Source organism: Hyperolius riggenbachi, chromosome 6 (genome assembly GCF_040937935.1).
Source record: "Hyperolius riggenbachi isolate aHypRig1 chromosome 6, aHypRig1.pri, whole genome shotgun sequence".
In the NCBI taxonomy this organism is placed as follows: domain Eukaryota; kingdom Metazoa; phylum Chordata; class Amphibia; order Anura; family Hyperoliidae; genus Hyperolius; species Hyperolius riggenbachi.
In genome coordinates, this window is record NC_090651.1 from 122,085,961 (window position 1) to 122,230,139 (window position 144,179).

Consider the following 144,179-nt stretch of genomic DNA (forward strand, 5'->3'; position numbering starts at 1 on the left):
GTAGAAGCCCCAGGTAAGTGACACTTTTTGTTTTTGAAAAAGGCCACAGAACCCCTTTAACACTGACTATGGGCACAGGGGGACACATATACTCTTGGGAGGACAGTGGCTGGGTATATAGGTTGTCTTGATATCGAACACTGTGACCGCCAACCTACCGCCCACCCACCCTTGTGACTTTTATTTTCCGCCCTTCCCAATAGATCCATTTGAATGATTTTAAACCATTTGAGAAATAGATTGGGCAGCCATGTTGCAGCACTAATTCTCTTCTGATTCGATCAATTGGCTTGCAATATCGAGTAATGTATGAGCATCCTTACATACAACTGCTAATTCCATTAAGACAGGGATGGATAATTGATCGAAACAGAGGCGCCAGAAAAGGACAAGATACACTCAAAACAGTTAAAAAATAGGAAGTAGTGGTGGACTTTCCTCCCCATTGAAGACACAATTGGTCAAATTCAAGTAAAATACAATTAAATGAATGCTCCAAAACAGCAATGCAACGTGCTTTGCAGGTATAGAAGAGCTTGACCTCACAAACCTATTTGACAAGCCCTTGTTGAATAGGTTTAGAACTCAAGGGGGATGGGGTAAGCATCTGCATTATCCAGAGGATTTCTTGTACAAAGGTATATAACTTTAAAAAAAAAATTAACTACAGGTACACGATGAGGGAATCCACAGTTATGACTGCTAAATATACCTTGTTTCCCCTGAAAATAAGCCTTCCTCCGAAAATAAGTCCTAGCTTATATTTCAAGCATGCTTGACATATTAGTTCTTGTGAAAGGAGGGGGACGCAGCCACAAGGGAGGTGTGGAAAGAGACTGCACACCTCCCCATACACTAACATAGAGTCAGATTTTATACCACTCAAAAATATAAGCCCTCCCAAAAATAAGCCCTAGCACATCTTTTGGAGGTAAAATTAATATGACAGTCGTATGTCATATGACATATGCAATTCACTTTTTCCCCTGAGTTTTCTCCTAGGTGATATTTTCAAAATTGTCAATAAAATGCCTTTTAAACAACCAGCAAGCAAGAAAATACTCAAAATAATTTTGATAGTACTTTTTCATTAAAGGAGTTCTGGGGGGCAGGGGGGGGGTGGTTAAAAATAAAAACGGATGCTCACTCCCGGCGCAGTACAAGAAAAATGTGTGTTCTTAGACGAATATCAGACTGGGAGCGGAATGGAGCATCGTTGGAGGACGACATGGGACATTACAATTGCAGGGGGCTGATAGAAGCCCCAGGTTACTGTCCGTTTTTATTTTCAAACACCCCCCCCCCCCCCCACACACACACACACACACACACACACACACACACACAGAACCCCTTTAACTTTTTGGCACTTTTTTAGTTGCAGACTGCTGAAAAGTTATTTTAAATAGGAGATTAAAAATTATCTCCTAGGAGAAAACTCAGGAGTAAAAGTTAATTGCATATGGGCTAGTGTGTTATTTTCAGGGAGACATGGTAGGAAGAAGAAGATTCAAGATTGAGTGAAGATCCACTGATCCAGTTAGGGAGATGATTTGTGAGGCTGAATTTGATGGATGCATTTTTTTTTCAACCAGACAAGTATGTAACTATGTAAAATGCTATAATAAAACCAGTCAGCTGCCTTACAAAATCAGATGTGGTTCCTCTAGATGTGTTTATTGCTGCACAACTGTTAATGTTGTAGACTAAGCAAAGTGAATACGAGGTGGATTAGAGACAGATGGTGTTTAGATCCAGGGTATGATTATCACTACAATTTTTTTCTTCTGAAGCCTTAAGGTAAAATTTCTCCTGATGAGTTTTGAACATGCTGCCTATCTTAAAGTAGACTGCAAAGATGAAGGTCAATCTGGATGTGAGTTGTCTTTGATTAGCGGAGAGGTCTCAGAAGTGAGGCAACTACAGTGTGTTAATTTCATGCTACTGACCAATACTTTATGGAACTTTTTTTTTGTCAAACACACTGAAAAAAAAATCTGAGAAGGTTTTGTTTTTCCTTGGAGTCCTCTTTTACCTTAAAACAAAGGCAAGCATAGCGTTCAAATGGAGATGTGCTCACATCCAAAAACTGCATCTCCTGGTATGCACTGCGGCGGTCAGTAGCACATGACACCGGCACAGGCATTTCAAACTGTTGCAGCTGTGGGTCTCCCTGGTGAAGGTGGTGAGGTGCACAGAGATAGAAGGTTAGGGAGCAGCCCCTGAAGGTAAGTAATGCCGATCATTCCGCTACCCCATCACCGACTCTATTTACAAACATCTCTTATAAGGAGGTTTGTTTTTTATATTTTGTCATATCAGGTTCCTATAATAAGTAAGGTGTGATAATTTGTGAAATAGGTTTTATGAATCAGACCCATGGAGTGGTCTTCAAGCACACCTGACTCAAGGCAACGCTACCTAAAGGCCCATACACACGTCGGATTTTTGCGAACGACGGGTCGTTTGAACGTCCCGTCGTTCAGTCTTCCGCACGCCAATTCGGGCGTGTGTACAGACTGTCGTGCGGGTGATAAGACTGGTCTTGAGCAATCCGCCGGGTAGCTTTGCCTTGGGTCGGGTATCCTTTAAAAGAAAAGGCACAAAATGCCCTGTCTTACTTAAAGCGAATCTGTATTGTTAAAATCGCACAAAAGTAAACATACCAGTGCTTTAGGGGACATCTCCTATTCCCCTCTGTCACAATTTCGCAGCTCCCCGCTGCATTAAAAGTAGTCAAAAACAGTTTTAAAAAGTTTGTTTATAAACAAACAAAATGGCCACCAAAACCAGAAGTAGGTTGATGTACAGTATGTCCACACATAGAAAATACATCCATACACAAGCAGGCTGTATACAGCTTTCCTTTTGAATCTCAAGAGATCATTTGTGTGTTTACCTTCTTCCCCCTGCAGCTCTCATCCATTGAAGAGTAACAGGCTGAATGTTTCTTCCTGCAGACAGCTCTGCGGTGTCTGGAATTCCTCAGCATGTGACAGCCCAGCTCCTTTCACAGCCTATCAGAGGACGATTTATCCAGCTTGTAAAGCTCTCTTCTCTCACTGAGAGAGCACACACGGGGCCTGGAGGGGGGGGGGGGGGAGCGTGCATAACAGATCAACAACACTGAAGAGTTGGCAGCCTTCCAGACACAGGGCGACAAATCCGACAGGGGAAAGAAAAGTTGATTTATTACAGAGACGGTGATAGTAGAAAGTGCTGCAGTAAGCCAGAGCACATTAGAATAGGTTTAGGAACTTGTAGGATAGTAGAAAAAAGGATGAAATTTTTGTTACAGAGTCTCTTTAACCTCTCATTTATTGCAGGGACCCACAATAGGCAGAGAGAATAGACTCCAATGTTGACACAGTTCTGATGGCAATGGTGATGACATACAAGATTGTGGGCCAAATGGTGTCATCCAGTTGGCAGCCTATAACGCATGAAAAGCAGAAAGCCGTCACCCTGCAGGTAACAGACACCTCAGTTACGTGGCATCATCACATGAAGAGATAGTGGCAGTGTGCTCAACAATGGAAATGCAACTAGTAACTACAGAGTTTATATCCAGACCTGGGAGCTGTTGACTTGACCTATCATCAAGGGACGCTGGGCCGTCACTAAAAGGGAGCAGTCCCTGCGACTGCCGAGGGACCCAGAGGTGTGAGGGCCCCACCTACTAACCTTCCCTTTGTTTGATACTCCTGATCAGGTGTTTTGTGGCTACACGTGTTATTGGTGAGAAGATCCTGATGGCCACACTTGCTTTATGAGTCTTGTAAGATGGACCCACAGGCTGTGAGGGTCACCAAAAAGAGGCAAAGGAAGGGTTGTGAACATTAAGGGGCCCCATCAAAGTTGTGCTATGACCCTGAAGGGAAGGCAAATTGTGGACCTTTTCCATGGAACAATTGTCCAAAGAAAGGGTGTGCGTTATGGCTTATCGCAAGCCCAAGGCAATAGGAAGTGGTACTTCACTAACCTTAGATCCATTTTAAGCCTTACATTAGGAGGTGAAATTCCTTTTTCATTCATAAAAATCAGTTACATATATCAGTGCTATACAAATCATTTTGTGATGTGCTTTGATTAAAAAATATCTTTCTATTTACATATACAGTCATCTATGTATATCGTAAAGGGCCTATAAGATGTAATAACAATTTTTCCAGCTATGAAATATCAGTCTCTGCAGATAAATATAAGGTAAGGCATATGAAATAATATTTGCAAAAACTGTAATGTAAAGATCTGAACTGAGGATTTTTTTTGCATTAAGGAATGGAATATCAACATAAGATAGTTATGACATCGATACGACATAGATAAGGCATACAGTAGATAGACATAGATCAGACATAGATAGACAGTAACTGGACTGTACCACCCCTTTCCTGGTGTACCAACAATAACCACTTTCCCGGTCCTTGCAATATGGGAAAGAAGTAATGAAACAACACAAAGTAGAATGATAACCTATTCGTCCTAATAGAGTATTGTACCGTGTTAGCCATCAGTAAAAGCAAGAAGTTTTGAATCAGAATTATACCATTTATTAATAAATGGTGTCATCCTGATTCAAAATTTCTTGGTATTATTCCTAAGCACTGCATTCACAAGAACACATCCAACAGTTGCAAATGTCTTAACCATGCATTATTGCTTTCTGTTGGCTAAGAAAAGAATAGCCTGGCACCTTGTAGCCTATGCAGAGCAACAGGGAGATTGTCTGATATGCATTAGTGGACAGCCTGGCACCTTGTAGCCTATGCAGACCAACAGGGAGATTGTCTGCTATGCATTAGTGGACAGCCTGGCACCCTGTAGCCTATGCAGACCAACAGGGAGATTGTCTGATATGCATTAGTGGACAGCCTGGCACCCTGTAGCCTATGCAGAGCAACAGGGAGATTGTCTGATATGCATTCGTGGACAGCCTGGCACACCGTAGCCTATGCAGAGCAACAGGGAGATTGTCAGATATGCATTAGTGGACAGCCTGGCACCCCGTAGCCTACGCAGAGCAACAGGGAGATTGTCTGATATGCATTAGTGCACAGCCTGGCACCCCGTAGCCTATGCAGAGCAACAGGGAGATTGTCTGATATGCATTAGTGGACAGCCTGGCACCCTGTAGCCTATGCAGAGCAACAGGGAGATTGTCTGATATGCATTAGGGGACAGCCTGGCACCCCGTAGCCTATGCAGAGCAACAGGGAGATTGTCTGATATGCATTAGTGGACAACCTGGCACTTTGTAGCCTATGCAGAGCAACAGGGAGATTGTCTGATATGCATTAGTGCACAGCCTGGCACCCCGTAGCCTATGCAGAGCAACAGGGAGATTGTCTGATATGCATTAGTGCACAGCCTGGCACCTTGTACCCTATGCAGAGCAACAGGGAGATTGTCTGATATGCATGAGTGGACAGCCTGGCACCCTGTAGCCTATGCAGAGCAACAGGGAGATTGTCTGATATACTAGTAAATTGAGTATAGGGGGCTCTAGGCTGGTTATAAAAAAGTAGAAAATCTTTATTGTGCAAAACTACATATGGTAACACACATACACACCCCCTTTAAAAACAAGCAATGAACTGGCTATGGTAAGCTCCTGATCTAGGCCAAAATCGTTCCTACTGGAGTGCACTCCTATGAAAAAATCGGAACTGACATGTCAGTGCATATAATCTTCGGGCCCAATAAGTCCTAAGCCAATTTATAGGCGCTACTCCGTTGATGGCATAAAGTCTTGCATCCAGATACTTGTACCACCCGTGTGCTTGAAAAGTACAAAGCACGCCTCTATACAAAAAGCATATACGCTCTCATTACAGACACATATGGTGAGTGTCTAACCTCAGACTCCTATTGCACACCATGGATAACGTATGGACTCACGTGACCAGGCTGGATAGTCTGCATCCGCATGGAGGAGGCCCCTCTATTGTAGCGGCGCATCAGGACTAGAGTAATCAGTCGGCATGGATCCAGGTAGCTTCCGGGTAGCGCCGTTCACGTGACGCGTTTCGTCACTCCCACGTGACTTCCTTACGTCTGAGGAAGTCACGTGGGAGTGACGAAACGCGTCACGTGAACGGCGCTACCCGGAAGCGCGCTCTACGCTGTTGACCCCCGTGCCTCCGCTTCTCTTCCTCCTCCTTTGCCGCACATTAGATGGGACTCTTCAAGCCTCTCAAGCTACCTGGATCCATGCCGACTGATTACTCTAGTCCTGATGCGCCGCTACAATAGAGGGGCCTCCTCCATGCGGATGCAGACTATCCAGCCTGGTCACGCGAGTCCATACGTTATCCATGGTGTGCAATAGGAGTCTGAGGTTAGACACTCACCATATGTGTCTGTAATGAGAGCGTATATGCTTTTTGTATAGAGGCGTGCTTTGTACTTTTCAAGCACACGGGTGGTACAAGTATCTGGATGCAAGACTTTATGCCATCAACGGAGTAGCGCCTATAAATTGGCTTAGGACTTATTGGGCCCGAAGATTATATGCACTGACATGTCAGTTCCGATTTTTTCATAGGAGTGCACTCCAGTAGGAACGATTTTGGCCTAGATCAGGAGCTTACCATAGCCAGTTCATTGCTTGTTTTTAAAGGGGGTGTGTATGTGTGTTACCATATGTAGTTTTGCACAATAAAGATTTTCTACTTTTTTATAACCAGCCTAGAGCTCCCTATACTCAATTTACTAGTATTACTGTTCATTATGGGCGAGACAGGCCAATGAGAGGTTGTTGATATCCCGTACCTTACTTTTGTTTACAGATTGTCTGATATGCATGAGTGGACAGCCTGGCACCCCGTAGCCTATGCAGAGCAACAGGGAGATTGTCTGATATGCATTAGTGGACAGCCTGGCACCTTGTAGCCTATGCAGAGCAACAGGGAGATTGTCTGATATGCATTAGTGCACAGCCTGGCACCCCGTAGCCTATGCAGAGCAACAGGGAGATTGTCTGATATGCATTAGTGGACAGCCTGGCACCTTGTAGCCTATGCAGAGCAACAGGGAGATTGTCTGATATGCATTAGTGCACAGCCTGGCACCCCGTAGCCTATGCAGAGCAACAGGGAGATTGTCTAATATGCATTAGTGCACAGCCTGGCACCCTGTAGCCTATGCAGAGCAACAGGGAGATTGTCTGATATGCATTAGTGCACAGCCTGGCACCCTGTAGCCTATGCAGACCAACAGGGAGATTGTCTGATATGCATTAGTGGACAGCCTGGCACCCCGTAGCCTATGTAGAGCAACAGGGAGATTGTCTGATATGCATTAGTGCACAGCCTGGCACCCCGTAGCCTATGCAGAGAAACAGGGAGATTGTCTGATATGCATGAGTGGACAGTCTGGCACCCGTAGCCTATGCAGAGCAACAGGGAGATTGTCAGATATGCATTAGTGGACAGCCTGGCACCTTGTAGCCTATGCAGAGCAACAGGGAGATTGTCTGATATGCATTCGTGCACAGCCTGGCACACCGTAGCCTATGCAGAGCAACAGGGAGATTGTCTGATATGCATTAGTGCACAGCCTGGCACCTTGTACCCTATGCAGAGCAACAGGGAGATTGTCTGATATGCATGAGTGGACAGCTGGCACCCTGTAGCCTATGCAGAGCAACAGGGAGATTGTCTGATATGCATTAGTGGACAGCCTGGCACCTTGTAGCCTATGCAGAGCAACAGGGAGATTGTCTGATATGCATTAGTGCACAGCCTGGCACCCCGTAGCCTATGCAGAGCAACAGGGAGATTGTCTGATATGCATTAGTGGACAACCTGGCACTTTGTAGCCTATGCAGAGCAACAGGGAGATTGTCTGCTATGCATTAGTGGACAGCCTGGCACCCTGTAGCCTATGCAGAGCAACAGGGAGATTGTCTGATATGCATTAGTGGACAGCCTGGCACCCCGTAGCCTTTGCAGAGCAACAGGGAGATTGTCTGATATGCATTAGTGGACAGCCTGGCACCTTGTAGCCTATGCAGAGCAACAGGGAGATTGTCTGATATGCATTAGTGGACAGCCTGGCACCCCATAGCCTATGCAGAGCAACAAGGAGATTGTCTGATATGCATGAGTGGACAGTCTGGCACCCCGTAGCCTATGCAGAGCAACAGGGAGATTGTCTGATATGCATTAGTGGATATTCACGTTGGGTGAAGAACACATTTTCTGAGGGTTACATAATTCGAAAACAGATTCCCTGCATATGGCTAGGCTTATTAATACTAATCCAAAGCTGGTGCTAATGTATAAGACTTCTTACTGTTTCCTCTAACAGCTTGTGATACCTTCTGGAGTGAATGGTGTGGACCTTTTCCAGTTCTTCAGAATGAAGGAAGAAAATTAAAGAAGCAAAGTGTGCTTTGAGAATATAAGTATGTAGAATGGGGATAAAAAAATCTATATTACTTAAAAAATGGGAGCTGCAGACAGCTTACAGCTATCTCACGTATACAGCCTGAATTCAGCACAGGGACAAATCAGCAAGTACAGAAGTGAAAAAAGTTGCATAAGTAAAGAAAAAAGTATTTCAGCAATATATATATATATATATATATATATATATATATATATATATATATATATATATATATATATATATATCAGTCAAAACCATATTGAGGAATACCAGATCTAGGTGGTAAAGATATCACAGCATTTTCAGATAAGGGGTTGTAACACGTTTCCTTCATAGCCTACAGAGATTCCCAGATGCCTCATCAAACACAAGTGTTGGCTGTGGAACCCCCAGATGAACTATTTAGGAGTATCAAGGGGGGCAACTCTTCGACTCAACGACCTTACCCTTGCCAGGGCCAAAGGCAGTTATTCCATCCTGCTCCTACTTGACCTCTCCGCAGTATTTGACACTGTTGAGCACCCCTTCCTCCTCTAATCACTACAGTCCATGGGCATCCATGGTCTTGCCTTGGCCTGGATCTCCTCCTACCTATCCAATTGCTCCTTACCACTTCCTTCAATGGCTCCTTCAATGGCTCCTCCTCAACCCCTGCCCCCTCTCAGTTGGGGTCTCCCAGGGCTCTTTTCTGGGCCCTCTTCTTTTCTCCATATACACTTCCCCAATTGGCAAGCTTATCTCCTCCCTGGGCTTCAAATACCACCTTTATGCCGATGACACTCAGATTTACCTCCATACCCCCGATCTCTCATCCACCACCATAAACAAGGTCTCCACGTGTCTCTCAGCAATTTCCTCCTGGATGTCAGCTAGGTTCCTGAAGCTTAACCTAGACAAAACTGAGCTCCTGATCTTTCGACCCCATGCTGCTGCACCCCTCCCAGATTTCCACCTCACAATCGACAACACAACCATTCGCCCTACCTCCCAAGCCCGCTGTCTGGGTGTAACCTTGGACTCTGACCTCTCCTTCATCCCACACATCCTAAACATCACCAGAGCCTGCAATTTCCACCTCCGTAATATCTCCAAGATCTGTCCCCTTCTTAACCCCGGACACGACCAAACTGCTCATCCATGGCCTCATCATCTCCCGCCTTGATTACTGTAACTCCCTCCTTTCTGGCCTCCCCTTGAAACGCAACTTTCAATCAGTGATGAACACGGCTGCAAGACTCATCCATTCTTTGCACCGCTCCGCATCCACATCTCCCCTTTGTGAATTCCTGCACTGGCTCCCTATCCGTTTCAGGATAACTTTCAAGATTCTATCCTCCAACGACCTTCGCCTCACCACCCCACGCATTTCACACTCCCATGCCCGCCTGCAGGATTTCTCAAGAGCTGCGCCCACCCTCTGGAACGCCCTTCCACCACCCATCAGACTTGCTCCCTCTTTCAACACATTCAAGTAAGCCCTCAAAACCCACCTCTTTATGATGGCCTACCCACCTCCTACCACACAGTAACTCTCTACTGAATATTTCACAGCCCCACCTAGTGTTTCCACCCCACCCTTTAGATTGTAAGCCTCTGGCAGGGTCCTCCCTTCCATAGGGTAATCTACAGGATCATGTGCTCCTGTCCTATGACAGCCCGTACTTGTATTACTGGGCCTACTTAACCAGCTCATATCACATGATCATGTATTTTGTACAATTTGCATGTATAACTTTGTTCTATGTTGTATAACCTTATGTCTGTCATCCTTGTATCATTGTATATATTTATTGTCCAGCGCTGCGTAATATGTTGGCGCTTTATAAATACAATACATAATAATAATAATAACTCAGGTGCATGGTAGCACTTTGAATCCAGTTTTGTCAAAATGCCACTTTGTCTGCCTAAATATTAGTATAACCACAGTAGGGTAATGTATAGGAATAATCCTGGCTATTACCAAAAGCACCTCTGGTTGGTTGACATTGTCAAGCCTTCAAAAAACCTTAACTAACATATCTTTGAATGTGCTAGACTGGGCAGGATGAAGACAATGGGAACTTAAAGATGCGCACACACACACACACGCGCGCACAATACTTGTAGCCTGAAGGGATTATGACTTGCTCTATCGGGCAACAATTCAGGGGCCGGCCACTGTACAGATGCCTTGCTCTACAATAGCCAAGTTACACATTTATGGCTATGGAGAATGGAAATGATGAGGGATATCGTATGATGGTGACAAATGGTGGGAGGGGTAAGGAGGGGAACAATGGACTTACTCAGCTGCAGATTGTCGCTTAAAGATTAGGCATGCCAAATCATTAAGAGATCTTGGCAGACCTTGGGGACACCTATACAAAATACACATCTGCCTTGATAAATTAAAACCCCCAGAGGGGCTCTCAGTTTTAATCAGTGGGGTTCAGAAAATAAACTGGTAGTGTTAACAGAACCCCTATAAAGCATGTCAACTGGCAGGGAACATTGCAGGGCCGAGGCTGTACAATTGTGTCGCCAGCCTACAGGCTAGTGCTGTGTTCTGTTGCTATGGGTGAGGGCAGAGCTCTGATGGAGTCATGTGGGTGTGATGTCACGCAGTAACTGGGTGAAAGGAAAGAACAATGCTCTCAGCCATCGCTCGGCCAAAGTAACCTGCCAGGCAGAACTCTGACTGAACGTTTGAGAGCAACGGGGACTGCTGTACAAGTTGGATTCTTGACAGAAGCAGTTATCAGCCATATCAGTTGAGTTTCATCTATCATGTGTATGGAGCTTAATCACGCAATCAGAACTCATCTGATAAAAGTAATATAAACTTAGTTGCTGCTGATTACTGCGATTTGTATGTTGTCATAGCTTACTGCCTTCTGGTTGTCAATATTCCTATTCAGAATATTCCTTCAGTTTTAACTGAACTTTAGGCAGAAACTAATCAATCATACCAGTGTAGTTTATAGAGCATGGGAACCAGTAGAAACAACTAAATAAAGTACACACCAACATAAAAAACACCTAAAATGACAGTCCTTGTAAGTTTCAAATCAGAACTCCAACTCCCTTAGCCATCACAGTACCATACTGCCCAGTCGTCTTCACCATCCTTGGATTAGATCCTAAAGCCTTTTGTGGCTATCCTGGCAGCAGCTGCTGCTAAAGTTAACAGTTACCCTTTGTCATATATTCCAGATCTGCAGTATAGGGTGTTGCTGTGCGTCTACCAAGTACAGCTTATGTCTGGAGCAGATTACTCCAGCTTCTGTCATGCAGTTGTGTGCCTTCTGAGGACAGCAGACATCTGTCAAGCATGGAACGCAAATACATAGCGAGCTTTTCACAGAGTTTAGGGAAGCCCCCAATCCATGTTAAGGAGGGCTGAACATTTTAAATACTTACGCTTGGAAAAGTAGGGGAATCATTCTACTAACTACTTAAATATGCACTATTGTATATTAATAGTGCCATTAGCCCGTCTCCAATTTAGCACATCAAAGCAGAACCTTCATCTCCTGGCGGTGGATTATAGGAACATGACTGACATCTGTAATCTTATAGGTTTGCAATTTAGGAAATGCTTTTAAATCTACCCATTAACTGAGTAACAGTTCTTCAAGAAACCAAGGATATAATGGCTCATTTAAAGCTTTATCTGAACTTCGACCCTTACATCGCTAAATACCTTTTTAGGATACTTACTAATTGTTAGCAGCCATGTTTAGCATTCCTCGACTGTTCTACAGGGTGCTGAATTTCAGCCAGTCAGAGAGCATGATTCTCACTAACGCCTTGGAATGTTCGCTAATTAGCATAATGATATATGTTATCAAGCTCGAGTTCTCTGGCATGGCCTAAGCAGAGCATGGGACCTCAACCTATGTCAGCGTAATTAAGATACATAACACATATGGTGGAAACTAATCAACAACACCAGTCAAGACAAAGTTTTAAAAGGATGTGAACATTTGGCAGTTCTTTTCAGCATGTTCTCTAGAATTAATTGTCCTGAAAATAAAACACAAACTTTAACAGCCTCTATATGATTGCTGGAAACAGCCACTGAGAAGTTCTGCTGTAGATTCGCAAACTTTTTGTTGAAATAGTTTTCATGTGCGATTTTCATTTTTTGAACTGCATTTGTGTGTATTTTAATGTATAGAGTTAAATAAAATTGCTCGCAAATTGCCACACACAAAACAAATCTGAATGCAAGTAGGGTTTTTTTTTACTGCAGTGCAATTGCAAATGAAGAAAAATGGACAAATCGTGCATGGCCAATAGCAATACATTACAGCTCTCTGTGATCGACACAAAGTGGCAAATGGACATAATTTCACCAAGTTTGCAACCTGCCTAAAGCCTTGTACACACATACAATTTTGATTGGCAAATTTTACCACTTCTATGTAGTATGCGTAGCTGCACAGTCTGTTCATATTATTTAAAATCTGTTGGCCCTCATACTATGTGGAGGTGGTAAACTTGGTCAGTCATTGGCCAATCACAATTAGGTGTGTGCCAGGCAAAAAAGTGGTATTAAACTGCAAAAATCAAGTTTTAAAACCACTGTACTGTAACTAAACTTACGTCTATGTGACCCTGCCTTACAACCCTCTTATTTATAGAGATAAACGTAGTATAAGTTATATACTATATCTAGGTCCCCTGGCTCTTCATCTTGCCTTTGCAGGGCAACAGTACGTAAAAAATCGAAAAATATCCGCTCAGATATGGCGACAGGGGATTGGCTTCTAAAGTCATATAGCCAGTGATTGGTTAATTCAAATATGTGGTATGGTATTTAAACTGCTGTGAAATGTGTCAATGTGAGGCTGTCATAGCTTGATAAAGGAACATGCCTTACACTCCGAAACGTTGCTGTATTGTATGACAGTCTGCTAATACATTTGTGAAAGAGCATTGGATGGTGCCGGCTTCATTTTTACTTCTGACATTACTCGAGTGGTGATCGAGTTGGCTGTGGCACATCTGCCTTATCCATCTTGGGGTAGTGCACTTCTACTACTCAGTTGCAGACTGTGAACAGTACAAAACACAGGTTAGGTAAGTTAAACTAGTATTTATGTTCTGAGTATTGTGTTCTCTATTTGCACTTAACTATGGCTTATGCACGCAATCTAGAATTATTTGCATCTTATTGACCACCTCTAACTACAAGACACATATTTAAGATTATATCAAATACCAAGGCCCAAATTTACCTCACAGGAGCCTATAGGCACAGATGTCCTGGCAACTTAGACTTCACCCTCCATGACCCTACAAACCCCTGCCGAACTGCACCGCAAGTGTGCTTGCTCTACCAGCTGTCACTTCTTCCTTACATCCCTTGCCCATCATATGTAACTTACAGGTGCCCCTTAGTATTAGGTAGCCAGAAGTATCCTCAATATTAAGTAGCTAGAGGTGCCCCTGACTGAAGGCAGATCTAGTCAATAGAATGCTGAGAGCAGGGTGAACAACCTCTTATTTACACTCTCAACAGGACTCTGCATAGGGAAGATGGGTGGGATGGGCTCGGAAAGGGGAGTGAGCTATCTTTTCATCATCAGGAGCCTGTAGGCAAGTACCTACAGTGCTTTATGGTAAATTCAGCCCTGCAAATGCCTAATGCGTGGACACGGCGGCAGCCCCAGGACCGCCTAACGGGGGGGGGGGGGGACGGAGCTCCGGCCCTTTTCAGTTAGAAGGCATGATCGCCGTCTATTTACATGTACAGCGCTGCGATCAGTGCTGTACTGGAGTGATCGGCTGTCATAGGCTGAAGCCTATGACAGCTGATCACGTTGACTGGCTGGTCAGGGGAGGGAGCAGAGGAGAGTAAATAAAAAAAAAATAGTATCATTTATTAAAAATAAATAAAACAAATATTTGTAAAGAAATAAAAATAAACAACTGTGGAACCATCAGACCCCACCAACAGAGAGCTCTGTTGGTGGGGGGGAAAAGGGGGGGGGGAATCGTGTGCGGTGTTGTGCAGCCCTGCACCTTGGCCTTAAAGCTGCAGTGGCCAATTTAGCAATAATGAGCCTGGTCTTTAGGGGGGTTTAACACTGCAGTCCTCAAGTGGTTAAATTACACAATGTTACTTTATTATTTTATTTCTATATTTTTTCCCTTCCTGGTGTTCAATTTTAACGTAAACCTGTGGATACATTTGATATTTTCTGTATTTGTGCCTGTATAGTGATATTCTCAAAGCAATATCAGAGCCACAGACCTGGCAAATATAATGACATAGCCAAATATGCCCCAATGAGGGAGTAAAGTCACCCACCACATTGGCCCATAGTGGTTGAATAGTATATTGCCTAATGACACCAACTTTGACATATGAGACCAGGGGCCTGATGCATGAAGCAGTGTGCACTGATCGTTACCATAGCAATGTGCTTTAACACTGGGAACGTGCGTCGTGCTTATAGTGCACAAGGCTGCCATAAGTACTGATATAAATTGCTGTGGGTCACCTGTGCACTACCACTACTTCGCGCATCTAGTCCCAGGGTTTGTAAACCTGGATGAAGTCAGTACCTACTCAGTAAGGAGTCCTTGGGCAAGACTAACGCTCACAAGTGTTTTGAGCCAATCAGGAGAAAAAGTGCTATACAAGTGCTCACACTTTATTACATTGCACATTGAGGAGCCACATGTAATACTGAGATAACCCCAATAATGTACACAGGAAGTGCATGGTAATCATCATTATCACATTAGGGATGGTCAAGGAGAAGGAAAGGATTCTGGTTTGCAAGCAAAATTCAACCAACTAAAATACAGCTTGGAATTTAAATTTGTCCAGGCAAAAATCAACAAAAAGCTAATTTCATTGTCCAAATTTAACTGCATTCACCTTGCACATAGTCCAGAATTATTAGTACCTCATTAACCATTAAAGATGGTCAATGAGATGCAAATGTATTCAGGTTAAAATGGACCAATCAAATGAAGCCAAGAAGGTGGGATTTAATTGGTCTATTTTCAAACAGGATACATTTGCACAATTCTGCTTCTCACTGACCATCCTTATTGCCCATCTCTATACTAGACACAACCTGAAGCAAAAATCGGACACGTCTTTAAACCTTTTTAATGCCAAAAACGTTTTGGCTATAGTTGTACTTTAATACTGAAGCCATAGGATTCAAGTGATGGCCATAAAACTAAAAATAACACATCACCAACAACAGTGCCCATATTTATTACATGACAACAGCCTAACTTTCACTAATGACTGGCTTACATTCCAACAAAAAGCTGTTTTCCTGTCCAGTAAACGCTGCCAACTCTGGTAGGAAGAGGGGGAATAAAAAAAAAAAAAAAAAAAAAAGGAAAAAAATAATTGCAGCACGTTGTGATGCACCTGCAGCAGACCTGGCTTAAAATGTTGCTGATCTTCTCAGGATACATAAAAAGAAACCGTAAAACTCTGCGAAATCAATCTATAATGCATAGGACACGAGGAACCAGAGATGGAATGTGGGTTAAGATGGAGTAGTTAAATCAATGTAAGTCATTGTTTAATCCAGTGAGTATAACAGTCATATATGTATCATACACACAGAATACTGTATTTGTGGACTATAAGACTCACATTTTATCCCCCAAAAGTGGGCAAAAAAAACTCACTGCGTCTTATAATCCAAATGCAGGGAGTTCCTGACTTGTGAACGCTGCCAATACAAACCTCCAACCCACCGCAATGTCGGGGACTCCCTGTACTGTGCTCCAGCAGAGGACTCGGGGACAAACAGAGGACACAAAGGAGCATAGAGGAGGACACAAGGAGACAGAGGAGGACACAGGGAGACACAAGAGGTACAAGGGGGCATGATGTACAAAGGGGGCATAATCCACAAGATGCCCCTTCACCATGGATGCACCAGGTTTAGTATATATTTTCCCCCCGGTTTTTGTGCTCTAAACCTAAGTGCGTCTTATGGTCAGGAGCGTCTTAGGGCTGGTTCAGACGGACGTCTGCGTGGCGTCGCGTTTGGGGGCGTTGCGGCGGCTGCGCGGTCAGGCTTTCTGTAGCCTTCACGTCGCATTCCAATGCGGTCGCGTTTTTTCTTCCCCTAGGTGGACATTAGCCGTCACGGTTGGCCGCCCCCTGGAAGCTACGTCATTTCCAGGTGCAGCTTGAACGCTAGCGAAAGTCGGGACCCGAACGCCGCGATTGTGCAAACTCGCGCAAAAGCTCAGTGTAAACGCTCCCATTCACTTGAATAGGAGCGTTTACCGCGACGTTCCGAACGCTTGCGGTAAACGCTCCGCAAACGTCCGTCTGAACCAGCCTTTATAGTCCGATAAATACAATGAATTAATCCCATTTTGATTCTAATAACATTTTAAATAGAATTACTGAAATTACCTTTTGCACAATATTCTAATTTTTTTTGAGTTCTACCTGTACTTCTTTAGGATAAATATCTAGGAATGATATATCAGATCTTGTATTCTCCCTTGAAGTCTGAATTTCTTTATTCATTTTTGAATGTATTTCTTTATTAATTTTTAACATGACACTAGAGAAACTGCAGTCTTCAGAAGATATTTCTTCACATTGTTTAAAGAGGAACTGCAGTGAAATCATGTAATGAAAAAAAAAGTGCTTATTTTTTTTTTACAATCATTATTTGTAAATTATTTAGCTGATGATTTCCCATTGTAAAATCTTTCCTCTCCCTTATTTACATTCTGAAATGTATCACATGGCGACATCTTTACTGCTGGCAGGTGATGTCTGAAGGAGATGCTGCTTTCTTGGCAGTCAGAAACCACTGTTATTTCCCACAATGCAACAAGGCTTGCACGATGTGATGTCAGTACCTAGGTCAAGCCTGTTTAAGGTGAAATGCCCTGAAAGCTCATGCCACATCCCTCAACTACCCATGGGCAAGTTGTTAACAGAAATCTAGCAATTCGACATGTTCCACGAGTGATGTGCAAAGATTAGGGCTTAATGATAGAGCCTGTCTACAATAATTTTCCCCAAGTTTATCCAGAACAATCTTGCCTATACACTGAGCTCTTCATTATTGCCCTCTTACTGAGAACAACCAAAGACTGTTAAGCAGCTACATTACAACTGACGACTTGCCTGAAGGGTAATCAAAAGATGAGTCATAATTGCTTATAGATTTTATCAGAAATGCTCTAAGGCAATATTGACTAAAGCACCAGCTCTCAAATGGTTCCCAGCCATGACTCGTCTACTAAGCCTTGCAAAAGTGCACTTCCCATGGTATGGCCCAATGTGTGCGTGCTCAGACCGTGGATCTTGTGTAATCCAGAAGTATCAGTAGGGCAACTTTCAGAGTGCTGATTTTATTAACACCGTTAAGTCTTGGTAACCCATGTGCATCACCACCAATAGTAAATGTCAAACTTCAAAACTAAAAATATTAAGCAAGTTGATAAGTTGATCAACTATCATATAAAAAACAACAAGATTTTTATGTTCAGTTTATTCCTTACGGATTGGAAAGTCAGAGTAGCCGAAACTAGGGATGGTCAATGAGATTCAAAAAATTCTGAAACGGTGCAGGATTATGCAAACTTTGTATAAAAACATATGCAGCTTAAAAATAAGCCAACTGAATTCAACCTTGGCGGGACTCAATTGGTCCATTTTCAATGTGCATAAATTTGTATGTAAACATATTCATTTACAGTGCATCTCAATTAAAATAAACGTATTCATTTACAGTGCATCTCACTGACCATCCCTATCTGAATCCAATATTTGTGTTCAGGTGAGCTTCCACTACACATTAATTGCCACGTCCAGCTCCTCTCTCCATCCCCTATTGTCCTGGTTTACCATCTAAAGTCTTGTCCACTTTCAGCTGTTTTATCTGATCCTTCCCTCTTCATAACCAACTGCAGAACTCACAATGTAAGTTATAGGATTTTATTTGGCATCAACCCACTTTTATCTTAAAATGAACATGAGGTGTGTAGAATGGATGATAAATAGAACATTTTGTAGTTTAAAGAGACTCCGTAACAAAAATTGCATCCTGTTTTTTATCATCCTACAAGTTCCAAAAGCTATTCTAATGTGTTCTGGCTTACTGCAGCACTTTGTACTATCACAGTCTCTGTAATAAATCAATGTATCTTTCCCTTGTCAGACTTGTCAGCCTGTGTCTGGAAGGCTGCCAAGTTCTTCAGTGTTGTGGTTCTGCTATGCACTCCCCCCTCAGGGGGAAAAGAAACACACAAATGATCTCTTGAGATTCAAAAGGAAGGCTGTATACAGCCTGCTTGTGTATGGATTTATTTTCTATGTGTGGACATACTGTACATCAACCTACTTCCTGTTTTGGTGGCCATTTTGTTTGTTTATAAACAAACTTTTTAAAACTGTTTTTAACCACTTTTAATGCGGCGGGGAGCGGCGAAATTGTGACAGAGGGGAATAGGAGATGTCCCCTAACGCACTGGTATGTTTACTTTTGTGCGATTTTAACAATACAGATTCTCTTTAAAGAGGAGTCTCAATTTTATTTTCAGTTTTAGGCCTGGTATCCAGACTGATCCCTGCAATTTCCAAATCTGCCGAAGTTTATGATTTTGACTGCGATTCCCACAGCGTTCATGACTTGGCTCTGCAGCCACTGATGCGATGGGTCTGGGATTGCTCCCAAAATGCTGCATGCAGCTATCTGCAATAACAACACTGCAAATGGGACCACCCCCACAGGGTTCCACTGGTGTGGCGCTTTCCAGATCATCGGCAAATGGTAAGCGCTGCAAAATTGCTAGAAAACGGGTTACAGGCCTCAAGTTCATAGCTCCTTAAAGCGGAACTAAAACCTGTTAAATAGAAAAAGCAAGCATTTCACGGATAAGCGGTACTTATCCGTTAGCCGGGTGCATCCGGCAGGTGGTGACAAAACTCCACCAGTTACATCTTTCCCTACTATCCATGGCGGCCTGGAGGGGGAATAGTAATTAGCGCCACCTGCCGGATGCGCCCGGCTAACGGATAAGTACCCCTTGGTCTTCTGCCAGCCGACCTGTGCCCTCGCCATCTATGACCGATCCTTCCATTCCCCTGCCGCGGCTCACTTTTTTCTCACACTGGAAGCAGACTAAGTCAACCTTCACTGCTCCCTGGCCACACGTATCCTAGTATGCACTCCTGTAGCCAGGTGCGCCTTGCGCAGCTGCAGTATGAGAAAATCTCTACAGCGCCTGCACAGTACAAGTTCGGCTATGGATGCATGAACAAGGACGCGCACAGCCGGGGACGCGCAGTTCGCTCAAACATCGTGAAGTGAAAGTGAGTCGCAGCGTGGGACCAGAGCAAAGGTGAGTGGCTGCACGGGCACATGGTCGGCTGCAGGGGGCTGGCAGAAGCCCCCAGGTAAGTGGAACTCATTTTTTAACCAGTTTCAGTTCCGCTTTAAAATCAGCATATAACTGATGGCTATTTCACACTTCGCATGGTAGCGAAAAGTACCAGTGAGCATTAGATGTGCTTTATGCTTCACTGTATGGTTGCATCACAACAAAGGTATGCTTCACTGTCATTGTAAACACGTATGCAGTGCGTTACTCTGACGCAACCCACCACTCGTTAACGTATCATAGAATCACCATTGCATTAGGATGCCATGATATTGTCCATTGCAACAGAACAACAGATACAGTGTGAAAGGACCCTAAGGAAAAGGGTGTCTGCAATACCAGTGGACAAATGAGAGGAGTTATCTTTATTCCAAGAGACACAGCAAAGAAAAAGGTGTGTGTAAAGTGCAGTAATCCATACAAACCAAGTTAACGATAGCATTTTCATCTTTTATTACTTAAATACACCATACTAGAGCAAGTCTCTGAAAATATCACAAATAAAAGATTTTCTTCAGTCAGCAAGTAGGTGAAAATTTCTACACAATAGCAGATTCTTTCCCTGCACCTTCCCTTTCTTTATTTTTACATTATTTTTTTCTTTTTTTAGCAATGGGAAGAAGCAACAATAAAGACAAAACAAAAAAAATATAAAAAAAAATAAAATTAAAATAACACATACATGCATACGTACATTTGTATTTTACAGAGATACAATAAAAGTGTTTGTGATAAAGTACCACAAAAAGCTACAACTCCCCCTTTTTTATATAAGGTTATGTTCATTTTTGATTGAACAATCCTCCTCACAGCACGTAAAATATACAAAGAGTGAGCAGAGTGTTGTCAAGGGAAAGGGTGCAAACGCTGGCCAGTGCCCTGCTAATCGGTAATGAGGGTGGGGAAGCAGGCCTTAAATGCATCTTGAAATTGGATTCATTAGTCACTTTCACTGTCGTGAAGAAGAAGTCCTCTGGTGAAACTGCTAGTTTCATTTGTCTCCGAGAGTCTCCCCATTAGCATGGGTTCATGGAGTCCTTAATATAGGTCTTCAGTCTTTTTTTCGTACACCAAGAAATGTGGGAAGGGTAACCAAGAAGAGGAAAAAAAGGTGCAATGGCATGAAGCTGGCACGGATGCGAGCTACAAAGGTGACTTGTCTAATGGAGACACATGGGATCCATCTGCGATGAACAGAACTTGAGATGAAGGCACACATTCTGTTTTAATCCAACCTTTTAACAAACCTGGAAAAGAATAAAAAACACACTTAGGATTTTCAGGAAGCCAGATCTTATAAAAGAAGATACATATTATATTGATAAACCAATACTATAGAGGAAGGAAAACAAGAACATACGGGATATCAAGAGTCAGTTTAGATGATCATATATGTGAGATCAGCAGATTGTTTGTATAAGCCTTTAGAGATAACAGAATAGCACACAATGAAATTGTCCCATCAGATCGAATGGTCGATTTCCAGTATGTCCGATCAGATTCCAATAAAGACAAGGATCAATTTTGAGATCAGTATTGCAGGAAAATCGATCTCTTGACCGGAAGCAGATCAGACATGTTGGAAATTATTGATCAGTTGATCAAACAGGAATAAGGGTTTTCCCGCTAAAGCCGAGCAGGTCCATGCTACTGCGCAGGCACAGTGCGGTCAAAAATAGCTTCAGGCAAACCGTTCTGGAGCGGCGAGGTGGAGGGAGATGATGTAAACCACTGAAGGATCCAGAGGCATCCTTCTCCTGAGATAAGTAGCTCACTTTTTCTTTTACACACAGGTTTGCTTTAAATCAATGTTTTTGTGCGTGTAGCAAAAATAAATAAATAAAATAAATGTATATACGGTATACATTGGAACGACTTCTATTCACCCCAACCACTCTGTTGGTCTCCCTCCACCCCGCATAGTAACAGAACTCCCCTCCAGCCCAAAACTATTACCCAAGGTAGTGTTCCTCAAACCTGTCCTTGTGACTCCCCAACGGTGCATGTTTTGCAGGAACAGTCACCTATGCTATGCACAGGTGGGGCAATTAGTGTCTCAGCTACATTGAATCCACGTAGCTGACACTAATTACCCCACCTGTCCATAGATTAGGTTGCCTGCAAAACGTGCACCATTGGGGAGTCACGAGGATAGGCTTGAGGAAAACTGGCCCAAGGGATCCAGTTGTGATCCTTCCCAGGTGCTAGTCCTCATATAGGTGTATAAGTCTTTAGAGCGAAGAATCAGCATAACAAAGTAGCACAAAGCTCTCTTTAAAATAAAGGAAAACCTGCTACCCAACATAGTCCTTTCACTTTAAGCTTTCTATAAAAAGTCTGCCTTGCTCGAGCCAGATCAGAGACTTGCCAATTAGTAAAGCTGCTAGGTGAATAACCCTAGAGCTTACGCCTTCAAAATTCAGCAATACAGTTATTCTCATAGGTTTAAGCCCAAAAAATACAGAAAGATCCCCGGCAACCACAAAACACATTCTTCAACCAGCAAGGCATTATTAAAATACATCGCTAGATATGTGATTATGTCATCTGCGGTATTAAGTACAACATGTATGAAATTTTCTGTTAGGAAGCTAATTAGCTGCATTTAGAACAAGATGTTATCCTATGCACAGGAGTTTTAAATAACACTGTGAACTTTCTAGGGCACCAAGTTAGTAAAACCAGAGGTCTATGAATGAGTTCAAGGCCCCCACCCCCTCCTGCAGGAGAACCACACTTTCAAGCTAATTAAAGTGGTGCAAGAGTGGAGGTTCAATTCCCAAGAGTTGAAGCTCAGTGTGAGAAAGGTAATTTGGCTGTCCAGAACAAAGAGATTAGAGAGCAGCCAGCAAGCATATTTAATAAATGAGCATCAAGTGTCCTCTACTATGGACACAGACAACTCCAATTATAGAACAACCGACGAGCTGCTGAGTGATATGTAAACTAGAAGATTTTTTTTAATAACCAATAAAGTGAATGACACAGGCCTGTGTTTAAAACAATCCCCGGCAGATAACATAATACGCTAAATGTTGATTGATTGTACAGGTGAGTTTGCTTGCTTCAACCACCCCTCTTGCCAAACACAAGGCAACAAAGAATTTAATTAACAGCTAGGTAAACACAAAAGGGGCACATATACATGCAACAACTGGCAGGCTTTTATTTTACCTTCCTGAGGTCATTAAATGTTAATGACAGATCTGAAACATTTTTTTTGTCCTCTTTAATCAGGCAAACGCTGCATCCTTCTGGTATTTGGACACATAGCCTCTGCCAAGGCACTGGTCACATGACCTCTGCTAACTGCTGCCTCTGACTGATGAGAGCTTACACACTGATCACCCGATCGGCAACAGGCAGACTTTACCCAATAGCATTAGATCGCTTTGTAGCTAAGCATTACATGAGAACATACTATCAGCACACACAGCTCCTAGCTTGAGCAGTAAAGTCTCATACAAACGTGCAACTTTTTCACCAAGCCATCTTCAATTGTTATCTGTTGGACGATAGTAGGGCGTGTGAACATGTGACAAATAACTAGACGAGCGACAGATAACAGGCGGTTTTGCCCAATCCAACAGTTGGATTGACTGTTAGGCCGATATTGTGTAGTTGGACGCATGTGTACAAGTCAGTTGAACGACTTGTACTGGTTTTGAATGTGGCCATATCGTGCAGTCCGTCGTTCAGTGGCGTGTGCAGTATGCAAATGAGTTGGTCATTCAATTGGTTGGTGTGGAGAAAATACAAGTAGTGCAATCGATTGGTCGTGTGGTAGGTCATGTCAGGTTAGTCGTACGGAAAAATTGCACTTCTGTACGAGCCTTAACAGGTCAGTCTGTAAATGGTTGTCAAAATCAAAATAGCTTAGTATCAGTAATCAAAGCATTATCTTTGTGCAAGACCAGGTCTAAAATTAGGGCTGAAAATTATGGAGTCCGTTTGTATTGCTCTGAGCAGTAAAAGGAACCCAGGAGAGAGAAACATATGGAGGCTGCCATATTTATTTCCTTTTAAAGGACATCTGTAACGAGAGGGATACAGAGGCTGACATATTTATTGCCTTTTAAACAATACCAGTTGTCTGGTTGTCCTGCTGATCCTCTGCCTCTAATACTTTTAAGGGGCCCATACACCTAACTATTTTAATGCCAATATACAGCAGATTCGATCACTGATCGAATCTGCTGTGAATTAGTTGTGCAAACGCTGACAGATCAATTTCTGTCCAAAATCAATAGTTCCCGTCGATCCGCCCGTGCGGAAGATTTCGCTCGATCGCCGGCGGGTCGGGAGTGCGTCGATAGCGGCGTTCGAATGCCCGACGGCCGGCGCTAGCGGCAATACATTACCTGCTCCGGCCGGCGCGTATCCCCGCTGTCACTTCTCCGTGCTTGGCTCCTCCAGCTTCACTGAACTACCTGTCCCGGCAAGAAGTTTAAACAGTAGAGCGCCCTCTACTGTTTAAACTTCCCCGGCAGGAAGTTCAGTGAAGCTGGAGCTGAGCACAAAGAAGAGACAGCGGAGACCGTGGGACACGCCGGCCGGATCAGGTAATGTAAAGCTGGCGGGGGGCAGCGGCAGCTTCACAGATTGTGATCGGTTTCATGCTGAAATCGATTCACAATCTGTTTGCAATAAAGGCAGCCATACAATTCCTCTCTGATCAGATTCGATCAGAGAGGGATCTATCTGTTGGTCGGATCTGATGGCAAATCGACCAGTGTATGGATACCTTTAGCCATAGACCCTGAACAAGCTTGCAGCAGATCAAGTGTTTCTGACATCATTGTCCGATCTGACAAAAGTACCTGCATGCATGTTTCTGGTGTTATTCAAACACTACTGTCGCAAAATAGATCAGCAGGACTGCCAGGCAATAGGTTTAGTTTAAAAGGAAATGAATATGGAAGCCTCCATATTATTCTCATAATACGGAGTCCTTTAAGTAACAGCAGTTGCCTAGCAGTGCTGATCTTTGTTTAGAGCAGTGGCTGAATTACACACCTGAAACAAGCTTGCAGTTAATCTTGTCAGACTTTGTCAGATCTGCATGCTTGTCCAAGCTAAAAATGGCTAAAAATATTACAGGCTGTGGATCAGCAGGACAGCGAAGCAAAAAAGGTTTAAAAGGAAATAAATATGGCAGCCTCCATATCTCTCGCACTTCAGTTGTCTTTTAAACACTAGCAGGGCATCAGTGTGATCAATGTTCAATTAGATTTCCACACATCAGGAAATGCATTGATTGCTTGTGTAATCATGTGATCAATCGCTTGCATGGCTGGACCAGCACTGAACAGTGTATGGCTGTTTTTATGCTAAAGAAAACATGCTGTAGTCATTAGTAGCTAGATCACCTTAGTAGTAACTGCTTCGTATACATACATATTTTTATACTTTTTTGCCATAATTGCAAAGTCCCCTATATGCCATAGCCCTAGGTGTGAAATAATGGCCCTCTGGATAGTACATCTAGAAATATGGTATCCTGGTAACTTTAGCAGAAGCCATCTTCTGGCCACACAAAAATCCAATAGTGACATGCGATGTGAGATTTGAAAGCTGCGTGTGACAATCAGGCAGTGTGGAAGTTAACTGTCACACAGCGACTAGCACTTGCCATCGTCAGAAGAGCTCATTATCGCTTGGAGAGATTTCACAACATGCTGAAATACCTCAGCAACAAATCCATGATCCGTCCTTTTTTTCTACAAAAGAATAATAGAATCTTTAACTAGAAATTCAAATGTCTGCCAGATAACCGAGAAGAGTCAGTGAGGGTCTCGCAGGTGAGCAATCTAGTCATCTTCTGTTATTGTTGCTGAGAGATCTCCAGTAGCCGAGCACCTTCAGCGGCCTTCTATGTCAACCATCATAAAGACTTTCTGGTGTCACAGATACAATTATGCTGCTTTGTCGCCATATGGTGCATGTAAAAGTAACACGTGACAAATCTCAGGGTTTGTAAACTACTTCAAAAAGCCTGATTCACTTTACATACAATTTATATTCCATTTTAATTATATAAAAAAAAAAAAAAAAAAAAACTGCTTTGCTTCCCATGCTCCGTATTCAGGAACCTGCTTCCCCTCTCCCCTCCAGTCATCGGCTGCAGTGACAAAGTCTATGTATCAGGAAGGGGTCCAATTCCAAAGTCCCTCCCCACCACGGCTTTGACTTCCTAGTGGCAGCTGACCTGTTCAGACCTCACCCTATTTTTTTTCCCCGAATTTGGGATATTGAATTCAGAAAACCCGAATTATCCCGATCACCATACTCCAGCATCCGGGCAAGTGGACAGGGTCATGGTGAATTCACTCACTTGCATTTCAAGTGCTTGGGAGGAGGAAGCACTGACTCAATCGCAAGTAAGTGACCTCCCGGTGACCCTGTCCACTTGCTCAGGTGCTGAAGTGTAGTGTTCAGGATCATTCAAATTTCCGAATTAAATATCCCAAATTCGAACAAGAACATAGGACATTTAGGTTTCCGTTGGCTAAGAACAGTTTTCTTAAACAAAAAGAACCAAATGTACGTAAAGCAAAGTCCTCGTTATCCGGAACTAAGGCAACAGGAAGTCTCAGCTAACCAGCATGCCTGAGGGGGATAACCAGGACATTGCTTTGAAGGGTTTTCAGGGCATTATATGGTGGAAAATACTGAGGTTCCAGCTGCAATCTCCTACCCTTCCTGCAGCTTTCCGGCGTCCATTCACAGCTCTTGGCATGTCACCTGACCCAATGCGAGTTAGGTAACACACCGGGAACAGTACACAGAGGACACCAGAAATCCACTAGGAGCTAACTGAAGGGTAAAAGGTGGCATCTGGAGGCTCCAGCAACTGACCAGTACACGTATTTGGCATCAGGCAATACCCGCTTGTGCCGGATATAAGGGACTTTGCAATACATGCAACACAAATTATGTGCATCTCCATTTTATACAAATTTACTACCCTGTGCAATGGGGCCGGACTAGGCTTTTAAAGAAAACATTACTTTCAGGTGGAAGAATGGGCAGTTTCCCTCTGAAAGCAGAAGGTGGATGGTTAGTCATAAAATAAAATAAAAAATAAATAAATTACACAGCCATTTAGCCATTACTAAAACTTAAATATCTGGGCTATGGGTACTGATGTTAAAATAAGAGGCACATACTGTATATGGTATGTACTAAGTATACCATATATATAGTGCAGGAAGTGACAGGTGTGCTTTAACCAGCAGTCAGTTTACCCAAGCTAAGAACCCAGGGAGGTCCACTTGAACTCGCTCTCGTTTCTCTTCAGAAACTTTTTCGCAGATCTGGGTAAACTGCAAAGAGAACACGCAAGGAACAATGATGCGGAGCTAAACAAATTCCAGAATTCACTGCTCTTAAAATGTACAACTTGTGAGTGTTTCATTGTTACGGGAAGCATGTTCAGTTCACAAGAACGTCAGGTATTTTGTGAGGTGTTAGGAATATGGAGGCGGTTGAAATGTTCCATTTGAATTTAAAAGCAGTTCTTGGGAGAAAAAGCAATAATAATTGCAAAATTCTTCCCAGTGAACTCCCCAAACGACTTGCTTTGTCTCCACCTCCCAGCTGAAGATAAAATAACTAACGCGGTTTAGGGCGGTTTTTACATTTACAGCAGTTCTGATGTGGTGCTGAAGAAGGAAAGCTATTGTAATTTAAAAAAAAAAAATCCCATTCTACGTGAATTGTACAAAACGTCTCCAGACCTTTCTCCAGGCACAAATCATCAAATTAGCTTTGTAATCCGTGCACAGAGGTTCCTTATTTTATGCGAAACCAGCGTGGCTTCAGACTGTAGGGGGGTGGAGGTAGGAGGCACAGTGACTGAGAAGATTTCAGCCAATAGCATAGACAGGTGCAGGAATTGATCAGTGTCTGGGCTCTGACCAGGTGTTTTACAAGTGAGAGGAGCAAATAGCTTATATCTGCAATGGAATGCCTAAACAAATGTATGAAAACATGTCCATTTCAGGAAGTCTGGAAATGGGCCTTTACTCTTATTAAGAGAAAAATTGCTCACGGTCTTAAAACATTAGGGGAGTCCCCCTAGGGCCCCAGCCCCCACAGTCATCACTAGGGCTGTGGAGTCGGAGCACAATTTTTGGGTACCAGGAGTCAGTGGTTTCATAAACTAAGGAGTCAGAGTAAGAATCAGATGATTTTTATCCTCACTCCATAGCTTTGTAAGGGCTATCGAGTCTGATTAGAGAAGTCTGAACAATTTTGAGTACCTGGAGAAGGATTTGGTGGTTTCATGAACTGAGGAGTCGGATGATTCTTGTGCCGAATCCTCAGCCCTGGTCATCACTCATCCACCATACATCAAGGTGAAGTGTCCAAGAAGCATGAGGTATTTTGCGTATGTGTAAAATAAAACTACTGCACAGCATTAACGCAAGCGGAGAGGTCACACATCAAAACCTCCTTGGAGCTGATACTTGCTGTAAAAGTTAGCACCAAACAATTATCAACGAATATGGCGCTTTAGACAGGAGGAAAAAAAAAATGACGTAGAGTTTCAGATTAACATGCATATAAGACAATGGTAAATTGGAATCTCCCCCCCCCCCCCCCCATTGTCTTCTTGCCATTCTGTCTAACACATCTATGCTCAGATTTGAGGAAAGGAGGGGTCAGTAAAAAAGGTCAATAAGATGCCGATATTTCTGGCTCTCATGAAAACCGTCGGCAGTTTGGAATTAAGGCTAATCCAGATAATGAGGAAGTACGTCTGATTGGCTTGATTCTAAGCGGCACACAGTTTGCATGAAAGGCAGAATCATTACAATCTCACTGACCCCCTCTACTGGTCAGTCCACAGAGCAACAAAATTATAGCATGTTCATGGCTTTAATATATACAAAAATGGTGACAATTTGGGATGACAACCCCTCCCCTATCTACAGAATAAGTTGTCCATTTCAGACACCATTCATCCAAAATGTGTATGTAGCTGGACATGCATTCAAGTCCTTTCTTCTAAGAGTGCAAAACATCTATATAACACTGGATTCCCCACAATTCCTACGCCATCCTTCAGTCCCCCTGAAGATTGCCAACAAGGGCTTATCTGTAGGAACGTCTGGACTGTGGTCCTCTTTAGAGAGTGAAGCCTTGTAAAATTCCTCTTTTTATGTAACATTCATCTTCAGCAATATCAGCCTAGCTAAAGCGCCATATCCCCGCGGCAGAACGATGTAATCAAACCCCCAAATCCCAAGGGCAAAAAAAGGGGATCGCTTCCTGGTAGAGGCAGAGCTTTGTGTAGTAGCTCTGCCTCTACGCGCGTCAATATACTCTGATCGCCGCCTCTCCCCGCCCCTCTGTCTTCTTGGGGTGGGGAGAGGCGGAGATCCGAGTGCAGATTGACACTAATTGAGGCAGAGCTACAGTGCTAAGCTCTGCCTCCCCAGGCAGCAAAATGCACGACCTGGAAAGTTGTGGATTTGTGCCCCGGCATTTGGGGGTTTAAATACAACATACTGGTGTGGGGATGCAGCGTTTTGGCTGGGCTGATATTGCTGAAGATAAATGTTTAATAAAAAGAGGAATTTTAGAAGGCTTCAGACTAAGCACAAGATTGGCCATACTTTGCCTGCACAGTAAAAATAGCCCCTTGTGTAAGAGCAGATATGTGCACGCTCGTGTCAGAGGAGAAGCACGCCCCAATGTTAAGGAGGGTCCCCGCAAGGAGCGGCAGGAGAAAGGACCACTCAAGAATCCTTTACAAGAACCAAAGGCTTCCCTCTTTACAGGTGAGTATGTGCTTCTGGACCAAAGCTTCAACTTAGTTCTCTTTAAAAAGAGTACTGAGTAATACTTTTGCCACTACTGTACTCATCCCAAAGGAAATGTATTTTACATGTGAACTATCGCATATAGCCAGATAACACTGCCTTTTCCAAAATGCACTACAGACACAGCCCACCCTTTTCTCAGCTTCCGGACCCCATTTTCCTGGGAAACCTACTGTTTCGGTAGTAGTGAATAAAGATGCTAATCCTTTCAGCTTTTACACCTCAAAAAAAAAAAAAAAAAAAGAAAAAAAAAATCCCTCGAAATAGAGACCCTTATTGTTTAGTTCTAAAGCCTAGCGATCGCGACTGTTTGCTAAACAACTTTTCATCAATTTCACTCATTTCTAATCACCATCTTGAGGTGTATGGTCAACAAAAGTCAATAGCAATTACCTAATAAAACCTCTAATGAGGACATAACCTGTCAGCATTATCCAGTTTCTGCTATGCGTTGTAACTTAGGTACAAACAAAACCTACTTGTTACAGCATCAAATGAAGATTTATCTCCGATTTTTAGATGTCTGCTAATGTAACAGCAAAACAAAGCACGTTCCTTCTAAATGGAAAACTTATGAGAGGATGATTTGTATGTGTAGAACAGCTAAGAAATGGAACATTAGTAGCAAAGATACGAGTCTCATATCATTTCCAGCACAGGAAGAGTTAAGAAACTTCACTTGTTATTTATGCAAGAGAGCTTCTCTGAGATCTCTGACCCAACTTGTTCAGCTACAATGCTATTTTCTGAAGCACTTCTACATCAAAGAAACCGTGAAAGACAACTTCAGAAAGTGTTTTACAGCAGGGAAGTTCAAAGGGTCATTAGCTCTGCTCTGTTTCATAGTTTAAAATACAGAATGCAGTTTGTAAACTGCACATATTAGAGAATAATACAATGTTATTTAAAAGAGAAACTTCTACCAAGAATTGAACTATATCCCAATCAGTAGCTGATACCTGTGAGGAAACGCGGAAAAGCCGCCGCATGGACGCAAGATAAGGCGGCTGTTTCCGCGTCTGGCATAGAGGAACGCGGAGAAATCGCCGCATCTGACGCGGCGGTTTGTACGCATAGGCCTGCCTCGCTCAGTAAGGTGGGACGCGGAGGAAACGCCGCACGCTCGGACAGCGTGGCGGCGGATTCCGCATCCCATACGGCAACTACATTACAACAAGACTGGTGTGGCTGGGACTGATAGTCCACACTGGTTTAGGAGGACGCATGCGCGCGCAGAGGCAGGGTTTTTATGGCAGTCAGAGGAAGGTCAGCTGACCAGGCCGGTCAGCTGACATTTGCAGCATCTTTCATTGGTCCAGCAATTAAGGGAGGTGCTGGAGAGCACTAAAGTATATATACTGGGTGCTGGTCATTCACTGGTTGTCTGCCGTTGCGATCACTACGTGGTAGCACTCAGACCTTGTCTGTATCTGTGTACTAGCATCGTTTCCAAAGGTGTTGACGGCCAAGGATCTCACACCTTAGCGTCAGGAATATTGAACTGTATTATTTGTCATGACCTTCTGCCTGCCTGACTATTCCTCTGAACTCTGATTCTGTACTTTGCTATTTCTGATATCCTGTTGCCAAACTCTGCTCGTTCCTGGACTCCGTATTTGCCTCCTGATTCTGTACCTTGCTATTCTGATACTCCGTTGCCAAACCCTGCCTGTTTATTGGATTCCGTATCTGTCTCCTGAATCTGTACCTTCTCTGTCTGTGTGTTAACGACCTGGCTTGCCCGACCTCGAGAACGGGCCTGTTAGAGGCAGTTCCCAGACCTGTTAGTGACACCCTCTCACTGGTGTCACTCACGCTCTGTCCTTCCTACTCTCCTCCCCCGGGAGAGTCTAGGCCATCAGAAGGAACATACTTCTGTGCCATACTCAAAGTATACTGTTGCATCTAACACTCACTTGTTATCAGGTGTCCAGAGGTTAGTAGATATATCTGATTATCGGTGATACTGCAGATCACCAATAATTGGGTATATTCTGTATTCTCAGTGATACTGCAGTTCACCGGTAATCAGACCCTCTCTGTGTTACACCGATCGTTACAATATCCACCTTTTACATGAGAACTCTATTCCTTTCCACAAACAGACCATCAGGGGGCGCTGTATGGCTGATAGTGGTGAAACCCCTCCCACAAACTCTGAGTACCGAGGTATTTCTGGCAGTTTCCTGTCTGCGAACCCTGTTGCATTGTGGGAAGTAGCTGTTTACAGCTGTTTCCAACTGCCAGAAAAGCATGCAGCAGCTACATCACCTGCCAACAGTAACAATGTCCCCATGTGATAAATGTCAGAATGTAAATCAAGGAGCGGAAAGCTTTTACAATGGGCAAAGTGACTAAATCATTTATACATAATTATTGTAAAAATGAAGCACTTTTTTATTACATAATTTTCACTGGAGTTCCTCTAAGAAAAAAAGCCTGTATAACTGAAAACATGAGACACTTTTCTTTGCTACTAATGTTCTATTTATTGTCCGTACTACACATACAATTCATTATATCATAAGTTTTTTTTTGTTTTTTTTGCTTCACTGTTACTTTAAAAAACAATTGCGTATAGAGTGAGTTAGCCACTTGTATAAAACACCACAGAAGATGGCCTATAGGATGTAAAAGCAGCATGTCTCCACAACCATTACACATGTATTAAAATGCCGCTTCTACAGGGAGCGTTTTACAAAATCAGTTAAATTTCAGGCGGCTGCACGGCCCCGAGAACAAATGCATTTTCTTGCCTTAATTCCTGGCACATTAATGAAGTTTCTATTGCAAATCCATATAGTAGCAGCAAGTGAAGTATGCATTTTTTGTTTCAGTGCAATAACTCAGTGCAGCGTGATTGCCTGGGTTAATGATGAAAAAGTCAAATACGCTATCAGAGCTGATGGAAAAATCTATCACCAATTTGAAATTAAAATTCATATGTGGTCAATAAGATTTACTACCCATGCAAGTGGAGCTGTAAAGAGTAAATGAATCAATGTCATCAATACATAATCAGTATGAAATATGAGGTGAATACAATTATGTGCGGGAGTTGTGCATTCCTGATTTTTCCCTTGAACCAGTGCGGAATGAGCCGACTTGCCGGGGACTGACAGTAATTGTTACAAATTAGACACCGCAGTTATCAAAATGCACTCGCTAGAATAGCAAGGAGACTTATTAGGAAAATGAAAATAGATCTTAAACAGGCTCGGATTGGGAGAGATTGTACAACTGTTGATCCGTGTGGCGCTCAGAATATATGTATTATGGCTTCAATCTCATTTATATCTACTGGGGAGAGGGGAAAAAAATTACAACCCTCAAATGAAATTATATACATGGATTCTAGAAAGAGAATATACTCATTTTTAATTCTCCAGCCTGGAATTTGACAGCGCTACATTGTAATTATATTTACAAACCGCTGTTTGATAGCATTCGTTTTCAAGCATACTATTTGTCATATTTTAGGGAGTAATCTTTGAAGATTAAGTAATGGAGGTTTTAAAAAAATAAATAGGATATACTTTTGGTCAGTCTGAAGCTGGTTTCAGACTGCAGATTGGCGTTCGCGGTGCCAAGAACAGGCCTTTGGGAATAACCGCGTTAGTACACAGTAATCCCAGTCCGGCAGCCAGCCAAACAGGAAGTGACGCTCACTTTGTGGCCGAAGCATTCACGTGCACGGAAGCGTACTGCTAAATACGCATGCGCGAAACGTAAAACTTGTGGCGGGTTTTCACACGCGTCGACAGACTTACATGACTTCCAGTCCATTGCAGAACCGTGCTGGTAATGTAGATGCTTCCTAGCGTCAGTAATGCGCATGCGTAGAGAGGCTGTGCAAGCACAGAAGAGCTAACTGGAGCGACTAACTCCATCCCAGGTTTCCTTTAAACTAGGATAGGAACACTAGACTACAGAGGCATTAGATATGGAGAAAAGAGACTACTCCATAAAGCACTGCAGAAGAGGTCAGCAGAATATAAATACTAGTAATGTTCTATCCATTTATGTTTATTGGGGGAAAAAAAGGCAAAGCTATTAAAAATTAACTTTGCAATTTTACAAATACACACACCCCTCACCTAAAGGCTGGTGCGCACTATGTACAGCATGTATCAGATGTATGATCAGATATTCAGATCTGCCATCTATCAGATATAGAAGTATGCTAGCATACACACAAATGGGAATTTTTTTAACATTTTGATCAGATTTTCTGATTGGATATTGATCAATAATGGAGCGAAAGGACAAAGATACAGAATGACCTTTGGCCTCTGAAGAAGCGGGTTGCTCCAGTGAAAATCGGCCGTTAGGCCGCCCTTCACACCCTTGTGCTTTTGTTGTATGCACCCACTGGAATAAAAATGGAGTAAGCATCAACTCCTCAGTGCCCAGCCTGTTTTATCTACTCCTCATTACACGGAATGATAGCATGTATTTTAATCATTTCCAGCATTTCCGATCGAGAAAGATAAATTTAGAGCTTGGGACTGCAATCAGGCTACACTTTTTTTTTTTCTTTGCCCGATCCTTTTCTTGATTGGAAATCATGAAGTAAAATTGCATGATGTGTGCCAGCCTTTACATACAGTCACATAGGACAAGCAGAAGAGATCTGTGGTAGCAGTTATTCACATACATATAACATGGAGCTGCCTTATTAAACAATATTGACATTTGATCTGGATGTCTGTGTGTGATCCTGTCACAAAGGCAGTAATTACCTTTTGTTGTTTTAGGTTGATAACAGAAATATTAGTCTAATTAGGACACAGAGTAAGGAATTTATCAGGCAAAAAAAGGAAATTAAATTGCAAATGATATTGACAATACAGGTAATATGATGGCCAGTAAGTATGCAAAGGTCAACAAAGATGTATTACAATGAAGGGCAGAGTGTTTACTTCCTGCCTTGAAGCAAAGATCAGACATGCAAAAAAAATAAAAAATAAAAAATGAGGTAGGCGATAGGGAACAGAGTCCATAAAAGAGCTTCATCAAATTATGCATTTGAGACACGCTCGCGTGCTGAGAAGCCTTTGCAGTAAGAATATTGTAATTCACTTGTCAGCTCCAATTCAGTCCACTAATGAAGCTGTGATGTCATAATTACAAGACAGGTGCCAATATATGGAGGAATATTCCTTCTATGATCCCAAAGATGTGCATGTGACAGCTGGTTAGACTGACATTACATTTACAGAATAATTTGAAGGCCCAATTTGGATAAGTTTCACGGAATTTAAGGTCTCTGCCCAGTGAGTGGCAGGATAAAAATGTCTTAAAGTGTACCTGAAGCAAAATTAGAGTAAAAAGTTAGATAGTCCAGAGGTTTTACCCAACTCCACTTGAGCTCAATGTTCCAGCCCTGGGACCATCTGGACACATTGGGCAAGGGCTTGCCAGATATGTTCATTTGGCCGAGCTTCTGTCAGTGTTCGAGCGTGGCTGCACGGCGCAGGCCAAAATGACAGGCCGCACAGTTGCTTGTGCACAGATTTTTCCGTGCTATGCCGCAGGCCGCCGGTACACCTGTATAGTGCGGCCACTTTTTTACACGGCCGAGAACCGGGTTGCAAAGCAGACGGTCCCGGAGAGAGCAGCGGTGGGCTCCAGGAGGATGCCTTTGGAGCATCCAGCGGCTTCCTTCTACTGAGGGGAGTATCTAACAGCTGAGGTGAGTATAACAGGTTTGAACAATTCTGTAGTGAATTGCTATAAATGAAAGGGGGAATACAGGTGAGCATTAAAAGTCTCCTCACATTTACAAATTTCCTGACCAGGGAGAGAAATGGGTTCACAGCCTCAAAAGTCAAGTTGTTAAATACTGAAAGCTCACGTTTGTTGTGAACTATAATTGATTCCTTTCAGCACCACATTCATAGCTGTCCATCTACCCCAACAGATGTAAGATCCCTGCAGACTGCTGGCTTCCTGTACAGAAATTCCACTTCCTGTGAAGTATAATTCTACAACAAGCTGTGCCAGCATAGTAGCTGATCCAAATGTTTCCCTTCAGCATTAAATTCAATATTATTTATATAGCGCTAACATATTACACAGCGCTGTACAGAGTATATTGTCTTGTCACTTAACTGTCCCTCTGAGGGGCTCACAATCTAATCCCTACCATAGTCATATGTCTATGTATGTATTGTGTAGTGCCCAGAGCTGAGACAAGGTCCTCCAGCACCCAAGGCTGAGACACCAAAGTGCGCCCCTCCATCCCTCCCACCCCAGCCATCACACATTTATTGCCATTAGACTAAGAGGCACAACAGGGCCCCCAACCCCACTAACAGCGTAATCTCTAGTTATCTGGCTTGCAGTCACTGCTATGTATCCCCTTTTCTTATTCTTCTCTGCTTCAAAATTGATAGCGGAATGATAGCTGAGCGAGTTGTGCGCCCCCTCCTACACTGCGCCCTGAGGCTGGAGCCTCTCTCGCCTCTGCCTTGGCCCGGCCCTGGTAGTGCCTGTATCGTAGCCTAGGGCCAATTTACTTATCTGTTTTTGGAATGTGGGAGGAAACCAGAGTACCCGGAGGAAACCCACACCGATACAGGGAGAACATACAAACTACTTGCAGATGTTGACCCGGCTGTGATTCGAAACAGGAACCCAGCATTGCAAAGCAAGAGAGCTAACCACTACGCCACCGTGCTGCCAGAGAATAGTGAAGAATAGTGCATGTACAGTAACCAATGTGAAAACCATTCCCATGCTCTGCACTCAGTTACATTTTCTACTGTGTTGATGGGAAATGTAGTCTGGTCTTCACTGTTCTTCCTACTTTGCAAACCACATGATCAATCCCAATAGACCAACCCACTAGCTACAAATCTATTGAGGGCAGGAAGTTAGCTATAGTGCACTTTGAAGCACATTTGACTCGTGACTGCTATTTTGTCCACCAAACTAGCACTTTGCATATGGTTTATATTCACTTATCAGTTTGATTGCTATCACAATTTTGCTTTGGTCAATTTTGGTTTTAATCAACCAAAACCTCAAGGTGTTAACTAACAAGCTGTCTTTGATAGTAACACTTACTTTCACTACTTCACTAGGCAAAATATTAATGTTAAGCCATGTTAAGAGAAATTCAAAGAAACACCACATCAGCAGCACTGCACACGCTTACTAACAGGGAGGGATACTATGACAGGTACTATAACAGGGATCAGAAGAGTCCTAGCTGGTGTAAAAGTTTGGGCGAATATCCAACTCCAATACAGTCTTATTAGCAAGACCCCTACAAGTGACTACTGCCCAGTTGATCTACTATGCAGTGAAAAAGGGGAGGGGTTTGTAGTAAAGGAGGTGTGGCTGAGCTAGAAGGTGTGTGGCAGAAGTGTAAGGGAGAGATGCAAGAATTTATATACCAGACAGTCCAGTAGAACCTGAGGACCTACTCAGGGTCAGGAGAACCCCAACACCACCAGATGGAGAACTGCAGATTTTAGCAGTGAGGAGCATAAAAATGCTCCAACATTGAAATCTTCACTGAGCTGGGAAGAAAATAAAGCCAGCATCTACTAATCAATTAGCTTTGAGCTGGTTAATTAGCCAGCAGTTTCATGCTCAGGCTAGATAAATCAAACCTGGCACCAAGCTGTCAAAACACACTGTTTTAATATATCACTCTTGGGTCCCATCACCTGACTTCCTAGTAGGAATCAAACAATGACTGTCCTCTTCTGGCCACAACATACATGGCCAATTAAATGTAGCATCCAAGGTGAGTTGAGTAGATTAAAATCTTTTCACATCTGATTCATGGGGGACCCGCTGGTCTCAATAGTCCTCATTTTAGTACCCAGACAATGGTAAGAAAGCCTGGTATACAGTTTCAACACTAGTGTTCCCACCCCAGACACTTAAAGCGGACCTGAATTCTTGCACAGGAGATCAGGAAACACAGAAATCCACCATGTGTATTTATAAAGAACAGCCTGTCCAATTCTACCTTTCCAGCAAATGAGATAGTGTAATTTGAGCTGTAAGCCATCTGCACACTATTGAATTCTGAGCTAAAATGTAAACACAGGAGGTTAACCCTTTCTATGCTCCCATAAAACCAGGATGCACCCCCACGAGTATGGCTGCGCCTGCACAGTAGCACAGAACCCCCTTGAGAATGAGCAGCTCTGGCTTACTGAGCAGGCGTGGCTCTACTCGCACTCATACACAGCGGGTAGTGCGACCACAACAACATATACAAGCTCTTGTCACATATGTTCTAGGGGTCCATGTGCAGCAGTGGTGGAGATCCAAAGGCTTCAGTCTTCATAGGCAAGTATCTCATTTTTTTCCATTAGGTTTGCCTCAGGTACACTTAAATAGAGAAAAATGTAGCAGAGTAACCCAATAGTCACTACTTTCTCTCATACAAATCTAAGATTACCACCAGGTAGTGCAGCAACCTGCTCAACCCACAAGAAAGTAAGGGCTCGTTTCCACTCGAGTGAATCTGCATGCGTTTCCTGCATGCAGATTCGCTCAACCAATACAAGTGGATGGCGCCGTTTCCACTTGTCAGGAATTCTGTGCGGCTCGCTATGCAGAAAAAATCTGCACAGCAGAGCCGTCAGAATTTGCACGCCGCACACCCGCACGCGAATCGTCGGTAATGTAACTAAATAGGAAAACCGCAAGCTCTTTAGTCTTGCGGTTTTCCCGTCGTTTCCGCGTGCGATTTCGTCTAAAAACCCATGTCAATGCTCGCCGGTATTGACATGGTTAAAATCGCGTTGTTAAAACCGCGGGCGATTCCCCGTGAAAATTTGCATGGAAACGTCAACGAATCCGCAACCGCATGCGGATTCGTTGACGTGGTTTCCGCGAGCAAATCGCGCCGCTCAAGTGGAAACGTACCCTAACTGATCACCTGGTAAGTGGATTTCTCCTCAATGGCACCACAGACTGATACACTCACCCACTCTCCACCGTCAGGGCCTGAGCCCCCTAACGCAGTTGTGTCTGCCTCTTTCTGCCTTTCAGCATCTGCAACATTGATGTGTAGCTGAAAAGCGGGTACAACTGTGTCAGTGGGCTCAGGCCCTTACCGGTCTATTTCATTTGGTGTGGTTACTGAAGAGTTAAAACCTGCACAGACTAAAAGCCAATTACATAAGGCCACTGCAGCAAAATCTTACGTAATATCACATTGCTACAAGTAAGCCCTCTGTTCTTCACCTTGCACCCCGAAATGTCAGAAATACATAGACAAGCTAACTCCACAGATAATGGTGGCAATTACTCCTGTGTAAGAATGTTGTTAATAAAGAGTCAAGTATTCACCTTCTGGTCTGGCAGTAGTGGATTGCTCTGAAGTGAATTCAAATGACCATTGATAAGAGCTGTGGGTCTATCATGTTCACAGAATAAACTGCCATTGATGTAGTGAAACCGGTCCCCAGGGACAAGGCGATTCCGACAAGTTGAGCACGTAAAACACTGCATGAAAGAAAGACATAATAAACTGTTAAAACTTCAGCAAAGGGAAAGAAGGAAAAAAATACAGAAGAAAAAAAAAGAAAAACAAAATTGTGACTACCTTTACATTTCCTAAAACGCTTTAAATAAAAGTAATGCCTATCAAACGTTATCGTTTTTGAAAGCGCTAGTGTAATAAAAGTGTATGGGCCCATTCTTAGTTTGGAGATTTGCGTTAATCGCCACAAATCGGCCAAAATCGCAAAACGCAAACACGTCGTCTGCACCATTTTCAGGCGATTTCCCGGCGCTCTCGTTTCAGTGCTATAGAAGCGCTAAACGCAATCGCGGAAAAAAAAACGCCGCATTGTTCAGTGATTTTTTTTCTGCTGAAAAATCGCTCAAAAAAAAAATCGCCGGCGTTTTGCGTTTCTAAGCGTGAATGGGCCCTTACAGGATTTTACAAGCCATGTGGCCTGTCTTAACCCTCCACTCCCTTCTTACACGGACATTGTTCCTACATTCCACATCCATTCTTAAAAGACCGCGGTCATGAAAATCTAAAATACATGTAAACGCATACAAATAAGTAGTATGTTCTTTTCAGAGTAAAATGAGCTATAAATCACTTTTCTCCTATGTTGCTGTCACTTACAATAGGTAGTAGAAATCTGGTATTAATGACAGGTTTTGGGCTAGTCCATCTTTCCATACGGGATTCTCAGCATGGCCTTTTTTCTTTATAAAGATACCCCTGGCTTTATAAAGATACCCCTTTATAAAGATGCTGGCCAGCCTCTGTGCTCGCTGCACACTTTAGGAAGTTGGCCAAAACGGCCATTCACTATGTGTGACAGAAAATAAAGAAAACCCTGAGAATCCCCCATAAGGAGATGGGCTAGTCTAAAACATGTTGGTTCTGTGAGATTTCTACTACTTACTGTGACAGCAACATAGAAGAAAATTTATGGCTCATTTTACTCTGGAAAAAAGATGTACTTATCTGTATATGTTTACATATATTTTAAATTTTATGATTTTCGCAACAGTGGTCCTTTAAAGTGAGACATCACTCAAAGTAGAAGCATCATTTCTCAAAACCTCCCCTTCAGCAATTCCCAGATTAGCCAGAGAGTGGTCACCCACACTGCTGCTTCTGACTTCCATCTGTGTACAGATAAGTCTCCACTGTCACCAGAAAGACAAAGTAGCAGGAAGAGTGCTTAGCCACTGCAGGCTGACCGTGGGGCATCAGGGACCACTTGTACACATGCTATATTACTGTCAGAGGCGCTGGTTATCGCCCAACTCGGCAGAGTTTCATCTAACGTGTTCACAGCTTTATTCAACCCCCAGCCACCAATCACAGCAATTTCTTTAATAAGGGGGTCTTTCCTACTGTCACTTGTTGGCTAGGTTGACATTTCTGATGTCACGTGAGCCAATGTGGAGCTGGAGAAGGAACATTGCTGGTCAACACAGCTATCTACCAAAATCCTTAAAGGACTTACGAGGCGAATAAGCAAAAAAAAGGTAAATACCTATGCTGCTTTATGACCCTTGGGGGACTCCATATACGCATCCCTCCTTTCATTCCGCGGCGTTTCTATTTGAAAGTCCAGGCTCGGAGAGGGAGGGGGGGTCCCCGCCGCGGCTGTGCAGTTCTCATTGCCGCAAATGCGGCTGCGCAGTTCTACGTCCTCCCCCTGCTCAGACCTCTTTACCGGCAGTCTCGCGTACATAAAACACGTGAGACTGCCGGTAAAGAGATCAGAGCAGGGGGAGGACGTAGAGCTGCGCAGCCGCATTTGCGTCAATGAGAAATGCGCTGCCACGGCCGGACGTGGCGGCCATCTTTAGTGGGGAGACTAAAGACGACCCGAGGGATTGGACCCCCCCCCCCCAGCCTGGACTTTCATATAGAAACGCCGCGAAATGAAAGAGGGGATGCGGATGGTGTCCCCCAAGGGTCATAAAGCAGCATAGGTATTAAACTTTTTTTTTTTTGCTTATTCGCCTCGTAAGTCCTTTAAAAGAAATAAGACATTTGTGAATACAGGTTAAGGTATAAAAGGGACAGTATCTCAGCTTAATAAATAAGCAAAAGGCTCATCTTTAGGATTCCTTAGGATCAGACTTCCTTCAATTTTTTTTTTTTTAATTTAAATCCAGTATACGTGAAAATACATTGCCAGTTGTGCAAACATAGTAGGACTGAAACAACCATGTGCCCATGCCAAATGGGCAATGGTGGGGCTCTGTTCTATTTATTTCAGCGTTACGGTGTACGCCTCTTGGCACGCAGCCAGTGCCAGGCTACAGTACTGGAAAGCGCAGTATGTTCTGCTTGCGTTTGCTGCTGATTGCAAGCTCTACTGTGACCCCGCACACATGGGTAGTGTTTGCCATGCAAAAAGTGTATCTGTTCTTGTGATAAGATTCTAGTAAATGTCTTATCACTGCACAGTATTCAGGTATTTATTTTGCTGTGTACACACACACAATGCAATTTCATCTGAGAGGAAGAAACAATTACCCGAGATGTCTTCTCCCCGCAAATCTCTCCCCGGCCCCATATCCTCCAGCTTCCAGCATGTAGCACCCCACCTCCCCTGCTGCAAACACACCAATCCATTCTCTACTCAAGACAGAGAAAGCACCAAGGAGTTTTGCATCAGGGGGCGGGGCAACACCCTCTTGGCGGATAGGGGTCGGGGGGTGAAGACACCTCAGGTAATTAGAATTTTCTCTCAGAAGAGGACCTGTGCAATGTGAAATTTACTTTGAGGGCTGGAGATACAGATCAGCTTGCCTGTGTATAATGTGACAAAGAGAACAAGGCTGCCCTCATTGTATCACAGGAATAAATAATCCAACTGTTGAAGCTGTTTGCAGCTAGATTTGCTGTGTAAACTTTAGTTAAGATATATACACAAGTTACTTTTTACAGTGAGTTTTTCATCTCAGATCCGCTTTTACAGAATGTAAGGGCTAGTTCACGCTAGCCCGCGAACGCGTTCACCTCTGCGATTTGCAGTGAAAATATTGTGATTCAGCGCGTTTTGTGCTTGTGATTCCTGTTCAATAGAATGAGAATCACATCGCAATCGCCCCTGAAACGCTGCATGCAGTGCGTTTGATCGAAATCACGAACGCTGCAGTGTGAACGTATCGATAGGAATACATTAGTAGCAGGGCTTTACTGATTGCCAACGATCAACAAAGCGCTGAAAAAGCGCCAAGTGGGAACCCGCCCTCACAACTATACTTATAACACAACGAAAACCGACCACGGAGGCTGGAAGAAGCCCTAGGTAAGTAAAAATACACTTTTTGTCCCAATTCAGGTGCGCTTTAACACTAACCTTATATTCACACTAACATTACAGATTATCTGACTGCCTAAACTACAAGCAAACACAAAGTGACCGATCATATTTGATAGCAAAAAGTATTGGAGCCCCCCCCCCCCCCCCCCCCCAAAAAAAAGCCTGATTCTAAATAGATTTCTTTTTATAGGCCACGCACAGTTACTGATCATCTCTAAACAGAGTTTGCATACAGCAAGATCAGCGGGGTGCTGAATGCCAAATGATTCTGATTTGCATGCAAATAGTATGCAAACTTGGAATTGGATGATTCAAAACCAACAGGAAGTGCATTTGGTTGGCCAAGTTCAATGCTGCATCTAATTTGCATAATTGCATGCATTGAGCGACTCTTCTGTTCCTGCCCAGGACAAAGTAAGAAACTGTTTCTGGCATTTTCCATAATTACTGCTTCTTACTGAAGCCAATCCTGATGTTTCCTCCCTTACTCTTTTTTTCTCCTAGAAACTGCACAGTCGTATCTAGCTTGTTTTGTAAACACATGTGAGCACAGCATAGATCGGAATTCAGCAGCTTCTCCCTTCTCAGCCTCCTGTCACACTGAACTGCCCTCAGTCAGTCAGGCAGTCAATCAGTGAGGAGCAGGAACGTGGGAGGGGAAATGACGAGCTTCGCGCCCCTTGGCAATGTACCAAATAGAGCCAGGCTGATTAAGATCAGATTTAATACACCAGAAACATTTATGATTATATTGGAATGCTTGCAATGCAGGGGCAGGTTGCAGGCTACGTAATAAACACAGCAGTGTGTAAAAGGAAATTTATTTTATGGCTGACAATCCTGCTTTAAGTTTGGACTTTATCGCTCTTAGTTACCCACATCATGTGACAGAACTACTGAAAGTACAATGGCGAGGTACCTTAAGATGATAGACGTTCCCTTGTGCCCTCATGACCAATTCACTGGCGGGAATGGACTGTCCACATGCGCTGCAAGCTCCACTGTTGCCAAATAACCTATAAAAGCAACAAACACACACACTTAACTTTATGACCAAAGAGTACCGAATTCATAAAAACAGTGTAGTATGTAGAAGAAGAAGGGAAAAAAAAAAAAAAGTAAAAAGAAAGGCCATAATATCTGAAATTATAGTACTTGGCTCACAGCTGAATATTGAAAAAAAATTATAACATTTTTTGTATCAGCAGAAAAATACAACCTTCCTCCCATTCACCAGGAGCCAGGGGATTTAATCAAAAACAGTGACTTATATACCTCAAGCAAATACAAAACAATTCTGTTCTACACACATTTTATCAGATTCCCCAGCTCATCATATAAAAATAAAATAGATACAATTCATGCCCAGACTTTAAATGCATTGTGTCCTTGAAATTATTTGAAGAACTCCTTTTTTTATGCTTTAATCATATCAAGAGATATGAGTCATCAAAGGGGTTAAGGGGATTTGATTGTATATCTAAGAAGACATCATGCTCTGTGTATTGAAACGCCAGCAAACCGCCATCAGAGCAGAGTTTCCATTAGGAAGTCACTGCTATCCAGGTTGATATATAATGTGTATGGGTTAACCTTTTCAATCATAGTGTCAACACTTTAGATTTGCCTCCGCTCATCTCTTTCATTCTAACCTTCTCTCTCTCTCTCTTGATAATGAAATGCTTGCTCCGACTTCCCTCTATCTGCTCCTGAGTCCACAATTTAGATTACTTCATCTCTGCTAGCAACAAACTGAATGAAATTTCGATTTGAGCAGAAAGTAATTTACCGGGATCTGGACCCATTTGTCATCATATCTCTCTGGGTGTTTGTTGTATCACTGCAGTTTTCCTATGCAATCAAATGAGACCACAACATCTGCCATAGAGGGAGTGGAGAAGGGGAAGTGAAGAAAGAAAATATATACACATAATTTCTTAATACATTTAAGGAGCTTGGTGAGAAAAAAAAATCTGCACAAATGGAGTTTTAATGAAGATCGCGTTTTTTGCGTCCACCCTTCCAGGAGAAAGCTTAAATTTGGTCTTGGTGTCACGCTTTAGAGAAGGTATTAGGCTGAAGGGAGAGGCATGTAAGGAGGCCTGTTTTGTCACAATACAGGTGTGTATTACTCAATAGTTTTCTTATTCACAACGGGAAGGGATCATATGATTGCTTTGCTGCGAAGCAAGAAGATTAGCTAGCAGGCTGCCAGTTGTATGCTGGGACCGGCAATAAGCAAAGGCTTGTGAGCGTACATACTGGAAGCAGCCATGATAAAGCATTTCAGGGCATGCTTTTCACCCTTCTCTTTTCATAACTAGGGTTGTACAGGTGGCAGCCATTAGCAATTCCTCCTTTGCCAGACACCATCTACTCCACCAGTCTGCCGGATTATGTCCCGGTAATATGAAAGGAAGGGAGGGGTTCCTCCAATAAATGTAAAATGTTATATTTATCATGCAGCTGAAAAAAGGCTGCTATTTATTATTATAATTTAGAAAATAGATTTTATTTCTGAAATCTTGTATTTTTAAATTTGGATCCACTTTAAAATCAATAAGGAAGGTTTTATTTTCAAACCACATTGTGTTGAATTAAAAAAAAAAAAAAAAAAAAAAAAAAGAACGCTTCCTGTTTGAATTGTCTACTTCCTGTTTTAAGCCTAGGCTCAAGAAAGTCACATGACCATGTAAGTGATGAGCAAAACACGCTAATTTGTAATGATTAAGAAGAGCAAAATAGCCTGTTAAAGTGGACCTGAACTCTTGCACAGGACAGAAGAAAAGAATACACCCTGTGTGTATTTAGAGAATTTAGTCTAATTCACCCTTATCTGTGATTAATCACAAGTTGTGATTTGATCTCTCAGCTGTGTCATCTGACTGCCTCTGCAGAGCAGCTAATTTGTAAACACAGTAGGTTAACACTATGTCTGCTGCCATAAAAACAGGAAGTAGACACTGCAGGTTTATATCGGCTGTAACAAAAATGTTTTTCTTTACAGGTTATTATACTGTCGCTGATCTTTAAGAGCAGAATGGAAAAGTTCTGAGGTGAGGTCTGCTTTAAAGTCATCAGTTGCCAAATAAAAAAATCAGAAACGAGTGGCTTTGATATGCTGTATACATTCCTATGTTTGTTCTTTACTAGGGGGCAAAAGTTTTCGAATGTTTTATTTCATTCTATACCGCAGTAAGAAAAATGCATTTTTCTTCCGCCATATAGAGTGCAGGCAAGAATACTAAATACTACAACCACTTAGAGTGAGAATAGGAGCATTGAGTCAGATAACAGAAGCAGCAGGCCACTATAAAGACCACCATCGTTTGCAAACAGAAAACACAGCCATCCTACCACATCATGAGCCCACCCATCTTATTCAGCACAAGCACCAAAGTAATCGGTTCCTCTTTGAAATAAACCTGTGATAAATACGGGATCCGTAATTGCAGACTTTTCCTAAAGAATCTGCCCACTTCCCATGATCACTGTGTGCCATTGCTGCTTAGCGAGTCAGTGACCCAGAACATACAGACAAGCTAGAACTTCACTGGCTGCATGCTTGCTCTGAGTTAGCTGAGACACAGCATGAGCATGGTAGCTATATGGCCACACAGTTTTATTACTTTTACTGCTTTTAAGAATGATCACGTTTTGCACATTAACAATTCTGGAGGAGTTTCAGTGAAGTCAAAACTTTCTACCATAGGCAAACATTTATCGTTGGTCCATCAATCAAAATAAAATGGTAAATTTTCCCTTACATTTTAGCAAATAAACTTGAAAATGTAAAAAAACCCAAAACACTGGTCTGTACCGTGCGGTCAACTTAAAGATCTTAACTTTTAAAAACCAGGCTGCCACAGTCACGAAGGTGTACCAAAATAATTTACTGTCCAACGCTGAAATGACTCAGTAAAGCACACCTACCTCAATTACTAAAGATAACCAAGGAGGATGTATTTTTCTATTAAAATTAGTAATTTCCTAGCTATTATTGTGATTGTATGGCTTTGTTCCAGGAAGTGGATAAGGTCAAAACCGATAATGTATTGACATGGTTCAGATACCTAATCTACAAAGGGGGAAATTGGGGCTTCCTTGGGCCAGCTACAGTCTACTGCCTTCTCCAGTCAAAGATACAGCCCAGAACCTCAAGCAAGCCACACGAATATCAGCCATGGAATCACCGCAAGCAGCCAGCAGGTGTGTTAACTTGCCTGCTCTGCCAACGTGTTCCTAAATCTTCTGGTCCCATCAGCATGCCTGGTGTCCATGGATCTCTGGATCCACATTGCTACTCCCTTGACCCGCCAAGCATGTGATGGCAATTTAAACATACAGATATGAAACAGTGATACAGATATCAGGAGGACTGGGCACACGGATCTGAGTCAGGCTGATGAAGGCACAGTTCCGTGAACTACACCTTGCTGCGCAACTCTGTATATGGGTTGTTCAGGGCAGAAGGTAAAAAAGGGATATGGCTTCCCAATTCTAATATGTGAGGAGCACATGGCTACTTAATTCTAATACCTGGATGGGGGAGGGCGGGGGGGGGGGGGTGGTTAGGGGGGCACATAGCTGCTTAAAAGGGAGCTCATTGCAGCCAAAATAGGAGCAGTTGACACCTATTTTTGTCCTTGGATATACCATGACCTTGCTTAAAGAGGGAATTCAGGAACAAATGCATGTTCTGGTATTCAGCAGCCTAAGGTGTGGCGTTGGTGATAAGTGATGCAGGTATGTGGTCATCAGCTCAGCCTCTAAATATATTTAAAAAAAAATGCCTAGGGGTGTTACCTGTCCTATGTTTATGGTGTACGCTAGATGAAATGCTCCATCACCTCTCTGAATAGCTCCAAAGGCCTACAGAGAAGGACAAAACACACACACACACACACACACACACACACACTATACACACACACACACTATACACACACACACACACACACACTATACACACACACACACACACACTATACACACACACACACACACACACTATACACACACACACACTATACACACACACACACACACTATACACACACACACACTATACACACACACACACTATACACACACTATACACACACTATACACACACTATACACACACTATACACACACTATACACACACTATACACACACTATACACACACACACTATACACACACTACACACACACACACACTATACACACACACACACTATACACACACTATACACACACTATACACACACTATACACACACTATACACACACTATACACACACTATACACACACTATACACACACTATACACACACACACTATACACACACACTATACACACACACTATACACACACACTATACACACACACACACACACACTATACACACACACACACACACACACACACACACACACTATACACACACACACACAAACTATACACACACACAAACTATACACACACACACACACACACACACACACCTCCCATTCATTCACTCTAGGCACAGAGATCAATAAATAAATGCAGTTGCTACCGATGTGGATTGGCCCACCTCCAGTCTGCATACAAAATGTGTAGGGCAAGAAGTTGTGCTGCCTACAACATAAAAGATGCACAGGTTCTGTGCAGTAATCATATGGTCATATTCCAGAGCCTTCAAAGTTCTGTGAGGACCATCCACAGTTCCACAGGCTGCAGGCATATGTTTGACAGGCACAAAATTTGCACAAACTAATTGCGCAAAGTCAAAAGTCTAAATAGCTACGTTATAAATTACCTGCTTTACACCTAAGTACAGGTATTTTGATTTTCAAAGTTTTGTCAGAGGTACATAAGTGAGATCTTGGGCCAGCGACAAAAATCAGCCTGAAATAAACCAATGAATCAGAATCATTTTTATTCGGAATTGGGTTTGGCACGTACAATTAACAGATAAAGGATAGGAAGTCTAGATAACAGAGGACATGCAATAGACAGGGAATCATATATAAAGCAAAAGAAAGACACATAGCCAAAAACGGCTAAAACCAGAAGTCCTGATTAATAATTAGTTCATGAACAGGGTGCAGTTCTGGAACACAGTGTTGCTCCGGTGCTGGGCTCAGAGCGAGTCCGGAATGCAGGTTAGTGAGTTCAGGAGGGTGACAGCTGAGGGGAAGAAAGAAAGAGTTCCTGTGCCTTGTGGTTTTGGTGGCGATGGCTCGAAACCTACGGCCTAACGGAAGTCTGCTGAAGAACCGCTGGCCAGGGTGAGCAAGAGAACAGCTCAGACACCTTCAAAATTCTGTATGAATTAAAAAAGGGGATGGCTGCATGAAACCAGACTAGAATTTTCCCCGTTAGTGTGAGAGAAAGGGCATACAAATCTACATATTGACCAACAGGCTAGTTTATTTTCAAGTTCTATAATGCTCTAAAATGTCCTTGATTGGGCCAACACATTTAACTAAAAACACCACATCTGGAAGGGTAGGAGATACGGTTTTAGCACCCAATGCTGTGGACTGCCATTTGCATCGCTAAATCTCCAGAAGTCACCAATGTTGGTAATGGTTCATTAATAGGGATTTCCAGACATGCAGATGACCATTTTAATATGTGAACTTAAGGAGGAAGCCTAATGACATAGCAGAACGTAATAAATTATTCAAGATACCAATTTTCCTGTTATCCTGTTTTAAGCATCAGAAAGGCTTCTTACATTACTGTGTATTGGCATGTAACCTCACCCTGCCAGTGACGTTTAGCCTAGACTATGATATCCACTTCTGACCACCAGTAGAGCCCTGCACAAGACTAAAGCCTCGTACACACCAGGGCTGTGGAGTCGAGGAGTCGGGGCACTTTTGGGCACCCGGAGTCAGAGTTGGAGTTGTTAGTTTCATAAACTGAGGAGTCTGATGATTTTTGTACAAAATCCACAGCCCTGTTAAGTATTAGACTAAGGAGTCGGAGCCATTTTGGGTACCCAGAGTCGGAGTTTCATAAAGGAGTCAGAAGATTTTTGTACCGACTCCACAGCCCTGGTACACACTCCATACCAGATGCCACGACGGGTCCGCCAGACCCTCCTGCTGCGCGGTCTTTAGCCGACATTATGCGCGTGTATATGTGCTGTCGGCAGACTGATACGGCTGTTTCTGAACGATCCGCTGGGCGGACTGATAAGGCAGAAACAGCCTTATCAGTCCGCCAACAGCACGTACACATGCGCTACTGTCGTCTAAAAGACCGCCCAGCGGAAGGGTCTGGCGGACCAGTCGTTGCATCTGGTATGGCGTGTGTATGCAGCTTAAGCAGCTCCAGCAGATCTATATTGAGAGATCAGAAAGGCAGCTGCTGTGGGTGAAAAAAAAAAATTCTATATATTCAAAACGATCTAAAAATGCTAGAATTTTTTTAGAGTGATTTTTGTCAGGCAATTTTCAGAGCTCTTTCAGGGAATGCAATTTTGGGCCCTGCATTTCCAGAATTAAGTAGCTCTGAAAAGTATGTTTCATAGACTAGGGCCAATTTAGGGGGAAGCCAATTAACTTATTTGTACATTTTTGGGAGGTGGGCAGAAACAAGAGTGCTCAGACAAAGGGGGGGTGGGGAGCTTACAAACTCCTTGCAAGTAGTGCCCTAGCTGGGATTCCAACCGGGGACCAAGCACTGCAAGGCAAGAGTGCTAACCGCTACACCACCGTGCTTCCCAGCTATAGAAGCAATACTAAGAAAATACCGCATTTATTAATTGCATTTAAAAAGATCTGCCACTGCATGATCACCCAAAGACTTCAAGTGTTCTGCAGCATCTCTGGTATTTACAGAAGAACTTGAAAGAGAGAGATGGGAGGTGGAGGAACCATCAGTGATGTGTGTACAGCCCTATGTCTGAATCACAGAGTAACCAGGCTGCAATTGTCCCTCTGCCTCCCAGCTGGAGTGTATTGTGCTACTATGAGGCACAGCAGGGGTTAATAATGTGTCTGCACTGGTCCAAGTGCTCCTCATTACCACTACATGCTTCCTCCTTAGAAAACGGATGGGGAAAAAAACCTAATTGCCCGGAGTTTTCTGAATCTGATCTTGCAGGAGGCTTGTCATGTTCAAACTACTAATTTGCTGTCGCCACTTTATTGAAAATAGCCTGTAAGTTGTTATTAAATGTATCGACTGAACGACAGGGAGAGTAGTAAAAACTGCCCCTTAAGATGGCTTTTAATAGGAAGCCTGAGAAACAAATTTTGCAGCTGCATCGATTTGTAGAGTTCAATCAAAACTCCATTTCAAAACTAATTAGTCTGAGGCCCAGGATCGCACGCTGACACGTTCCTGCAGAATGCTCAGGGTGGTGGGAGCGGGGGAGGGGAGCCAGGCACACGTGGTACTTCCGGAGACTGGAGCCTCTGGCAGCCGGGCCCCTCACAAGGGAGGCTAAAACACTACACAAGGAGGCAAACTCAGGCAGGACACAGCATCTTAGATCAGGAGGGACAAGAGGATCTGTGGAAAAAATTCTATATACAAAAAAAAACAAAACAAAACAAACAACAAAAAAAACAACAAAAAAAACAACGCAACCATATTTAGATCTGCTTAAAAAGGGAACCTGTCACAGTCAAGTCTTTCATTCAGCACTGAAGCCTTTACCGCCCAATTCCTAGAAGCAGTAGTAGTTCTCAGATTAAAGAGCACCTGAAAAGGGAGGGATATGGAAGTTACTATATTTATTTCCTGTTAAACAATACCTGTTGTCTGTCTTGCTGATCTCTTTGGCTGCAGTTAAGTGTGAATCACACATCAGAAACATGCATGCAGCCAATCCTGTCAGACATCAATCAGAGACACCTGACCTGCATGCTTGTTCAGCGTCTATGGCTAATAAGAGTACAGAATAGAAACAGAGGCTCATCAAGACAACCAGCAATCTGTACTGATTAAAAGAACATAAATGTCAGCCTCCATATCTCTCTCAGTTAAAGGTGTACTTTAAAGAGGAACTTTACCCAAGGATTGACATACTCCGTACAGCACTGCGGAAAATGTCGGCACTATATAAATACATAATAATAATAACAACAACTCCATTCCAATCAGTAGCTGATAACCCCCTTCCAATGAGGAATCGACCTTTACTTGAATAGATCATCAGGAGGGGCTGTATGGCTGATATTGTGGTGAAACCCCTTCCACAGTGTGATGCATGACCATGGTCCTGACAGTTTGCTGTCTGTGAACCTCATTGCATTGTGGTAAAGAACAGCTTTTTCTAACTACCAAGCAAGCCAGATTATGCTCTGTGCATAGAACTCTCAGTAACGAACATTCCGTGCAGATCACCTGCCAGAACTAAAGCGGTCACCACCAGTGGTAAATGTCAGAATGTAAATCAGGTAGAGAAAAGATTTTACAATGGGCAAACACTGACTAAATACACTATAAATGAATACTGTAAACAATAAGCAATTTCATTCATTATGTCATTTTCTCCAAAGCCTCCAACATTGCCAAGTGATGTCCCCATCCAAGACTAGTATTGTTAGAACAAGATTGTACAAAGAAGTCTGTATAACAAACAGCCACTTAGATTGAAGAGAACCTCCAGTAACAATAAGTTTAATGTAAACCTCTGACCATAATATTAGTATCAGCGGTTGCCAGGCACAGTAACTCACCTGCTCACCCATAATACCATGTTATTTTTAAATTCATGTACATACGAAGAGTAGCACACCAGTAGTGGGGTGCAGGACCAGGCAATATCAGAATAAAAAAAAGGTCCGCACACTCCAGTGTGGTCAATTAACATTTATTAGGCAAAACGTGACATTATGCCATTCAGCATAATGTCAATGAACGGCATAATGTCACGTTTTGCCTAATAAAACGTGGATTGACCACACTGGAGTGTGCAGACCTTTTTTGAATTTTTGATATTAATTTTTAAACTCCGCCACCCATTGGCAAACCAGGCATGGCACTGTGGCCACTCCTACCTGTGTTGGCCGGGCCCAGCCCCCAGCTTGGTAACCACAACCTAATAGGCGGCTGCCATAGCCAGGATAAGTATAGTCACGCACACATGCACACACACACACGCTGTATTTACACACCTAAATCTCATTCTGATGACCATTATAACATTTTACAGCTTTTCTAGGAATAAATGTTCAGCAGGCAACAGAAGGCTCCTATCCTTTCCCAAGCTTTCCAAATCTACGGCCTGAACTCCTGAGATATCCAATAGGAATGTCACTAGTCTAGAGTTGATTAATAAAACTCTGTCTGCTAGTAGATGGTCACGTTAGGATTCACCTGACCTGGGTCATATCAGATCAGAGACAGTGTTGCTGACATGGTCATGACTGCTTTTGCATTCAGCATTGTAGGCAAGTGCATGAGACCATTTACATCAGAATTCTACTAACCTTTCAGCAACGTCCACCATGTTGCAATATGACCTGAGCTGGGACTGCAATCTACTACCACATTGGGAAAAATCCATCTTTGCTGGATCCCGTGGACCCGACACAGAACCTGCAACTGACCGTAAAAGCATATCCAATCATTTTGATTGGATCATTGTTTGATCCGAAGTGAATACGGATTCCAGGGTACCCAGTCCTCTGTGTAACTAACTACACACACTTTTCAATAAGAACCCCCACCTTCAGTAGTCATATCCACAAAATTAAAGGCCTGTTCAGACTATGCGCGTTCCTAGACGTTTTCAGGGAACACGTACGGGTACCAAAAACGCATAGAAACGGCTCCTAATGCTTTTGAATGGGCTAGTTCACATGTATGCGTATGAGACGCATACGTTTCTCATCCGCATTGCTGCACGCAGTTCTGTCCGTCACGCATAGAAACGGACGCAATGAAAGTCTATGGACGCGTATCAAAAACGCGTACTATTGCGTTTTTAGCGTCCGTTTTCCTCTGCGGTTCCCATAATTCTTTTTTTTCCCCTGGGTCACGTGTGTGTGCAAAACGCAATAGAATACGCATTAGAACGCAAGAAAAACGCATGCGTTTTTCAACTTGCGTTTCTTTGATTTTAAACACATTCTTCATACGCAGATAGTCTGAACAGGCCCTTAGGGCCTGTTTCCACTACACGCAGATTCTGCATGCAGAAAACTGACTCCAATGAATGCCTATGGGAAATCTGCATCAGAAAAATTGCGTTCAGTGGAAACAGGCCCATAGACAGTCATTGGAGTCAGTTTTCTGCATGCAGAATCTGCGTGTAGTGGAAACAGGCCCTTAGTCCTCTTTTAGGCCTGGTGCACACCAGGAGTTTTTCTGAGCGTTTTGAGTTTTTAAATCTGCTGCTAATGTTATCCTATGTGTCTGTGCACACTGGAGCAATGAGGTTTTGTAAAAAACCCCATAGCATTACATTGGGAAGAGCTTTTGAAACCTTTAAAAGCTCTTCCCAATGTAATGCTATGGGTCTATAGGTTTTTTTTTACAAAATCTCATTGCTCCAGTGTGCACAGACACATAGGCTAACATTAGCAGCAGATTTAAAAACTCAAAACGCTCAGAAAAACCCCTCTGGTGTGCACCAGGCCTTACACAGGAGGGTGGCAACTTAACCTCCTGTCAGCTGCTCCTGTGCACTGACTGCGCAGCCACCACAGTCAAACGATGAGGACGTGGGGTTACAAACGCTGACATTCAGCTGCATAAAATCAAGGGCTGTGGAGTCGGAGTCGAAGCAATTTTGGGTACCTGGAGTCGGTGGTTTCATAAACTGAGGAGTCGGAAGTCGGATGATTTTTGTACCAAATCCACAGCCTTAGTAAATATTAGACTAAGGAGTCGGAGTTGGGGAGTGGGAGCCATTTTGGGTACCTGGAGTCGGTGGTTTCATAAACTGAGGAGTCGGAAGTCGGATGATTTTTGTACCAAATCCACAGCCTTAGTAAATATTAGACTAAGGAGTCGGAGTTGGGGAGTGGGAGCCATTTTGGGTACCTGGAGTCGGAGTCAGTGGTTTCATAAACTAAGCTACCGAACAACCTTGTTGGCCATCAGGCTAAATTGCCTGGCAAGCGCGCAGTACAGCCTCCCATGTGAAAGAAGCTCAAGTTCTCTTTTCCATGGGCGGCTGAACTGCTCATCTGTCAGACAGTGCAGCCTTCCGGCCACAAGCGGCATTCAGCTTCAATTACGGTACATGCTACATCCATGGCTACAATTACTAGGTTATGCCTAATGATGTTGATCCAGGGATTTTATCTAATTGCCATCTGGAGTCGGGAAGGAATTTTTCCCTTTTGGGGCTAATTGGACCATGCCTTGTAAGGGTTTTTTCGCCTTCCTCTGGATCAACAGGGATATGTGAGGATCCAGGCTGGTGTTGTACTTTGTACTGGTTGAACTCGATGGACGTATGTCTTTTTGCAACCAAAATAACTATGTATGTAACTATGCTGCCAAATGGCAGCATTTGGTAACACCACATGTCAGGTTTGACACATGGCAGCGTTACCCGGCAGGCAAAAACCTCATGTCTCTTCTAAATAAGGGCAGCAACTGCTCTGCTCAGATGCAACTCCAAGGGGAGACCTCCTATCCTGAGTGCTAGCAAGAGACACAACAGAAGGAAAAAGTCAAATCATGCATTAGGGGCGTGTTATGAGGCATACAGTAAAAAATATTCTTCACTGCAACTGTAAGTGTGCACATTGACACCTCACAGCATGCCTCACATTATGTAGAGGGATTCCACTTCGCCAAACTGTAGTGAACCCATGTGAACGTACCACATAATTGCATCGCGTTAGTGTGAACCTAGCCTAAGAGATGTGCATTCTAAAACATGGACGGGCAAATTATTGTAAAATTCTGGATCCAATCTGTCCAGTTCAGAAGCCAAAAGGAATCCTGTAAAGCTGATATAAACACTTCACACACGGTAGCTGCCTCTGAAATGGCAGTTTTCAGAATTGCTGTACAGGCGCACTGCATGGCTCCCTGCTGACCAGTTTGCTCTTTTCTATGGAGAAAGGAAGAGTGAAAAACCATCTGGTTCTAAGAAAAACAGCATCACTTGAAGACAACTACGGCGTCACTCAAAAGATCAACAATAGTGATACTGATTGGAAACAATCGGTATATCTGAAATAATCCCAGATTCTCGTGCAAGAAAAATCTAGCATTAGAGCCAGCCGAATTGATCAGGATAAACTCAAAAGTTAGCAAACCAGCAGTACTTTTTCTTGCACATAAGATACTTGCCTCCTGAGGTTTGCCATAACTTGTTCTGAAGTAGCCATCAGACACGAGGATAAAACCGCCTGCTAGCTCTCAAGCACCTGTGCAAATCCAGGTCACAGGTGAGGATCAGAGTGAGGGAGTGTTTGTGTGCATTTTATGCCATTACACTCAGCTTTAAGCCTTTGATCTTCTCCTCTGGTAGGAGCCTATTCATTAGGCTAGTGTAAAAAGCATCATGTGTTGTGCACAGTATATTAAGCCATAGCAACCAACCAGCCCATCACTTTAAAATTAGACTTAAATGGAACTCGTCCCCTATGGGATATGGCATATTAGTCTGCAGAAGCACGTGCAAAAATACTTATATTAAAAAAAGAAAATATTAAAAAAAATAATTCAAACTACAATAGATGAAAACTGAGAAATAATGACTTTTCTTATTCCTTATGCATAGGAAATAAAATAAATCTTAGCAAAAAGTACCAACCAAAGAAAGCCTAGTTTGCCCTGCAAAAAAAAATATTATATGCATTATTAAAGGTGTGATAAGTTATTATTGAATGAAAGGGAGGAGGCGAAATAACCCGTGGTAGGAAAGTGGATAGTTGTGTCTCAGCTTCTTGTCAAACACAGAATTCTACACAACTGGGACTCAGACAGCAGTAACAAACTGAGTTTTGCTATGTTTCTGTACACAAGTTTAAACAACTATTTTTGTTCTTTGGCTATACTTTGATTTTCTCACGTCTAGAACGAGACAGTTGCCAACATTGGCATGCATGAAAACTTTGTCCACCTACAAGCTGTACATTATTCGCATTAAACTTGCATGCAAGCCGGAATTAGGACTTTACAGCCCATTTAAGAAACTAACAAACAAAAAACAAAAGAAACTCACAATCCACTACTTGCATACAGGGCCGGAGCCAGAGCAGGGACAAGGTCCTCCAGCACCCAAGGCTGAGACAGCAAAGTGCGCCCCTCCATCCCTCCCACCCCAGCCGTCACACTGATTGCTATTAGACTAAGAGGGCCACAGGGCCCACAACCTCCCCAACACCTTAATATCTAGTTATCTGGCTTGCAGTCACTGCCATGTATCCCCTTTTCTTATTTCTTTCTGCTTCATACACAATTAGGAATGACAGCTGAATTAATTGTGCGCCCCCTCCTACACTGCGCCCTGAGGCTGGAGCCTCTCCAGCCTATGCCTCGGCCCGGCCCTGGCCGGAGCTACCATAGGAAAAAATGGGCAATTGCCCCAGAGCCTGTAGGGGCCCCCAATGTATTCCCTCTCCCATCTTAACTGTTGCTCCCCAGGGACTCTGCAGAGTCTGTTAAGTTGGGAGGGGATTGGGGGAGGGTCAGCAGCCAGCTCAGGGGCCCAGGAGGGAAATTGGGCCGCAACAAAGGGCCTCTAATGGTGCCTTTTGGTCGGGGGTGTTTGTTGGGGGGCCCCCAGGCTAATTATGCCCTAGGACCCAATTGTTACTTGAACCGGCCCTGCTTGCACATACAGTAGGAAGATACGTTTAGTGAAACGCCAGCTAAAGTGTCAATATGTTTGTTTTCCAGTTGGGAGAGGAGACGGAATAGCCAGAGGAAACCCACTAAAATATGTGAACATGCTAACTCCATGCATTTCAGAACAGCTTGGAACTCCAACATAGTGGTTTTAAACAGTTATTCATCTGCAGATGGGGCATAGATGGGCCGTTTCAAAAAGAGAGAGACTACCAACATGCGAAGCAGTTGCCACTTATGTTATTGAGCCACTGGCCATCGGTACATGAACTAGCTAGAAGCCCGAATAAAACAACATCAGTGCTAGGGTTCCCTCTACATTCTATTCCAACAGTAAGCTGATCTCCCTTGCTAACAGAAGTTCTATGCATAAAAAGCCAGGCAGGAGTCATTTAGCCGTAGTGTGGTCTGCCTCCACAATGGGGGATTCCGCCCTGCTTGATTGGGGTCCTGCAGCTCAATGAATTCTATTAGGAAGCTTGAACATCCTTTACAAGTAAGCATGCACAATTTAATGATCAGCAGGACCATAATCAAGCCAGGCAGAAGCCACTGTCACTGCAGTAGACTCGTTTGCAAACCACCAAGATCAATCAGAGAGTGATTAGTGCTACGGTTTGAGTATGGCAGCACCAGCACTCGAATAGCAAGAGTTCTGGCAGTGTAATGCACAACTTGCCAACCTCAGCAGGGAGGTTGGCTAGTTGTGCTAATCTGCTTCATACCAATGTATGCAATAAACACACTATGCAGACAACAACACCAAAAGCCCTTTCTGCGAAAACGATTTACTGATATTCTTGTTCATCAGAGTGGTAAATTGGTCAAAAGTCAATCTGAACTTGATCAACTGGCCATGCTGGAGCAACAGGTAAGATTAAATCAAAGTAACTGAATTGGCTGGAAATACAGACCCAGGTAGGTCCAGCCTTAGGAGCTGCAACTAGCAGCAGCTACTTCTACGTCATGTGACATGGCTATTAAAGTGGACCTGAACTCTTTCACAGGACAGAAGGAAAAGAGAGAGACATGCACCCTGTATGTATTTAGAGAGTTTAGCCTGTTTAATTCCCTCTCATTTGTGCCTAATCACAAGTTGTAATTTGATCTCTTGTCTGGGTCAGCTGACTGCCATGGCAGAGAAGCTCATTTGAAAGCACTGGATGTTAACATTATGTCTGCTTCCATGAAAGCAGGAAGTAGAAACACTGCAGATATACTGTAGGACTGATTTGTATCAGCTGTAACCAAGAAATGTTTCTTTAAAAGGTAATTATGTTGCTGCTTATCTTTTAGAGCAGAGAGGAAGTTCTGAGTTCAGGTTCACTTTAACTGCTGTCAGTGAAATGACAGGAAAGCAGTTAGGAGTAAGAGGGCCTTGAGATAACCTATTCAAATTCAAGGAGGTTCTGAGGAGAAACAAGAATTTAAACAACTTACTTAAAATTAAAATCACATTCTGAATACAACCATGTTAAGATGACCATGTGTCCCCTTAAGAGCAAGTAATATGCAAGTCAACTCATGTAATAGTGCAGCAAATAGTGAGTTTCCTCATCATAAACCAGGGCTGTGGAGTTGGGAGTCGTGGAGTCGGAGCAATTTTGGGTGCCTGGAGTCAGAGTCAGGAAAAAATGCACTGACTCCTAATGAATTTAAACTAATTAAAATAGAAAATATGATAAAATGTTCTATTTCTCAGATAATGGTCATCATAAATAATTTTTATATACTAGCTGTGCTTAGTCCACAAAAATGAAATAAACCAATCAAAATTAGTTACTTGCACTGCTTCAATAATGCAGTCCCTGTATTTTTAAAGTCAGATATACATATCTGATTGTGACTGTATATATGATGTGTACACAAGAATCTCTTATATATACTAAATAACATCTATGCTGTAAGTATAAAGCCTGCTGTGTAGCCGTGTCACTAATAGAGATGGTCAATGAGATGGAAATAATTCTGCGTTGATGCTGATTTATGCAAATGTATGCACTCTCTTTGCTCATGAAATCAAATAAATTTGATAGGTTGTTAAAATTTGGTTTGGTGACTACGAATTAAAGGGTACCCGAGACGGATGAAAAGGAAAAATGTTTTTATACATACATGGGGCATCCTTCAGGCCAATCAGTCCCTTGCTGACCTCCTCCACCACCTGGATCTTCTGCTAGGAGTCCCAGTAATTCAGCCAGTCAGCGCAGTCCAGCCATGTGCCGCTCCTACAGCCAGGAGCATTCTGCACCTGCGCAATAGTGCTACTCAGGTGTAGTACGTTCCTGGTGGCGGAGTGTGTGCATGCGCACTACGCCCGACTGGCTCAAGTACCTGGACCCATAGCAGAAGACTGGTGGATTTTTGTACCGACTCCACAGCCCTGTTATAAACAGTATCTAGCAAAGTTTCACAAATGATCACCAACTAAACTTTACAATGCAAACTGTGCCCATTTATCAACCAAGATCAGAGAGATTGGGGCAGACAAGTTTAAGTACACCAGAACTGAGAGGGATATGGAGGCTGACATTTATTTCCTTTCCAACAATGCAAATTGCATGGCCCTGAACAAGCATGCAGATAGATGCTTCTGATTGGATTAGCCACACGTTTGTTTTAGGTGTGTGATTCATACAATACTGAAGCCACACAGATGAGCAAGGACTGCTTGGCAACTGGTATTGTTAAAGAGGAAATCAATATGGTAGTCTTCCATAACAATGTCAGTTCAGGTGTCCTTTAAGAATGGGCAGGTTTCTTACCACCCATCATTCTTAGCAAGACATCTGGCAGTGTATAGACATGTTTACAGGGATGTATACAAATATGACAAAAAAAAACAAAACACTGAGAATGTATGACATGTAGCGTCTCCTCCAGTCTTATTTGTAAATCATTAGTAGTCATTCAGTCACTGAACTGAATCACTGAACCTACAGAAAAAAACATAAGCCATATTTACACAAGCTGGCAACCTGCATGCAACCATCATAAGTATGACTCTTGTGTTTGAGTAGCGTGCATTAGATCGGCCCTCTCCCCTGAGGATGAAGCTGATCTACTGGGCAGAACATAAGACAATATGTCCTAAACTAGTTTTTCTAGAGAGTGTCTGCCATTAGGTGGCTGAAAAGTACATATGGTGGCGATTTAGAAAGTCCCTCTGTCCATCCTCCAACTGCTGAGACCTCAAGTATACGGGGGTATAAACTAGTTATGTAATGCACTTTGTAAGTGAACAGAGGACTGAAAGCGGATCCGAGATGAAAACTATAACAAGTAACTTGTCTATTTAGCCTATCTAAAGTTTAGATAGTTTACACAGCAAATCTAGTTGCAAACAGCGTCAAAAGTTTATAATTATTCCTGTGATACAATGAGGGCAGCCATGTTCTGTTTGTCACATTGTCACAGGCTGAGGGCTGGAGATGCTATCAGCTTACCTGTGTGTAAATTCAGTCCCCTCTCCTCCTCCCCTCTGCCTCTGAAATCAATGGCTAGTAACCTCCTCCTGCCCAGACTGAGCTCCCATAAGCCCTTGCTACAGTGCCAAGGCACTGGAAAAGCTGTGGGCGAGGCTTGTTTAGTTTATAGGTAATTAAAATATTAAAACAAAACAAAAAGTATTTGGCTTGAGGAATGCCCTATAAACTATATGGATGGCTTGAGGAATGCCCTATAAACTATATGAATGGAACACAATTATGCAATGAGTAAAAGTTTATCTCGGAACCACTTGAATTTGTGGACAAGTAGTTATCCTTTAAGGCAACGCCATAAAAAGGAAAATGAATCAAACTACACACTACCAGACATGCCATTTGTGCTCTGCACTCATGCACATACCATATGCACATGCCACTGGGCCTTGGATATAAAAAAAAAAAAAAAACACAACCTTTCTAAAGCAAAATGCCCACCAGCAGATGCGGCCAAATAGATCTCCACCGAAGGAACGATTGTCGCCCCGATCCATCTGGCCGAATCTGCATGCGTCGTTTGCGGTGTTGGAAACTAAGAATCACGTACACATTCGTGGCAATAAGGATTGGAAAGTCAATAAGAATCGGAACAAACTTTTGATAAACGATGTTACATGGCATCACAACAACAATTGTTGTGCAAAATTTCTTGCAAAAATCCATACGTGGGTATAGGCCTTTAAAGCTGGAACCGGATGGCTGCAATGAGAAACCCAATTTAATGTGCAATATGCTCCAAATACAATAATCAACATGTATAGTGTTTTCAAAATACTTTTGCTCAAATAGGCAGTAAAAGCAAAAGTCAAGCTAGCTTTGTAAGTATGAAATAGACGACTCATGTAAATATGTCCCCTAGTGAATGATGGTTTTGGTCTTGATGTTACCCTATTACAGCACAAGCCTCTGGGAGCAGATAAAAGACCTTGGCCCCAGCAGCAAACTCTTCATAACTTGAGAAACTCATTTTAGATCTGCCTTGACTAAGTTCTCCAGGGCGTCGCTCAGTGTTTCTGCTCTATGTGCAATTCTTTATTAGCAGTCCATGATTGAAACACACACTACATTAAAAAAGGCAGTTACTGTTTATCAAGAGAAATAATTCACGATCACATAAATTGGCACAAATGGGGAGAAAATGCTTCCGGAATGTGACTTTAGTCCTAGCAGTAAATAAGTTATAGTAGCCGTCCCGTTAGGTACCAACATTTATTTTTAACGTGGGTGACAATAGATCAGTGTTGTGTACTGGCATTTTATGTCTAAGGCAGTAACAATATAAATCCTTTATTAAAAAAAACATAAAACGGTAAAAAGGCCGATTCAAAAAGGTTCCCTTCCATACAGAGATGAAGAAATATGGTGGTTTGTTTTAATGAAAGAGTATTAGACCAACATTCTGGAAACTCCAATCATATACCTTGCCTTGATAAAGGGGTCCTCTACGATCCCCAAAAAGTTGCACTAACACTCTTGGATGAATGAACTATGTTGCTTCAGCTCTATACAAAAAACTGAAATGTTGTAATAGACCAATTAAAGTGGACCCAAAATTAAAAATGCAAGATTTCAGAAAGTAAATCTTTTTTTCTAAATTATAATAAAAAATAGCAGCCATTTTTAGCTGCATGATGACAAATCAAAATATTTTACATTTATTGGAGGAACCCCTCCCTTTCTTTCATATTGCAGGAACAGAATCAAACTGGTGGAGTAGATGGTGTCCAACAAAGGAGGAATTGCTAATGGCTGCCACCTGTATAACCCTAGTTATGAAAAGAAAAGGATGAAAAGCATGTACTGAAATGCTCATAGGCTTGAAGGGGTGTTCATCTTTGTAAGTATCAGAGTGGTGCAACTAAATATTTTGAATTAAAAAAAAATGTTTGGGTCCACTTTAACACCGGGAAGCAGACATCCACACCCATCTGACAAAAAAAAAAAAAAGTGGACCTATGGTCCATTATCAGAATGGTGTGTGATGGACCAAATAAATAATCCTAGAAGCCCCTTATGGTTCCTCTACTTCTCCACTGCAACCATACCTTAAAGAGAAGCCGAAGCAAGAGGAATATGGCGGCTGCCATTCTCATTTCCTTACAAACAATACAAGTTGCCTAGCTGTCATGCTGAGCTTAATGTTTTTAAATGAGACACCTGCATCAAGCATGTAGCCAGTGGAGTCAGCATGCGGATCAAATACTGAGTGATCTAATTCTGGGCCAGTGGCTTAAAGCAAACCTGAACTCCGGGGGAAAAAAAAAAAAAAAGTTTCATACTTCACCACTGTTGAAGAAAGCTTCTGGAGGCTGCAGAGGCTTTCCCGATCCTCCAAGACCTCTTCGCTGCCGGCCGGGATGCTCTTCATTTTTGATGAAGGCCATGCTCCCCTCTCTGTATGAGCCACACTCTGCAGGCACTAGTAGGGTTCAGGTCTACGCAGTAGCATGAAAAAAAGCTATGCATGAGCAGCGCTGTACTGCTGTGCAGGTCAAACTTAGCACTTGCACAGTGCGCCCATGCTTGTACACAGAGGGGGGAGCATGGCGGCAATATTCAACAATGTTGAGTATTGAAAAAAGGGTCCCAGCGCAGGAACCAAACGGGATAAGGAAGACTGGGGATCAAGCAGGCTTAACACTACAGAGGTGAGTATTTTTACCGACTTCAGGTTCCCTTTAAAGCATCAGCACAGAACTTATATGACTGGTATAGTTTATTAGAGAATGAAGTTGGGAGCCTCCATGTTCCTCTCATTTCAGGTTTCCTTTAAATGCGATAAGGACCACAAAGAAACACATTACTACTGAGAAATGAACACCATCAACCACTGCTTTCTTTTGATGGGCCCCTGGCAGATTGCATCACCTCATAACCAACACTGTTAATTGAATGTCCAATCAGGCAGAGATAATATATAGTCGAGGAGGTTGCACTAGCACTGGAGTTACTCATGTTTGAGACACTGGCAATACAAGGACCAAAAAAGTATGGAGGATTCATGCTCTTTAAAGGACCACTGTAGTCAGAGGTATATAGAGGCTGCCATATTTATTTCCTTTTAAGCAGTACCAGTTCCTGGCAGTCCTGCTGATCTATTTGGCTGCCGTAGTGTCTGAAGCACATCAGAAACAAGCATGCAGCTAATCTTGTCAGATCTAAAAAGGTCAGGTCTGCTGCATGCTTGTTCATATTCTATGGGTAACAGTATTAGAGGCGGAGGACCAGCAGGACAGCCAGGCAACAGATATTGCTTAAAAGAAAATAAATATGGCAGCCGTCATATACCTCTGACTTTAGTTGTCCTTTGCTGTTGCTTTCATTGAAACAATCTGCAGCACCACCTGCAGGTGAAACATGGAACGGTGCACAGGTTTACGATCTCCATTATATATGAATGGTAAATTCTAATCTATCCAAGTCTAGGTAGAACACAACTATCTAAAAGAACGGCAAAGATCGGTTTAACTTGCACATTTTTAGCTCTGCAGAAAATTGCATTGCGGAGATGAAACAAAATAAAGTTTCAGTCTAGCTTTATTTAATGCTGTTCTGTCTCCTTTCTACGACTAGAGATACACTAACACAAATGTTCTAACAACTCACTAATAAAACAGTATGCCACCAATTTCATTCCAAGCTTTTCAGTAGTATGACGTGCACTGCTGTAGACATTAAAAAAAAAGGATTCATTTGTTAAAGGGTATTTGGTTTTTTAAGCCCCTTACCAGCAGATTGTGATGTCTGGCAGGAGAGATCAGGCCCCTATAGTACTTTGAAGCTGGTGGTTTGTAATTTGGTCAAGTCTACCATGTAGAGGGCAATTAATTAGATAACATGGGCTATGCACTTAGGTGGCAGTTAATGCACATCACGTGTCTATATACACAGAAGAAAAAGCTAAAGCTCCATTCGCACCGAAACAGAATTCTACAAAAATGACACACTACCGTCAATGAACGATTATCTGCCCAAGTGATCTATTATGTTGGTCGTTCAAAACGCCCAAGCACCATCGTGGACCGTTCGCTTGCCATTCACATTCCATGTCGTTTGTGCTTCTGATCTTTCAACGAGATCTGAACGATGAGTCATTTGCTTGTTTCTGGCAAAACTTTCTCCCCATGTGTGCGAGGCTTAAATCCAGATTCCCTGCACCAGTACACACAATGCAATTTTTCCATCAGATGAATAGTCAAATTGATTATTTCCAACAGGTTTGATCTGATTTCCGATTGATTTTTGTATAGTCGTGATCAGAAAAATGATCTGTAATCAGATCCGACCTGTCGGAAATCGTTTCGACCGTCAATCTGATGGAAAATTGCATAGTGTGTACCAGGGATTAGTTGGCTTAACAAGCATACACCATTAGACCACATACGGATAGTCGCTGTACAAAGTCATATACTGTGGAGCTAGGAGATACCTGTTCATTGTTGATCATATTCTAAATGAAAACAACATTTTTCATACAAGGTGATTTTTTGTGCAGGATAGGGCTTTGGCCATTTAAACTCCAATAGGGGTACATTTCAACTACCCATTTCTTGGCATCATAGAAAATCCCTTACTTGCAAAGTGAGTGGGACAAAATCCATTTGCTCTACCGCAGATCTGTCCTCAAACAACATTGAAGGAAAAAACAGGCTAGTCATTGTCAATCCCTATGGCTGTCACTCCTTTGAGAGGAACAGCCACCCAATACCATGTCGGCTACAAAAAGAAAGGGGGAAGAAAAAAAAAAAAAGAAGCAAAAGAAAAACAATACTGACTATTGTTCAGTTTTAATTGCCTGGATGTTGGTTATCAGTCTCAGTGCATGAAGGTCGTTTGTAGGTCAAACCCAATTTCCCTAATGTGGTCCAGTATGATATGTTTGCGTTTCCCTTTCTCACGCTCCCTTGCATAAGATTGGTCAATTTGCTTTCATGGGAATGCTTCCCATCAGCATGTACGGGCCGAATATTTAATTATATCATTTTCTAGAAATTGAAAAATCTCAGTGAATGTAAACCCTTGTAAATTAAGAGAAGTAATTGCTTTTCACTTTGAGCCAAGAACGAAGGCAACTGTGTAACTGTAGCCTTTTCTAAAAACTTGTTTTCACAGAGTTTCTGTGAGGCAGGAGAGTTAATTATCTAACCAGGGGATTGTGCAGGACAGTGTTTGATTTAAAAGGCTGGAGGCTTTAGGTGCTCAATTAAGTAGCTATCAGTCTCAGTCTGGACTTTAATGGGCTTTTTTCCCTCCTCTTCAACTTCAGCTATGATGGAGTGGGGGGGGGGGGGGGGCGCAAGATACACCCCAGGTCAGGCTAATTAAAGCCAGGGGACTCCTTAATTGTGATGACAGAAATGGTTTCAGTTTCCTCTGTTAAGGTCTTTAGACTATAGGAGGTCGTTAATATTTTAGCATTTGGGGAACACAATCAATCACAAAACAGCAAGATGTGCCTAATATAGTGACACCATTAACAAAAACAGGCAGAGCATTGCTTGGAAAGGTAGATCTGATGTAAGATTGTGCACATGTCAATATTTAATCTAAGGTTTGACTGGTTGGTGTTACTGGATCTCAGCTAGTCATCAGATGTTGCCAGAGATGAAAATGCAAAACAACCAGCCTGTCGGTGGCAACAACATTTTTTTTATATATAACAATAACAAAAACACACCCACACGGTAAAGGATGCCCTCTAATGCCTGATACACACCATGCAATTTCCCATTAGATTGAGGGTCGAATCGATAATTTCCGGCAGGTCTGATTTGATAGGGCAGCACGGTGGTGTAGTAGTTAGCACCCTTTATTAATATTATTATTATTTAGTATTTATATAGCGCCGACATATTACGCAGCGCTGTACAGTGTATATATATATGTATTGTCTTGTCACTAACTGTCCCTCAAAGGAGCTCACAATCTAATCCCTACCATTGCCATATGTCTATATTATGTAGTGTAAGTACTGTAGTCTAGGGCCAATTTTTAGAGGGAGCCAATTAACTTATCCGTATGTTTTTGGAATGTGGGAGGAAACCGGAGTGCCCGGAGGAAACCCACGCAGACACGGAGAGAACATACAAACTCTTTGCAGATAGTACCCTGGCTGGGATTCGAACCAGGGATCCAGCGCTGCAAGGCGAGAGAGCTAACCACTACGCCACTGTGCTGCCCACTACGCCACTGTGCTGCCCTTGCCTTGCAGGACTGGGAACTATTTGCACAGTTTGTATGTTCTCTCCGTTTTCGGTGTGGGTTTCCTCCAGGCACTTTGGTCTCCTCCCAGACGCCAAAAACATACAGATAAGTTAATTGGCTTCCCCCTAAATTGGCCCACGACTATGAAACATACACAACACGATACATACATAGACATATAACTGTGGTAGGGATTAGATTGAGAGCCCCTCTGAGGAACAGTCAAGTGACAATATACTCTGTACAGCACTGCGGTAGATGTCGGCACTATATAAATAATAAATTCAGATTGTTTTTATAAACATTTTCCCAGCACGTCTATACAAGTGAAAATCAGGTTGAACCTGTTGGAATTTGACCGTGAATCTGATGGGAAATAACATGGTGTATACCAGGCATTAGACAAAAAATAAATAAATAATTTCAGGGACTAAGGGTGGGTTTACACTATGTGCATTGCTGTGTTTCTGCATGTAAACACACTGCCCATACAATCATATAGGCATGTCCACATCCCTGTTCTGTAACAGAACACGTCATCCAAACACTTTGTTTTTTGCATGTTTATATTGTAGAATGGACATTACACAACGCACAGTGTGACATCAACCTAACAAACTATACTTCCCCCAAATCACTAAACATTAGCGGTAAAGTTTTCTGCTCAGGAGGCCAATTAATAATGTGGTGGACAGCCACTACCCGCAGTGCTGAATAAATGTATTAATGTCCACATGGACATTGGAAAATGGAACAATTTATACCTTGGTGGGACTTGATTGGTCCATTTTTAACAGGGCTGTGGAGTCGGAGGCAAGGAGTCGGGGCAATTTTGGGCACCCGGAGTCGGAGTTGGAGTCGTTTATTTCATAAACTGAGGAGTCAGAGTCTGATGATTTTTGTACAAAATCCACCGCCCTGTTAAGTATTAGAGTAAGGAGTCGGAGTCGGGGCCATTTTGGGTACCCGGAGTTGGAGTCGTGGTTTCATAAACTGAGGAGTCGGAAGATTTTTGTACCGACTCCACAGCCCTGATTTTTAAGCTAAATAAATTTGCATCAACTTGGAATTATTTGCAACTCATTGATCATCCCTAATACATACCACCTTAGTCACTCACCTAATTGACCACTGACCATTAGATTTTGCCAGGACTGTGGAGTCAGAGTTGAGGAGTAAGGGTCGGAGCAATTTTGGGCACCAGGAGTCTGAGTCGGCGTTTTCATAAACTGAGGAGTCGGATGATTTTTGTACCAACTCCACAACCCTGGTAAGTATTAGACTAAGGAGTCGGAGCAATTTTGGGTACCTGTAGTTGGAGTATTCATAAACTGAGGAGTTGGAGTGGTTTTGTACCGACTCCACAGCCCTGAATTTTGCTGACTGCACAAGCCAGGAATGATAGCAACCAATTAGTTTTCTACAGGAAGGCTGTGCCACAATAGAAATTCCAAAGGATAATAGTAAAATACTGAACTATAAAATTCTGATTAGCCACTATCTTTAAGGTGCATACACACATCAGACTATAGTCTTTGGAAAATGAAAGATCACAGACCAATCTTACCACCCTTCATGTAGTATGAGAGCCATACCGTCACAGTCTTTTCTATGGAGCTGAACTCCACATCAGACAGAAATCTTTGCAAGATGCTGCACACACAGATGCTGTACAGACACAAAAGATCAGTAGCTGCAAAAGATCTGTTCCTGCCAAAAGCCCCATCTACACGATACGATTCTTTATACGATTCGATTACGATTCTATTTACGATCCGCAAAGGCAAATTGAATTGAATCGAATCCTGATCGGACATGTTGGATTTAATCGGATCGTAAATAGAATCGTAATCGAATCGTATAAAGAATCGTATCGTGTAGATGGGGCTAAAGATCTGTTCCTGCAAATTGCATTCATTGTCTATGAGATCTGCAGATCATCATACACACCTTGTTTAACTGACATTCATCTGCAGATCAGACAATCATCTGCAGATCTGAAAATCCATCCTGGTGGATCTGATCTGCAGATGAATGTCTGTTAAACAAGGTGTGTATGATGATCTGCAGATCTCATAGACTATCATTGCAATTTGCAGGAATGGATTTTTGGCAGGAACCGATCTTTTGCAGATACTGATCTTTTGTGTCTGTACAGCATCTGTGTGTGCAGCATCTTGCAAAGATTTTTTTCTGATGTGGAGTTCAGCTCCATAGAAAAGACTGTGTAGATGTAGATGATGGCTCTCATACTACATGAAGGGTGGTAAGATTGGTCTGTGATCTTTCATTTTCCAAAGACTATAGTCTGATGTGTGTGTGAGCCTTTAGTGGAGACGACTGGAACAGCAGTGGGAGTGGCCAGGAGTCGCTGATTTGGACTGGCTCAATAGCCAAGCTGCATGCAATCTGCAACAAAAATGTAACTAGGCACAGAAAATTAGCATCTCATTACTGGACACTCCATACATTTTCAATTTGCGCTTGCCCCCAATTAAAACCTTAACTTTTGACAAATCAAGTCAGCTATGACGGTACCTGAGAGGAGCAGCTGATGTTAGAAAACCTGTATGGAGACATTATTCATTGGTTAAAAAACGTTCACAATCGTTTCAACCAATAGTGTGACATCTGATCAGGTCTGTATGGGTAGTAGCAGTAAATAGCGAAAGGCAGCTAGTAAAGTTGTAGGAGGGTTTGGTTGCAATTATTATTGCTACAGATGATGCAATCAGTTACATATAAAGGGCATTTACTTTCAGCATGCATGATAAAAAAAAAAAAAATACTAAGTACACACTATAGATACACAGACATGTTTTTTTGCTACCTATTGCAAAGGATTTACACAAAATAAGTAAGCAATCCTCCCCCAAGGAAGGCCAAAGTATGTTTCGCATATAAAGCAATTCTTCTGCTGCAGGTAGTCTCTGGCTAATAATGGAACAACAAAGTCACCGCAAAGGGTCATCAAAGAGAGGATGCTATTCCACAGTAGCTAGAAAGCCAGAAGTGTCTGATTTCACAAATACCTCAATGGTCTCAATAGCTACAAAGATTGTGATTTATGACCATCTAATGTACATCAATGAGTCAACTGAAGAGCTCAAAACTATGGAGGCAGACTTGTGACAATATGGCTGGTGTACTTAATCATGTAAGAGTTTTTGCTTTAAAACCCATAGGCAGAGCTCAACAGGTTCCTCAACAATGTTTGTCCATACAAAAAAGATGGACAGTTGTTGAAGCGAAAATAAATGTATGAAATAATGAATTGTATTGTGTAGTACTGCTAAGAAATAGAACATTGGTAGCAAAGAAGAAAAAAATGCATGTTTTCCAGTACAGGAAGAGTTTTAAAAAAAAAAAAAAAAAACCTCAATTATCTATGCAAAAGAGCTTCTCTGAGCTCTTCCACCCCACATAATTCAGATACAGTCCTCCTTTCTGAAGCACTTAAACAGCAGAGAAACAGTGAGAAACCGCTTAAGATAAGGTTTTACTGCAGGAAAGTTCAAAGGGTCGTCATGTCTGCTTTATTTTACAGTTTAAAAGACAGAGTGTGGTTTTTAAACTGTGACAGTATGACGCAATGTTTTCTTGCTACTAATGATCTATTCATTATCCGTACTACACATACAATTCGATCATACTTTTTTTTGCACTTCAGTGACATCTTCTTCCCAGTTGAGTAGTCTAAAGACAGGACATACACGGCACTATAATTTTATATAAAGCAGCCTTTGATTAGATATAAAATGTTGAAGCTAACAAAAAACTATTAAAACATTGGCATTCGCAATTGAAATATTGATTGGGCACAACAATGCTGGGGCAGATGGGTGGTGTGTGTGTGTGTGTGTGTGTGTGTGTGTGTGTGTGTGTGTGTGTGTGTGTGTGTGTGTGTGTGTGTGTGTGTGTGTGTGTGTGTGTGTGTGTGTGTGTGTGGGGGGGGGGGGGGGGGGTTCGGTAACACAGGCAGGAGTACCATCAGTACTTTGGTTGGCATAGGGTTGTACTCCATTGGCCAGTACTAAGCCAACTGCTGCAGTGGTACAAGCCATACTATATTTACCGGTGCAAAGTGGTTAAAAATGTAAATTGATATCTGGAAGATAGTGTCTACTGGATCTAGCACACATTACTTTATATAGCACAGAATATGGCTAGCACAAGTCAGTGGAGCACAATGAAGACTCCACTTTGTATTGGAAAAGCCGCAGTCCATGGCCTTAACTTGACTGATGCAATAGAACTATTACTTATATCACTCAATGCAAATAAGATATTCTACCAATTCTAAACACGCCAGATTCTGCCCGAAATCTACTGTGGATGGAGAGTGTACTGGTTAAGGGCACCACCTTTGACATGGGAGACAAGGGTTTGAATCCTGGCTAGGGTCAGTACCTGTTCAGTAAAGAGTTCTAGGCAAGACTCCCTAACACTGCAGGGTGGCCTCGAGTGCCCCTTGTGGCTGCAGCTCAAGTGCTTTGAGTCAGACAGGAGAAAAGCGCTATACAAATATTTGGATTGGATTACTAAAACTGCATTATCAGACGCCAGAGATTTGAGGAAGATTTTATGAAAAAAAATAAAATAAAAATGATCAAATATGCCTGGAATAAGAAAGGCCTAATGCATTGTGGGACAGCTTATGGTCATATCATAAGCAAATGACCGCTTCTTGCTTTCAGGTGTGGAAAAACAAAAGTAATTTTGATTGGTAGCAGAGACAAGCTTCCAGGCAGAGGAGGAGATGCTCACCTGCACTGCGATTCTTTTAATATCGCAACGAAAATGAAAAAAAAAAAAAAAAAGTCATCTTACTGGCAAAAAGAAAAAAAGAAAGAAAGGTTCCTCTGTTATATGGATCGTATTGTATTGCTAAAAATTCAAGCCATTATACTTAGATAAATAGACAAGACACTAAACAGATTACTTCAGACCACTCACTATTCTTCTGCCAATATTGAGACATTGACATTTTTGATCTCTATATCTGTATAGCACAACCATTTTGAGAAATGTACTCAGTAGTACCAATTACTCATTCCTCTACGATCTCTTAATCCCATCAACAAATCTGTTCACCGTACTTCTTGAAAAACTTGGGATTGCTAATAAAAAACACCTATTCCCCCCCCCCCCCCCCCCAACACTTCCAGTCTTTCTTGAAACCACATTAAGATGGCTGTGTTAGAGGCGGGGGGGGGGGAGGGGGGGGGGAATTATCAACTTCAAGGTCATATGCATTATTTCACTTTTTTAATATAAATTCTTTCCTTTAGCATTAACCGTTTTCTAAGCAATTACGCACGTCTCGCCTCTTTTTTATTTTCCATTTAATTCCCTCCTGCAGCAGAGTGCAATGCATTAACCTCCAGCTCACCAGGGGTTAATGGGGGTGTATCAAATGCTACAAAGTGATGCCAAGAGCCAAGTCCATTAAAGGTACTTCATACTAACTGGATACTAAGGCACCTTAAAAGCTCTAGGAGCTATTGATACTTGGAGGGGAAAAAAAGGGCTGTGTATAATGGCAGCAGCTACATTAGAGAGAAGGAAGGAGGAAAAAAAAAAAAATCTGCCAAATTACGCTTGGTTAATTCAGAGTAACAGATCTGCCCCCAAGTGAATTGGAGGCCTTGAATTAATTCTGTTATGACAAATCAAGATAAACGTTCCCCCAAATTGCATGCGATTTAATTAATTTTTGAGATCCAGGTTTTTTTTCCCCCTTCTCTCCCAGCTAATAGTTCACATGCTCCTGTGCTGTCATTGTGCTTCAGTGGGCAGACTTCAAAGTGATATTAAATAACCAACTATTAGATTTACCTAGCACGTCCTATTGGAAAAACGCCATTTAATTACCTAGCCTGTTCAATTAAAGGGACAGCATTCCCTGAATATAGCAGCTTGCTGTTGATTACCAGGGAAATTAACTCTCTGCATGATGTCTCTTGGACTCTTTTTAAACCACAGCAAAGAGCGAGGAGGGGCTTGCGAGGGGAGGAGAAGGGGGGGGGGGTTGCTACCAGACTTGTTCCTACGAGAATCAGAAGCACAACCTGAATTTGGTAACTGTAGCATCTGAAACTGCCCGGCTCACTTGAATCTTGTATGAACTCACTACATCCCGCAACTAAGCGGTTGTGATTTTTCCCAAGCCTAACCACCAAGACACACATTTTCCTACAAATCAGGGAGTACATTCAGGCCACCGTACAGCAGTTACCTCTAAGCAGCGCGCTTATCGAAATCCAAAAAAAGCTTTATTGGCAGGACCAAATACATTTAGCATTGCCAAAGCAAAAAACATTTGTGTTAACATGAAAGGGGCAGTTGTGGGATATCTACAACAACAAAACAAAATGGATTCCCCTCAAAAACATACATCCTTCAGCAGAAGGGTTAAAAGTAACAACCCGAGCAAACATTGTTTCGACAACACAAGCAGCATTAAACTGTCATTCTCTCTGTGAGTTATCAAGCAAGGAGAATCGATAGCCAAGGGCTGTCGATAGAAACACTGTTGTACTGTGGCGATCAGGAACCTCGCCTGCTGGATTTTTTTAAATCCTGGTAATACAGTCTGCTGTCACGAGGCAGCGATGCTCCGAATCGAAGATACAGTAATCACATCATGGTCTGGCCAAATCCTTTTAATGTTTCCCAGGCATCAGACTCTGGCCCTTTAACAGTCTGAATCCTTCGCCCCGGTTAATAATCCCCTCTCTTACAGGCCAATTTTGTTAATTAAATGTTTTGTTTGCGATGCAGCTCTCATTCATTTCGGACACGTCATTCCGAGCAGATCTAAGCCAGGGCCCAGATCTCATTAGATAAAACCTATCAGGACTAAAGAAAATGGAGGAGTCACTAATTAAAGCTTTTAATTGTGTGTATTCACTGTCAGCCTGTTTTATCTCGAATCTATGATTGTGAGCTGCATGTCAGTCTCCCACCAAAAGCACTTTCATTAATGGAAGAGGAGGTGGATTTTGCCCCCGCCCCCTCCCTCCTCCTCCCCAAGCTCAAAATGAAGGGTAAAAGCAGAAGCACTTTGTTTGGACTCGTTCAGAAGGTGCATTTCAAAGACACAATCATATCCTCACATCAACTTCTGCCAGACATTTCTGTACACACATTTACCATTACATGAGGCCACTCTGCCAGACAGTCCAGATGTACTAGTAACACCATAATGGCCACAATGTCTAAGGAGGCTCAGTCACTATTGATGGTATCAGCAGCACTACTTTAATATGCTTCTAGTATTACATCCATAGAACAAACAATTGAAGAGTCGGGGGCACGTACCTACTACACCAACAAATAAAAAAAATAGGATGTGCCGTAATCAAAATATTCAGTTTATTGGTACAAATTCACTTAAAGGGGGGACATTGAAACTTTGTTTCTCCATATGCAGCGCCCTCAATAGGGGAGTTTGATGCGGAAAAAAATGTTTATGAATTTAGGGGACACCCTTGTCTTTCAGTTTTCTGCACATCATGTGCGTTTATATGCAGAAAAAAAAATGCTTTTTTTTCACAGCAGCTAATGTAATCGATAGAGAAAACTGACAAAATGTGCAGAATTATCCTGCAAGATAGTTTATTTCTGCGTGAGGAAAAAAAAAAAACAAAAAAAAAAAAAACACATTATGAACTAGCCCATCGATTAACACGAGTTCTCAGTTTAAATCAGTTTTTCTGTGCAGAAAACATGCACAAACACTAACAAGTGTACTCAGTACAGCCTCATACGAAAAAACAAATTTGAACATGCAACATTTCTACTGACAGAGACAGGTATTTTAATTGGCCAATCACTGCCTCTAGAGGTGGATGATTGGCAGACGTTTGCTTTGATAGGCTCACTTTCATTCCCATCCTTGGTCAGTGAAAAACATGCACGGTCAAGTTTTTTTTTTAAACAGGACATTATACACCACCTCAAAGTAAACACATATTTAGAAAATGGCCTCATGGATGTCATGTCAAGAAAATGAAACCTTGCCTCGCTGAGCTGTAGTTATGTTTTAAGCTCACTAGTAGTTGGCGGGGAGGAAAACCTAAAAATTAAAATAATCATACTTGAAACATCTCGCAGGCACATGCCTAGATACAAGACACGTTGTGATGGCTGCCTGGAGGTCCAGGAGGTTGCAATTAGTAATAGGCAGAAGTGGACTTATTTATGACCAGTAGCCTGCAATATATCTGTACCATGGTGTCAGTTTTCACACTTCCACCAAATGGCTCTTTTCCACATGCTGCTCCACTCTATTTCATGCAGCCCTGTCAAGCCTCTACTTATTCTCTCTGCACCAGAAAAGTAAAAAAGGACGAGAACCGGTTTGTTAAAGAACATGACGATTTTCCAACGTTTAAAGTCTAAAAAGAACCACTTAGCAAAATGAATGCCGCCATCCCTCAGTGGCCTTTCACCAAAGCATATTACTTCTATTTAACTGATTGAAGACACTGAGGTTCTTACAGGACACAGGTTATAGTATTTGGACTCTATCATTTTAGAACTAAATGAGTTCTAGAGGGGCATTAAATCCAACCTGGGTCATAAAATCACTTACCATTTCAGACAAGGGAAGAAGGCAAGCATTACCCTCGTGCATTATACACTTTACTACTAGATCCAATGTGTGGGGTTTTTTTTACTTTCTCACTGCTTTTGAAGCTCGAATGGCTGGAGTGGAGAGAATCTTTAACAGGACGCATTTTAAAGTACAGGGCATCCAGGTGCATCAGTGTATTAAACCGTTCACTTAAATTAAATATGTAATCCTTCAAATGCCTCTGTCTAATGACTTAAGAAGCCTGGTTTCACCTGGACGGATCAGACCCGGCACACCATTCCTTATTGATTCCCATCTTTTAAAGATGACATTAGGAAGTATGATGGACATGCAATTAATCTTTGCTCACACCTTGCCCAATTAATGGCTTGCTCATTACTTTGGATGATTGCATGCAGAAGTCAGAAATGGATCGGTCTCTCCAGGAAGGAAGGGGGGGGGGGGGGGGGAATGGGGCAACCGGTTTTGATAATAAGATTCAGCATGTTTAATCATGTGTGAAGTGGAAACAATGTGCATATAAAAATCATGCCAAATTTAAGGTTGTTCATAAGAAACATTAGCCCAGGAAGTCACAATGTGATCTGGTTTGCGTACGTAACATACAGTGCAGTGCTCTTTAGTAAGCAGCAGTATGGCATCTGTAGGTGGCAGTTACTTTGGCACACACAGAATTCTGGGATGACACAGGTATTTAGAAGTGAAGACACAAACCTGATGTAGTCATTTCTGCAGAGGATCATCCCACTCTTTGTGTAGCAAGAGGTGCCAATTTCCCCAAGTTGAGCTTGACAGCACGAGCACTTGAGGCACCTACTGTGCCAGTAGCTGTCCATGGCATATAGCAAGAACCGGTCTGCGATCTTGCCTCCACATCCAGCACACCGTTTCCAGGAGAGGGTGCTGGCCGTCACTGGGGGTGGCTGGGCGCTACTGCCTGGGTTCACCATGATCTAAGGAGAGAGACCAGAGAAACAGAAAAAAAAAAGTTATTGTTGACCGTTTTGAGTCTTTACTGTTTTTATTTAATACAGTAGCATGTCGCTGGACTAAGCTAATTAATGGAGGCAGCAAGTGCTTGTTTATTCTGTTTGAGGTCACTGATCTCCCTTGGAAGTGCCACACACCAGATAGATCACTTTACTGATTGCCCTTGCTGTCTGAAGTTGTGTCAAAACCTAAGGAAAATAATCTAGTTCAAAACACCACTTGCAAAATGCAAGAAAGGGCAAGGACACAAACTAACGCATATTTCTGGTACCCAAAGTGCCACCAAACAAATGGGGCTAACAGCCAACAGAGCTCTTAAGTCGTGTCTAGATACTTACACTAGAGCAGTTTAACAAATCCATCACCAGTCATGTAAACAATGGGATGAGAACTTGCCAGGCCAGTTTGTAACATCTCTGCCACTTTCTTTATTCCTTATTGAGGCAGTTATCATCAGTCTCCTATCACTGCAGACACAGTAGAAACCTTATTTGATGTCAAGGAGGATCAATGAAGGCTGCTTTGCAATTAGGGGCAAACAAACAAGAGGTGAACTTTAGGAAGCCCTGTAAACTGCCTATACAAACACATGACACTTTTGTCTCACTAATCTGTCCTTGATCATCAATTTAAATGCAAGGAACCTACACCTTCAAAAGCCTTCCAATGACAGATTAAAAAGAAAACCTTTGACTGTCAACAACTGCAAAAAGGCACAGCTCCACAACTCAACCAGGCCATTGTCAACATTGCTTAAACTGGGTACCTGTTCCACAAAAGCATATTTTATATTACTCATGATTATGCTGACCAGCCATTAGAATAGGAGCTTTAACCCCATTTGCCAGATACTGGTATATGTGGTGCCTAAACTAGAGACTGTCATGACTTCTGAAAACCAGCCTGAATACAAGAGTGGTCTGACTACCTTGTAACATTTGTGGATGGTCACACACAAGGGATGCTGGATCCACTAGAGAATCTGTGACAGATGCTTCAAAAGAGGCTGTGCAGCAGCTCAGCTCTGTGCCCTTTGCATGTCAACCTGATGAGAACAAACTAATGTATTTTCTAATCGAGCTTTGGCATAATGCGATAATGGCTTTATGGCAATCCAGTAAGGCTCTATGCCCCTGCTGCTTAGGTGGATTTACCCCCCTAACCCTTCTCGCTCAGATGGACACACTGCAGCCTCACATCCCAGCATAACAAGACAGTCTTAAAGTTCCGCAGGCAGTCAGAAGTTAGTGGCAGCAGTTTTCTCCGTGACTGTTTGCAAAAAGGACAGTAAATAAAACCACAAAATCTGCCATAATCAAAACTGTACCTATTAAGCTGTAACAAAACACTGGGACTTGGGAAATGGAACCACTCTAAAAGCCATTATCTGCGTGTACCCAAATGCATCATACCTTTATGTAAATTGATTTATCTGATGCATTACTCAACGGATGGCTTTTGGTAACATTTTCATCTACAACCCCTAAATGAATCTGCATTTCCTGTCTAGAGTCAACAGAAAGCTTTCAATGTTTTTCCTTTTTTATTTTTTTCTCCCCTCTCGCTTCTTTGCTTCAAAATTTCTCGAAGAAGAACTGCCCAACCTGTGCTAATCCTGGTAAAACGTTAAATTAAGAAAAGGAATGATAAAGGAAACGTGACTCTGTGCCAGGCAGCCAGTAACCACATTAAGTAAAGCTCTTAAAGACAAGCAATACCTTAATGCTGATTAAATCTACTAGAGATGAATCCTGCTGAAGTGACTAGAAAAGGACTCTCAAGATAACTTATAGGGAGGGCTCTCATCAAGTTTCATTGCAGTTGAGGAAATAAAAACCTTTTAACTTTAATAGAGCGGCTACATAAATTATATAGCCAGGCAATTTAGAGAATGTAAAGGGGGGAGAAGCCAGTAGTGGCAGCTAGAGGCAAAAGCAACCGCTTTCATTTCACAGAGATCTCTGAAGAGGGGAGGAGGGCAATTTGTAATACAAAAAAAAAAAAAACTAGATTCTTAATTCAAAGCTGTGTTTCAATTAGGCAAGTCACTAGATTCCCAGGTTCAGAGGGACAAAGGCTAGAGGAGGCCACTTTGATCTTCCTGCCACAGTTTCTCATGAAAGAAAAAGGGTAAAGTAAAAGGGTTTTCTGAGATCTATGAGAGGGGAGGCAGGCAGCGATCCCCCAACGTACAACACAGACAGGGGATCCTTCCCATAAGGAATACAGGGACAAAAACATCTTTCAGTAAAGCTGATTATCTACATGGGGATTCTAGAGATTGCTGTTCTATCAGCTCAGCTTCTACAGCCATCGGAGAAACTGCTAGGAGTCCCAGTACAGAGACTGCAGGGAGAGCCAGGCTGAAGGGTCTATCCAGTCCTACTAACTGCAGCTCAGCTTCCAAACGTCCTGCGCAGCCGCCAACACCATTTCCAGGGACACACCGCTAATGAGCTAAACTTAATCTGTACAATACCGTCTTGGAGGACCTGCACATACACAAGCTGACATATTGATTACATTGGAGCACACGTTAAAACCAGCCTGCCCTTCATCTTCAAAAGAGCACATTCACAGATGAGGATCCGTCATGCAGAAGAGAGGGGGTTTTGGCATGTGGCAGTACAGAGATCCAGGGAAAAGCCTTCACATGGGTCTGACCATGGAAATCAAGTCTAGTTGGCAGCCAAGCACGCTGCTCAGAGACAGTAGTTGGGGGCACGAGAGCCCCTCACCATGGGCAACAGCAGAAACATTTCAGAGGGGAGGGAGGCTACGGAAACCCAAAAAGTGACAAACACCTTTATAGTTTACATTTCTACAGTTGCTTTTTATGCTGACCACACATCTAGGTTTTAATTCATTCTTTTGGTTTTAAAATTAGTTATTGTTTTTCAAATCTAGTCAATTTAAATAGATCCCAATGTTCTATCTTTCCCATTCAATAAAACAAACACTACTGACCATTTGCAACATGTCAAATCAATAAGGGTTAAGCTGGCCATACACGCATCGATTATTACCAGCAGATTCAACCACCCTGGTCAAATCTGCCAGTTATGATTAACGCAACAAACAACATCGATTGTGGATTTTGTACTCCAACCAAGATTACAATTGGATCGGACGGTAAATTTCAATCGATCTGCCGCGGCGGAGGATCGGCGGTAGGTTGACGGCTCAGTGTTGCACTGTATCAAACAGTGCAATGCTGCAGTTTGACAGCTCTTCAAAAGATTTCATGGCAATATCTATAGTCAATGTACAGTGCATAGGGGGGGGGGGGGGGGGGGGGGAGATTTGAACCCTCTGATCAGAGAGGCACTGATCTGTTTGGCACATTGGATTGCAATCTAAGCGTGTATGGCCACTTTTATGCCTGGCGATTGTCCAGTGGTAGTTTAGATCCTACAAAAGTCTTGTCTGTTTTGCCTGGTACACTCCATGCAATTTCTCATTAGATCAACGGGTTGAATCGATAATATGACAGGTCCAATCGATTTTGTACAGACGTAATCAGAAAAATGGTTGGAAACCTGATCGGACCTGTCAGAAATAATCGATTCGATCCATCAACCTAACAGGAAATTGAATGGTGTGAACAAGGCATAACAAAACAGGACTCTCTCATAGGATCTAAACTACCATCGAACAATCACGATTGAAGCATGAGTGGCTAGCAGGGAAACTTCAAGGCAGGCTGCGTTTCCTATGGCAGCTACCCAGTGGTTGAGATCTTTCTCTTGCCCAGATAGGTGCCGGTAGAGCGCTGCGTGATGAAGCCAGACTCACCTTACCCGTTCCCTCCTGCACGGTGGCGGCGGCGATGAGACGAGACGTACTGAAAGCTCAGCGCACAGGTCCGCTAGGATAGAAGCTGCTCTGCTATCCAGTCCCACAACACGCACAGATCCACCACTGCTGGCCCAACACAGCCGCAAGTGTCACTGGAGATCACAGTAAAGTCCTTGTTATCTCCTCTGCAGGGCGCGGAGTCCTCGGAGTCAGCTCACACAGGGTACTATTGCAGATCCGCCAGGAGGCCCAGGGCTGCTACTGCTCGCTTCTCTCTTCTGTGCGATCTCTGCTCTCCAAAGCCTGACATGTGTTCCAGCACTGCTGCCGCTCCGGCTCCTCCCAGCCCAATCCCCTCTCTGATTGTTCAGGCGGAATAGGGAAGGCCAGTGCCTGAGATAGAGGGCGGACCTGCGAGCGCAGCAATAGGATGATGATGGATATATCAGGTGGAAGCGGGGATTTTTTTTTCTTCTTCCCCTGGCTTTCTGGCAGTATTTAGAAAAGTCATTTTAATTGAGAGTGCAGATGAAGATCCCATCCAGTGGCAGCTCTCATCTCTGCAGCTCCTGGCAATGGAAGTAGAACCAGTGGCATAACTAAGGAGCTTGGGGGCCCCAGTGCGAGTTTTAAATGGGGCCCCAACCACTGTATTGATATGGAGCCCTAAAAACTACCTACAGCTGCAGTGTAAGAGGTGTATGTAGAGTAATCAAACCCTTTGTTAAAAGAAATCTAAAGTAAATGAAAAAAAGCAAGTTTAACTTACCTGGGGGCTTCTACCAGCCCCCTGCAGCCGCTCTGTGCCCACGCCCTCACTGTGATGTTCCTGTCACCCACAGCGCCCCTCTTTCTGGATGCAAGGCCCCATTCTGCGTGCCTCATGATTGCGCTCTGTGCATGCACAGTAGGAAAAAAATCTCTACTGTGCATTCGCAGAACGCACCTGGCGATGGGAGCATGATCTAGGACGGGGCTGTGTATGTGCAGTGGCCATCAACTTGCTGAGTCACCTGGCCAAAAGGGGGGATGCTGCGGGGACTGTAGGATCGCTCAGTGAAGGAGCGGGGCTTCAGGGGGCTGGTAGAAGCCTGAGGTAAGTTAAACTGGCTTTTTTTATTTACTTTAGATTCCCTTTAAGGATTACTACTATGCAGTGCATATATAGAGGTGTTCCTTACCTTAAGTTGGATGAAGGTGGACCCCTGATGGGCCACTATGGTTCAGGGGCCCCGGTGCGGTTGCAACCTCTGCATTCCTATTGCTACGCCACTGAGTAGAGCCGAGTCACCAATTAACCCCAGAACCAGGGGCGGACTGACCATTCGGGCACGGGCCGAGGGCCCGTGGTCAAGGGGGGCCCGCCAGAGCACCCTGAGCAGGAGGGGAAGCAGCCAGTGAAAGGGAGTGATGGGCACAGCGGCGGAGAAGGACGGACGTCTCCCCCCCCCTTCCCTCACCTTGGGGTCCTTCTTCCTGGCTCTCCCCTCCGGATTAATGTTTATTAGTCTCGGTGCAGCGGCTGACAGCGGCCAGGGACTTACCGCTGTTACAGCCACCGGAGGGAGCTTTGATCTGTGTGCCGCTTGTCTGGTCTACTCAAGACCAGACTTGCGGCGTACAGATCACAGCTCCCTCCGCCGGCTGGAAGAACAGCGGTAAGTTCCCAGCCGCTGCGCTGAGACTAATAAACATTAATCTGGAGGGGAGAGCCAGGAAGGGGGGCCCCAAGGTGAGGGAAGGGGGGGAGACATCCGCCCTTCCCCATCGCTCTGCCCACAGCTCCTTTTTACTGGCTGCTTCCCCTCCTGGGGACACCTGCAGACCTGGCTATAATGGGGGCACCGATAGACCTAGCTATACTGTGGGCACCTATACACCTGGCTATACTGGGGGCACCAATAGACCTGGCTATACTGGGGGCACCTATACACCTGACTACATATACTGGGGACACCTATAGACCTGGCTATACTGGAGACACCTACAGACCTGGCTATACTGGGGGCACTGATAGACCTGGCTATACTGGGGGCACCTATACTGTACACCGGACTACATATACTGGGGACACCTATAGACCTGGCTACAAATACTGGGAACACCTATACTCCTGGCTACATATACTGGGGAGTTCAATAGACCTGGCTACAAATACTGGGAACACCTATACACCTGGCTACATATACTGGGGAGACCAATAGATCTGGCTATCTATACTGGAGACACCTATAGACTTGGCTATCTGTACTGGGGACACCTATAGACCTGGCTACCTATTCTGGAGTCACCTGTAGACCTGGCTATCTATACTGGGGACACCCATAGACCTGGCTACCTATTCTGGGGACACCCATAGACCTGGCTACCTATTCTGTGGACACCTATAAACCTGGATTCCTGCACAGGCAACACCTATAGGCCTGGTTACTTCCACTGGGGATACCTTTTGACCTGGTTACCTATACTGGGGGCACCTATTTTGGAGGAACTGCTGCCAAATTAACTATTTTTGGGGAACCACTGCCAGATTGTGTACGCTGGAGAAACCGCTGCTTCCAGATTATGTGTATTTTGGGGGAACCACTGCTGCCAGATTACATGTATTTTGGGTGATCCGCTGCCAGATTACGCATATTTTGGGGAACTGCTGCCAAATTATGTGTATTTGGGGGAACGGCTGCTGCCAGATTACGTCTATTTTGGGGGAACGACTGCCATATTATCTGTATTTTGGAGGAACTGCTGCCATATTGCATGGATTTTTGGTGAAATGCTGTCAGATTACATGTATTTTTGGGGGAAACACTATGGCAGAGTTCAAACTTTCCCGGCAGACCTTTTACACCACTGCTAAGCTCATGTATATTTTACCACACCCACATTCTGTTGCGTGAACACATCCATTTTTCGGCGCGCCGCGCTACACGCGGCTCAGGGTTGTTTGTCAGTGTAAGATATTTGTTGGCAGTAGAGATGGGAAGTTCGGATCTTTTCAATGATCCGGATGATTCGAATCGGATCATTGAAAAGATCCGGATCTTTGATCCGAATCTCGGATCATTTTACTACCGAAGCATTCGGGGTGAAATGACTAGCAGGACAGGTCTTTCCCTGCTGTGGACAGGAGAAGGGGAGGGGGCTGGACACACAGAGAAGGGGAGAAGATGGACAGAGGGCAGGGAGTGGACAGAGATGGGAGGAGGGACGAGCAGAGAGCAGAAATGTTTGCACACAATACCCACATGCAGCAATCATATGCTTTACATGTATTTCACCTATATGCTCATCTGTGTACTTTCCATGCAAACGTCGCACAGTGAAGGAAAGCATTCCCAGAAGATAAGTGCAGCTGTTTAGTGCTGAGTGCAGTGCAATCACAGTGCCTGCAAAGTTACTGAGCTGTGCTGAGCCAAAAGCTTCCAATGTGATCACTGAGCACAACTACGGAACAGACAGCCTATAATGGGCAGCACATTATAGCCAGTATGTGTGCTCTACACATATCTGGCAGTGGCACCGATGTCCCCTCTCTCTCATCTACCTGCTGTCCCTGCAAGGCTGCCTCGCATCCAACAGAGCGATCCATCTGCTTCCAGGAGCCCGCTGCCCGCTGAGAGGGGGCGTGTCGCTTCTGGCCCCGCCCCTTTTGCGATCCGAATCGTTCATTTTGATGATTCGGATGATCGACTCATAAAATAGATTCGGATCAAAGATCCGAATCGTTCATGATCCGGACAACACTAGTTGGCAGTAAATTATTACATCTTAGTTTGTAAAAAATAACATGGAATGTGGGCCAACACTGGTACGGGGCCCCATAATCTCCTATTGCCCGGGGGCCCCATGAGTTGTCAGTCCGCCCCTGCCCAGAACCTTTTTGCAGCGAGCCCCCTGGCAGATGTAGGGTTAAAGAAGTTATAGAGAGAAGCTAATTAGCTCGCCCTCTGCTCCACTTTGCGATGTGTAATCCAGGACATGTGTTCTACGCAGATCAAAGGACGCTTGCCTGCAGATCGTTAGCGAGCAATAGGAATGATTAACCCTTGCTGTAATTAAAAGCACATCGTCATCTGGGACCTGTGTGCCATGCTCTCTGGTGTCTGGCACCTTGTGGAGCAATTTTCTCTTGCAGCCAAAGGCTTGGCCATACTTGTATCAATTTTCCGAGCCAATTCAGCAACTGTGAATCACCTAGGCATCTTTTACCCCAACATCTTTCTTAACAATGGAAAGGGGCGGATTTGGCACTAGACACACTAGGCATAAGCCTAAAGGAGGCAGTTTGCTGAGAGGCAGCTGTCACCTGGAGCCTAGCTGATGTCCTGTTTTGACCTGTTTGAAAAATTTGAATCTGGAACCATATTCTGAAGTCTTCTGTTTAGTTACATAGTTACATAGTTATTTTGGTTGAAAAAAGACATACGTCTATTGAGTTCAACCAGTACACAGTACAACACCAGCCTGCTCCCTCACATATCCTTGTTGATCCAGAGGAAGGCGAAAAAACCCTTACAAGGCATGGTCCAATTAGCCCCAAAAGGGAAAAATTCCTTCCCGACTCCAGATGGCAATCAGATAAAATCCCTGGATCAACATCATTAGGCATACCCTAGTAATTGTAGCCATGGATGTCTTTCAACGTAAGGTAAGCATCTAAGCCCCCTTTAAATGCAGGTATAGAGTTTGCAATAACGACTTCCTGTGGCAATGCATTCCACATCTTAATCACTCTTACTGTAAAGAACCCTTTCCTAAATAAATGGCTAAAACGTTTTTCCTCCATGCGCAGATCATGTCCTCTAGTCCTTTGAGAAGGCTTAGGGACAAAAAGCTCATCCGCCAAGCTATTATATTGCCCTCTGATGTATTTATACATGTTAATTAGATCTTCTCTAAGACGTCTTTTCTCTAGACTAAATAAACCCAGTTTATCTAACCTTTCTTGGTAAGCGTGACCTTCCATCCCACGTATCAATTTTGTTGCTTGTCTCTGCACCTGCTCTAAAACTGCAATATCTTTTTTGTAATGTGGTGCCCAGAACTGAATTCCATATTCCAGATGTGGCCTTATTAGAGAGTTAAACAGGGGCAATATTATGCTAGCATCTCGAGTTTTTATTTCCCTTTTAATGCATCCCAAAATTTTGTTAGCTTTAACTGCAGCGGCTTGGCATTGAGTACGATTATTTAACTTGTTGTCGATGAAAACTCCTAAATCCTTCTCCAAGTTTGATCCCATTTATTTTGTATGATGCTAGACCATTGGTACGACCAAAATGCATGACTTTACATTTTTCAACATTGAATTTCATCTGCCATTTATGTGCCCATATAGCCATCCTATCCAGATCCTGTTGCAATATGACACTATCTTCCTGAGAGTTGATGATTCTGCACAATTTTGTATCATCTGCAAAATCTGTATCATCAGGTGTTTAGAACTTGAATCTTTGTAGATGGTACACTCCATGTCGCTTTCCAGCTCTCATATACTTCCTTGTAAAGGAGGAAGTATGTGAGAGCTGGAACGCAATGTGTAGGGCAGTGCACAAAGGGTGAGTTAACACCCCTTGCCATGCGCGCATGTCTAAAGATTTATATTTAAATATTCCAAAAATGTCAACACTGCTGATGTCCCGGTCACTGGAGCATAGAGAGCATAAAAACATTTTGTAGGTGTTTAAAATAAATGTTCATGTAAACAAGCCCGTCCAGTTCCTAGACTATTTCTGGTCTATTAAAATTATGACTTAAGGATGACACTAATGAAATACTGCTAAAAGCTCCCCCTCCTATTTCCCGTAGCTGTGACTTTAGAACATACATGTCAAACTCCTGCCCATGGGCCAAATCTGGCCCTCAGAGCCATTACATTTGGCCCTCAAGTTGTTTCCCCACTTTGCATTATGTTTGGCCCTCTCTGGACCACCAGGGAAGCTGTATTGGAGGTGAACACCAGGGTATCAATATGTAGGAGGTAGGGGGAAAGCACTAAACACTAAAGGGGCCCATACACTGGTCGATTTCAGCCATCAATCGATCGATCAATTCTATAGAATCGATTGATCGATCAGAAATCGATTCTATCAAATTCCCCATTCGATCGATTTGCAGCCGATTTTGATCGATTTCGATCGATTTGATCTATCTGACAGGATGGAAAATCTAGGTCGATCTGCTGCTGGCAGCAGATTGATGGCCCATAGAGTTGCATTAGATCTAATAGTCCAATAATGCATTTAGATCAATTTGCAGTAGATTTCATTCTAAAATCTATTGGAAATGTGTTCCTAGTGTGTGGCACCCATCAGATAGATTCCTGTCAGATTCGACTTGACAAGCATCTTACAGAAATCTATGTGATGGTCGAATCTGCTGCAAATCTGTAAGTGTATGGCCACTTTTAGGAACTGTATAGGGAAAAGATGGGGTAGAGATGGGGTAGATAGTTCAAGAACATTAACATTAACACATACTGTACATTTTTACGTGTTAGTGGTTCAATGCATAAAAATTTACGCATAGAACCAGTAACGCGTAAAAATGTATGTGTTAATGTTCCTGCACTAGCGGGAATGCGTAAAAATGTACGCAATGCGTCCCGCCGACCTCCGAGGTCGGCAAGCTGCCAGCGAAGGACTGGAGCAGCAGTGAGTGACTACGAGGGCACATTATGGCTGCATGGGGCTGGTAGAAGCCCCAGGTAAGTGAAACTCATTTTTTTATTTTGCTTGGACCTTCCCTTTAAGGGAGGGCCCCTCTGGCCCTGGTGCAATCACAACCTCTGCATCCCCTATTGCTACACCACTGCTGCTGACCTTATTTCCCAATGTGTAAGTGGTATGGAAGTGGGTAGCAACGTATACCGAGGGGCAGAGTTTTGGGTATCATAGTTTGAAATTAAGATGGAAGCCTGACCCAAGCTGAGTCAACTATCGTCATGCTTCTTTAGGGTCTCTGGCTAAAAGTATTATAGGCAATGGATCAGCAGGACAGTCAGGCAATGTGCATTGTTTGAAAGGGGATAAATAGGTCAGCCTCCATATGTCTCACCTTGGGTTCCCTTTAAGTGTGCGTGGGTGCTAGTAAATACATCAAGGTGATATTTATATATATAATATTGTTATTACCTAGAATGCATATTTCTTTGTCACTTTGGCCCTGAGGTCTTTTTCTTATCTTTCTTCTTTTCTTGTTATCTGATATATTGTGTTTTCTAAAAGAGGCATAATTTAAAGGCCATATTTTAAAAGGATCTGCTGAGGAATGTGTAACTTCAAGTGATGAACCTGTTAGATGTTATAGATGAAATATGACAAACCTGCTGGTTGACTTTTTCGGTACAAAGGTAGTTAAATCAAGATGTCAGACCATTAAATATAATCACTGTTGTATAATAACTGAGGTTAGGGAATCACATTTCAGTACTAAAATTAAAAGACCGAAAGCCTTGTACACACCTACAATTTTGATTGGCCACATGGAGGTAGGAACATTTGTTAGTGATTGGCCAATCAAAATTGAAGGTGTGTACCAGGCTTTAGGGTGCATAAACACATCCAATTTTGATTAGCCAATGATTTTCCTAATTTTACTACTTCCATGTAGTATAAGAGCCTACCTATTCAATCTGTTCATTGTATTCAAAATCTGTTGGTCCTCATACTATACGGAGGTGGCAAAATTGGTCAAGTGTGTACCAGGATTAAAGTGACACTTAAGCGGAAAAAAACTTATGATGTAATGAATTGTATGTGTAGTACGGATAATTAATAGAACAATAGTAGCAAAGAAAAGAGTCTCATATTTTTATTTTCAGGTATATAGCTTGTTTTTTAACATTGCATCTTTCTCTAATATTTGCAGTTTACAAACTACACTCTGCATTTTAAACTATGAAACAGAGCAGAGCTAATGACCCTTTGAATTTCTCTGCAGTAACATCTTATCTGAAGTTGTCTTTCATTGTTACTTTGATGAATAAGTGCTTCTGAAAATTGCATTGCTCTCTGACTAAATTAGCCGAAGAGCTCAGAGAAGCTGTTTTGCAAAGATAACAAGAGAAGTTTCTTAACTTTTCTTGTACTGGAAATAATATCAGACTCTGATTCTGTTCTTTGCTACTAATGTTCTATTTCTTAGCTGTACTACACATACAATTCATATTATCATAAGTCTATTTTCACTTCAGATTAGTTGTTAAAGGGGCACTACAGCAAAAAACTGTAAACTTTAAAACATGTGCAAACATATACAAATAAGAAGTACATTTTTTTCCAGAGTAAAATGAGCCATAAATTACTTTTCTCCTATGTTGCTGTCACTTACAGCATGTTGTAGAAATCTGACAGAAGTGACAGGTTTTGGACAAGTCCATCTCTTTCAAGGGGATTCTCAGGGATATATTTAATTTCAAAAGCACTTAGTGAATGGCAGTTGCTCTGTCCAACTGCCAAAAAAACTGTGTAGCGAGCAGGGAAGCTGGCCAGCATCATTGTTTAAAGAGAAACTCCAACCAAGAATTGAACTTTATCCCAATCAGTAGCTGATACCCCCTTTTACATGAGAAATAGAATGATTTTCACAAACAGACCATCAGGGGGCGCTGTGTGACTAATTTTGTGCTGAAACCCCTCCCACAAGAGGCTCTGAATACCGCGGTACTCTGGGCAAACTGCCACAATGTAACAATGTTCACAGACAGGAAATGGCTGTTTAAAGCTGTCTGTAACAGCCAGAGCAGCTAGAAACAGCTACATAACTTGCCCACAGTAACAATGTCACCATGTAATACATGTGAGAATGTGAATCTGGGAGAGGAAAGATTTTACAATGAACAAACACTGACTAAATCATTTATACATAATTATTGTAAAAATGAAGCACTTTTTTATTAAATTATTTTCACTGGAGTTCCTCTTTAAATCCTTTTTCGGGAATATCTTTATAAAGATTAAAAGCCTTTTTGAGAATCCCCTATTAAGAGATGGACTAGTCCAAAACCTGTCACTTCTGTCAGATTTCATCTGCCTACTGTAAGTGACAGCATTATAGGAGAAAAGTAATTTATGGCTCATTTTACTGTGGAAAAAGTGTACTTCTTATTTGTATATGTTTGCACATATTTTAAATTTTATAGTTTTTCACTGTAGTGCCCCTTTAAGATAGTCGGAGTAGGAAGCAGGACCTAACAGCCTTTTAGACTATAGTGTGACAGAGTGTTAGAATATAACGGCTGTGCGCTTCTCTAGAGTTCCACTAGCCCCCAACTTTAAGCTGGACTCTGTGGGAAAAACTGGTAACTTTAACCTCTTGAGGACTGCAGGGCTAAACCTCCCTAGTGACCAGACCATTTTTAGTAAAAAAAAAGGCCACTGCAGCTTTAAGGCCAAGCTGCAGGGCTGCACACCATAGCACAAAAGTGATTCCCCCCCCCCCTTTTCTCCCCACCAACAGAGCTCTCTGTTGGTGGGGTCTGATCGCTCCCCCATGTTTATTTTTTTTAAATAAATATTTTTGTGTTTTTAAAAAAAAGACCTGTTCCTTTAAAATCCCTCCCTCCCCCCAGCCAGCCAATAACGGCGATCAGCTCTCATAGGCTTCACCCTATGAGAGCCGATCACTCTCTTGTCCCCCAGGGGGACAGCCGTGTCACACGGCTGTCCCCAGTGCAGTGCTGCTGCTGATCGCAGCGCTGCACCATATAAATAGATGGCGTGATCGCCGTCTAACAGTCTCCCGAGCGGCAATAGCCGCTCGGAGACTGAAGGCGGGGCTCCGCCCCCCAAGCAGGAGATGCGCTCGCAGCGTGCGCGCAATCTCCTGCAACTGTAAGCCCCAGGACTTTACGCCAATCGGCGTTAAGCGGTCCTGGGGCTGCCGCCGTGGCCACGCCCATTGGCGTGACGCGGTTGGCAACAGGTTAACCTTCTCCTGACCGCCTAACACCGATTGGTGGAGGGAGAGTGGCGCTCTCAGGTCTCGGTCACACCAATTGGCATCATCTCGCACATCGCAAGATTTGCAGGGAGAGTCTTGGCACTCTCTTTTGCCGCTGTGCGGCGATCCTCCTCCCACTCACCCTTCACCTCTCACTTTCTAGCCACAGGGACCAATGGCGATCACGCTGGGCGAGGCTTCCTGGTTTCATCATGGAAGCTCAGATGCGCTGCCATTGCCCTGGACTTCTGCATGTGAACAAGCGCCACACTGGCGCGAAACGGCTGTTGCGCCGTCCATTCACCCCCTGGTCACCCTACCTCATCTGCCCCAACACAATCCTGAACAAGGTTAGACCTATCCACTATGTTACGCTGAACTCTTACTTTGATGCTGTAACTCTGTGTCTGCTACGGAAATAAATGCAAAAACAGAAGTGATGCACGGACTGCCCTGTTTGTTCTATTTTAACCTTCTCCCGACCGCCTAATGCCGATTGGCGGAGGAAGAGTGGCGCTCTCAAGTCTCGGTCACACCAATTGGCGTCATCTCGTGCATCACGAGATTTGCAGGGAACAAGCGCTCGCTCGTGCACACGTTCACTGCACTGAGCAGGGGACAGAGATCTGTTTTTAAGAAAAAAAAGGCAGGTAAATATGTATTCAGTGCTGCAATCTAGCACAGTACTGTACAGAGAAGGTCCTTGTCACTTAACCGTCCCTCGGATGGGCTCACAATCTCATCCCTATCATAGGCATATGCCTATGTATGTAATGTGTAGTGTAGGTAACGTGATCAAGGGCCAATTTTTTTTGGGGGGGGAGGGGGGGGGGAATAAGAAAAGAATAGGTTAATTACAAAAAAAAACTAAAGATGGCAGCAGCAATTAGATACCACCAAAAGAATGCTCTATTAGTGGGAAGAAAAGGGGGTGAAATTCATTTGGGTGATAAGTTGTATGACCGAGCAATAACCGTTAAAGTTGTGAAGTGCCGAATTGTAAAAAATCGTGTGGTCACTAGGGGGGTATAAACCTCTGGTCCTCGAGAGTTTAAGAAGAGTTATCCTTGTCCAACCCTTGTAAAATGGGCTTCCAGGCTTTGAGGGTCACCAGAAGTAGGCAGGAAAATGGTGTGAACATTGGAGGCCCCATCAAAGTTTTACTGGGGGGCCTCATGATTTGTAGTTATGCCCCTGACCGCAAAGAAACAGACGACCCACCATCACAGCCTGCTATATACTCCTTTAGCTTAGCTGTGTGAGGCCATGTGACCCAAATTTTACAACAACCCATTAAGCTGCATTAGGCGTAGGCCTCTTCTGGGCATTCATCTTACTAAGCTGTCTGGTGGTAATGCAGATCGGTGCCCGGAGTTACGCCTTAAACGCCGGGCTCCTGGGAGCATTTGGGTCTTGGCAAAAACGTGCGCCAAGCGCTCCCTTTTTTGGCATTCACTATAGAGCCCTTGGTGGTTAGCTAAACATTTAAACGATTGCACTTTCCTTTACTGCTAGGTTACTTTTATCATCTACTTCCATTTATAACGTAACTGTTTAAAGAGCTAAAAAGTGATTACCTCTGTGCAAATATAATAAAATAAACATCATAATAACAACAACAGCAAAAAAAAAGCTGTATAGTATCTATTGAATACATCAGAGGGTAAGCGAGTCTTGTTCTTCATAATACACTGATAATAAAGCCATATAAAACCTTAAAAAGCTTATGTTACAGAAATAATAAACATGCTGGGTGAATGGGATTGTAACAATGTTTCAATCCACTCTGAGGACACGAGGTTATTAATTTAACAGTTATTCTAAGTCATGTTGGGTATATTGTGTTCAAGCAGTTATTAATTGTTGGCAGAAGTAGCTCGCTAATGGAGGTGAAGGCCGCATTTTGCAGGTGGAACATGCCATTAAGTGATTATTGATTTTAGAGCGAAAAAGCAGAAAGTAAAAAAAAAAAAAGAAAAAACTTTATTTTTTTCTTTTCTGCTTTTCTAGTCATAAATGTTTCTGAAAGCTCCTGCAGTGATATTACGTGTTTATCCCTGATGTAAATGCATCAAGGCGATATATATAAGTAACCCGTGAAATATTACCCACCGAAAGCTGCTTTTAAGCCCAGTGTATGCTGTAAGCTTTGATTTGACACAGTTCACTAAACATCATCTATTTAAAAGAGATATCTGAGACAGTTTGGGTGGAGTGGCCTGATCAATGGACTAAAGATATTTGCTTAGTGCATGTTTCTTTGTCACTTTAGCCCTAAGGTTTTTTTTTTTTCCTTTTCTTTTTTTCCTTGCTATCTGATATATTGTGTGTTCTAAAAGACGCATAATTTAAAGCCCATATTTTAAAAGGATCTGCTGAGGAATGTGTAACTGCGAGTAATGTACCTGTTAGATGTTGGAGATGAAATATGACAAACCTGCTAGTTGACTTTTTTTTTTCTTGTACAAAGGTAGTTAAAGAAAGATGTAAGACCATCTGAAATAATCACTGCTGGTTGTTAGGGAATCGCTTTTTAGTTCTTAGATGTCCTGAAATTTCTGTGAATGCAAGCATTGCAGTAGCACTGGAATGATGGTTAGCAAGGTCAGTGTCAGTGTTAGCAGGGCTGGATTTATGAAATGGCCTCAAAGGCCCGGACCTTGGGGCACCTGGACATAAAAGGGGGGCTGCTACATATTAAAAAGGAGGATGAAAATACAGTAGAGAGCAACACATGAAAATGGGAAACAGATCTCAAGGAGGGAGCTGTTCATGAAAGACAGAGACTGCTGTACATGGATGAAACACATGGCACGAGGGGCACTACTACATTAGAAAGGGGGACCACAACCTACTTGGCATAGAGGCATTAAAAATATAAATCTGGACTTGAATGTTGGGGTAGTTGGGGCTTTAAATCTGGACCTAGCAGCCTCGGATCGATCTAGCAAACCAGGAGAAAATTAAATTGCGTAAGAGTGACCCTACTCCCCTGCTGCCTAGTTTCTGAGTCCCTCTAGCAACCACGCACCCACATCCTCCCTAGTGATGTCATCACATGGCACACAGGGGGGCAGCTCAGGACCACCAGACTGTTAGATTTCCATTACAGTATGGGGTACACTGACATGGATTGGGAAAGAGCTCAGTGACATGGTGGAGAGTACGACAGAATCAAATGGGGCTTTTGGGTCAGGCGTATTATTATTAAACTTTATTTATAAAGCACTAACATATTACGCGGTGATGTACAATAGATAGGGCATACCTTCAACAAAGCAGCCCAAGACAAGAGGATGGGCCTAAATGGAAAGATTTATTGCAGGTCCATAAGCTATTAGATAAACATAGATAGATAGATAGATACAGTAGATAGATAGTAAAATCCCTATATAATAAACACAAAGGGACTTGGCCAAGTAGTTTACTATATCAGCATTCCTCATTTCCTCTGACATTGTATATTCATAGAGGTGCATGGGACCTGTGGACTAAGTTCACTATGTCCAGAGGTTAACTATATCAGAGTTTACTATAACAAGAGTCTACTGACAAGTTTTTCTCTTCTGTTTAACCTTCCTGGCGGTAAGCCCGAGCTGAGCTCGGGCTATGCCGCCGGAAGGCACCGCTCAGGCCCCGCTGGGCCGATTTGCATAATTTTTTTTTTGCTGCACGCAGCTAGCACTTTGCTAGCTGCGTGCAGTGCCCGATCGCCGCCGCTACCCGCCGATCCGCCGCTATCCATCGCGCCGCAGCCGCCCCCCCAGACCCCGTGCGCTGCCTGGCCAATCAGTGACAGGCAGCTCTATGGGGTGGATCGGAATCCCCTATGACGTCACGACGTCGTTGACGTCGGTGACGTCATCCCGCCCCGTCGCCATGGCGACGGGGGAAGCCCTCCAGGAGATCCCGTTCTTTGAACGGGATCTCCTGATCGCCGATCGCCGGCGGCGATCGGAGGGGCTGGGGGGATGCCGCTGAGCAGCGGCTATCATGTAGCGAGACTTTGTCTCGCTACATGAAAAAAAAAAAATAATAAAAAAAAAGATTTGCTGCCCCCTGGCGATTTTTTAGCAAACCGCCAGGAGGGTTAAGGCCCAGTGCACACCGAGTGGTTTTTGATGTGATCCGCCAGCCGCATCCGCCTCTCAACCCGCGCGGTTAATGTGTCTCAATGAGATGGTGCGCAACGGCGGTTAGAGGATTGTAGCAAACCGCAAACGTGCCTCCTGCTGCACGTTTGCAGTTTTCAGAAGCGTTTCTGCCTCAGTGTAAAGGATAGGAAAAACGCAAACCACTCTGAAAAACGCTATTTCAGAGCGATTTGCCAGGCGTTTTTGTTACAGAAGCTGTTCAATACTGCTAGGCATGTTTAGAAATCCGCTCGAAACATGCCTAGAATCGCTCTGAAATCTGCTCCCAAAACCGCTAGCGTTTTGCAAATCTGCTAGCGGTTTTGGTGTGCACTGGGTCTAAGTTAACTTTCCAGCATTCTCCAATGGAAAAAGTTCCAAAAAGCTGGTGAAAAGTATTTTTCTTGTTTGCTGGTGACTTAAAAGTCATTTTATTCATAAGGTGAAAAAATATCATCCAAAATATATTCTAGAGCTCTAGTCAAATTACTCAGTCTTTGTTTTGGATGTCCAGAGCATGTTGTCCTGGTCTTTGTTTAAACGCTCATCAAGGAAATATTAGTCTTGCCCTGGTGTTGAATCTTCTTGTTTGTTTCTAGTGGTAGTCTCACACACTTTGACATTGGTCATGGTAAAGGTGGCCACACACCATACAATTTTCATGCAATCAGACTGTACAATTTTTATATAATCTTACCAACATCCGTGAAGTATAACAGCACTTGGTGATTGATTGTATAGCCATATTGCATGAAAATTGTATGGTGTGTGGCCACCTTAAGAGTTACCTTCAGGTTGGATGAGAAACCTCTAGTGTTATTTACAGAATTCTCTCTGCATCTTCTTGAGCTGTGTTTTGGAGCTGAACTTGCTTGGTTGGCCCGGGTATCTTGAAAGTTGTTTGATATCTTCTCTGCCAGTAGAAAGCATTTGATGGCCTTTTTAAGTCCCTTGTTAAATTCACGGGCATCAATGACCTTCTTTCTGAAGGCCTTAGAAAGCTCTTTTAATCTAGGTGTAGTGATATCACCCACTTCAACGACTAAGAACATCTCAAACCAAATGGCTGAGGTTTAAAATAGACAGGTTCCTCCCAGATCTCCTCTAACCATGCTCTAATCATTTGTATCTGATGTGTTACATGTTATGCAAAATGTGGATGCTTGAGGTTTTGATAAATGTTGGGTGGACTTACATTTTACACTTGACACATTTGCTTTTATATTGATTTAAATTTCACAAAAGGCTACAACATGTAAGTGGTACTGGATATTTATTGGATTATTTCCAAAGTCATTCAAATAAAGATCAAGTGTCTGTATATTAAAATATGTTGATAAAAGGGAAAAATGCCATGACTATACACAATCATGATTTGAAAAGTCAACAGTAAAATTATACGAAACATTTTTTTTCAGGATGTCCTGAAATACTTATTGTTGAATTCAGAACTGAAATGAAAGCACGAGTACGGTGAACTCAACTCTGGGTCATTTAAGCCACCCGTCACATAAAGATGCCGGTAGCAATGCTATAATGCATACAGTGTTTTTATTGTATCTTTGTAGATGTATGCCTTCAGAATAAATTTGGTCTCCTCCATTATCATACATTTATCCTTTATTAATGTCCAATTACTGAGGATTTGGTGCCACCCTCAGGGAGTTTTAGGGTCACCATTTGTGCATTTGTGTTTTTTCATCTCTCCATGGGGACAGAGTTTGTGCAGGAATAAACATAGATATTAACAAGATATTTTGTGGATCAGAGACCATCAGCATGGTTCTTCTGTACAGTAAAAGCATCTTACAGTAAAGCTTTATCCTGTGAGGGACTAACACAACAAATTATATTATTAGGAAAGTGATCTACTGAGATGTTTGTGCAGGGAAGGTGCTCACACATTGTAAGTTGCTATAGATTTTTATACTACTGTGTCGGCTTGAGACAAAGATTTTGAACAGCTTGCTCTAAGTCTTTGTAGGTCAGGGCTGTCCAACTGGCGGCCTGTGGGTCGAATGTGGCCCCTGGGCTGCACTCACTTGCCCGGACTGTTTTTTGTGTCAGACACCCTCCTCTGGCAGGCCCACCTTTTGTTTGCGCTTGGCTCCGCCACCCGAAGCCAGGACATTGATGCTCTGCCCACTCCAGCCGAAAAATCCTGTGCTAGACACACCCCCTGTCCATGAAGTTGGACAGCACTGTTGTAGATGAAGGTATTTTTAATCAATTAAAAAAGCAGAAAAAGGCAGCGCGAACAATGGGATCAGCGTCGCTGAGGGTCAGTAGATCCAGCTGCCGGATCGCTCACAAATGCGTGGTTGGGGGCGGCAGCTGCCGTAAACACGCCTGATTGTTGGCTGAGGTGGTCATTATTGGCTGCCTCAACCGACTTAAGTCAGGTGTGTATTCACGGTTTTAGCTAGTTTGGATGGTAGACCGGGGTACCTCAAGTTAATTGTGCAAGTGCTGTCATAATTTTTTATTTTATTTTTTTGCAAAATGCTCTGAATTTAGTGCCTTGTTTATTAAATGCCCCTGTGATCTACCATCCAAATGATTTAAAAGCTTTCTCTACATTCATTAAAGATTTCATTTATTTTATTACTCCAGGGTACTGCCTAATACTAGTGTTGGCGTTCAAATTCAGTGGTTCAGATCCCAAACACCCTCATTGAGCACCATTTCAGCACAGAACAGCAGGAAGGAGTAGGTTTTATTCAACTCTGATACTTTCTCCTTCCACCTCCCTCCTGCTGTTCGCTGCTGAAATGGCGCTGAATGCGCTTGTTTGGGTTCTGACCCACAAACACCAACTCTACCTAATATATTAGTCTATTTAGTTCGAGATCTCTATCTATAAGGCAGAGTTCATACTTATTTGTTTTAGGACTTACATGTAAGTCAATGGGTTAGTCAATGTCTAAAGGTGATTTTCACATGCAGGAAAAAAGGTAGAACTTGTAGTATGATTTCGAATGTGTGCATTTTCTCATTAAAATCAATGCGCTACTATGGCAAAATACACGCGTTTCAACGCAAACTAACTCGTATAATGTCCGAAAAAAATCATTTGCCTTTTTCTCTGCACTATGAAGTGTAAACCTAGCCTAGGAGACTTTGATAGTGTTTCAGATTTTCAGAATACCCATGGTCCAATTTCCCCCTCTCAAGCTCACAGAGTGATTGCCTAGAACCTTTATGATATCTTGAATACGTAAGCACCTTTATTCCACAGACTTGTCAATGTATGATTTGCGTGTAATATGCTACACCCAGACTGCTTCCTTTCTTGTAGTCCCTCTTGATCAAGACCGGCTTTATTCTTTTTCTGCCCCTAGGCCAAGTATGTTGGGGTTCTCCTTCCATATGCAGCAACACTCTTTCCATTGTATGTGCAGCCCCCTCTTCAATGTGTATCATTCATGTATTGTAACCCCTCTGTTACATGAGCAGCTCCATTGAGCACCAGCTTCCCTTTTTCATGTGCTGCTCATCATTTGCAGCTTTCTTTTTCATATGTAGCAATCCCTATTTCACGTCCAGTTGCCCCCTTAGACTGCAGCCCCCCATGACCTGGGCCTTTGTGGCCTTTGCAGAAATCCAACCCTGCCAGTGATAGGGTAGAGTTCCACCTTGAGATGTAATTATAAAAACAACCATTTCCATCCCTAATGCAGAAAAATGATGACGCTATGATGCTGGTAAACTATATACTCAGCGAAAGTTGTTTTTCTCTTCATGGTGGCTGTAAGACCTCATGGATGGAAGGACAGTTGAGATTTGCTCAGTTTTGTTATACAGCTCAGTTCTATCTGTGTTTATCTCTGCACAAACTCTGTCCCCATGGAGTGATACAGAACAGCAAATGGTGACCCTTAAACTCCCTGAGGGGTGGCACCAAATCCTCAGTAATTAGATTTTAATGAAGGATACATGTAGGACTATGGAGGAGACCAAGTTTATCCTGAAGGCATACATCTACATAGATACAATAAAGACACTGTATTACATTTTATGCAACCACTTGTTTTCTCTTGACAAATTGAATCTAACGAACAGTCAGTGCCTTAGCAGGCTTAATAGTCACTGTCCTTTCCTCGGGCCTTAAATCTGTCCCAGTGCAACAGTTTCCCTAACTAAATGCCCACTCCTACGGCCAGTCACATTATGTTTAATTAATAGCAGGGCTCTGCCACCCTAAGAGCATTAATGTGATGAGGCTTTGGGGAGATCTGTTAACACATAAAATGGAAAAACGTCCTTATCTAAATAATAAAGGAAAAATGGATGCTGTTTAAATGAGACATAAATATAGGACGCACATTAGTTAAACATGCATGTAGTATAGACAAAAGTAATATTTATATCTATATGATTATGTTAGAAACAAGAAGAATGAGCTACTTATTCAAAAGGTGAGAAGGATTTAGTTACTTTTGATTGTCCTTTTACAACAGCGCCATCTGTTGGCCTTCGAACAGCACTGATTCTGCTTGCAAGCTTCTATGGCCAAATACAGTGAAAATGATGGCATGCCTTAAATAGTTTAACTTTATTTATAGTAATATGTATGTGTTATATTTATTTATAGTAATATGTATGCAAGGGAATTTAGATCAGCAATATACATAATCTATAAAGTGAGTTATAACATTTTACAGACTATAAAAGACAACAAAAGACAACAGTACTTGCAAATTATTTTCAAAACAAAAAAAGGAACAAAGTATAAGAATATTTATTTCATTGTCCAGCTAGGAAAATGTATATAATATTTATGTAATCACCACACTATTTCTTCTGTAATTGAATGGTGTACAATAATATCTTTCAACCGGAGACTTCAGCTGCTGTGACGTTTTAGGAAACAATCGGGAAACGATGGTAATATTTCTGTGCCCAGGTAGTACACAACAATGTTACTGGGACTCAGAGCCGGGACAAGGTCCTCCAGCACCCAAGGCTGAGACACCAAAGTGCGCCCCTCCATCCCTCCTACCCCAGCCGTCACACACTGATTGCTATTAGACTAAGAGGCGCCACAGGGCCCACAACCTCCCCAACACCTTAATATCTAGTTATCTGGCTTGCAGTCACTGCCATGTATCCCCTTTTCTTATTTATTTCTGCTTCAGACACAATTAGGAATGACAGCTGAATGAATTCTGTGCCCCCTCCTACACTGCGCCCTGAGGCTGGAGCCTCTACAGCCTATGCCTCGGCCCGGCCCTGCTGGGACTAGCACCAGCAGAGTACTGTGTGTTGCGCAACCTGTGGTACAAGGGTGACATGAGCATTGCTATGGTAATGCATATGGCGTTACTTGTTTAATGGGCATTACCATAGCAACGCTTGTGTTACTAATGGACTTTGGGTCATGCTAACTGCACAATTCGTGGTATTCTGCTGAGGATAGTACCTGTAATGTTGCTTTACACAGTCTGCGCACAACATCACTGGTGATTTGTATATCGAGCCCAATGACTGCAATTTATGGTGTAAGAGATACCTTTCTCTGATTTGTTTCATGGGTTTATAAGTCTGCACAAAGCAGGAAGTAAAACTTATTGCATCTTCATACCTTGACTGTGTCTCTGAGTTTACTGCAATAACACATTAATTCCACAGGGAGGAAGACACTGACATATTATGCCGGCTATGCAAATACTATTGTAACAATAGCTCGTTACAACTCACCTCCCCTTTTTCCTGCGCTGGCTTTCCTGCTATGGTGGCAGAGGGTAACGATCGCTCGTTGCCCTGCAGCTGCCGAGTCCCACGCAGCTCTCTGCTCTTCTGCCATGGCGACCCGACGGACTTCCAGGTTCGGCGTCTCTCTGTTGCTAGGCGCGCATGCTGTACAGTTGCTGTAGGTGGCACAGCTCCCTGCCTAATTGAGAGGCAGGGTATTTAAGCCCTGCACTCTCACTCCTTAGATGCTGTTGCATCCCTGGTCACAGCCGTGGCATGCTCATGCCACTCTCTCCCTTCCAGGATCCCCTCCAAGTCGTTTCCTCTATTGGATACCCTTTTGTCAGTCCCCCTTTAGCATTTCCCTGTTCGCTACACTAGTATACCTGCTATCTAGCCTGCATTGCCTAACCTGATCCCAGTCTGCTGTCAGTTCTAGCCTGCCTGTCAGCCTTCCATCCCTGGTTCCCAATACTACCAGCCACTCAGTCACTTCCCTGGATCGCTGCACGGTCAGTCTCCAGCCTCACTTACCTGTCCGCTGCACTCTCGTGGTTTCTCTGCCTGTCAGTTCCTCTCTGGGAACCGGCCAGTCACCTGCAGCCACTTGGGGTTTCCCCTGCCTGTCAGTTCCCCTTCGGGAACCGGCCAGTCACCAGCAGCAACCCAGGGATTCCCTCAGCCTGCTGGTTCCTCTCTGGGAACCGGCCAGTCACCTGCAGTCACCTGGGGTTTTCCCTGCCAGTCAGTTCCCCTCCAGGAACTCTCCAGTCTCCAGCAGCAACCCGGGGATTCCTCCAGCCTGTCCGTTCCCTCCTGGGTTCCTAGCCTGTCAGCTCCCTTCCCAGGGATTACCTCTGACTGTCAGTTTCTCCAGGACTTTCTGTCACTCGGTACCTCTCCTGAGATCCTAGCTGTTAGCTCCTTACCCGGGAAACCCCCTGCCTTTCTGCAGCCCTCCTGGGAGCCCCTCAGTCAGCTCCCTTCCCGGGATTATCCTGTAAGTCTGTTCCCCTCCTGGAAACATCTCCTGTCTGTACCCTTCCTGGGATCCCTAGTGGTTAGGCCTTCCTCTCCAGCTAGCCTGTCTTGGCCTGATTGCTCAACAGTCCGCTCAGCTCGAGACACCTCCTTTCCCATCAGGTACCCTCTGTTCTTCCCATCAGTGGTGCGGTAGTCCTAAGGGTCGTGACCTGGCAGGCACTAGGCAGCAAAATAGTCCGCCACCTAGTAGGGGTGATGGGCAGCACGGTGGCGTAGCAGTAAGCACTCTCGCCTTGCAGTGTACGTGGGTCAAACCCAAACACATGCATCAGCACCATTTCAGCACCGAACAGCAGGAGGAGGAGGAACGAGAAAGTATCAGAGTTAAATGGAACCCACTCCCTTCCTGCTGTTCTGTGCTGAAATGGTGTTCATTGAGGGTGTTTGGGATCTGCACCTTGCAGCGCTGGATCCCCAGTTCGAATCCCAGCCAAGTCAACATCTGCAAGGAGTTTGTATGTTCTCCCTGTGTCTGCGTGGGTTTCCTCTGGGCACACTCCGGTTTCCTCCCACATCCCAAAAACATACAGTTAAGTTAATTGGCTTCCCCCTAAAATTGTCCCTAGACTATGATACATGCACTACACAATACATACATAGACTTATGACTATGGTAGGAACTAGATTGTGAGCCCCTCTGAGGGACAGTTAGTGACAAGACAATATATACTCTGTACATCGCTGCATAATATGTCGGCGCTATATAAATACTTAAATAAAATATGGCCCATCATGCCTTTCGGGGTGCGCTGATGAAGACCCCTGCCTGCATAGACTCCATGCCCTGGGGCTGCTCGCACCTTGATACCAGTGATGAGATCAACAGAACCCCGACAGTTTGCAAGAACCCTGACAACTGTGTCTGGAGTAATAGTTTACAACTGAATAGCAGCTGACACAGCTATGCAAGGGAGCTTTTACAATGCAACCAGTGATGCTGTTGAGTAGTGACCAGAAATAAAACCAGAGGAAATATAGGCATGTCTGTGTAATTCAGTTTGTTAAAATTCTTCTACTGTATAGTGATTGCTTCTTTTCCTTTGGAGGTAACATAACTTTTAAGGCTTCACAGCACAACGGGTGGGCAGTCGAGGGAGAGGATTCCAACTGGTTTTAAATATGTTTGGCCAGCTGCATCGGTCTATAGCCTTGCCCCCAATAGGTCATAGGAGAGAGCAGAGTAGGGGATTTCAAACATGAGTAAGCAAGCCCTCATTCCTCATTCTCTTTCCCCTGCTTCACCCTGAATCATTCTCACAACTCTCCACCCTTCCCCATCCACAGACCATTAGCAATCCCCTATTTTTGCATTAATCTCTGGGTCATGCAACTTAGTCTTTCAAGGGGAACCTCTGTGGAAAATTGTATAGGTAATTGCATAGTCCCCATTTAACATTTTCTGTCAATCTAAATTCCAAAAGGGTGAAAAAGGGCTTTAAAAATTTGGTCACATGATCTGAAGCAGCCGTGATTTACCTGGAGACCTGTGGAAGATTCTGTTACTGTTTGGCTCAACATTATCATGATTGTTACGCTGCAAAGGGACGAGCAGAGACCGCTGTCTGGGAAGACGTGGTTATAGCTGATGGTTAAATCAGTTACATCACACTCTTCACACTGCAAAGTGACAGCTGAACTTTAAAGGACACTTTGAAGTGGGGTGGATATGGAGGCTGCTATATTTATTTCCTTTTAAAGCAGACCCAAACTGTTTTGGTGCCCATACATTAGAACGAGTATGGGCAGATTTGACCAAGAGACAAATGTATCTCTAATCGAATCTGATTAGAGATGGATTTGTCTCTAATCGAATCTGCCCATACACTACAGGTCGATTCCCTTCAGATTTCAGCATGAAATCATCAGGGAATCAGCTGAGCTGCTGCGTCCCCCTCGCCGCTGCCCCCAAAATGTATAAATGTATGTAATGTATTGCATTTATACATTACCTGTCCGGTGTCGGCCTCCATGCGGTGACCGTCCATCTTGCCGGGTAAGCCGCTTACACGCTAGCTGACGTCAGAAGCTAAGCGCCGCTGGCATGTATGCGGAACCCGCGGAGATGGACGGAAACCGCGTGGAGGCCGACACAGGACAGGTAATGTATAAATGCACTACATTACATACATTTATACATTGCAGCGGCGGGGGTTTCGTCATCTTGTCGCTTGTTCGCAAATCGGACGCCGTACCGCCGCGCACCCGACCAACCAACCTTGGCCTGAAATTTACCAACATGCGCGATCGACTGTGCGGCCAATTTCTGTCCCGAAATTGGTCGCTTTGTCGGTCAGGCATGTACTTGGCAGCACCGATTTTCATCCAATACGATTATAATAATCGAATTGGATGGTCGATTGGTTGGTTTGTCGCCTAGTGTATGGCCCCCTTTACACATCATACAATGAAAACATTAAATTGCTAAGAAATTCACTCTGTGTGTGTTTAGGGAGATCAAATTGTATAATTAGCCATTATTCGCATGTTATCAGCAAGTGTGAATCAGGGCTGTGATCTGTGTACATTGTGTGCTGAGGGTCTGTGATAATATGTAAACACTGGAGGTTAACTCTTTCTGTGCTCCCAAGAATGTCCAGGAAGTTAACACTTCAGAGTTTTTTATGATTTCTATAAGTTGTGACAAAGAAATGTTTTTTCTTCAAAGGATATTATGTTGTGGCTTATTTTTTGGATAAGCTCTGAATTTAGGTCCACTTTAAACAAAGCAAATTGCTGGGCTGTCCCGCTGATCCTAACTCTGTATTACGTTTAGCCATAGATCCTGAACAAGCATGCAGATCAGATGCTAAGACAGGGGTTTGACTGAATTTGCTGCATGTTTGTTCCAGGTGTGTGATTCAGACACTACTGATGCATAAAAAATCAGCTTGATGCAAGGTAATTGATATTGTTTAAAAGAAAAAAAAATATGGCAGCCGCCATATCCCTCTCATTTCAGGTGTCCTTTAAAATTGATTTATTTTACATCAGCTAAACAAGAATTTTGTGGACAGTTAAAAATAAGCTCTGCCAAATAGTGCCCACACAAGACAAGAAAATATTTGTTGTGGGAGTTGGGGTCTAAAGTTCATTTATGTATAGCTTGATTTTTTTATACAGCAAATGTTGTTGTTGAAGCACAGTTTGTTACATTTTAAATATCATAATAGGCATAAATTGCACAAAAATACTTTTTGTTAACTATATACAGTATATATATATATATATATATATATATATATATATATATATACACAATGGTTTGCAAAAGTATTCGGCCCCCTTGAAATTTTCTACATTTTGTCACATTACTGCCACAAACATGAATCAATTTTATTGGAATTCCACCAATACAAAGTGGTGTACACGTGAGAAGTGGAACGAAAATCATACATGATTCCAAACATGTTTTACAAATAAATAACTGCAAAGTGGGGTGTGCGTAATTATTCTGCCCCCTTTGGTCTGAGTGCAGTCAGTTGCCTATAGACATTGCCTGATAAGTGCTAATGACTAAATAGAGTACACCTGTGTGTAATCTAATATCAGTACAAATACAGCTGCTCTGTGACGGCCTCAGAGAATCTAGGGAGCAACAACACCATGAAGTCCAAAGGACACACCACACATGTCAGGGATAAAGTTATTAAGAAATTTAATGCAGGCTTAGGCTACAAAAAGATTTCCAAAGCCTTGAACATCCCATGGAGCACTGTTCAAGTGATCATTCAGAAATGGAAGGAGTATGGCACAACTGTGAACCTACCAAGACAAGGCCGTCCACCTAACTCACAGGCCGAACAAGGAGAGCGCTGATTAAAAATGCAGTCAAGAGGCCCATGGTGGTTCTGGACGAGTTGCAGAGATCTATAGCTCAGGTGGGGGAATCTGTCCATAGGACAACTATTAATCGTGCACTGCACAAAGTTGGCCTTTATGGAAGAGTGGCAAGAAGAAAGCCATTGTTAACAGAAAAGCATAAGAACTTCCGTTTGCAGTTTGCCACAAGCCATGTGGGGGACACAGCAAACATGTTGAAGGTGCTCTGGTCAGATGAGACCAAAATTTAACTTTTTGGCCAAAATGCAAAATGCTATGTGTGTCGGAAAACTAACACTGCACATCACTCAGAACACACCATCCCCACTGTCAAATATGGTGGTGGCAGCATCATGCTCTGGGGCTGCTTTTCTTCAGCAGGGACAGGGAAGCTGGTCAGAGTTGATGGGAAGATGGATGGAGCCAAATACAGGGCAATCTTGGAAGAAAACATCTTAGAGTCCACAAAAGACTTGAGACTGGGGAGGAGGTTCACCTTCCAGCAGGGCAACGACCCTAAACATAAAGCCAGGGCAACAATTGAATGGATTAAGACAAAACATATCTATGTGTTACAATGGCCCAGTCAAAGTCCAGATCTAAATCCAATCGAGAATCTGTGGCGAGATCTGAAAAATCCTGTTCACAAATACTGTCCATCTAATCTGACTGAGCTGGAGCTGTTTTGCAAAGAAGAATGTACAAGGATTTCAGTCTCTAGATGTATATCTATATAGTACTGTACATGTCCTTTTTACTACATATTTCTAAGGCAATCTACTATGTAAATGATTTTTTTGAAATCTGTCATTCCAGGTGAGAAAACTGTGGCACCCCCCATGAAAATAATCGTGGCAGAGTTTCAATAGAAAATAACGTAATGCGGCAGCATTTCACCAGAATATAATGCGGCAATATTTCACCAGAAAATAATCGTAATGTGGCAGTGTTTCACCAGAAATTACATGCAAATGCGGCAGCGTTTCACCAGAAAATATGCAATGCGGGCAGTGTTTCACCAGAAAATACACACCAGGGGTCCTCTCCCCCCCCCCCCCCCTTAGTTCCCCTAATAGCCCTGATACCTGCCTGCACCTATAAGAAAAAAAAACATTTACTCACCTGCACAAGACTCCTCTCTCGACCTCCCCCCGGCATGCAGCAGCTCCCCCGATGATCTTCATGCAGCAACTCCAGCTGCAAAACTCCCACGCTGACAGGCAGAGCAGGGATACAGGAAAATTGTACCCCAAGACCTGCAGTGGAGACACAAATAGTCTCCAGTGCAGGGATTTAGACGCTGTTTTACCATAGCCCTGCTCTGCCTGCCAGAACCCACAGAATCCGCAGGCTGCAGAAGTGACCTTATGGGCTGCGGCCAGTGAACTAGCGCAGCGTCTATTAGATGCCGCAAGCCTGTTCACCACCTGGGGACACAACATCTGGCTGGGGGGAGGCCACGGCCCCCCATGCCCCCCCCCTGCACAGCATTCGTGACCTCCTGGTTGGCCTGGCGCCTCTGCAAGGGGGTCACAAAGGAGGACAGAAGGAGTCACAAAGGAGGACAGAAGGAGTCACAAAGGAGGACAGGAGGAGTCACAGGGGGACTGAAGGAGGCACATGGAAACAGAAGGAGGCACAAAGGGAGACAGAAGGACAAACAGGGGGTCAGACATGGCACAAGGGACTGAAGGAGGCACAAGAAGACAGGAGGCACAAACGGTAAAAGAAAGATGCACAAGGCACAGATGTGTCTGCAACCTACGCTAAGTAAATGCAGCAGAAGCAAGTAATAGAACACCCATGGGGCAGGGCTTAGTCTGGGGGTGGGGCTTAATTTGGGGACAGGGCTTAATCCAGCAACATGATGCCCCCCAGGACCAATTTCACTCCAGGCAATGGCCTGTACTGCCTATGCCTAGAGGCTCCCCTATTTGAAATGTAAATTGATCGCATGTGATTGTTCATAGTATCAAAAATAATTCATCCTCATCCAGACAGTTATGGAGCCCTTCTTTGAAAACAAATTCTATTGATTGAAATGTTCTCAGTCTAATTCTTGCATCAGTAACACTGTTTTGTTAAATAACCCTAAATAGATCAATTGAGTTGTATCTTCTTTGACCACATTAAAGAGAATCTGTACTGTCCGATTTGTACAATAAAAAACATACCAATTGAGTCACTGTGATCTCCTGGATCCCTCTTTGCCGTTTCCGCCACTCCCCGTCGTGAGCCTGGCATTTGTATCGCCAGTTTTAGGCGGTGTTTACAAACAAAAAACATGGCCGCTAACCAGTAAGTGATGTATGTAATGGATGGTGTAATGGTTAAGGGCTCTGCCTCTGACACATGAGACCAGGGTTCGAATCTCGGCTCTGCCTGTTCAGTAAGCCAGCACCTATTCAGTAGGAGACCTTTGGCAAGTCTCCCTAACACTGCTACTGCCTATAGAGCGCTTGCTGGAGGCTCTGTGAGGTAACCGTTAAGCAAGCGCTCGCGTCCTCTGTTACATGTTTGTCTGTCGATGGTTAGTTAGGCGTGCTTGTCTCTATTGTGCTTATCACGTGGAGACCGTGCATGAACGCGTGCACTGTTGCGAATGAGTGCGGTGTTCGCGTTCAGTTAGCGTTTGTTATTTTCTGTATCTCCTCATTGTATGATTTGCTGTGCCTTTGCTATCCTCGTATTCTGTTCTGATCTGCCTTGTGTCACTTTTGGCAATCGCCTTTCTTGCGGTTGCGTTTCTGTTTCGTATCTGCTGTTGTGTGTGCGCTGTCACGGGGTGGCGACTAGATTGGCGCACACACATACAACCTGTCCCTTTGCTCGTTCTCATTTGCAATCGCTTCTCTTGCGATTGCGTTCTGCGCTTCGTACAATTCCTGTCTGGCATTTGTGGAGGTACAGAGGATTGGTTCCTCTGCACTCCTCAGCGCCATCTGCCGACAGGAATTTCCCTCTACGGGTGCGTAGCACCTTTTGCTGGGTTCCTGCAATTATACGCTTGTGGAGGATTTCCGCCGTATCAGCGCACGCGTTGTGCGCTGATCACGGAGAAAGTTCCACAATCGTTACAATAGGATAGAAGAAATAAGGCTGAAAATGTTCTTACAGAGTCTCTTTAAGGATGCGGAAAATGGTCAACTGGAAGGTTGTGCTGCTAACCCTGTTACCAGGATGGCTGTGGCTGCAAAAGATTTCATAAGATAGGCTCAGGTTTCTTTACTGTGTATAGGAATACAGGTATATTTAAGATTCTGTATTTGCATTTAAAGGGGGCTATGATGCTTTCCTTGAATCAAAAGGACATCTGTGGCTATAATTAGTAGGCAATTGCCAGAAGTATTGATCCAGGGATTTTATCTGACGGCAATCTGGGATCGGGAAGGATTTTTTATCCCTTTTACGGCTAATTGGCTTAAATCTTGCAATGGTTCTTTGCCTTCCTGTGGATCAGCTAGGATATGTCTGGTGCAATTGTTCTGGTTGAAGGGACAGATGTCTTTTTTCAACCAATTTAGCTATTTAGGCCCCTTCCCCACATTTGCAATATGGAAAACGTCTCAGATGCAGTCTTATTGTGTTAGTAAAAATGTTTTAGTAAAAATGACATGGTTACTACCAGGAACAGTACAGGAGCAAAACCAGTGTTTGATTGGCAGACCTGGTCACTGGTCAGGTGACCAGAGGTTTAAAAGATCCAAGGGACCCTGTACTTTTATAAAAGAAGAGCCTGACCATCCCTGTTAGTCAAAGCAATAAATACTGTGGGCTGACACTCTTGTGGCTCCCGTGAGCTTGCTCATCTGCACCGGAAGTGAAATCTCAAATTATGGTGCCATATGTGATGAAGGCCAACTGAACTTGTTTGTGTGCACCAGAAGTAATGTCTCAAGCTGTGGTGCCATATATGATGGAGGATAACTGAGCATGCTCGTGTGCACCAGAAGTGACGTCTAAAGCTGTGGTGCCATATGTGATGGAGGACAACTGAGCTTGCTCATGTGCACCGGACGGGATGTCTTAAATTGTGGTACCATATGTGATGGAGGTCAACTGAGCTTGCTTGTGTGCACCGGAATTAATGTCTCAAGCTGTGGTGCTATATGTGATGGAGGGGAACTGAGCTTTCTTGTGTGCACCAGAAGTGATGTCTCAAGCTATGGTGCCATATGTGATGGAGGGAAGGGGAACTGAGCTTTCTTGTGTGCACCAGAAGTGATGTCTCAAGCTGTGGTACCATATGTGATGGAGGGAAACTGAGCATGCTCGTATGCACCGGAAGTGATGTCTCAAGCTGTGGTACCATATTTGATGGAGGGAAACTGAGCATGCTCGTATGCACCGGAAGTGATGTCTCAAGCTGTGGTACTATATGTGATGGAGGTCAACTGTAAAAACACTATAGGATATCACTACTGTTGTTTATTAATTTAGCGACAACTAAAAGGCGTAGGGTGGCGGTTTATATTTCATTGGAAAGAGGAGAAAGAGAGCTTTAAAATGATATGCATCTTTCCATAGTTTCTGCACTGCTCGGAGTCCCTTTAAGATTTCAAAGGCTTATTGTCAAGAGTGCAAAAGTGCAGATGAGGTAGAAGAGCGGCAATATTTTTAGATATAACATACTTCCAGAGCAACTTGCATGTTTGGGGTGGATTTGTGGTTGTTTTTGAATGTTTTGGGATGGTGATATGTATTGTAACAAGAGGGGAAAAAAACTGAGTTCATCATATTTTGTCACTTGACTTCTCCCTTTTGCAAATTGCAAATTCAGACCAATTTTTTAGCTCATCCAAGGACAACCTTGACAAATGCAACATTTGATTAAGACTGTTTCCAACTGATATCCTTTGATAAGACTTTTGTGAAGGGAGTGGAATATACTTAGCAGAGTATGAAATTAATTGCAAATCACAAATCTCAGAGGCATATAGAAGAGGTAGTCCCATGACACACTATCAAAGATCTCTTTCTTTGGTTTAAGATCCTGAGAGAGAGAAGTATAGCCTATGATAGTCACTATCCCAGAATGAAAAGCAAATAGTGACTTTCCGTGCATGATCTGTGTGTTTGCATATCTGGGTGGAAATATCACTCTATTTTTGTGTATATATAACTACTTAGAAAAGAAGTAGGCTGGATACACAATTGATATTCTTAGGGCTAGTGCACACCAAAAAGCGCTAGTGTAAACGCAATTTCGCAAACGCTCAGCGTTTTTCGCAGTGATTTTTCTGAGCAATTTTAGGCACGTACCTAGCGATATTCTAGTTATTTCTAAAGATTTTTGAAGCATTTTGGTGTAGCGTTTTTTATTTTTCATTACAGTAGAGCCGGAACTGAACAGCTTCTGTAACAAAAACTCTGTCCTGGCGCTTTTCAGAGCGATTTTCCATTTTCCTATACTCAAAGAGAATCTGTACTGTAAAATTCTTACAATAAAAAGCATACCATTCTATTCATTATGTTCTCCTGGGCCCCTCTGTGCTGTTTCTGCCACTCCCTGCTGCAATCCTGGCTTGTAATTGTCATTTTTAGGCAGTGTTTACAAACAAAAGACATAGCAAGCACATTAGTACAACTATAGAAACTTATAGGATAGAAGAAATAAGGCTTTTTTTTGTTACAGAGTCTCTTTAACATTGAGGCTGAATCGTCTCAGAAAAGCGCTGAAATGCTGCAGGAACGCCTGCGTTTGGGTTTGGGAGAAAATCACATCGCTCTGGTGTGATCCATCCCATTCAAATACATTACCCAAACGCTTTTCAAAGCGCTAGCATTTTTAAAAGCGCTCAGAAGCGCTCTTGGTGTGCAGCAGCCCTTACTTTGCACCTCTAGGGGTCCTGCCAAGTGCACTATGAGCATGGAGTTTTTCTTTTCCCCCACTCTCAACATAACTCCATGCTTGCATTGGTTTCCTTTAGGATGTATGTGGTGGGGGGCATGTGACAATAGTTCAGTGTAAAGCTATTGTGTAATTTGTGACAGAGCCAGAGTAAACATACTTACAGAGGAATCTCTGTGCGGTATACGCAAAATAATGCATTGCTTTGCAAACTAAAACCTCTGCATTTTTATTAGCTGTAGGAAGAGTGGTCCCTTGTCATTATGTTTGAATAAGTAACTGTGTGCGATTGTGCAAAGAATTCATTGACTTTGTTATATAAAAGGTTCAAGGAACTCCAGTCCAGATAGAACCCTGGATCCACCTCACGATTTTTCCAACAACCGGCAATTTATTTGAGGGGTGATTGGTTGTTTCCACGTTCTCGTGACGTGGGTACAGGCGCTAACGACCGTCATGACGGATCAGATCTTTAATATCCCCGAAGACTCACGCACAAAGTACTGCAATCAGTTGATGTATCGTTCACGCCCCTTGTGTAACATCGCATGATGTCACACATACACGCCAGCCAGAAGATGGAGGAAGATTCGGGGAGTGCTTGTTGTCAAGGAGTTGTTGTTGGATCCATCTAACGGCATCAAGAGGTGAGTATGTAGCTAATGGCTGTACAGTATATTTTTAGGACCATATCTAGGGTTAAGAAAGAGGAAAGCATTTTTACAGGTTCCCCAAACTCAAACTATTAATAAATGTGTATAAGAACATATTATGAGAGTAACTATTTGTACTGCAGAAATCTTCACCATGGCCAGCAGTGGTGCTGAAAGGTGGACCTCGTAGCATCACAAATAGTGGTCAAAGGTTATCACTTTGACTGCTTGTGGCAAAATGCCAGGTTCCAGGAGGGGCATTGGCAGGGAGGCTGCCGTGATCTCCAGGCATATAATAGACACCTGTGTTATCGGTAGCTGGGCACCCAAGCGGTGATTTGAGTGCCTGATGTGGCTACTATACAGTAGTACGATCGGCTATAACTATCAGTCATTTGGACACTGTGGTTTCAAGGTTAGTTTTAGGCACTTACCTGGGGGCTTAGCGTTAGGCATTAGGTGTGGGGAGTGGGGGGGGGGGGGGGCAGGGTAACGTTAGGCATTGGGCGCCCAAATCATCGATTTGGGCTGAATTTAACTAACACTCAAATTATTACACTTCAAATTAGCAGTTTTAATAAAATTAACACTTCGACATTAAAAGAGCAATGGATGGACAATACCATATCCAGAAGCTGGATCAAGAGAAAGAGTGTATGAGCATTAAGCAATGTTAAACATAGCTCAGACTTAGAAGAATATGAGACTCTAGGACAGTTTTACTGAGGATTTGTTTTACAGAAGCAATTACGGTACTTATCTCATGTTTATTTTCACTACAGGTTGGCTTTAATTCTATAGCACAAGTGTCAAACTCCAGTCCCCGAGGGCCATATCCATGCCAGTGTTTAGGATAGTCCCCAATGTGCCCCCTTCTATCCTCCATGTGTCCCCTTCTGTCCACTGTTCCCCCGGTGTTCTCCGCTTCCCCTGATTTGATGTAAGCAGCAGCAGTATGACTCACCTCTTCCATCAGCTCCAGCGGCAATCAGAGACCTCTCCTCTTTCTCACTGTTCCGCTACTGCTGGCTTCTGCAGAAGCTGGCACTAGGGGAACAGTGAGGAAGAGTAGTGGTCTCTGATCACCGCTGGAGCTGATGGATGAGGTGAGCCATGTTACCAATGCTTACATCTAATCAGGGGAAGCGGCGGAGAACACGGGGGGAACAGTGGACAGAAGGGGACACATGGAGGATAGAAGGGGGCACACTGGGGACAGAAGGGAACAAATGGAGGAGACAGGAGGACACATGGGGACACAGGACGACAATTGAGTTTAAAGGGAGACACAATACTTGGTGGAGAACATCTACAAGACGCTCCTGAACCATGGACGCACCAGGTTTAGTATATTTTTTTGCATCTTATAGTCTGGAGCGTCTTATATGCGGAAAATGGTAATTAGAGATGACGTGAACATAGAATTTTCGGGGTCGCGAACTTCCGAAATTAATTTGTGAACAGGCGAATCTGGCAAACCGCCATAGACTTCAATGGGCAGGTGAATTTTAAAACCTACAAAGACTGTTTCTGGCCACAAACGTGATAAAAAGGTTGTTTCAAGTGGTCAGCTGGACAGGGGCATGCTGGAGGGGGATCCATGCCAAAAGTCTCACCAAAAATTACGGAGTTGACGCAAAGTCAGGTTTTAATGCCTAAAGGGCAGAAATCACATTATCCACAGCTCTGTGTGCCAGTGGGCTGTGGAGTGTCTCACACAGATAAATGCAATAGTACTATCAGAATACAGTGACATAATAATGCACTGGAGTGGTTCTGTGTCTGCAACTTAATAAAGAACAGCAGTAGTGTGCACACAGCTCTGGGTGTCAATGGGCTGTGGAGTGTCACACACAAAAAACACAGGTGACTGATGTGCTAGCCCTCAAAAGGCCTGTTTGGGGTGCTTTCACCACTAGTGATGAACAAGGACACAGGCCTAGCTAATACTTTCAGTACCTATCTGCAGCAAGTCTGACCCTGCTCTCACTAACAGTGAGCAACCAGTAGAGAATCCAATATGGCCACACAACTGCTTTTTGATAAAGGGTTGGGGGTCCAGGAATGGGTGCTAGCTGATAGGCTGCCATGTGTCTGCTGACTTTGAGGTAAGGGGTCAAAGTTTAGCTCAATGATAATGTATAGGGGGCGAATCGAGCACGCCAAATGTTCGCTGTTCGCCACTAATGCGAAAAGCAGAAGTTCGCAGAATACTGCTCCCCTGCGAACAGTTCTATCGGTAATTTGCACTGTACCAAAAATGTGTGAGGACCTTGGCCCTCGAAGACTGGAGTTTGACATTCGTGATGTCCTATTGCTTACAGGTTACTGTAGATTATGTGCATTTTGTATTTATCTGTTTGCCTTTTTTAAAAAAAAATACTCTACAGGTTTATTGATGTAAGACATTAAATTACAGTACAGATGTTAATTACATTACATTACAGATTCATTAAAATGCAGGAATGGTACCTTAGAAAAAAAAAAGCTGTAGTCTACCACGGATACATAAGATTAAGTCATCCGCTACTAAAATTACCCTCTTCCAGCTCAGGGGTTATTAATAACAATATTAATAAACATAATTCTGCTATATGTAATCACTTCTGAACAATGAGGCTCATTTCGATTGGTCAGAGCAAACCACTCTCCGCACCCTCCCTGCAGTTCCCATACACAGTTTTTCTTCTTAACACATAACAGAAATGCCACGTCTGCCGGGAAAACAAACTGTCTTACAAGACTATAAAGGATTAGATGAAAAAATGAGAATGTTATACATATATAATTATCTTTCTATTAAAGCAATTATTCTGAAGTACCCTCCTAGCATATGACTTTGCTTGCGAATAACCTTTCTATCATGATATTCATATCTCTGGCTCTGAAGCCTGTAATTAAACCAATACATTAGAAAGTGTAATTTTCAGAGTTCACAGGATATCCCTCATTTATAGTGTGCCCAGAGTAGTGTACTGTTTGATAACTGCGTGTCTGTGGATTGGGGACTGCATGCACCTGATTTCCAGGAGAAGGCCAGTATTCACTTTAAGAGGACCAGTCAGAGCTTCCATAAATCCCGCACAGTATATTGGTTTTTAGTGCTGACAACTGGGCGCTGTTTGCTTTTGTTCTTTTTGCACAAGGATATCATCAATCGAAAGTTACTATGATTTCCCTAAACTGCAGTCCCCCAAATATTACCAGCTCACCTATCCCTGACCAAAAGGCAGACTTCATATTTGTATGCAAAGAAGCCACCCACATATCTTTGCACACTTTCGCCTATATGCAATTACACTTTTTCACCTGTTTTCTCCTTAGAGAGAATTTTTCATCTTCTGTTTAAAGGGACCCTGAACACAATGTAAAAATGGAATCTGAACTTACCTGGTGCTTCCTCCAGTCCCTCAAAAGGCTTTATCCAGCCCCTGGCAGCCGATATATCCCTTGCCGCAGCTCCGCCAGGTCAGGATCTTCTGTGCCTGCGCATGTGCACGTCCGCGTCGCTCGCGATCTCGCTTACATGGCCTGGAATGTTCTGCGCAGGTGCAGGATCTCCCAGGACACAGGAGCTGTAGCGAGAGACATATCGGCTGCCAGGGGCTGGATGAAGCCCCAGGTAAGTAGATATTTTTTTCTTTTAATTTCCTCGAACCTTCCCTTTAAGGGGGTCTTGGGGTTATCACAATTAGTTAAAGAGAACCCGAGGTGGGGTTCTTCCATCGCAATCCATATACAGAGGCTGGGTCTGTCTATAGAGCCCAGCCTCTGTTGCTAGTTAGTTTCTTTCAAAGCCCCCCCCCCCCCCCCCTGCGCGCTGTCGGACCCCATAAAACACAGCCGCGCTGGCGACACGCAGCGTGTCGCAGCCGGCTGTGTTTAGCTCACTACTGTGAGTCTCGCCGCTCCCCCGGCCTCTTGAATCGCTCCGGTCCCTGCCCACTGTGTTTACCTCACTACTGTCAGTCTCGGCTGCTCCCCGGCCTGCTGATTCGCTCCGGTCCCCGCCCGCGTCCCTTCCCTCCAATCAGAGGCGAGAAAAGGGACGCGGGCGGGGACCGGAGCAAATCAGCAGGCGGGGGAGCAGCCGAGACTGACAGTAGTGAGGTAAACACAGCCGCGTAGCGCGGCTGTGTTTTATGGGGTCTGACAGCGCGCAGGGGGGGCTTTGGAGGGAACTAACTAGGAACAGAGGCTGGGCTCTATAGACAGACCCAGCCTCTGTATATTGATTGCGATGGAAGAACCCCGCCTCGGGTTCTCTTTAAGTATAACAAATCTCATAGAAATAGAACTCAATATTTATTTTAGTTAAATAAGTAATAGGTAATGCTTTTAACTCATTTGTAAACAATTAGAATGAACTACTTATAATTGTTAATAATCCTAGTAGATACTCCTAGCATAGCATGACCTACAGATGCTTGCATTGACCTGAGGAAGCAGGAGCTTACCAGGGAAATGCATTGCCCATGTGTTTTAATAAACTATGGTATTATTTTTTTTTAATAAACTATTTTTTTTAATAAACGATGGTATTATTTATGATGATGTGTTGATTAGGTAACCTATCCCTACCATGTTAACCTATTTTAAGATTTTTTTTAATTCTTAACCACTTCGCATCCAGACCTTGTTTCCCCCCCTATGGACCAGAGCAGTTATGACGTTTTAGCTATGTCCCTATTTAATCACCAATAACTTTATCACTACTAATGACACATAAGTGATACATATATTGCTTTTTGCACGAGAAGACAGGCTTTCATTTGGTGGTATTTTATCTCAAGAACTATTTTGTTTCCTATGCATATTAAAGAAAACCTGTAATGACTAAAAGTTCTCCTGTGGGGTACTCACCTAGGTAGGGGGAATCCTCCGGATCCTATCGAGGCTTCCCCCGTCCTCCTGTGTCCCACGGCAGTCTTGCTCTGGCCCTCCGAACAGCAGGGATGTCAATATTTACCTTTCCAGCTCCAGCGCAGGTGCAGTATGGGCTCTCCGCTCGGAGATAGGCGTAAATAGCCGATCGCTGTCAGCCCGCTCTGCTTGCGCCTGCGTAGTAGAGTGGAACTGACAGAGATCGGCTATTTTTGCCTATCTCCGTGCTGAGAGCCGCAACAGCACCACCTGCTGGAGCCAGGGAAGGTAAATATAGCAAGCCTTGTCAGGATTGTCGAGCGTGGATTGCAGGAGACTGCGGCGAAGCCTGCGCTGAATTGACTGCAGCTACAGTGGAGGGGGAAGCCTCATTGGGACCCTGAGTACCCCCCAGGAGAACTCTTTAAATAAGAAAAAAAATACAAAAATAGATTATTTCTCAGTTTTTACCAATCCTAGTTTATAAATAAAAAGTGATACTGTAGAGAAAAAACAAAAATTTTATTTGGCTATTTCATCTGTTTTTTTTATAACATTTCAATTATGTTCCTCGCACAATTTATGGTGATGATATTTGTTTCTGAAATAAAAGTGGCTTTTTGCTACAAGGTGTACTTTTCCCTTAGAATTGAGAAAACATTAAAAATATCTTAAATGGTAGTAGATGTGCCCTTAGTATTCGGTAGCCCACCATCCCCTCCCCCCTGTATTAGTAGCCAGATGCGCCCCCAGTATTAGCCCCAGACTATAGGTAGCAAGGTGTGAGCCCAGTATTAGGTTCCCCCCCAGTCTAGACAACCAGAAATGCTGCTCTCCCCAGTACAGGTAACCAGATGTGCCCCCAGTATTATCCCCACTTTAAATAGCTAGATGGATCCCAGTAGTATAGTCAGCTTTGATCCAGTAAAAGGCCCACAGTTTAGCTAGCCAGATGTGCCTCATTATTAGCCCCCTATAGGTAGCTAACTGTGCCCCCAGTAATAGGTCATCCCCCCAGTATAGACAGTCAGCTGTGCCCTCAATATTCGGTCCCCCCATATAGATAGCCATATGTGCCCCCAGTACTACCTCCCATTATAGATAGCCAGATGTTCCAGTATTAGGTCCCCCCCTCATATTAGGCAGGCCACCCCCTTGTATTAGGCAGCCTCCCTCCTATTAGGCAGCCCCCCATGCCCCAATCTGTTAATAAAAACCTGTAAAGAAAAGCTTGACTCACCTCCCGGGATCTAACGATGATTGTGCAGCAGGGGACGCTGTTCACAGCTCTGTATACACCGGGTCCTGGCTTAAAGAGAGTCTGAAGCGAGAATAAATCTCGCTTCAGACCTCATAGATAGCAGGGGCATGCCGCTATCCCACGGCTTAACGAGGGTCCCTTCACCCCCAAATCCCCTCGGTACAGCGGGGGAGCGCTTCCTGGTTGGGTCAGGGCTAACCGCCGCAGCCCTGCACCACGCGCGTCTGTCAGCGCGTATCTCCGCCTCTCCCCCGCCCCTCTCAGTCTTTCTTCACTGAGAGGGGCGGGGGAGAGGCGGCGATGCGCGTCTGATAGACGGCGCTGAGAGGCAGGGCTGCAGCCGTTAGCCCTGCCTCCAGGAAGAGAATTTTACGACCAAGTTTGCGACCAACTTTTGCGGGTGTGAGTTTGGGGGTGAAGGGACCCCTGTTAAGCCGCGGGATAGCAGCGTTTTAGCAGGGGCACACATGCCCCTGCTAACTATGAGCTCTGAAGCGAGATTTATTCTCGCTTCAGAGTCTCTTTAATGACATCATTAAGCCAGGACCTGATGTACACCCAATTACAGGGCTGACTGGGGAGCTGTGAGAAGAGGATCCTGCAGCACGATCATCGCTAGATCCTGGGGCGTGTCAGGGGCATGTAAGTGTCCCTCTATCTTATATCAAAAAGGTGGGAGGTATGAAGGTGAGACATACTTTTATTTACAAGTTATTTATTAACAGATCAGCGTATGGAGTAGGTAGAAATGATCAATGCTAATGGGCACAGCATTGATCATTCCTCTGTGGGTGGGGGTGGGGGGGGGGTCTGCTAATTGGTTCCCTCAGACCAATTAGTGCAGAAGCAAGCTGTAACGGGAGCGCACCCGATCGCTTGCAGCACTGCTTCTGCTAAAAATCTCATATCTACATCCTAGTAGCTAGGATGTAGATATGCTGTAGCTGTGGACAAAGCAGTTAAATACCATACCCATGATGCAATTTGTGCAGATTTTCAGTTAAACGATTTTTAGTGATGTGCGGCGATCGTGTCCATCATGACGGATCGCATCGTCTCAATCCTCGTAGACTCCCAAGCTAATTACCGCCATTGTATGAAGTCTTGTTCACGTCTGTCGCTTGTTCCTGCGGTACACGATCCATCTTTAGGTGAGTACTTAATTTTAGGGATGGGGGGGTGGTTTAGTGCCTCCTTTCCACTCACACCCACCCCATAACTTTTAAATGTACATGTGTCAACGCAGACTCGAGACATTCTTACCTGTAGTAGGGGGCACTAGGTAAGATATGCCGCCATAAACAGGTTATGGTTCAGAATTACAGCTGTCCAACCAAATATATCACAAGATATTCCAACATAAGACATGGATTTTGTATAAAGTGAAGTTCAAACAATATAGTTCCAAAATCGAGTAAGTAAATAAAAGTGTCTCAAAATAAAAGCATACAAAAATTATATTGATTTTAAGAAGTAGAGCTATGTCGTTCCCCTCAGCCCTCTCTCCAAACACACAAATGTGCATACGCACACGGTGTATTGTTATTTTTACACATTGACCTGGGATTCATAAGTAAAACTATTATAAATCTTGTATAATCTGTGTGTGCAACCCTACAGCTCATATAAAGTTATAATATACGCATGATGGGGTTTAATACTTTGCATTCGTTTTGTAATAGATATGCTCCTTCGTTTCCTGCGTTTCCTGATGCTACCTTGTGCTAATTATTTGCATTTCTTATTAAATGCAAATAGCCACAATATGATGCACTATATGCAAATGAGTTTCACAGCAATTAAATCACTTTAATACTAGTGCTAATGAGAGAGATGCTTCAGGATTTTATTTAGTACAAGATATCTGCTGCTATTTAAGTAGGTAGTACAAGCAGCGTTTAACTGTGTAAGCATTCAGCTAAACATATGGTCATAAGTTACCGTTTACCGTGAACCACAGATCCATAGATGCAGCTGTTAGCAGGTCTTGCGGAGCTGTCTAATGCCCATACATGTGTCTGTTAATGTAGCAGATTATGGTAAGGTAAGATGGCTGTACACAGAAAGCCTGGGCCATCCAGTTGATTTCAGACTGGGGAGCCAATTTTTTTAACAGAGGCTTCACATTTGCTTCTTTATTTAAAAAACGGAAAGAACTTTTCTATGTTTATTTATTTTAAGTATTTATATAGCGCCGACATATTATGCAGCGCTGCACAGTATATTGTCTTGTCACTAACTGTCCCTCAGAGGGGCTCACAATCTAGTCTCTACCATAGTCATGTGTCTATGTATGTATCATATAGTGCATGTATCATAGTCTAGGGACAATTTTGGGGGAAGCCACTTAACTTATCTGTATGTTTTTGGGATGTGGGAGGAGACCGTAGTGCCTGGAGGAAACCCACACAGACACAGGGAGAGCATACAAACTGGTTGACCTGGTTGGGATTTGAACCGGGGGGACCCAACGCTGCAAGGTGAGAGCACTAACCACTATGCCATGTATGCCACAATGATGCCACATTTAGGAAAATTCTTTCACACTAGACATCATACATGAAATCCTGCCATAGAGAACGCTTGAAGAGACACACCTCATCTATATAATCTACATCATGTCAACTCTCAGCGTGCCCACACATTACTCAGTTTTCAGCATCAATATCAGGCTGATTGAATCATAATGATCGCATCTGGCGGAGATCGATGGTCACCCAACCGACCATCTTGTTCTAAACGATCAGTCCGGCATGCTGGAAAATCTTGGTTGAAAGGGCTTGTTTGGGTGTGGTACTGCGTTCTATTTCTCTATGAATGACGGATCCGACAGACCACTGGCCGGCCTCCCCCCACATATGTACCCCCTGGGACCGTGGTCAGAGTTGTCAATTCACCTGTCACGCTGCCGTGGCTCCTGGTAGTGATGGGTCGTTCGCGAACGAGCCGGCTCTAAGAGCCGGCTCTTTGCTGTGAACGACAAGAGCCGGTTCTCAGTTTTTAAAGAGCCGATGCCTCAGCCGCCCCACACAGCTCTGATTTGCTGTGTAATAAAGGGCGCTGAGGCATGCTGGGAGATGTAGTCCTGTAGTTGCAGCTTGTAGGTGTGTATGGGGCAGAGCATAGCAGTAGCAGGAGGGATTGGGGCAGTCAGCGAAACAGTCTGGAGTTGTCATGGAGACGGGGGCGGGGCTTTTACTCCGATTCTGAGTGGTGTCTAGTGATATTTAATGAAGAGCCGATTGAGAGCCGTAAGAGCCGGCTCTTTAATGGGAGCCGATTCAGAAGAGCCGATTCTCCGAGAAGAGCCGGAATTCCCATCACTAGCTCCTGGCCTCCTCCTGTGTCTGGCGTCTGTTTGAATTGCAACCATGTGACACTGCAGCATGTACTGAGCCGGCTCCCGGTATGCGCGCATGGACGGGTAAGATGACCACCGCTCCGCTGCGAAAACTCTGCATGCAGGGGGAGGGGGGGGGGGGCACACACACACAGTAGGGGGGCCATTGACAGGGAGGGAGGGAGGTATCATGCTGGTGCGCCGGCCCCCGCATCCAACATTGCGCGGCTGTAGCCTCGATAATTTTTTTTGCCACCTCTATGCCCAGGCATCTTCCCACCCAAAGTAGCACTCTCCTCCCCACCCACTGGCACCTTGGTCCCCACCCAGTGGCACCCTTCTCCCCACCCACTGGCACCTTGGTCCCCAGCCAGTGGCACCCTCCTCCCCATCCTTGGGCACCCTCCTCCCCACCCACGGGCACCTTCCTCCCCACCCACTGGCACCTTGGTCCCCACCCAGTGGCACCCTCCTCCCAATCCATGGGCACCCTCGTCCCCACCCACGGGCACCCTCCTCCCCACCCACTGGCATCTTCGTCGCCCCTCCTCACTGCCAACCCCTTCTTACCCACCAGCACCTTCCTCCCCACCCAAAGGCACTCACCTCCCAACCCACTGGCAACCCCCTTCTACCCACTGGTACCCACCTCCCCACCCAATGGCACCCTCCTTCTACCCATGGGCACCTTCCTCCCCACCCAGTGGCCCCCTCCTTTCCACTCAGTGTCACCCTCTCCCACCAACTGGCACCCTCCTCCGCACCCATTGTCACTCTCCTGCAAAAGCAGGGGTGTGGCATAAGGCCACACAGGGGGCGTGGCTTAAGTGTCCCTCTTTGGCATCTTCAAAAGTTGGGAGGTATGATAGAGGCTGTGCATACTTTTGCAGTATACCCGATGGACGTGTCTGTGCAGCACTCGTTCCCCACATGGGATGTCGCCTATGGCATCAAGCTCCAGCCTGATGGGGGACACTTACTGAAGATATGTACACACCTTTAGCTCTTTGACCTGTTGTTATAACAGTATTTTATGTGGGTCTTGCCAGTTATATTTTTTTCTACTCTCTGCGGTGAGCGCTGTTAAAACAGCGCAGGAGATTTGGGCGCAGCTGGCGCCACCATAGGACGTAGTAGGAATTACGGGTATAGCTGCGCTCAGTGAGTAATTTGGGCGCCTTCAAAAGACAGAGCTCAAATTACTTTTAAAACGCCGTAATTTGGCCTTCATCAATATCTGGAAGCTGAATTACATCTTTCCTCACCATCAGTGGTGTTGCAATAGGGGGTGCAGAGGTAGTGACCGCATCGGGGCCCTTGGGCCAGAAGGGCCCCGAAGGGTCCACCCTCTATCACAGTATTAGCTCTCTATTGGTCCCGTGCTGGTAATAATCACTTCTATAGATGTTTTGAATAGTACTAATCCTTAACACACTGTTCCCCATGCCCTACTTGCAACTCTGACACTGTGGTTGTCCTTGGCAGGTTTTGGTGTGCCATATCAATTGTTATGTATAAAGTGCTGGGGGGCCCCATGTATAACTCGCACCAGGGCCCATAGCTCCTTAGCTACGGCACTGCTAACCATCCACGATGGCCTGGAGGGGGAATAGTAATTAGCGCTGCAGGTACTTGTGCATGAGCAGGGTAAGCTGTATATATGCTTTATCCTGCACCCAAGTTTCCCAGCAGCTATTTTGTAGGTATACCTCTGAGGGGCAGGTAGGTAACTTCTGTTCATCAGCTCACTTACCCTTTACCAGCAGATTCATCCTGATCTGTTTAATGAAAACATAAGAACACGACAGTCACACCTCATAGCTACTCTATGCAGCCATTTCATTTCTTTAAGTTTCCTTGAGCTCTGTCCTATTTACAGAAAGTAGAATCCCCAGGAATAGTTGGCACTGACAGCCTGTATAATAGTTGAAATTTAGATTGGATATGTTCAATACCTAAACACATTAGCGTCCTTACATATAATCCTGGACATAAATCATATATCGCTTAAATTGTCTTTGATAAATAGCTGTCAGTCCATTCCAGCTCAGTAAGTCATTGTCCTCCTGTTTCCCAAGATGGAAGAGTAACGCTGCTTTATTACCAGCTACAGGATTCAAAAGAGAAAGCTTTTTTTTTTTTTTTTTTAACTTGGATGCCAAGATAACACATAGTGCAGTTATTGTATTACCAAACAGCAAATGACTAGAGTGCTTTTGTGTATTAGAGAAAAAATATATTGTGCTGGCCTTTTAGGCAGGAAAAAGTGCATTTCCATACTAGAAAAGAAAGCTTGAAAGGCCATGTTTGCATCAAAATATACTCACTTATGGAAAATAGGAATGAGTTTACTGCTAATGCCTAGCATCCACTCTTGTGTATGCAGTGAGCACTGCCGCTACTAACCCTTTGTGTGTTTACAAGGACAGATACGTAATTACATGTGGCTCACTACTTACGTGAAATACAATCCCTGGAACATTTCAATTCTCATTGAAATACAAATCTCACAACAGATTGACCTAGGCAGAGACATATATTGTATATCTACTTTTTGCTGTAGTGCATTAAAGTGCCTCTACTACCCTCAGGCTTTTTGTACTAGCATGTGTTCTTTTTAATGTATCATTTGTTTAGCAGTCATTTTTATATGAGGCTTTTTTTCTAAAGCTTCATAAACGCTCTAGATAAAACTCAGCCAGAGAATCTGAGAATCTAACGTGTGTGCAGCATCTTCAGTCAGCCATCAGCTGGGCAAAACGATTGGGCCATTGGCCGGCGGAGAGCTTTATTCTTTCCTCTGTCACAGCCAGGCCCGGGTTTACCTTACAGAAGCCTATAGGCACAGATTTCCTGGCATCTTTGACTTTAGCCCTCCATGTAACCAGAAACCTTTACCAAACCACACCACAAGAGTGCTGGTTGTCCCTGCTGTCACTTCTCCCTTACTTCCCTTACCCATCATAGGTAGTTACAGATGCCCCTTAGTATTAGGAAGCGAGAGGTATCATCAGTATTAAGTAGCTAGAGGTGCTCCTAACTGAAGGGAGATCTGGTCAGTGGAATGCAGAGAGCCGGGTGAGTAACCTCTCATTTACACTCTTGTAAGGACTCTGCATAGGGAAGGAGAGAGGGAGGCGCTGAGGGAGTGAGCTGCCTTTCCATCATCAGAAGCCTGTAGGCACGTGCCTACAGTGCCTTATGGTAAATCCAGCCCTAGTCACAGCTGCGCTTCTCTGCCCCCCTCCCCCCCCCCCCCCCCCCCCGCATAGGAATAGAGCATGTCACTAGCCTGCCGGCTACAGTATCGGCCCTACAATGTCATCTGAGGGATCGGATAGCGATCCCTGCCGGGTGACATTGAGCGCATGTGTGTACCAACCCTAAAGCAGGGAGCACACTTTACTAGGGCTTCATACAAGCAGATTGAACTTGACCGAGGCGGCTGTTCGGACACGTCTTGGCTGAGAATCTAGTGTGTATATGAGTGTCCCTTGAGGTTGTCGGATCTTTAAAGCACCCCTGAAGTGGGGAGATATTTTCTTTAAATTAAGTCCATGGTGGACTAGATTACCTAATCCTTATGCAGCTTGTGGTCTTTGCGGTCCCTCCCCTTCTCAGTCCTCTTCTCTTGGGGAAACTTCTGGGAGGCTAGAGAGTGAAGAGGACCGAGAAGGGGATTAGGTAATCTAGTCCACCATGGACTTAATTTAAAAAACATATCTCCCCACTTCAGGGGTGCTTTAAAGATCCGACTTAAAGCACCCCTGAAGTGGGGAGATTTTTTTTTAATTAAGTCCATGGTGGACTAGATTACCTACTCCTTATGCTGCTTGTGGTCTTTGCGGTCCCTCCCCTTCTCGGTCCTCTTCACTCTCTAGCCTCCCAGAAGTTTCCCCAAGTGGTAACAAGCGATTTCCATTTTAGTGCTTCCTCCAATTTCAAGGCATTTTATTATAGTAGTGCTATTTATTGGTCTGATATTACAGGGAGAGAGGCTAATATTATAGGAGAGAGTGCCATAATGTGGGATCACTATAATGGTGTGCACTATAATGGATAAACTCTATAATGGTGGATGCTATAATAGGAAGGAGTTACATAGTAATATGAGCTACAGCTTTGTCTGTCCCTGCCTCACACAACTCATAACACATTGTCTGCATAGAGTAGTGCATGCATTATCTAATCCATTTACTTATGACATCAACTTTGGTTGTCCCCTTTCTCATAAGACAGTGCATTGCCCACCCCTTTCCTCACATGACACTCCCCGCATTGTCTGCCCACTTATTCACACGACAATCCCTGCATTGTATTCCCCTTCCTCACATGACACTTCCCGCATTATTGTCTTCCCTCTTCCTCACATGACACTCCCCACATTGTTTGGCCACTTACTCACATGACACACCCACTTTGTCCACCCCCTTCCTAATATAACACTTCCCGCATTGTGTGCCCACTTCATCACATGACAATACCTGCATTGTCCTCCTTCTTCTTGACATGACACTTCCCACTTTGTCCACCTACTTCCTCCCTTGACACTCCCTATGTTGTCTAGCCACTCACTCACATGACACTCCCCACATTGTCTTCCCCCTTCCTCACATGACACTTCCCGCATTGCCCACCTCCTTCCTAACATGAAACTTCCTGCATTGTTCGCCCACTTCCTCACATGACAATCCCTGCATGGCCTACCCCTCTTCCTCACATGACACTTTCAGCATTGTCCACCCCCTTCCTCACATGAAAATACCTGCATTGTCGGCCCTCTCCCTTACATGATACTATTGACATTGTTTCCGCCCTTCCTCAAATTACACTATCTGCATCTTCCGTCCCCTTACTCACTTGATACTTCCAGCATTGTCCACCCACCTCCTCACATGACATTCCCTGCATTGTTTTCCCCTTCCTCACATGACACTGTCACAGGAGCCCTAGTGGTCGGAACGCAATTTGCCTTCCAATCGGTTTCAGCACACAGACCATGCAAACTGTGGTCGCAATCGGTGAACGGAAATCGACGGAATTTGGGCAGCAGCCCGACTAGAAGGGAGTCTGTGAGGTACGGTAATTACAACTTACACACTATTTCAGGGTATATCTGCCACCACCACTGGTATGGGCCAGTGGTCCCTACCGACTGACTGACTGATCCTGCAAATAAAATGGTTAAAACACGCTGTATTCTGTCTAGATATCAACAATAGTAGCGACTCCTCAGAGACCTGAGTTCAGTTTCTGTGCATGGCTGTATAGCAGGTGTAGCGGAACAGTAAACGACTTTGATAAAGTCTTTATTACGTGCAATATAAATAATTAATATATACAGAAAATTATTAAAATTAACAATTATTGAAACATTAATAGCCAGTATGAAATAAAAAGGGAGAAAATACTTAGGATTTGTGGAAAGATGTCCTGTTGTGGGAAAAACTTGTAGAGTTCTTTTTGTTTCAGTTCAAAGTTCAGAGTTCAGACCAGGTGGATGCCAGAATATCCTCAAGCTGGCACAGATGTGATCAAGATGGTGTTTCAAGGTGGAGGACACTGAGTTTGGCTCCTCTGCCATTCTTATGCCCCTGATCCTGTAGGAGGGAGTGAGGGTGGAAGCCACACACACCCTTAGAATATGAGATGAGTCCTCCCTTTGTCCTGGGGACCAGAAATCATATCTAACCAGATATAGGCTCTATCTCACAGAACCGTACAGGTCAGGGTAGATTTACTAACATTTTCAGGTCTGTCTCGATTTACCCAGCAGCCTGATACCAAACATTAGGGATGGGACCCCTGTGGTATCATCAGGGCACTTTCGAACTGCCTAACTGGTAGTCTTTACTTCAGAATGTTCTGAAACTTTCTCAGAACCAGCGCCAGACAGGGCCCATCATGCTCTGTTAGTTTGGAGGGTCTGCCAGCCTGGTAATACAGAAAATATGACACATATAGCAGTTTATGGAATATGATATACATCTGGGATTTACAGCAGGTCATTCCTAAGTGAAGGCTCTTTTGAAGCTTGGGGCAGCAAGCTACATGTCAGCTCCCCTGCTGGGGATTGTAGCCAGAGTGTCTGACTTTTCCAAACTAAATTGGATCTGTCATGCTGCTTATCAGCTCCATCTGATGGATGGGCCATCAGCACAGCTTGATGCCGGGGACAGCTGCAGCAGGCTCCTGCCTTTTGGGGGGAAGGAGGGAAAGAACTTTCTTTATTAAAAAAAGAAAAACCAGGAATGTCAGTTTCTGATTACTGCAATGGCTGCACAAATTTAGCCAGAGAGCGATCAGAAATTGGACTGCGCGGATCCTTCCAATTCGCCCACATTTCTCACGGCTGTTCCGTGACAGACACTTCTAGCATTGTCAACTCCCCTCCTCACATGACAATCCCTACATTGTATTCTTTATATTATTATTTATAAAGCACAGACATCTTCCGCAGCACTGTACAGAGTATATTGTCTCGTCACTTAACTGTCCCTCAGAGGGGCTCCCAATCTAATCCCTACCATAGTCATATATCTGTGTTTGTATCGTGTAATGTATGTGTTGTATGAACACCAGGAGAAAGTAATCACAATCAATACTAATTAATATCAACTTTATTGTCCAAAGATTTACATAAAAACAATTAAAAACACTACATATGCCAGGAGGGTCTACATAATAATCATAATGTGCAATTAGAGATGGCCCGAATGGTTCACCGGTGGTCAGTTCCCGGCGAATTTCCGCTGTTCACGTTCTCGAACTGCAAACTGCGAACATATGGCGTGTTCAGCCCACCCCCTATACATCATCATAGAGCCAAAATTTGACCCCTTACCTCACAGTCAAAAGACACATAGCAGCCAATCAGCTAGCACCCCCTCCTGGACCCCCCACCCCCCCTATCAAAAAGTAGGTGTGTGGCCATGTTGGATTCATTCTTTGCTGGCTGCCGACTGTTAGTGAGAGCAGGGTCAGACTTGCTGCAGATAGGTAGGGAAAACATTAGCTAGGCCTGTGTTTTTGTTCCTCACTTGCTGTGAAAGCACCCCAAACAGCCTTAGCACATCGGTCTCCTGTGGTTGTTTTTTTTTTTTTGTGAGTGTGTGTGACACTCTACAGCCCACAGCTGTGTGCACACTACTGCTGTTGTAACATTAAGTAGCACGCACAGTACCACTGTATTCTGATAGTACTATTGCATTTCTCTGTGTGTGACACTCCACAGCCCACCATCAATGTGATTTCTGCCCTTTAGAGATTATAACCAGCCTGTCTGTCTGGTAAAACTTGTAGCAACGCTAGTCCGTCCAGTTTAGCGCACATGCAGAAATCTCGGTAAACGCTGCATCTGGTCTGTCAGTGTGAAGCGGGCATAACCCTTACATTACCACTCTGGTCATTTTAACTACCTAAGGACCACATCACGCCAACGGGCGTGACCGTGGTGGCAGCCCCAGGACCACCTAACGCCGATCAGCGTAAAGTCCTGGGGCTTGCTTTTGCAGGAGATCACGCATCTCCTGCTTGGTAGGAGGAGCTCCGCTCCGCCTTCAGTCTCCCAGTGGCTATCGCCGCTGGAAGACTGTTAGACAGTGAAACCGCCATCTAATTACCTGTACAGCACTGCGATCCAAGGCAGCGCTGTACTGGGGTCAGCCGTGTCACACGGCTGTCCCCTCTGTGCGTTTGGAGGTGATTGGCTGTCATAGGCTGAAGCCTATGACAGCTGACCACGCTGATTGAATGGCGGGAGGAGGGAGGGAGGGTTTAGTGTAAAAAAAAAAAAAGGAAATTTATTTAAAAATAAATATTTTTTTTTACAAAACAAACAAACAAACAAACAAACAAACATTGGGGGAGCGATCAGACCCCATCAACAGAGAGCTCTGTTGGTGGGGCGAAAAGGGGGGGGGGACCACTTGTGTGCTGTGTTGTGCGGCCCTGCAGCTTGGCCTATTTGACAAAAAATGGCCTGGTCTTTGGGGGGGGGGGGGGGGGGTAAAGGCTGTGGTCCTGAACTGGTTAAAGCAGCCCTCTATTGCACAAGTGTAGGAATGTAATGTGATTTCTGCGCTTTAGCGATTAAAACCTGACTCTGTTTCAACTCCGTAATTTTTGGTGGGACTTTTGGCATGGATTCCCCTCCAGCATGCCACAGTCCAGGTATTAGACCCCTTGAAACAACTTTTCCATCACTTTTGTGGCCAAAAACAGTCTTTATTTTGTAGGTTTTAAAATTTGCCTTCCCATTTAAGCCTATGGCAGTTCACATGTTCGTAAACTTTTATGGAAGTTCGAGTTTGCTGTTCGCGAACAGAAAATTCTACGTTTGTGACATCAAAAAAGCCGGTGATGTTCCATACAATTGTAATAACAGTAAGAATTAATGAAAAAACATATTTGCTAATAAAGTGCAAAATGCTGTGCAAAGGAGAGCAATACATACAGTAGCAACAAAGTGCAAGGTGCAATATACAGTATATCCAATTAAACTTTGATAAGGAGAGTGAGGAAGAGAAAATACCAATCACCATGAAACTCCCACAGTGCCAAAAGTGAAATATTGTGTCAACATGAATCACAAATAAACCAATAAAGAAAGTGCAAGGGATATGCAAAGATATGTAACCACAGACCACCAAGAGATAAACCAAGGATGTGACTGTGTGAATCATTTTACCAAGGTATGTGCTATGTCCACCCCCTTCCTCATATGACAATCCCTACATTATGAATATTATGTGGACCCTCCTGACATATATACTGTTTTTAATCGTTTTTATGTAAATTTTTGGACAATAAAGTTGATAATTAATTATGATTGCTGGTCTGGTGCGGTATTGTGACTACTTTCTCCTGGTGTTCATAGTATACTTTTGTCATTCTGCACAGTTCATAGGTTTATTGTGTATTGCTTATATTGATGGTGCTAGTCCAATTTTGTTGTGTACATGTATGTATTGTAGTCTAGGGACAATTTTAGGGGGAAGCCAATCAACTGATCTGTATGTTTTTGGGAGAACATACAAACTCTGGGAATCAAACTTGGGTCCCAACGCTGCAAGGGGAGAGTGCTAACCACTACGCCACCATGCTGCCTTTCTTCTCACATGACAATCCCTGCATTGTCTTCCCCGGGAACAGTAAATTCGGGCGCCTGAGGCTAGTGGACAAATCGGGCGCCGCCATTCACTCCCATAATAAATATCGTTTAATGGGCGCCCGATAGGAAAAAAGGGCGCCGGAGAAAAATAACGTTTTAAAAGCGGCGCCCGGAGACTTAATGTTTTATTACTGTTTCTCATGATTACACATTATTTAATGATTTATACATTTTTAAATTTTATTTTTAAACGAAAAACAGTACAATATTTTTTTAAACATTATTTTTAAACGAAAAACAATACATTTTTTTAACATTATTTTTAAACGAAAAAACTAACAGGGGGGTCTTAGGTTTAGGCACCAACAGGGGGGTCTTAGGTTTAGGCACCAACAGGGGGGTCTTAGGTTTAGGCACCAACAGGGGGTCTTAGGTTTAGGCACCAACAGGGGGGTCTTAGGTTTAGGCACCAACAGGGGGTCTTAGGTTTAGGCACCAACAGGGGGGTCTTAGGTTTAGGCACCAACAGGGGGGTCTTAGGTTTAGGCACTAACAGGGGGGTCTTAGGTTTAGGCACCAACAGGGGGGTCTTAGGTTTAGGCACTAACAGGGGGGTCTAGGGGTTAGGGGTAGGTACAGGGAGGGTTACTTAGGCACCAACAGGGGGGGTCTTAGGTTTAGGCATCAACAGGGGGGTCTAGGGGTTAGGGGTAGGTACAGGGAGGGTTACTTAGTAATTTTTTTTTTAAACGTTATTATACGTTTCACTATTTAAACGAAAGATTAACGTTTTTACAATTGCCGATTTAATGCACATTATTTAATGATTTATAACTTTATAAAACATTAATTTTAAACGAAATACAGTACAATACATTTTTAAACGTTATCCATGCTTATCGTTAAAAACCCGGCGCCCTTTTTTCCCAGCGCCCCTTTTTAACGTACGCGTCTTCCCCTTCCTCACATGACACTTCCTGCATTGTCCACCTACTTCCTCACACGACACTCCCCACATTGTCTGGCCACTTAATCACATGAAACTCCCCGCATTGTCTTCCCCTTCCTCACATGACACTTCCCGTATTGTCCGCCCCCTTTCTCACATGACATTTCCAGCATTGTAAACCCACTTCCTCACATGACACTCCATATGTTGTCCTCCCTTTCTCACATGACTATTTCTGCATTGTCTTCACCCTTCCTCACGTGACACTTCCCGCATTGTCTGCCTACTTCCTCATATGACATTCTGCACGTTGTCTAGCCATTTACTCACATGACACTTCTCGCATTGTCTTCCCAGTTCCTCTAATGACACTTCCCACATTGTCCACCTCCTTCCTCTAATGACACTTCCCGCATTGTCTGCCTCCGTCCTCACATGACAATTTCCCGCATTGTTCACCCCCTTCCTCACATGACAATCCCTACATTGTCTGCCCACTTCCTCACAAGACACTCCCCACATTTTCTGCCCCCTTCTCCACATAGCACTTCCTGCATTGCCCGCCCCTTCCTCAAATTACACTACCCGCATTGTTCACTCCCATCCTCACATGCCACTTTCCGCATTGCCTGCCCCCTTCCTCACATGACACTACCCGCATAGTCTTCCCCTTCCTCTAATGACATGTCCCGCATTGTCTGCCTCCTTCCTCACATGACACTTCTCGCAATGTCCACCCCCTTCCTCACATGACAATTCCTACAATGTCTGCCCAAGTCCTCACATGACACTCCCCACATTTTGTGCCCCCTTCTTCAATCCTCACATAGCACTTAGCATTGTCTGCCCCTTCATCACATGACACTACCTGCATTGTCCACCCCCATCCTCACATAACACTTCCTGCATTGCCTGCCCCCTTCCTTACATGGCACTTTAGGCATTATCTGCCCACTTATTCACATGACAATCCCTGCATTGTCTGCCCACTTCCTGACATGACACTCCCCACATCATCTGCTCATTCCTTCACGACACTTCCTGCATTGTCTGCTCACTTCCTTACATGACACTTGCTGCATTGTCTGCCCACTTCCTCATATGACACTTCCCGCATTGTCACAGAAAATACTCCCATCCCATATATGCCAGCACCAAGTTAAGACTTGTCTTTGGTAAACTATACACTAAATTCCACATTTCACAGTGCACCAACCCAAACTCATTTGCAATACATAACAACCCAGATCAGTGTTCTCGCTTATCCATTTCCTGTCTACATTTGACTAGATGATGTGCAGAGGACTTTATAGAACTTTTTACAGGGTAAAATCTGCAATGCAATGTAATTTCATTATCATTCATGGTGCTGTTGGAAGTTGTTTTGGTATATTTGCATATGTTGTAATTACACTTATCCTTGAAACCCGTTTTACACTTTTTTTTTTGCGTTTTGGTGGGATTTAATGCTCCTGAAGCATCCCACCGCAATGCATAGAATGACACACATATGACCCTGCAGCGCCAACAGGGTCATATGCATAGAGCCGCCCCCCGCTCAGTAATGATTTCCCTGCTGGGCAGGAAGTACATCACTGGGATTCCCGCTGTTTTGTGAATGTGCACCCCAATGCACCATGCTCCTTCGTTTTCACTACATGCATCGCCCATGCTTTGTTGCACTTGCGCCAGCTCCGATGCTTGCAGTGCACCGCAGCGAAAGGGACTGCAAGTCTCCATAGACTTTCATTACTTTTGTGGCCCCTTGTGGCAAAATAAGGTAACACATTCCAGGTTTAACCTGCATGTGTAAACGGGACCTCAAGGCTCACACATTTCTACAGACCAATAGACACTGACTGATCAACTCCCATGTAAGATTTCAATCTTCAGAATATTCTACTGTGAAATAATTTCTGCTTTAAAGTTCTGGTATTAAGAAATAGTTTAAGAGGAACTGTAGTGAAAATAACATAATGAATAAAATTGCTATTTTTTTTACAATATTAATTTATAGATTATTTAGTCAGTGTTTTCCCATTGTAAGTTCTTTTCCTCATATTCTGAAATTTATCACAGGCACTGACATCTTTAGTTCTGCCAGGTGATCTGTATGGAATGTTTGTTACTGAGAGTTCTATGCACAGAGGAAGATACTACTTGCTTGGCAGATGGAAAAAGCTGTTATTTCCCACAAACTGTCAGGGCCAAGGTGATGACATCACACTGTGGGAGGGGTTTCACCACAATATCAGCTATACAGCCCCCCTTGGTGATCTGTTTGAGAAAAGGTATAGATTTTCATGGTTAAGTGGGTATCAGCTACTGATTGGAATGAAGTTCAAACCTTGGTTAAAGTTTCTCTTTACGACTCTGTCTCCTAGTAATAATTTCATCTTATTATACATCACATTCTATCTTGAGCCTATACTGTACCCTCTTTACAGAGCGTGCAGATCTTAGGTTCCAGCTTACAAATAACTTTCTGGGTTATATTTTGACTTGGCTATTATTTCACAACCCCGTGTTAATTGCCATTATTCCTTAATAATAGATAGCAATTGCACGTTTTTTTTTTCCATTTTAATGAACATCTGTCTGAATCATCTTCTTTTGAACACGCTGTCTCGCAATTGTACATTATTATTTTTCTTGTTTCTCAATTTTGTGTGTTATTTAAAAAACAAAAAACATAGCCTAGCTAATTTGCACACAGATAATAAATCCTGTAACGTGGTTTCAGCATTTGCCAGCACATAAAATATCTAGAGATATATGGAGCAAGCCATTTAATTGCTGCGTTAACCAATGCATGCTTGCCTCTTGTCACTCCTGCCCGGGCTTCGAAGGTCTAATTGCTTCGCAAAATCTCAGGCAGCGCAAATCTTTTCCATACGCCTCGCCTGGTAATTGAGGGATAAAATGGTTTCCAAATGTATCCTCTGTCCAGTTGGAGTTGGCAGGGGATCTCTCCTGGGACTCTTTAAAGTGCAAGGGAAAGGTGGTGTCAAGAGCAATCTAGGATTGGTAAATAACTGAGCTTGGATTCATTAAGAGAGATGAAAGGGTGAGCTGGACCCTCTCGATGTTCTGAGCTCCTAGACTAGAGCCACGAGACTAGCCAGCAGATTAACCCCTTTGCTGAAAGCCTGCCTCTCCAATCCTCGCCCCGAACCATCAGCCCTCGGTCCATTGCTCTCCTGGCAGCTGAAGAGTGTCCAAGACCATCTGAAATGCCAAGGCCAATAATACACAACAAATAATAAAGAACAAAAAAAATTTAAAGAGGAAACACAACCCGGAAAAGGGTGATTGTTGTAGAAGTACGTCTCCCTCTGTGTGTACATGCTTATAATATCTTCAGCAATATCCAGCCTGCAGTGCATTGTTTTCTAGAGCACACAAATTAATTCCTCCTCGGTCTTGGAGATGGGGATTTGGGCTCTGATGTTAACCATCAGAGGTCTGGGCTAAACCTAATTGCAGGTCCACGCTCACAATCTCACCGCCAGCTCTTCCTCCTGGGTTTTGTTGGTAAGCAGGCTTCACAAGGGTCCATTGCGAAACCCAAAATAAAACGCTATCAATTGTAATTACTTTGACTGAAAATACATATTTGTGTCATTTCCCTTCAGCATTGATCGCCATTCAGCAATACACAATCATCCCCCCTCTCCCGGCCAAATAGGAATTGTCTACTTTTCACTAAGGAATAATTAATTTGTCTCAAGTACTAGAACAGAGAGATGCAGAGTGGCTTTGAATGGTAGCCTCAGAGGGCAAGCATTGTTTGTTCCTTCCAATCTTTAATGAGCATTAGTAAATGGCCAGGAAGAAAAAAATGGTCTTCTTTCAGTAACTTGAGAGAGGCGAAGAATGAAGGGAAGCTATTAAATCTCGGAAAGAAAAGGGACCACGTGTCTTCATTTCCACGTGCTTGTTTGCTACTCCCCCCATTTGCTTAGTGCAAATTTGATAGTAAAATTTCATATCATAGACATTATAGCCATGTGCTGCAAACATGTAATCCTATATACTGTGTTTAAGGCCAGAAAGTAGGATGCACAACCTCCCTTGTGGTATTGACAGTTATACATGTCAATACAAAACATGTTGTTAACAGTATTGACGTGCATACACATCAATACTCTCCTGCACTGCATACTACACCTTTGCCTTGCCTTGATTTTTCAAAAAGTTCTTGTAGTTTTTGAGAAAATTGGTTTTAAAAATGCAAAGAAAAGTAGTTTTTAAACTGTAATTTTTCAAAGTTTAAAAACCATTTTGTCTTTGTATTTTTAAAATCGATTTTCTCAAAAACTATATGGTCTTTTTGGAAAATTCTTTTTTTCTCTTGTACCCACTATTCCCTTTAACATAGGTAGCAATTTTGGTGTCAATAGCATGTATGAGGGCTTTGCTATTAACCTCCAAAGTTGAATTTTTATGCAAATTACGAATGACTACGAAATCAATTTAGTTTGCAAACCGTAATTACATATAGGTGTAATTGCAAAAATTTACGTGAAATTTAGCTGAATCGTAATAATGCTGATTATGATCATCACTAGCTAACCAGAAATGGCCCTGAAATATTGTTCTTCCTGTGTTTACAAAGCTGTGTCTTCGTTTAACTGTTAGTAGTTTTCACAGATTGGCTGGAATCTAATCATTTTGAAGTTTAAAGGTTTTAAAGGTTAGTTAAACTTTTGGAGGAACAAAACCGGTGGTGTCAGCAGGCTAGAACATTTAGGGCTCTTTCCCTGTATGTTAGTGACACTCCGATCCTCCTGCAAGACTAAGTAGTCCTGCTCAGCATTTCATACGTATAGGCTGGAGGCAGAGCAGCAGCAGAGCAGTCTCTCAAAATCAAACACCAATAGTGTCACCCCAATACCAAGCCTGTCTATACTGACACTCCCAGGTAATGTGTAATGATATGTTCTTCAACTTCATTCTAGTCCGCAGGCAGAGGTGCTCGGATAGTACTTTTTAAAATCCGAATTGATCCGGATCCGGATATCCAGATATCCGGATCCGGTTCGGATATCCGAATCTGACCTTTTAGATATCCACGTTCACGCGGATATCCGGACGCATTAGCCGCGGATATTCGACCTATTCGGATATCTGGATAGAAAAACCAGAAGTGCCCTTTAAAATCCTTCCAAAACGTTTTAGAAGGTGAAAAACACCTCCACCCTCCTCCTCATTCATGGGGTCAAGAAGTTTAACACCACTTTTTCCTACAGCGAAGCATTCACTGTGTGGCAGTATTGTGGTGAGCATAGCTGCATTCCAAGCAGTTGACCTGGGTTTGATTCATGGCCAATGTATGCGAGCTTGCTTTTGACATTCTACAAATCCCTAGAAGACAAGATCCATGAATGAGGAGGAGGAGGAGGAGGGAGGGTGTTTATCTGTGTAATCGGTTTCAGCTCCGGATATCTGCGATATTCGTGTCATGTGTCTAAATATCCGCACATTGCTATCCGGATTTTTAAAAGAATTCAATCCGAAACACGTAAAAAAGTTCAGACATCCGGGTTATCCAGAATCCGGATGAGCATCCCTGTCCGCAGGTACCCCCTTCCCCCATGATTGCAAGGGTGGCAGGGGCTACTCTGCAGGAGCCATGAATAAGCACTTTTTACAGGAACCACATATGACCAGTAAAAGGACGTGGAACATGGAAAAGGGGCAAAGGTACACGAAGGAAGGAAGATGTGTACGAGCGATTCCTTTTACTGTCATTCACAGTTTGTGAACTCATGCATACCCAATGGAACGGTGCTAGATCATAGCTTTGAGCACTTGTAGAAAGTGGAGTACAATTGCCCTGCAGCCTAGACCCAGGCAATCCCCCCAGCCTTGCCCTAGGTCCATCAACTCTCCATGAGGCCAGGATCCTCACAAAGCCACTTTACCCCAGCTCCACCAAGTCTCTCTACTGCCTAGACCCTGCTGATCTCCCTCCCCCATAAAAAAAAGAGAAAATACTTACCTACAAGGAAGAAGCGCCATCCATGGCTATGTTCCTTGCAGCTGTGCGTCTCCACCAGCTTCTCTATTCCGATGGAGGCACTCTGCACGCCCTACCACAGGGCTGGGGATCTCTGATGGTGGCAGCACCATGGTTATGGCTGTTCTGCCTATAAGCACTTATAAGCATGTTGTCTTGCAAATTTTGAAATATACAATTTTTGTCTGATGGACCTGCTTGCATATGATTTAAAATGTTGGGTTCTTTTTTTTTTTTGTTGTTGTCTGAGAAAACTTACAGTTGTCAAAGTCAGGGCTGTTTCTGGAAATGTTGATGCCCCAGGCACAACACATATTGTGGGTCCCCCTTCTCCCCCCCCCCCCCCTTCTGAAGATAAGAACAGATTGATATATCTCAAACAAGTCTACAAAGTATACACAAAATATGTCCAGATCAGATTCACCTGACCAGCCAAAACTCACTGAATCCAGTAAACAATCCCTTCCTATAATTGTTATAATGGTTGTAGCTACTTTATACTAGAGATGGCTCGAACCTCCGATTTTAGGTTCGCGAACATCGAACACAAACTTCCGCAAAAGTTTGCGACCGTGCGAACCGCAATAGACTTCAATGGGCAGGCAAACTTTCAAAACTACAAACACTAATTCTGGCCACAAAAGTGATGGAAAAGATGTTTCAAGGGGCCTAACACCTGGAGGGGGCATGGCGGATTGGACGCACAGCAGGGTTTTAAGGTGCTTTAAAACATCTTGCGTGTGTACACATCAATGAGGTAGTGTAATTAGTGTACTGCTTCATACTGAGAGACCAAACTCACTGTGTAACACACCGCAAACAGCTATTTGTGTAGTGATGGCCGTGCTGGACTGGTGCGCACAGGGCCGGATTCATACTCTTTACCGCCCTAGGCCACTGTCACCAGACAGAACATGGATGCCCTCATTGTATCACAGGAATAAATAATCATAAACTTTTGAAGCTGTTTTCAGCTAGATATGCTGCGTAAACTATCTAAACTTTAGATATATAGACAAGTTACTTGTTATAGTTAGTTTTTCATCTCAGATCTGCTTTAAGGCGGGGGCCAGGAGTGGGCGAGCAAGCGGGCGGGCAGGAGCAGGTCTGCTATTAAGTCCTTTATTAGCAGGAGGTCTTATATTTCAAACATACTCAAAATATATGGTAGGTCTTATATTCAGGGGAGGTCTTAAACTTGGGGAAACACGGTAGGTAGCCTGATGACACCCCCCCCTCCCCCCCCGTAAAGGTAGCCAGATGATTCCTCCCCGCTTTTCCTCCAGTATAGGTAGCCAGGTGATTCTCTTAATCCCTCCTATTACCTCCTATTACCTCCCCACCTCCCCACCCTTAACCAGCTTGCCTTCACACTGCAGCAGCCATCTGTGTCACTCATTTCTCCACTCATCTTAAGTGCAGAAGCTTCCTCTTCCTTTCCGTCTTCAATGCTGCCCAAGTACATAGCCGCCGGCCACAATGCAAACGTGCACATAGAGCAAGGTGGCTGCTGCACAGGCAGCTAGCAGCAGAGTACCATGGTCACGCACTCGCCTGATCTCCCTGCATTGCAGCATTTGCAAGCTTGCAAATGCTGCACCAGTTTAGTCTGTTGCTTTGGTGCCCTTCCTCCTGTGGTGCCCTAGGCCATAACCTAGGCGGCCTAGGCCTAAATCTGGCCCTGGGTGCGCACCATGGCGAGAGTGCAGGCGATGGCGGTTTTTAAGCCCCTATGGTATGGCTGAGGTACTGTAACTCAATGACAGAACAACAGGGACTGAGTGTACAGCTGATCGAATTTGGTCTGTCCACAATGAAGCAACGACCTTATTATCTTGGGTCAGGTGTGCCCCCAACACACTCATATAGCCGGTCATTGCTTCATTGTGATACGCAAGCCCCTTTACCACGGCAAGGTAACGATCACAATGGGGAATTGACACATGTACATGCCTTTTGTTTTGTTGTTGCAGCCACAGTGCAGCCAGAAAAATTAGGCAGGCATGCACACACACCAGAAAAATTATTATAGCGGCTGCTGCTAGCAGCGGCCTTAAAAATTCAGGAATCCACCTGGTGTCCTGGACCCTGTTGGTCGTGGTGGAGAAGGCAGTCAAGCGGCCTGCAGGCAGAGATGCTGTGTGGGGACTGACTTAGTCTTGGGGCAGGCAATCACATGGCGTGCAGGCAGAGATGCTGTGTGTGGGGACTGACTTGGTTTTCGGGCAGGCCTGACCGTGCTTTGCAGACAAGAGATGGCCCGAACAGTTCAATGGTTCAACGGTTCGCTTCGAAGCGCGAACTTTATGCAAGTTCGACCCGCCCCCTAAACTACGTCATTGGGCTAAACTTTGACCCTCTACGTCACAGTCAGCAGACACATGGCAGCCACTTAGGCTGCACTCCCTCCTGGAGGTCCCCCCCCCCCCTCTTATATAAGGCAGCAGCGTCGGCCATTTTCTCACTCTGTGTGCTGCTGTATTAGTGAGAGAAGGGAGAGACATTGGACAGATAGGGAAAGCGATAGTTAGGAGGTCTGTTAGCTTGCTCCTTGCTGATATTTGTTGATGAAAAGCACCCCAAAACCTCTTTTGAGAGTTAATGTTCTTGTGATGTGTTTTTTTTTTGTGTGGCCCACTGACACTGCATATACAGCCCTGTCTGTCGCAGCTGGCCCTTGCTAATTGCTATACTCTGCCAGGTCCAGCACATTCAGTGCCTAGTGTGACTGCTGCACATTGTATTTGTTACAAACTTGCCTGATGCGCCCCCCCCCCCCCCCTGTGAGCATGAGTCGGCGCGGCGGTTCCGGCCGTGTCCCCAGGCGGGCGTGCATGATTCATAACAGCCTTTATAGGCTGAGGAGGCGGGTGTGAAGTGTGTCAGCTGACGTAGAGGCTCATGCAGGAGCGTTGCTGAATGGCTGGAAGTTCCAGGGGGCATGGAGCTATATATATAAATTTATATGCAGACACTGCCGATATATACTGTACAGTGGTTTGAAAAAGAATTCGGCCCCCTCGAAGTTTTCCACATTTTGTCATATTACTGCCACAAACATGAATCAATTTAATTGGAATTCCACATGAAAGACCAATACAAAGTGGTGTACATGGGAGAAGTGGAACGAAAATCATACATGATTCCAAACATTTTTTTTTACAAATAAATAACTGCAAATTGGGGTGTGCGTTATTATTCAGCCCCATGAGTCAATACTTTGTAGAACCACCTTTTGCTGTAATTACAGCTGCCAGTCTTTTAGGGCATGTCTCTACCAGCTTTGCACATCTAGAGACTGAAATCCTTGCCCATTCTTCTTTGCAAAACAGCTCCAGCTCAGTCAAATTAGATGGACAGCGTTTGTGAACAGCAGTTTTCAGATCTTGCCACAGATTCTCGATTGGATTTAGATCTGGACTTTGACTGGGCATTTCTAACACATGGATATGTTTTGTTTTAAACCATTTCATTGTTGCCCTGGCTTTATGTTTAGGGTCATTGTCCTGCTGGAAGGGGAACCTCTGCCCCAGTCTCAAGTCTTTTGTAGACTCCAAGAGGTTTTCTTCCAAGATTGCCCTGTATTTGGCTTCATCCATCTTCTCATCAACTCTGCCCAGCTTCCCTGTTCCTGCTGAAGAGAAGCACCCCCAGAGCATGATGCTGCCACCACCATATTTGACAGTGGGGATGGTGTGTTCAGAGTGATGTGCTGTGTTAGTTTTCTAGCGTTTTGCATTTTGGCCAAAAAGTTCCATTTTGGTCTCATCTGACCAGAGCACCTTCTTCCACATGTTTGCTGTGTCCCCCACATGGCTTGTGGCAAACTGCAAATGGGACTTCTTATGCTTTTCTGTTAACAATGGCTTTCTTCTTGCCACTGTTCCGTAAAAGCCAACTTTGTGCAGTGAACGACTAATAGTTGTCCTATGGACAGATTCCCCCACCTGAGCCTCTTGATTGCATTTCTGATCAGCGCTCTCCTTGTTCGGCCTGTGAGTTTAGGTGGACGGCCTTGTCTTGGTAGGTTTACAGTTGTGCCATACTCCTTCCATTTCTGAATGATCACTTGAACAGTGCTCCGTGGGGTGTTCAAGGCTTTGGAAATCTTTTTGTAGCCTAAGCCTGCTTTCAATTTCTCAATAATTTTATCCCTGACCCTGACCTGTCTGGTGTGTTCTTTGGACTTCATGGTGTTGTTGCTCCCAGTATTCTCTTAGACAACCTCGGAGGCCGTCACAGAGCAGCTGTATTTGTACTGACATTAGATTACACACAGGTGCACTCTATTTAGTCATTAGCACTCATCAGGCAATGTCTATGTGCAACTGGCTGCACTCAGATGAAAGGGGGCTGAATAATTACGCACAACCCACTTTGCAGTTATTTATTTGTAAAAAAATGTTTGGAATCATGTATGATTTTCATTCCACTTCTCACGCGTACACCACTTTGTATTGGTCTTTCACGTGGAATTCCAATAAAACTGATTCATGTTTGTGGCAGTAATATGACAAAATGTGGAAAGCTTCAATGGGGCCGAATACCTTTGCAAACCACTGTATATATATATATATATATAGCTTGGGCATTACAAGTCGAAATATTGACCTAGAAAACCAGAAGTGTTGCAGGACACACACACATACAGTGGCGTAGCTAAGGAGCTGCGGGCCCCGATGCAAGTTTTACATGGGGCCCACCAAGCACTCTATACATAACAATTGATATGGCACACCAGAACCTGCCAAGGACAACCGCAGTGTCAGAGGTGCAAGAAGAGGATGGGGAACAGATTGTTAATGATAACTACTATTTAAAGCATCTATAAACGTGATATTTACCAGCACAGGACCAGTAGAGAGCTAATATTGTGCTTGAGGGGTGGGCCACTTGGGGCCCCTCTGACCCAAGGGCCCCGATGCGGTCGCTACCTCTGCACCCCCTATTGCTACGCCCCTGCACACATAGATAGCACCTGCTATATAATCATTAGTGCCCATTTAGGTGTTAAATTAACATCCATCCCTGTTTTGTCAGAACTAGCAGTTCTAAGAAAGAATAGCTCTTTGGTGCCTCTCCTGCAGGCGTCTCTCCAGGCACCTGTCTGGCATGCCTATGCCTAAAAATGGTCCTGGTTAAAGTACATGGGCGTTTGTGTGCAGGGAAAGTTATGCCACTGCCACTGACTCATAACAACCATGCAGACCAGCTAACTAAAGCCTGACGACAGACACTACATATTCATACTGAAGTCAAAAAGATCTGAAAGACATCCAGGGAATTTTGATTATTTAGAAATGAATAAATATGACAGCCTCCATATCCCTCTCATTAGAGGGTCACTTTTAAGTACAGAACAGCACATGTAGCACACATCCATGTCCTACCAATTATTCAGCTAAAATTGTTTGTCTTTATTCTTTTCTGATCACTAGCCATGTGTATGAAACATGTTTATTTGAAGAGATGAGAAGGCGTTTATATCCTCACACACAGCTAAGTCAATAAACTGCATGCTGCTTTCAAAAGGTGTTTGGTAAGCAACATATTGATGGCTCCTGCATGATTAGTGTTAAATTTCTCCACTTCCTTGGAAGGGCTCTTGTTTTGTGCATGCTGGAATCATTAGATCTTCTGACAAATGCTGAACTTTGCAGAAAGTCCTCCTAGAGTATGAACAAACAGTGCAAAATGAATCGTATTTACCAAAGGCACATCCCAGAATTCTGTGAGGCACAGAGTCATTTTTTACTCTCTGAAGTGTCAATCACCGCAGTAGATGCAAGGCCAGAGATAACAGATCACCTATGCAGTCTACAGGCTGCTTAGATGAATTAGATTTGCTTTGACTTGTATGATAAGCAGGCGCAATGTTTGTCTATTGTCAGTAGAGTAATCAATGCGTAGGAGAGCAATTTGAACAGCACCTGAATAGCTGGATCACATTGTGGTGAACTAGGGAAGAATATGCATGGAGCATGGACCAATCAGGAGTGCCCCCATGCGATAGTGGCAGCACATGAATCCCTAAATCATACTTCAGATGGTGGGCTGAATAATGGTTTCCGAGGTGGTTGCCAAGGTGCTGCTGATCATGACAGGTCAGCAAGGCTGGATCTACACATTTTGCGCCCCTAGGCTTATTTTCTTGTTTTTCCCCTTCCATGAGCAGCAGCACCACTCATTAAATGTGTACCAACCACGTCTAGCAGCCACTCTCATGTACAGTTGCTCTGGGTAACAACTTCCCTCTTCTATGTGTTGTTGCTCCCCATGAACAGCCTCAGCCTGTATTCAGTCTGCACCCTCCTCTTCCACTTGCAGGAGCCCCTCTTCCATGTCCAGCTGTTACCCACATATGTGAAGTGCAAACTGTATGGTGCTTGGCTGCCTATATATGTATATGTGTTTTTGATGAAGCAGGCAAGCAGGGTTAAAATTCACAGTGGTCTGGATGGCTGAGGGTTAACTTCCTTCTGGGGGGAGGGGACATGCATGGGAGCCACTGGCTGTGCTCTCAGAGCATGTCTGTGTCTATATTGTTTTTAGGACAATAAAGTTAGAAAAGCAGAAAGGGGAGTTGTCCTTTTGGGAGAGGAGAAGAGAGAAGGCTGATAAGGTAGGTCAAGAGGAAACTGAAAGGAGAGTCTGCAAGGGTAGGAGAGAGATACTTCAGGAGAGGACAGGACAAGCTGGATTCAGGAGAACAGTGAGCCAGACACCCCAGCAGCACCCTCAGACAGGACTCCAGTCTAAGCTGCATGTGGCTGCAGCACTCCAGATAAGTGTCACACTCACACCTAAAGGAGAGTTCATCCCTGGGCCTTGTTAGCTCCCCACTGACTCATCTGTCCCTGCAACTCTAGTGCATCATTGCTGCTGCAGTGTGACCCAAAGACTTCCTATTCTGTAACTACACCTTGCCCTGGAAGTTGCATGCCAGGATTACTGAAGGGAGATAATGAACAATTGGGAGTGTCAGTAGCCATTATTAGAGGAGAAGAAGGAAGGAATAACCCACCAATACCACATTCTTAAGAGGTGTGTCTCAAGCCATCCGGACTACCTGTGCTGTGTAGCTCCAGAGAGAGATCTTACATATTACCAACAGAAAGTATTCCTACTGTTCATCATTACTTGGTTGCAAACAAAAAAAAACCTAATCAATGTTATGTTCATAAAGAAATCCTTAAAGCCATAGTGTTATATTGCAAAGTGAAGATATCCTACTGTTGTAACGTTGTTCAGTTGCAAGAATTGCCTCACCTGTAAA

General features: G+C 43.6%; 1 protein-coding gene across 2 annotated transcripts; it reads right to left on the reverse strand.

Moving 5' to 3' along the window:
- Positions 1-20,205: 20,205 nt before the first annotated feature.
- On the reverse strand, positions 20,206-80,563 carry LMO4 (LIM domain only 4). 2 transcript variants are annotated; one of them, XM_068242621.1, is made up of 5 exons: positions 80,218-80,563; positions 76,147-76,385; positions 43,311-43,407; positions 38,928-39,083; positions 20,206-21,023 (listed from the first exon to the last, which is right to left on the reverse strand). In XM_068242621.1, the coding sequence occupies exons 2-5, from the start codon at positions 76,380-76,382 to the stop codon at positions 21,015-21,017; spliced, it is 498 nt and encodes a 165-aa protein (XP_068098722.1). In that variant the 5' UTR covers positions 76,383-76,385; positions 80,218-80,563; the 3' UTR covers positions 20,206-21,014. The 2 variants fall into 2 exon arrangements, with proteins under 2 accessions (XP_068098722.1, XP_068098723.1); XM_068242622.1 differs by lacking the exon at positions 80,218-80,563 and adding an exon at positions 77,351-77,414.
- Positions 80,564-144,179: the final 63,616 nt, after the last annotated feature.

Excerpts from the sequence above, each read along its gene's own strand:
- LMO4 (XM_068242621.1), bottom strand. The coding sequence starts at position 76,382 with ATGGTGAACCCAGGCAGTAGCGCCCAGCCACCCCCAGTGACGGCCAGC. Across the intron at positions 43,408-76,146 it reads TGCAGAAATGACTACATCAG|GTTATTTGGCAACAGTGGAG; the intron begins GTTTGTGTCTTC and ends TTGCTTTTATAG. Across the intron at positions 39,084-43,310 it reads GGAACGTCTATCATCTTAAG|TGTTTTACGTGCTCAACTTG; the intron begins GTACCTCGCCAT and ends TCTTTCATGCAG.